Source organism: Mangifera indica, chromosome 9 (assembly GCF_011075055.1).
Source record: "Mangifera indica cultivar Alphonso chromosome 9, CATAS_Mindica_2.1, whole genome shotgun sequence".
Taxonomy (NCBI): Eukaryota; Viridiplantae; Streptophyta; class Magnoliopsida; order Sapindales; family Anacardiaceae; genus Mangifera; species Mangifera indica.
The window spans coordinates 2,789,823-2,934,001 of record NC_058145.1 but is presented as its reverse complement, the minus strand read 5'-3'; the positions used below and the strand labels follow the sequence as shown (position 1 = coordinate 2,934,001).

At 30.4% G+C, this 144,179-nt stretch overlaps 15 protein-coding genes across 34 annotated transcripts; 7 read left to right on the top strand and 8 right to left on the bottom strand.

Moving 5' to 3' along the window:
- The first annotated feature begins 4,482 nt into the window (after positions 1-4,482).
- On the top strand, positions 4,483-5,214 carry LOC123225420 (pectinesterase inhibitor 4-like). Its single transcript, XM_044649360.1, has one exon. It carries the CDS (start codon positions 4,546-4,548, stop codon positions 5,053-5,055), a length of 510 nt encoding a protein of 169 aa, XP_044505295.1. The 5' UTR covers positions 4,483-4,545; the 3' UTR covers positions 5,056-5,214.
- Positions 5,215-11,610: 6,396 nt separating this feature from the next.
- On the bottom strand, positions 11,611-12,449 carry LOC123225419 (21 kDa protein-like). The gene has a single exon (XM_044649359.1). It carries the CDS (start codon positions 12,396-12,398, stop codon positions 11,805-11,807), a length of 594 nt encoding a protein of 197 aa, XP_044505294.1. The 5' UTR covers positions 12,399-12,449; the 3' UTR covers positions 11,611-11,804.
- A 5,074-nt stretch (positions 12,450-17,523) lies between these two features.
- Positions 17,524-26,469, bottom strand: LOC123225785 (UMP-CMP kinase). 17 transcript variants are annotated; one of them, XR_006504195.1, is made up of 10 exons: positions 26,191-26,469; positions 25,535-25,588; positions 24,303-24,357; positions 23,765-23,882; positions 23,518-23,674; positions 23,050-23,130; positions 22,866-22,973; positions 22,511-22,571; positions 19,511-19,859; positions 18,315-19,380 (listed from the first exon to the last, which is right to left on the bottom strand). XR_006504195.1 is itself a non-coding variant. In XM_044650033.1 (10 exons), the coding sequence occupies exons 1-9, from the start codon at positions 26,254-26,256 to the stop codon at positions 22,182-22,184; spliced, it is 747 nt and encodes a 248-aa protein (XP_044505968.1). In that variant the 5' UTR covers positions 26,257-26,464; the 3' UTR covers positions 21,864-22,090; positions 22,166-22,181. The 17 variants fall into 17 exon arrangements, 14 of the variants coding, with proteins under 14 accessions (XP_044505969.1, XP_044505965.1, XP_044505972.1 ...); XR_006504196.1 differs by having other exon boundaries at positions 18,315-19,347; XM_044650033.1 differs by lacking the exons at positions 18,315-19,380; positions 19,511-19,859 and adding exons at positions 21,864-22,090; positions 22,166-22,228 and having other exon boundaries at positions 26,191-26,464.
- A 7,092-nt stretch (positions 26,470-33,561) lies between these two features.
- LOC123225232 (MYB-like transcription factor ODO1) lies at positions 33,562-34,978 on the top strand. The gene is made up of 2 exons (XM_044649140.1): positions 33,562-33,847; positions 34,042-34,978. The coding sequence occupies exons 1-2, from the start codon at positions 33,585-33,587 to the stop codon at positions 34,574-34,576; spliced, it is 798 nt and encodes a 265-aa protein (XP_044505075.1). The 5' UTR covers positions 33,562-33,584; the 3' UTR covers positions 34,577-34,978.
- Positions 34,979-41,668: 6,690 nt separating this feature from the next.
- Positions 41,669-50,713, bottom strand: LOC123225083 (probable serine/threonine protein kinase IRE). 3 transcript variants are annotated; one of them, XM_044648937.1, is made up of 18 exons: positions 50,100-50,713; positions 49,721-49,788; positions 49,464-49,640; positions 47,917-49,290; positions 47,543-47,715; positions 47,061-47,310; positions 46,192-46,284; positions 45,965-46,105; positions 45,777-45,869; positions 45,078-45,276; positions 44,905-44,990; positions 44,722-44,810; positions 43,727-43,778; positions 43,600-43,656; positions 43,340-43,498; positions 42,960-43,040; positions 42,044-42,157; positions 41,669-41,911 (listed from the first exon to the last, which is right to left on the bottom strand). In XM_044648937.1, exons 1-17 carry the CDS (start codon positions 50,500-50,502, stop codon positions 42,068-42,070), a joined length of 3,585 nt encoding a protein of 1,194 aa, XP_044504872.1. In that variant the 5' UTR covers positions 50,503-50,713; the 3' UTR covers positions 41,669-41,911; positions 42,044-42,067. The 3 variants fall into 3 exon arrangements, 2 of the variants coding, with proteins under 2 accessions (XP_044504872.1, XP_044504871.1); XR_006504101.1 differs by having other exon boundaries at positions 41,999-42,157; XM_044648936.1 differs by having other exon boundaries at positions 41,669-42,157.
- Positions 50,714-64,063: 13,350 nt separating this feature from the next.
- Positions 64,064-64,816, bottom strand: LOC123225676. The gene has a single exon (XM_044649785.1). The coding sequence runs from the start codon at positions 64,814-64,816 to the stop codon at positions 64,064-64,066; it is 753 nt and encodes a 250-aa protein (XP_044505720.1).
- Positions 64,817-66,652: 1,836 nt separating this feature from the next.
- On the top strand, positions 66,653-69,057 carry LOC123225170 (protein LPA2-like). 2 transcript variants are annotated; one of them, XR_006504108.1, is made up of 3 exons: positions 66,653-67,173; positions 68,481-68,679; positions 68,776-69,057. XR_006504108.1 is itself a non-coding variant. In XM_044649051.1 (3 exons), the coding sequence occupies exons 1-2, from the start codon at positions 66,735-66,737 to the stop codon at positions 68,624-68,626; spliced, it is 585 nt and encodes a 194-aa protein (XP_044504986.1). In that variant the 5' UTR covers positions 66,654-66,734; the 3' UTR covers positions 68,627-68,655; positions 68,776-69,057. The 2 variants fall into 2 exon arrangements, 1 of the variants encoding a protein (XP_044504986.1); XM_044649051.1 differs by having other exon boundaries at positions 66,654-67,173; positions 68,481-68,655.
- A 3,860-nt stretch (positions 69,058-72,917) lies between these two features.
- Positions 72,918-74,228, bottom strand: LOC123226551 (protein EXORDIUM-like 3). Its single transcript, XM_044651083.1, has one exon. It carries the CDS (start codon positions 74,088-74,090, stop codon positions 73,068-73,070), a length of 1,023 nt encoding a protein of 340 aa, XP_044507018.1. The 5' UTR covers positions 74,091-74,228; the 3' UTR covers positions 72,918-73,067.
- Positions 74,229-91,417: 17,189 nt separating this feature from the next.
- Positions 91,418-92,477, bottom strand: LOC123225674 (protein tfg-1-like). Its single transcript, XM_044649784.1, has 2 exons — positions 92,413-92,477; positions 91,418-91,934 (listed from the first exon to the last, which is right to left on the bottom strand). The coding sequence occupies exons 1-2, from the start codon at positions 92,475-92,477 to the stop codon at positions 91,418-91,420; spliced, it is 582 nt and encodes a 193-aa protein (XP_044505719.1).
- Positions 92,478-95,942: 3,465 nt separating this feature from the next.
- LOC123224984 (40S ribosomal protein S20-2) lies at positions 95,943-97,699 on the top strand. The gene is made up of 4 exons (XM_044648798.1): positions 95,943-96,098; positions 96,294-96,430; positions 96,682-96,795; positions 97,345-97,699. Exons 2-4 carry the CDS (start codon positions 96,319-96,321, stop codon positions 97,485-97,487), a joined length of 369 nt encoding a protein of 122 aa, XP_044504733.1. The 5' UTR covers positions 95,943-96,098; positions 96,294-96,318; the 3' UTR covers positions 97,488-97,699.
- Positions 97,700-102,572: 4,873 nt separating this feature from the next.
- On the bottom strand, positions 102,573-104,797 carry LOC123225096 (40S ribosomal protein S13-like). Its single transcript, XM_044648958.1, has 5 exons — positions 104,668-104,797; positions 104,502-104,574; positions 104,273-104,411; positions 103,712-103,898; positions 102,573-102,810 (listed from the first exon to the last, which is right to left on the bottom strand). The coding sequence occupies exons 1-5, from the start codon at positions 104,688-104,690 to the stop codon at positions 102,777-102,779; spliced, it is 456 nt and encodes a 151-aa protein (XP_044504893.1). The 5' UTR covers positions 104,691-104,797; the 3' UTR covers positions 102,573-102,776.
- A 6,175-nt stretch (positions 104,798-110,972) lies between these two features.
- Positions 110,973-114,177, top strand: LOC123225373 (BRASSINOSTEROID INSENSITIVE 1-associated receptor kinase 1). Its single transcript, XM_044649306.1, has 4 exons — positions 110,973-111,627; positions 112,182-112,442; positions 112,555-113,415; positions 113,507-114,177. The coding sequence occupies exons 1-4, from the start codon at positions 111,201-111,203 to the stop codon at positions 113,986-113,988; spliced, it is 2,031 nt and encodes a 676-aa protein (XP_044505241.1). The 5' UTR covers positions 110,973-111,200; the 3' UTR covers positions 113,989-114,177.
- Positions 114,178-120,722: 6,545 nt separating this feature from the next.
- LOC123226500 lies at positions 120,723-121,796 on the bottom strand. Its single transcript, XM_044651025.1, has 2 exons — positions 121,657-121,796; positions 120,723-121,557 (listed from the first exon to the last, which is right to left on the bottom strand). Exons 1-2 carry the CDS (start codon positions 121,711-121,713, stop codon positions 120,961-120,963), a joined length of 654 nt encoding a protein of 217 aa, XP_044506960.1. The 5' UTR covers positions 121,714-121,796; the 3' UTR covers positions 120,723-120,960.
- Positions 121,797-131,330: 9,534 nt separating this feature from the next.
- Positions 131,331-134,553, top strand: LOC123226585 (hypersensitive-induced response protein 4). Its single transcript, XM_044651132.1, has 5 exons — positions 131,331-131,612; positions 132,669-132,789; positions 132,893-132,984; positions 133,548-133,644; positions 133,918-134,553. Exons 1-5 carry the CDS (start codon positions 131,418-131,420, stop codon positions 134,286-134,288), a joined length of 876 nt encoding a protein of 291 aa, XP_044507067.1. The 5' UTR covers positions 131,331-131,417; the 3' UTR covers positions 134,289-134,553.
- Positions 134,554-136,729: 2,176 nt separating this feature from the next.
- LOC123226223 (zinc finger A20 and AN1 domain-containing stress-associated protein 1-like) lies at positions 136,730-137,888 on the top strand. The gene has a single exon (XM_044650758.1). It carries the CDS (start codon positions 137,278-137,280, stop codon positions 137,734-137,736), a length of 459 nt encoding a protein of 152 aa, XP_044506693.1. The 5' UTR covers positions 136,730-137,277; the 3' UTR covers positions 137,737-137,888.
- Positions 137,889-144,179: the final 6,291 nt, after the last annotated feature.

The following is a 144,179-nucleotide window of genomic DNA, read 5'->3' as shown; positions in this document are numbered from 1 at the left end:
TTAAGTAAAATCAGTAAATAATGTTTCTACCCCTGAAACTAACTGCAAAATTTAACAAATAAGTGAATATTTGAGTTTTTAAAACTTTACATGTGAAAGTTTTAAAATACACTAATTGGATGGGAATAAATCTTTTGGCCTAGTATTAATGTGAAATGTGAATGCTAATTATAACGGATCACAAAATTAAACACCCCCAATTTCCAAATAGTCTAAGTCAAATTAATTTTTTTTAAACCCTTTTTAGAATATCCAATGACATAACATAAATATAAAACGACTTTTAGGTAAAAAAGAATACTTTGATTATTTCTCTATATATCAATAGTTGACTATACGATTATTAAAGCTTCTTCGAAAATGAAAACACATTTAAACCCATTAATAGTCAATTAACAAATGCTGAAATGCATATCACAATTAGCTTAAATTAAGGGAAAAAGAAGATGAAGATTCGAGATAAGCTCTCCTCCGTAGACAGCGCCGGTTCCTGAGGTATTAACAAAGCATGCCCATACACATTTTTGACTCTTTGTCTGGTTCACATTAAAAGAATTAAAAAGCGTTGTTAAAGGTATTAACAAGGCATGATGTTATCTTTGCAAATTTTTAGTATACAATTTAAATGCATAAGTGATATGTTATTATGTGATTTAGTGTTATTTTATCTTTAATTTATAATTATTTAATCATATAATAACATATTATTTATATACATAAATTATGTATAGAAAATATGTACGTATAATTCTATTGAAAGGGCAAATAATTTAATGATTTCTTCTTACCTAAGATTAGTTTGAAAATTTTAAATATTCATTTGTTATCCAATTATGTTAGTTTAATTGTATATTACTTATTTATTCTTTTAATATAATGACAAAATTACCCTCATAAATTGATATTGCCCTCCCTCGGTTCTCAAACGAAAAATCAAATTAATTCAAAACTCTAATTGTCTTTTCACTTTCTAGCACAACAAATAAAATATTTTCTTGGTAACCAAACACTAATTCTACAAGGATTGAGAGTTTTAAAGATGTAGAACCACCCTTATCTAAACACAAATTCAACCAAATATCAACACTCTCACCAGATAAAACCTTAATTTTAGAATTTAAAACATAAGTTTTTAGAATTGAGGGACACAAAATGATTTTATAGCACAAATCTATGCAACAATCTGACCACTTTGGCAAAAATTTGTGTTGTTTCTGTGTCGAGAAACCACAAAAGAGGAGGAGGAAGTGTCAGTTGTCGAGTTAACGATATACTGAAGTGAATCGTCGAAAAAAATAATCATAGAAAGAGAAAATAAATTTTTGGAAGTGTAACCCTAAGATATAAAAACCCTAAGAACCCTAGATGGTTGGGGGTAAAAAAGTAATTTTATAAAATTAAGTTAAGGGGAAATTTCAAAATTTCAAAACTAAGGTAGAAAATGAGGATAAATTATTATTTTTTAAATAAAATTTTAAAATAATAATTTTACTTCTCATAATAACAATAAAATTTAATAGATAAGTGAATATTTAAGTTTTTAAAAAATAACGAATGAGAATTTGGGAAAAGGAGGAAACCTCGGGTGGAAATAAGTACTTTGGCCTTCAGAAAATGCACAAATCAATTATCTAACATAAGGCAGGTTAATTTAACTAATTACAATACTAAATTACACCTAATAATTTTTCAATTAGTATTTTTCTGTTAGTTTTAACTAACTATATTAATTATTTATACATAACAAATTTCAATAAATATAATATTAATTTATATCAATAATATTTAATATTTAAGGTAATATATTTTTGTGTACTCTTTTATTTTTAGAATAAAATATTACAAAGAGATTGCAATTAAAACAAATAAATTAGATTTAAATAAGGAATAAAAAAACTTATAAATACTAATAATTTAAATATGTTGCTTAATGGGAAAAACGTGCAAAAAACGAATTCCAATCTGAAAATTTTTTTCCTATAAATTGCCTTCTTCTTTACATAGCTTAATTTCTGATATAGCAAGAAGGATGGAGAGAAAAACTTGCTCAATTTTTCAATCCTTAAATTCATATTATGTCCTCTCATTCCTTGTGGCCTTCCTTTCCTTGATTTTGAACACATTCAAGAATCAAGGTTGCAAAAGTTTTTTTTATAATAAAATTTCACAAATTGAATATCACAATCTCATAACTTAAAAGAGTATCAAGAATTGATCAAGCAGATTGAACTCCTATTTACTTGATTTCTCGCAAGTAGAGTTCGTAGTAGAGTCCTCTCTAATTCTTAATCATCGTTCAGTTCAATCACTCTAAAAATCTCTAGTAATGCTTTTAGACATCTTCCCTCTCGAAACTACTCTTTGATTTTTAGGGTTTTTTTTTTTTTTGTGAGAGAGGCGGAATCAATATATATTTTGCCAAGTCCCCTTCTTATCCAAAATCTAGTCCTTATATAGGACTCCCCTATGAATGTGATGTACGAATATACATCACATTAATATGTGGGCACAACACTCCACATGGTGAGCTGATGTATAGGTGTGACTCTTTCTTGCATAGTCATACATCGACCAAAATCACAATCAAAATTTCAATTATAATGCTATTCATTCTGGATTTGAAAGCATATCAAGAAAAAAGGCTAAAATACCTTTGAAATATATGTAACGGTGTTATATTGAAGATATTAATCACAAGGAAAAAAGGTCAATGAAGAGAGACAAAAATGTCAATTGGAGAATACAGTGAGAGCAAGACTTCAATCGTGTGTTTGTGGCTTAAAGTTAGGGAGGACATCAATGTAGCCAAAAAGGGTGGCTCGATCAGGGGTTATGACTTTGTTGGGGATGAAGGAACACTAGAAAATATCAACAAATAGATTCATGGCCAAATAGAGGTTGTTGTGTCGACTGGCAACGACAAATCAGAAGTGAGGTGTTGTGTGGGTGAAATTTTTAAGTTTCAAAGGTGTAGGGAAGCAGTTGTAAGAAGTTAAAAAAAACTTAATTTTAGGATTTAAAACATAAGGATTTTAGAATTGGGGGACACAAATAATTTTATTATTCTAATACTATGAAGAAATGTAAACAATTTTGCAATTTATTAATCGAGAATGGTACAATTTATATAATAAGAAAGTGTTTGGTTTAGGGTAATCTTTGTAATCTACATATTATTATTAACAGTATTTTTGTTTAATTAGTTAAATAATAAAATATTCAAATAATTTTTTATTATCAAAGATGATGTGAGATATAATATAAGATTAATTTTATTAATCATTTATCTAAAATATTAAAAATTACCAATATAATATTAATTTGGTTACAATTTAACTTTATTTATTATTTTTAGGATAAAAGTACCCTAATTTTTTATTAAAATAGCAAGTATCATGAATAATATTTTAGAAAAAATATATGTTGATAATAAGATAATAACTTGACCAAAAATTAATTAGTTTCATAATTTGACAACAAGAAAGAATCCTAATATATTATTAAAATTGAAAATATTTCAGAAAATGCATAAATCAAATATTGAACATAATATATGTTAGTTTAATCAAACACAATACTAAATTATACTTAATAATTTTTCTAGAGTAATTAAGTAAAATAATATTATTCTAAAATCTAAACACAATAATTATGATAATAATAATTTATACCCAATAATATTTAAGATAACAATATACATTAAATATAATCTTTCAAATAAAAAAAATATTACAAAGATGTTGCAATCAAATAAAAAAAGAAATACTATATATACCCATTTATATATGTCATTGCATAATTGAATATTATTCTATTATTAATTTAAAATCACGCACTCATGTGATGACACACAAGTGTGTATATATTTGTATACTTAAAGTGGGTATATATAGTTTTATTGATTAAAAAAAGAATAAATCAATCAAAATCAAATAAGGAAAAAACTAAACTCTCAGTTTTTCGAGTGTGTACAGTGGATTTGCAGGAGAAATGAGTTGGGTGAAGTTGTTAAGGTTTGTTTATATGGGGGCATTTTTGTCAATTCACAATAATTAGGTATATTGGTTTTGTGTTAAAAGAGTTAGGTAATTTTTTTTTGGCATAACAAATTTTGGTATTTAATTTGATTACCCAAAAACATTTTAGTATTATTTTATCATTATCAATCAAACATAATAATTATTTATATATAACAAAATTTAATAATTATAAAATTATGGGTAAATATTTTGAATATACGATGACATATCATCTCTGTATTTATATATCTATAATATATATAAAATATTATTTTTTTAGTTAATATAATAATAATTTATATTAAAAATATTAGGTAATTAATTTTTTATGGTAACCAATGAATCTTTTATGGTAATAAAAATCATAACGGTAGGACTAAATTAAAATATGTTGCCTAATGGGAAAAACGTGCAAAAACAGAATTCCAATCTGAAAATTATTTTCCTATAAATTTCCACCTTCTCTACAAACTCTCATCAAACCAAAGCAACATCGCACGGCTTAATTTCTGATACAGCAAGAGGGATGGAGGCAAAAATTTGCTCAAATTTTCAGCCCTTAAATTCAAAGTATGTCCTTTCTTTCCTCTTCACCTTCTTTTTCTTGACAGCCATGGCATACAATACAGTACAAAATGATCCTGTGGAGCTCTGCAAAACTTCCTTATCCAAAACCCTAAAAACGGCAAGTAGCACTTCTGCCTTGGTGAAGAAGATAGCGAAAAGTGGAGGGCTGATTTCTGCAGAGAAGGGAATTGTCAACGATTGCGTCGAACTTATTGGCGACAGCGTCGATCAGCTGAAGAATTCTTTAAATGAAATGGATCGTCTAAAAACGGGGCCGTATCGAAGTTTTCAAATAGATAGCATCAAAACTTGGGTTAGCGCTGCCATAACTGATGGGACTACATGCACAGATGAACTTGAAGAAGGCAAAGTGAGAGAATCTCTGAAGAACAAGATCGAAGAAAGCGTCAAGAATCTTACTGGGCAAATAATAAACTCTTTGGCTCTTATCAACAGTAATCTTCACTGAATTTCAGGGCCAGTCCAAACTAGAAGTTTATGAAATTATCTTAAAAAATTTCTTTTGTAGACGTGTGTTATCTCTATGTGTGTCAATATCTTACTACACACAATATCTATTATCCAATAACATATATATTATAAAATGCATTGAATTAATACAATAAAATAAATATAATGAATTAACACAATACAATATGTAACTTTAAAAAAAATAATAATGATGTAGTAGATATATATAAGAAATTTAAAATTTTCGAAGATGTTTGTGATATTTTTCAAAATAATAACTTATTATTATAATTTTGGCTATAAGACTTATTTCCACTTAAAGATTGTTATTTTTCTAAGTTTCTACTATTTAACTTTGAAAATTTCATTTACCTATTCATAGACCGTTAAAATTAACTGAATCTGTTAGTTTTAAAATTTTATATCATTTTTCTCTTAAACCCTAAAAGCTAAAAATTTTTTCTTTAGATCAAGTTTTAAAAATCACATTTCTCCTCTCGAGTTTACATTTCAATATCTAGCTATTGCCTCTAGTGCCATCTTCGATGATCTCTCCTTCCCGACAATTCCTCTTTCTTCGGTGGTCTACCTTAGCGTCTCTTATCACTCTAGTGGTTGTGTAACACTTATCTAGGAAGAGGATTGTCGATCTCATCTTCCCATATGAGCGTCGCACGACTACCAGAGAGAGAAGAGATGCTAATAGAAACTACTGGAGGAAGAGGAACCATTGGAAGGAAGAGACCACTATTGATGTCATTGAAGGGAATGGTTGGATATAGAAGATAAACCCTAGGGGGGAATATGATTTTTTAAAACTTTACCTAAAGGGAAAATTATTAGTTTTTAAGGTTTATGAGAGAAAATAAGATAAAATTTTGATTTATTTTTAATATTACAAGTAAAATAATGATTTTACCCTTAAAACTAACAGACTTAACAATTCATAAGTGAGTAAATGAGATTTTTAAAATTAAAGAGTGAGAACTTGGAAAAATAACAAACTTTGGATGGGAATAAGTCCTTTAGCCTATAATTTTTTATTATTTGATTTTTTAAAGGCATATCATTTGATACATTATATACGATATAAAATATTAGAGTTTTAAAATATGATACAACACACAATTTAACTACAATGGTCATGTTGATCATTTTCCTAGTTTTTCTTTATTCTTTCTTTTATCAGTCTATTATAATATACATTATAACAAATATTTAATTTAGAGACGAAATATTTAGCTTTTAAGAACGTATTTTTCTTTTAAAGCTTTTTAAAACTTTCGTCACTTTTTATGAAATTTGTTATAGCAATATATAGATATTATTTGGAATACCAGTAGGATTTTCTGTGCCTTTTATAACAAGAAAATAAAGTTTTTTTTCCCAAAATTTAATCACCCTATACGGTGGGTTACCTATTTAAATCAATTTGTCATTTATTATAATCAAGAAATGTCAAAAAAGAGAGCTACCGGAAAGGCCAATCCTATAAAGGTCACATCTGATGTTATTTTAGGAAGGGAACATTGCGTGGTATATATTATTTCTGTAATTCAAATATAATAAATATTCCAATATTCGCAACTTTCCATGTGCCACAAAAGTGAATGTGAAATTCATTTAGAGACAAACCAATTAATTCGACCATGTCATGCGTGGATTAGAATGCAAGAGAATGTCCACACATGAGCACGGGAGTCTGGGTCAATTGTCTGGCGTGATTGGTTTAATTTTAAAAAAATAATTAAATAAAAAAAAACATTTAAATTAGATTATTAATCAGTGTGTTGCATAAATTATGAATGATTTTTTTTTAAGTATTTTTTATTTGTTGCAATCTCAGATCAATACTTATTAAGTATTGAAAATTTAAATATTGATTTGAGAATCATCTTTAGAACTAAAAGAATCAGTTAAGTTTTAGAGATAAAATCATCTTTTAGGTGGAAATATATTAAAAATAATAAAATATTATCTATTTTTTCTCCTTAGATTTAGAAAATTAATAATTTTCTCATGAATTAAATTTTAAAATGTTACATTTTCTCATCTAGGGTTTTTTTTTTTCTCCCTCTCTTTTTTAGTGCAGGCAAGGGGTGGAAGAGGGAAGCCGGTTGGTGACAGCGCCAAAAAATGTGAGGGAGAAAAAAAAAGAAATTTTAAAAAAGAAAATATAATATTTTAAAGTTTAATTCATAATGAAATTGTTAATTTTTAAAATTTAAAAAAATATAAATAATATTAACTGATTTTATTAGTTTTAATTATTTATAAATAGGTTTTTAAATTTTTAATATTTAATAGATATTAATTCCAAAATATAACCAACATTAGGTTGGGAATAAATCCTTTGGCCTTTTATATAATATAGAGGAAAACCGAGCCATGCAAGTGTCACAAAGTCAATCACTTTGATTATACACTTTTCTGTTTCTTTTAAATTGATTTTTATTATGTCAATTTTAGTTCAAATTAAGAATCTAAAAAAAATCAAAACAAGAGCGCAATTCTAGCATAAGGAAATCTCTGTCAATTATTTATTTGTTTAGTAACTTATTTTATATTATTAATGGCTAGAATAATAAGAATGGAGATAACGCTTTGCATGATGTCGATTGTTATTTGTTGATTCCTTGTATGGCTAGGCCCTCCGCCACAACCGGTGGAGCGTAGAATTGGTAACCCAAATAAATACTTGAATTATTCGTAAACGCAAATGACATAGAGTACCGATGTAGCAATGCGAAGTGTATCCAGTTTTAAATATCTAATTAAATATTTAGATGATATATCATGTTGAGTATGAATATTCAATGATATATAATTGGATACTCTTTTATTTTTAATTCAATATTATATTTTGAGTATCTAAATGAATATTCAAATGATAAGTAATTGTGTATTCTTTCATTGTTAGTTCAAAATCAATCACATTATGATACATAATTTGAATACTTAATTAAACACCTAGAACTATGTGGACATAGTTTTATTGGTATTGAAATTTATTTTTGGTAACCAAAGACCCCTGTATCAGATAAGTCAAGGTTTCACAAGTGTGATAGAAGTCCAAACTCAGGGCTTTTTCCTAGTAATTTTAATACTTCACCAGTTTTACTAATTCTTAGGTCAGTATTAGAATTTCTCACAAGGCACTACACGTAAGATAATGTATCAAATATTGCGTGTACATAAATATAAAAATAATAAAATTATGTATATCCAATTTTGAGTGTTTAATTGAAACTCAAATAATATATCATAAACTGATTTTAAATTAATTAATAAAATAATATTTAATGACATAATGACATATTATTTAAATACCCTATTAAATATTTAACCTAATATTGCTTAAAAAAAAGCATGATCATCAAACTTTCGTTATGATTCATCATAAAGATTGTACAAATGTATAATTGAGGAAATGGAACAAATCAATACAAATTGGAAATTGATGTTTGTCATTGGCATTTGTAGCGTATGGTTATCTCCCATCTTGCCCATTTGCTCAAATATCAATAAATATTGAAGCAAAGTAGCGTGCAATTGTGACTCTTTCAGTTTGTTTCCATCATTCATGTGCAAGCGATGCCCATTGGCCCCATCGCCATTCATGTCAATGCTACATAAAAGGCAAATTTCATTTTCCTAAACAAGGTTTGGGAAAGAGTAGTAACAACGGCATGTTATTATGTGATTAGATAATTAAAAATTAAAGATAAAATAATATTTAATTATATAGTGATATATCATTATTTGTATGTAAAGTTTGTACATATAATTTTATTATTTAGAAAAACCATTTTCTACCCAATGAATTAAAAAATTCTTGTGCAAATAGTTTTATTGTTTGGAAAACTATTTTCGACCCAATGAATTAAAACACTCCAAATTATCACCCTAATTTTAACTCCGTTAATATAAAAGTTCATTGAGATAGTGTCAAATGGTTAAATAATTATTATGTCATTCAAACTACTTCTCTTTTATGAAATTATTATTTTATTTTTATAGGGGTTGCTATCATCAAACCAAATTCGACAACAATGTGAGATTTAATAAGATTACACAAACCAAATTACGATCTTATTTAATTTCATTAGATCACATGTGATTTAAAAAACGGCTCTATCGAGATTTGACAATAGGAATTACATTCAAAATGTGATTTTATTAGATTGCATCTTCAATACAATTTTAGTAAAATTTCATCTTTTTATATAAAATTTCATCTTCAATACAATGAATCACATATGAAAAGATATAAGACTTGTTAGGTGTGATTTGACACGATCTCATATCTTTAAATGATTTTAATAAAATAGCACAAAGAAATTTATAATTGTGATGATTGGAATTGTAGTTTTCCTAATGTGCTGCGACTTGGAAAAGAGAAATAACGTATTTTTGCCTTTTTACAATTCTTTTTAAGGACGTTTAGATGAGTAGTACAATATGTATAAACTTATAAATAAATAATAATATATCATCAGGTGATTAAATATTACTTTATTTTTAATTCAAAATTACTCAATTACATATTATCATTTATGCACAAGTTTGTGTTTATTGTCTATACACATAATTTATTAAGTTTAAATTAACGTGATATTTTATAATTTTTTACTCCAATTGTGATTTCCCCAAAGCTTGGGTGGGAAAAATTTATCTTGTTGTGAATAGGGTTGGACCCGAATTAAGCTGACTTGGGCTTGAAAACTGATTCAGCTTGATTTGGCTTAGTTCAAATTCGTTTTCTTTGAATATAAATCAAGTTTGAGTTAAAAGGTTTTGCTCGTTTTAAAACCGAGCTAAACTTAAGTTATATAGAGTTCGACTCAGTTTGACTCACGAATTGGATAGATGACTCAATTCGGTTCGAATTTGACTTGTGACTCGATTTGAATTATGTTAAATTATTGTTAAACAACATCATTTTGTTAATGAGTCACGAATTCAAACCATGAATTTACGTCACATATCTAAGCAATAAATTTGAGTCAAACTTAAACTGAATCATTTTCATCCTAATGAAACTCAAACCATTCTTAATATTAACTTAATGAATTCAAACCAAACTCGAATTGAACTTGAGTTAAAGAGTATTCAGGCTCGATTCGGTTCATATCTACCTCTAACCTTGAAGGGGTAGCTTAAGTAGTAAATAACTTAGATTCTCCAAGTGAGAGGGTTTGAGTTCAAAACTCATCAATGACTTATTAAAATAAAACTTTGAACTTACTGATTCAAATAAAATTATTCATTTAAAACAAAAAATCTTCCATATAATTAACAAAGATAATACAATAAAAGTATGTACACAAATAATATATATAACTTTACATATAAACAATGACATATCACTATGTGATTAACATTATTTTATCTTTAATTTAAAATTAAGTCAAAAGACTTTTCCCACCCAAGGTATAGTGAAATTTTAAACTTTCATCCTCTAATTTTTTAAAACTCAAATACCCACGCATAAACTAAAATCTATTAAAATTTTCAGTTAGGATTAAGGGTAAAATTATTATTTAATAATAATTTTAAAAAATAAAAGTTTATGTCATTTTACCCCATTGATTTAGAAAACTAACAATTTTCTTCCAAAATTAAGTTTTGAAAAGTGACATTTTCTCCTTACCTAGGGTTTCAACTAGCGAATTTTCGATGAACAACAATTGATCTCTCTCCCTCCCGATGAGGTTTCTCCTTTCGATGTGTTTCCTATGACTGACAACGTCTAGATTTGATAGAATTTAGACGAAAAGTTGAAACTTTTCATTTGGACAAAGACCACAGTCCAAACGAGGAGTCGTCCTTGTCTGGACCATCTTTGTCAGTCGAAGGAAAAATGTCAAAGGGTGAGACGTCATCGGAAGGGAGAGAGATCGATCATCATTTATCAAAAATTCGTCAACAAAATTTGAAATCCTAGGTAGAAGAAAAAAGCCACTTTTCAAAACTTAATTTTAGAGAAAAATTATTAGTTTTCCAAACCAATGGGATAAAATGATATAAATTGTTATTTTTTTAAATAATGATTTTACTCTTAACTATAACTGAAAATTTTAACAGATTTTAGCTTATAAGTAGATATTTGAGTTTTTTAAAGTTAGAGAGTCGGAGTTTGAGATGTCACTATACCTGGGGTAGGAACAAATCTTTTGCCCTTAAAATTATCCTATTACATAATAACATACTATTGTTTATATAATAAATTGTATAAATTATTTGTACATATAGCCTTCCCCGGTATAATATATTATTGTTATTTATTGCCTTCCACGTGGAGCCAAAAAGCCCACTCACATTATCACAGCTCACAGCTCACTCGAGTCCCCATCCTCTTTGTCTTCTCTTCTTTTTTATGAATCGATCATGTCTACTCCTTTCATTTTCCAGACTCAATTCCAATATTGTTTATTCATTTATACGTTGTCCTTTCTGTAATAACCAACTCTGCTGCTGTTCACATTTGTTCAGTGATTTATAAAATGAAATGATTTGTCCATAAATCATCTTTCTTATGAGTCATGTCAAGTTTAATTCAGAAATGAAATGATATTGATTCAGTTTTCAGGCTTAGATCAACTTATTACTGCAAATTAAACAGTTCATCTTGTTCAATACCCAGCACAAAGCTGAACTCACAACACTCATATTTTACATCTATACGTAAAGCTTAATTTCTACGTCTTGGAGCTTTTTCACCCACATCCATGGCTGCTAGCTTGATCATTGTGATGCAGCAAAGTTGTTAATCAAGGCCAGGGCATTGCTAGTAACTTTTGCAACATTAATAATTTCACTCTTAATCGAATCCTTGATGTTCCCATTCAAAGCCTTGCTGGCGAACCCATCAACGCAAGTGTTTTCATCAGTGAGAGCGGCGCTGACCCAGGTCTCCACATTGCTCATGTGCCACAAAAATTCCTGATCTTTGGCTTGACCCAGGTGCTTCATCTCCTTAATCGACTTGCTGAGCCCGTACACAGTGTCGCCCATCTCTTCCAGGCAGTCTGCAATGGCTTCGATCTCCCTGTTCTTCAAGTTCTTAAGCTTCTTCAACTCCATGACAAATGATTTAGCCGACTCCGCCCTCGACAGGCTCACCGACAAGGCCGTGAGAACCAACTGGCGCGGGTTCTGTTGGATTGCGTCGGCGTAAGCTGAAAGAGAGCGCACGCAGAGGGCGGGGTAACTGGTGGATTTGCATGAGGTTTTTATGAAGGTCGTGTCACCGGAGTGCTCAGTGGCGGGGGCTGCCGCCATGGCCGTGGTGGTGAAGTATAATACCGAGAGGAGTAGAAGAGAAGCGGCTCTTGCCATGATTTTCAGACGCCAAAAAGCTTTCTTCTGTTCTTGAAATGCTGAAAAGTAGTGTGTGTATTTATAGCGGTTTGGGCAATCTGTGCTGTGCACACGTTTCAAGTATGTAATAAGTTACATCAAATATTGGTTTTAAGAGAAAGGTCTAATTTGAATAAAATTTTTATTATTAAAATAATTATATTTTATTTTATGATTGCATATTTATTTATTTTATATTCAAATTTATTTACTCATATAATAATATATTATTTATGTATTTAATTATGTAAACATAAGCATGTATATTATTAGGTTAATTAAATAAAAAAATAAACTATGAATTAAACTATTTTTTAAGAGTACTACTATATTAACAGACAAATTATACAAAATTATCTATACAAATAAGATAGTAATATTTGATTGACTGATTTTAAAGTAAGAAAAAAAAAACCACATCAAACAATCATAAATTATCACCACTATTCATTCAAATAAGTTTGTATAATTTATTTATAGTTAGGTCTGGACTCGAACCGAGTCCTTTCAAGCTCAAACTCGCAAAACAACATCGTTTTAATCAATATGTATTAAAACGACGTCGTTTTAATAACGAAAAATAAATCAAACCGAATTCAAATCGAGTTCAAGCTTGGTTTTCTTGAGCTCGAGCTTAGCTATATGTGAACCGAGCCGAGCTTGAGCTCGGCTCGGCTCAAATCCAACCCTATTTATGGTATAATTTTATTTTTAACTAAAATTAAGCGTATAATAGGGATTTTTTAAATTATTTTTCCTTTATTTAAGTATAATTTATATGACCGGTGTTAGATGTATAATTTTTATATAGAATTTTTATATATAAATAATGACGTGTTACTATATAATTGAATAATTAAAAATTAAAAATAAATTAATACTTATCCACATGATGATATATTATTATTTATATATAAAATTATATACAAAAATTATACACGTAATTTTATTGAATTTATATTGCATATTGACCCGGCAATCAAAAAATATAATTAATTTTCCTATTGTCAAGGAAAAAAATATTTTTTCAATTTTAAAAATAAATTATATTAATTAACTCCATTTTATATTATTTTTATCAATTGAATTAACAAAAGAGTAAAATCCACAGAAGTGATTCAAATGTTTCTTAACCATCTAATATTATTTTACTAAAACTTTCACCTCTAAATTAAAGTGCAATGTTAGGTGTACTTAAGTATAATTATCTAATTAAATATTTAAATAATATATTATTTTATTATTAATTTAAAAGTATTTAATTATATTATAAAATATATTTTTTATGTAAATAATTTTATTGTTAAATTATATGTTCATCCCGACAATGGGACAAAGGCACAGCTGGTATCTAATTTTTTTGGGACATGGGGAGGAGAAAAGGATGGAAAATAATTACTTTTTTAAGTGAAAAATACAAAAATAAGTGGTAGGCTTTGTGTGCATTATAAATTTAAATTATAAGTTAAACATAATAATAATGGAAGAATAATTAATTTTTAATAATAAAATTATGTGTATTTATTTATAATATATAATTTAAATATATAAATAATGTGTTATAATATGATTTGATAATTTTGAATTAAAGATAAAATAATACATAATTATTTAATAACATATCATCTGTATATCTAAATTATATATAAAAATATATATAAATAATATTACTTAATTAATAAACTCTAATAAAAAATGAAAAATTAAATTAAAATATGGTACAATGAAGATCTGATCTGATTATCAGAATCTAATCTTTTCCCATCTTTACTAAAATGTTTTTAATCATGTAATAAGGCTGTGTGTGATCAGGATCTTCATAATTTGCCATTTGAAAACGATAGGCAGCACATGAAATCTCTATCATTACATCAAATAAAGTGTCCATTCAATTTTACATATATAATTAATTATATAAATGATTTCATCTTTATCTTGATAAAAAACGATCGAAAAGAAAAGAGAGAAAGCCAAGAGAAAAAGATAAGATAGTAAGATAGGAGAGATGATGGCCAACAGCTGAAAACGATGAATCATTGTCTAAAAAAAAAGAAAAAAACTCTAAGAGAGATATGATTACTCTTTAAATTATAGGTAGGAGAAAATTGAAAGATTTTTAAATTTAGAAATAAAATGTGATAAAACTTTTATCTCAATCAAAAACGGTCGGAGAGAAAAGGGAGAGAGACCAAGAGAAAGAGATAAGACAGTAAGACAAGAGAGAGAATGGCTACTAGTTAAAGATGATGAATCATTGTCGAAGAAAAAAGAAAAAAACTCTAAGAGAGATATGATCACTTTTTAAATTATAGGTGGGAGAAGATTGTAAGATTTTTAAATTTAAGAATAAAATGTGATAAAATTTTTATTTTTTTAGTAAATAACAATTTTACCCTTTAACCATAACTAAAAATTTTAATAAAAATTGACTCATAAATAGGTATTTGAGTTTTTAAAATTTAGAATGTGAGACTTTAAGATTTCAGTATATCTTAGATGAAAACAAGTTTTTCAGCCAAAAATATATACACTTAATATTGCTCTATTTCCTAGGATTTCAGAAGCACAAAGTAAAAAAGCGCACTTACAAAAAAGAAATATACACGTAACATTGCTCTTTTTTTCTTAAACAAGGGTTGTTATAACTTCCCTCAGGAGTATTTGATAATCTATTTTTTTTAAATCAATATTTTATTACCTATATTATTATGTTTGATTTATAAATAATAAAAAATTTCAATAATCTTTTGTTACCCTTGGTGACGTAGAAGATAATACATGTAGTAATCTTATTCCCATCTCCACATTAGGTATTAAAATATTATTACGGTAATATTGATTTTATTATAATTATATTTTTATTTATTAATTTTTTAGAATAAAAATAACATTATTTTAAATTAATATAACAACATAAAATTATTTTATAATAATTATACCAAAAAATATTTAAGTAAAATAATATAATAATATTTTTTTATTATCTCTAATCAAACACAATAATTATTTATACCTACCAAATTTTATTAGATATAATAATCATTTATACTCAATAATCTTCTAAGTAATAAAATATTAAAATATTATCCAAATCAAACACACCCTTAGTACATAAAGGTTACTTAATTTTCCTATGTTACACAAACTAGGTAACAGATGTAAACTATCAAAATCAAATAGACGATTCGAATATATTGCTCAATTTGCCTAAAAATTTATTCAAATTTATGCAAATATATACCAATACATTTACAAGTAAATCACCAAAACAACAATCCAATTCCACATACAAACCTAAAAATATAACCTTTTTTTTAGCATTTATCATAAAATTTATACTATATATAAGCCACATATTATTTGTTTCCATGTTAAGTTAATCTAATAACTAGATGCAATGATCTTGATTGTTTGATTTTGTGTTCTAAGAGTTAAAGAATTTTTCAATGAAAGCTAGAAATTGATAGGGTCGAGGTTAAGTTACGATTTTATTGAAATGTTAGGATGGATACAAAATTATATTTAATTAAATTAGGAACAATGTTACATACATGCGCTTTTAAGTATATAAGTAAGTTTATAGATGATGTGTCATTATGTGACTGAGTATTGTTTTCTTTTTAATTCAAAATTACTTAATTACTTGATAAAATATCATATGCATTAGGTCTGAATTTGAGTTAAACTTATTTGAGCTCAAGCTCGAGTTCAAGCTTGAGTTTTAGGGTGTTTAGTTCGTCAAGTTTACGAGCTTAAAAAATTTAATATAAAACAACATCGTTTAAACTAATATGCATTAAAACGATATCGTTTTAATAATAAGTTAAGCTAAAAGCTTGATTTTAGTTCGAGTTTAATTCGATTTGAATTTAATTCTAATATGTATATCTAATTGTGTATTTAAAAGTGTGTACATATAATTTTATTATTTTAATTAATTTTCTAAAGAGTATGAAAATATTAAATCTTTAAATCCAACACATTCCTCGGCATAAATGAAGGATTAACAACCATGGTTGATGACAATACCACACAACCACAACATAAACAAAAGCCAAACATAATCAAGCGATTGGGCGGGTGGCTCGCTAGGATTGGGTGGGTTAAAGCCTAAAGGGCAGGAGAGAAGATGATTGAGCCCTCTAAAGTTGGGGATGATGCTAAACGTGCAACTGTTATAATTTTAAAAATTAAATCGGATTGATTGTTCTGAATTATTATCTATAAATAAAAAAAGTTTAAATTTACTTAAACAATCATTTTTTAGAGTTAGATTATATTAAATTAGATAATTTAAATAGTTAGACCGTATAAAAAATTAGATTTAACTTAACCCATATAAAATATTAATTTTTAAAAATTTATTATTAAAATTTGAACCCAAAATCTTATTAATCAATTTTGAATATATCTATCATTAAATTAACTTTACTTTAATATTAAAATAATATATATTATATATTGCTTTGAATATTATTTTTAAATAATTAATTGGTTCAATCATATCAAATGGTCCGACCGTTGGTTGGACAAAATCATCTTCTCTATCAGATTGATATTTAGTTTGGTTTTGACAATATTTAATGACATACCTGTTAATCCACTTGTCAATTGCGAATTCGAATGTTTAGAAGTAAATAGATAAACACCTAAAATAATGAAAGAAGTGTGAAAAGGAGATGTGAAACTTGAAAAAGATGATATATTTTCTTTTAATAAAGCATTAGAATTAAAAAAGTCACTGGTTTTTTCATTTTTTGGATATATTTTCCTCTACTCATTTCGGCTTTTTCCACCAAAGGTTTGCTTTATGATACTTTTTGACCCTTAAGTTTATGATACGTTAGTAAGGTTAATATACTTACACCCCAAATTATATCAAAAATACATTTTCCTTCACTAGTTTGAAAATTCATTAGTTAAATCCCTATTATCGCCAAAATACATAGGATGATGCGATTTAGGTCAAATACATCGTTTTAGTGCAATTTCAAAGATGTTATGATTCAAGCCAAAATCACATTATCTAAACATATTTCCGTTAGAATCACAAGAAGTGATTTTTTTTAATAAAAGATTTATCAACTTGACGCGAAGACAATCATTAAGAAAAACTATCCCTTAAGGGTTTTAGATTCCGCTTTGAAATCGTTTGTCCTACACTCACCCCTTGAGTATACGCTTCAACATGAATCGCACAAGAGTAGATTAATACAATATAAACCTCTGGTAAAATGTCCACTTGTGACCCAACCGAAAAAGTACATTACATAATCCATTTTACGGATTGGCAACTCACCCGTTCAATGACTTTGGCACTAGACGTTCCTAAAATTGGTACTATACCGTGAACATCAGACAACTTGGAGAGGCTTTGAGCAAACATCTTCCCCAGAATCCACAAAATGATCGGTAGGAAGATACAGAGTATACTGGTTTTTTATCTGTCCCCAGGACACCAATCACCTTCAGATTTGAGTTTATCCCTTCGAAAAAAACATATACTTTGTCTTCGATGAGGCAGAGATATCAGGGCCAATTTTGTTCTTGCTTCTCAGTATCAAACTTGACTCTGGATGGCAGTCTACTATTTCAATCCTCTGTCCAATTTCCACTTCGGCTGCTTCAACCAACCTGCATTGCAGATAATTCCTCATCAAAAGCTCAAAATTTTGTTCATCATCAGGCTCAAAATCAAAAAGCTTTTGAGCGTGGCAATTTCCCCAATCTCTACATTCCCATGAAGATAGCAAGCATATAATAAGGCTCCCCACCCAGTTTGACCAGCTTCAACCTCCATTTTTCTCTACTATCATCGCATAAGCCTCATCAATCATTTCTGCTGTAAAAAGCCCGTGACGAATTCAACCAATCAACATTGAGGTCCAAGAAATCTATCAGTCTGGTAAAAAAACCCTTCTAGCCTTAACAATGTGACCACATTTTGCATAAAAATCAACAAGTGCATTGAGCACAAACTCATCATAACCAAATTTAAAACGGCCTCACCAACTTGAATCGACCCCAGTCTAGCACAAGCTTTCAAAACACAAGTGAATGTAAACCAGTCTGATTCAATACCCTCTACCTCCATTTGAAAGTAAAGCACCATGGCATCTTCATTTGACCCAATTCAGCATATCCTGATATAAGCGAATTCCACAGAAAGGCAGGTGAATTTCGCTTTGGCATTTGATCGAACAATTGGTGATCATCATTAATATCTTTGCAGGCCAACCGTAACCCCCCTAGTTTTGCCAAAACGCCAACGTGTTTGCTTAATGGGTACGTGGGCATTAGAATATGAAGCTTAATACCGTGCTCAATGGATTTCATAGTCCATGGTAATGCATTTCTTAATAGGTTGTCTATAGCTTCAAGTTTAGTTTCGGGCAATCGTTTGTGAGCGGTAATCGTGGAGTTTGTCCTCGCATTCTGTTTTTCTTTCTTTTGGAAGCCCAGTGGAGTTTCAGGGAAGAGCTGAAGCTCGGTGGTTGATTACTCATTGTTCTTGGATTAGTTACCGAAAAAGGCCGACTGGATGAACCCATCTAAATGGATTTGTGAGTTAATTTATGTTTTAAATAATTTTTAAAAAAGGCCAAATGACTAGTTTCCACCCAAAGTAAACTTTTTTTTATAAAGTTCTCACATTTTATCTTTCAAAAACTCATATATCCGTATATAAACATTAAAGGTAACCAAATCCGTTAGTTTAAAAATTTTATATCATTGTCCTTCTTAAACCTTAAAAACTAATAATTTTCCTATAAATCAAGTTTTAAAAAATAATATTTTTCCCTTAAAGGTTTAATTTTAATCACTGACTACTTACTCTAATGGTCTCTCTCTCCTAGTAGTTCCTCCTTCTCCGACAATGCATCTCTTCTCCCTCTGGCGGCCATGCAACGATTCCTCTAGGGAATTTCTACAAATAGATGGTGAGCACAAACAAAACAACCTAAAAAACCAACTTTCGATCACAAATCCAGTCGAAATGTGACACACCAAACCTCCAAAATCACAATCAATCAACCGAAAACAATACCACAACCACAAAAACAACAACCAACACCATAAAGAAAACCAACCTTAGTGAGAGCAATGCGATCCAAGGCCTGTTGACGTTGCAAGAGGGCTAGACATTGATGAATAGCTAGCAATCGAGCGCTAGATATGATGACGAACAATGAACCCAAGCTAGGCTATGACGGTAAAAGTAGAGAGTGCAACAAACCAAAGATTCAGAAGGCATTTGAATGACAAACAACAGGGAAAAAAAGTAGCAAAGATGAACATCCGACAAACAAAGATGGGTGGAGCAATGCTGCCAATGAACAACGTCCAACAACTGAACGGGAAGTCGGTCGATTAAGTTCGGTTCTATCCAAGTTGGGAGAATATTTTGCAAAGCTTCCCTACCCCAAAGAAGGTCTTTCCCTGACGAACATTGCATGACCACCAAAGGTAGCTTGTGTGAGGAAGACTGTTAGCGGAAGAGAAACTATCGGGAGGAAAAGATCATCAGAAATAGCATCGAAAAGAGTGACCGAAAATTGAAATATAAACCCTAAGAAAAAAATATTACTTTTTAAAATTTGATATAGAAGAAAATTATTAATTTTTAGTTTTTAAAAAGGAAAATGATATAAAATTTTAATTTATTTTTAATATTATTGATAAAATAATTATTTTTCTTTTAAAATTAACAGACTTAATAACTCATTGGTGAATATATAAGTTTTTTAAAGATAAAGAGTGGGAACATAGAAAAAGAGTAATCTTTTAAGTGAAAATAAATCATTCAACCTTTTAAAAAAATATTATTCTCATGTTGACATATTATTTAACTATTTAACCGTGTTTAAATAGTATAATATATATAACTTTATAAGCAATATTATACGTACTCATTTTTAATACATAAATAAATATACACTTTACATTCGTTATCATATGATTAAATATTATTTTATAATTAATTTAAAATTATCAATTATATAATGACAAATATAATTGTATACCCATTTATATATTCAAAATAGATAGACATCGTGTTATTGTAACTTTATATTGATAAACAATTTTAGAAATTTAAAGATTCATGAATTGTGAAAACAATAAAGGCAAATGAAATTCAAAATAAAATTCCCTAATTAGCTTGATTTTTCATAGGAACTGGCTACCTACCTGCGGTTTACACAAAACTCGTTTGTTTCAAGATTTATTCAACAAATTATTTTATTTGATTTTATATATGTTTTTTTTTGTTCATATTTTATAAAATATTGAATATTAAAACAATACTAGTAAATAATTTATAAAAAAAAACCAATATAAGATCATTCTAGATTAAATTAATTGAAAAGTTTCGAAATACAAAAGCCCAAAGGACCATTTTCCACCTACAATATCCTTTAATCTTAAGTTCCCACCCCTTAACTTTAAAAATCTCATTTACCCACTTATGGATAGTTAAATAAAATAACCCTAATCCTTTAAAATTTTATCTTTTTTTCCCCTCTAAACCCTAAAAACTAATCATTTTCCCTATAAGTCAAGTTTTAAAAAATGACATCCCTAGGATTTAGTTTTCAATCTCCAACACCAAATCCAGTGTCATCGCCCGTTATGAAGATTCTCTGACACATCACCATACTCCGCAATCTCTCTCCCCTCATTTGGAACGCCAACCGATGTAAATATAGTCTGAAAAAACAAAGAGTTTCATCAAGATCATTTTCCCAAACAAAAACAAGATCTTCCTCTTTGTCTAAGAAGATTCAGACCAGATTTGCACCAATCGATATTCCAAAGAGACGAGAGAGGCCGTCAGAATATGGTAATACGTCAAGAAATCTTCATGACCGATGATGATGTTGGATTTTGCGCCAAGTATCGAAAACTAAACCCTAAGAGGGGAATGTTATTTTTTAAAAGTTGACCTAGTGACAAACTTTTAGTTTTTAAAGTTTTGGAGAAGAAAAGAAAATTAAATTTTAATTTATTTTTAATATTACATGTAAAATAACAATCTTACCCTTGAAACTAACAGACTTAATGCCTCATAAATAGGTGTTCGAAATTTTCATAGTTAAAGTATAGAAATTTGAGATTAGAGGATATTTTGGGTGGAAATAAGTCCTTTGGCCAATACAAAATGAATCTTTAAAATCAAAGGTTAAAAACTAGAAAAGATAAATTTTTGGCTTAAATACGAATGAAAATGTAGAGATTGATTTTGAAAATTGAGAGAAAACTCAATTTATATTTTCGAAAAAATAAAGTTCAGTTATTTTTATGAACTATTGTTTTTAATACAATCCAATTAATTTTAAAAATAAAAAATTCAAACTTATTTCTTAAATCCTTTCACCTGTAACTCCTGTTCATCCTGCATGTCATAGCTCCCTTTTCTTACGAAAAGAAAAGGAAATAGCATCATATGATAATTAAATTTTTCTAGGTCAATAGTTGAATGATACAAAAAACTTCTCAGATTTTTCTGCCTATGATAGATCATATGTAGGGTATCCCATCAGAATATGCCTCGGACATGTATCCTCATGGAGGAAAGGACCATAAACAGAGTTTAAAGAAATTGCTGCCCTCTAGTTAATAGATATTTGTTATCTACAATTTCCCAGAATCCTTGCAGAGAATATCCACTCCTTAAGAAGATAGTAGTTGTGCAATTAATCATATGATGTCACGGAAAAATGGGCATACTAACATGCATCGCATACCAGGATTTTCCATGTTTTATGTTACTTGTGACTCAGTATGAGTACGATTCATCCAATCAGCTACAGCAGTGCAGAACAGAATCAACTAGGTTCACAGGCTTTTAAATAGATGTGAACAAATCATTCAAAGATGAAAATGTGAAATGAATAAAAGGGAAATCACAAGCATTGAGATGAGAGAAAAGGTATGACATATAGTGTTCTGGTATTTTCACATCCTTAACTGCAAAGATAAATATGTCGCATCCAATGGAAGAAGCAGTTCATATGGTTGGCATATGAAGTCATATTCTTAATTAAACAAGAAGAAAGCAGCAAATATGAATGTGACAAGTCATTCCTTACCTGCAGCAAAAACTGGGCGAACTTGCTCAAATATTTCATCTACTGTACCTACAGCGTTGATCTGCATGCAAAAGCTTCTGTCACTACTACAACTGAGGAATAATTTTCAATTTTTGAAGCTATTTTAGAAAAGGATCTCAATGAACTCAGATGGACCGCCAAACGGAGAGGAGGCAGGCTGAGGGAGGAAAAAAGGCAAATAGAAAAACCTAATGCACATCTTAGAATACAACGTCTGTATAGACAGTCCAATTAAATTCATAAAAATGAATGAGGAAGCCAACAGGTGGAATTTTACTATAAATAATAAGCTAATAAAAATCCAATCTCAGTTTACTAATTACGAAACAATTACCGTATAAAGTTTTCCCCTCTGTGAATAGTAATTGATAACAGGAAGATTTAATGCTTCAAATACCATGAGTCGTTTCTTGATTGTATCAATGTTATCATCAACTCGACCCTGAAATCAAATATGATATCTTAACAAGTGGTATCAATACAATATGAATACATAAAAAGGTATAATAGATAAGCACCTCATTACGGTTCAGAACTCTTTTCACCATCTCCTCTTGAGGACAATCAAAGAAAAGAACAAGATCTGGTTCTACTCCAATCTGCAACAGAAACAATATTGGTTATCTCATTCAAGTGTGCTAAAAAAAACATGATAAATATGGGTTCTTTTAACTGCTTGACTTGTACTTGTTTTCAGGAATATTACTGCTTAAAATCACCCTACCTACGAGGAACACCTTTACTCTCATACCTCTCCCCTCAAACACCACAACACCTCCTCCCCTTCCCCCTCTCTTTTCCTTTTTTAATGATGACCAAATCTCATGACTTCACAAAGAGGCTCAATGTACTCAACAAATGTAGCAAACTTTAAACATTAATCATGCCCATTGTATGTATGGCCTTATAGAACCAATACAAGAAACAATAAAATACAACTTTCTTCAGTCTATTTCATAAAAGAGGAAACAGAGAGAGGAACTCACAATTTTCTCAAAAGCAATGCGATTCTCCTCAGTTCGTGGAAAACCATCGATGAGGAATCTATGGCTATCACTTGATTCCATCTCCTTTTGGATCAATTTGACAGTTACTTCTGATGGAACAATTTTTCCATCCTTAATTGTGCTGAGAATCATGGTGCTGAAATTGCAGTTCCATTGTCAGAGGATCCGCAACTTTGAAGGCATCTGTAATTGAACAATTATCAATAATGGGAATGAGAATCGTTACCCATATTCACTGTTAGAAGCTATTTCTCTCCTCAACAATTCTCCCGCACTTATATGCTTGAATCCATAATTGTTAACAATCTTAGTACATTGAGTACCCTTTCCACTACCAGGGCCACCTGAGCATGGAAAAAAAGAGTTTCTATCACATATAGCATCATAAATTTTATATTGAAGCATTAAAAAGTTTTTGAAGTAATATCTATAGAAATCTTCACATGGACTGCCTAAAATTAACATTTTTTAAGTAACAAAAACTGATCAATGTTCTTTCAATCTGATCAGTCTTGAAAATTGATTTTCCAGATGTGAAAGATGTGAAAGATGTGAAGACCCACCTGAACAAGAATCAGGGAACAAATTATCTAAATCTGCATCTTCTTCTAGATATCCAAATATGCTTTAGTTGAAATTTAAGGAATGAAAACTCTAAACCATGAATATGGTATCTTAGGAACATCAAATAACTGTTTCATGACAGCATACAGAAAAATAATGTGGGATCCTTTAGTCAATCACTAATGATATCCAATTATTACCCAAGACAAAAGTTATGAATGGAGTTTTTCCTTTTGAGAACATTCCACCTTTTGCCTGCATCAAAATAAGGAGCACAATTAACACAATCCAGCTTGACAATTAAATTCTCTTTATATTTATATATGCTTTGCATGATGGGGATTGCAGTATGTCCCATATCTATGGATGAGAGTCAACCGCGGGAAAATAAGCAAATACACATTGAAAAAAAATAATCCTCATAGTTCTAGTTAAGTTTCAATTGTTGCATGGAAACCTTATACTTTGTAATGAAGTTCTGATAGGTCAGGCAGATAATGAGTCGCCAACCCACATTGGATCAATTGCTACTCTCAGAAAATTGAAAAGGGTGCCGCTTCGATGACAAGTACAAGGGGATTACATGACTTTGATAGGTGCCGATAATAAAGAAACACTTTCTATCAGATTAAGAAAGGGCATCTGAGAAATCATTACTCATTGTACTTACAGCCATTAATTACATTAACATACTTTACATAGACAGCAAACCCAATGTTGTTCTACTACCAAACCATAAAAGACAGAGTAGCAACAAGGGATGTAGCATAACTTGAATCGCCACATAGAGAATAAGAGATGCTAACTGGTGCATCCGTCTGCTTGTTACTCAGCTTCACCACTATTAATCATTTAGCATGCCAGAATTATGGGTTCATACCAGGCACAAACAATTCTGAGAGAATAAGCAACTAATAATGAGATAGACACTATTCAAGTCAAACTCACATGTTGTCTAACCTGTAAAAAGGACAGGACATTATTTCTGTGAAACATCCAGATTTCCTAAAAAAGGTCTCAAAGAAACCCATATATATCACCAGCTGAAACATATGAAACTTAAGGTAGCGAATAGCCTAGGTAAGGCTTCTTAGTTGATCACCTAACGAAAAAATTTTGGTCTATATTGTATGCTCAAGTAAATTAAAATTGGTCTAAGCATTAAAAGCCTCTGTTTCCTTGTAAATTTTTTAAAGTTTATTTAGTAATATCAAAATTTGAGGTGCAATAACTTTTTTTTCTTTAGATTCAGTTTCAAAAGCATCCAAAAGCCCTAGCACATAAAGTCTTAACCACAGGAACAGTCATTTTTAGAGCAATTATAAAATATCTGTGAGAACCTATTCCAGTTAATAATGAACATTAGCTAAACTGTGACCAGTCATCTTCATTACTGAACCGTACCAAACAGTATGATTGAAGGATTCAATACCTGAGCTGGTATATTTGAGGTAAATGATTCCCATATCTTGAATTTATAAGCTGCCTGCATTTAATAGTAAATAACCAAAGGTAAAGAACAGTTAAGAGTCTAATTATGAAAAATGAAGCAAAAGCTTACACCAAAGCAAGAAAAAAACAAAAGACTATACAATCTGCAACTTTCAATTTTTAAATAGCTACGACTGCTGAAACTCAAGAACAAACATTCTTCGTTCTCAAAAAATCAAAACTGCAGAGCAAACCCCAAAAATACAAAATTGCACTACCTTCACACTCCAAAATAATAATAATCTGTAAACATTCTTTTCTCATCACCAAAAAACTTCATTTCTAGGTGATGAACGAAATACACCCCGGTCACAATCACAGTTGCTTTAAACAATCCAGCTTAATGCACTTCGAGCTTGACATCAAATTCACGAATGCGTTTCAGGTTTCTTAAAGTGACAACGGATCACAAACCCAAGTAAAAAATCCTAGTTAACATTCAAATTCACGGTAAATTGAAAATAAACAAAAAATGTGAGCCCAAATAAACTTCAACAAATCAAGATAAATATAAAAAAAAAACCAACATATGAGACCCTCGTACGGTGTTTTTTTAAAATTAAATTAAAACATGAAGGTATGAGTTGATGGTGGTACCTGGTTAAGAGAGGATGAAGTTGAGGCAGAGATCAAAGGAGAAAGTGAAGATAGGCGCCTCCACATCTGTGTAAAGCTGCTGCGTAATCTGGGTTTCTGTAATTTAAGTGGATTGTCGGTTCAGCTAGACATTTAGTCGAACAAGTAACGCCTCTCGTCAGCGCAAGAAGGTTTTACTTGACACATTTGTAAACAACCTTCCAGAGTTGGGGACGTGCGATGCGACACACATATTGAATGAGACGTCTCTGATTTCGTTCACGCACATCTGCTTCGTCCAAACCTCGAAACTCATGACACGTCCACTCTTTTGCTCAAATTATTATTAAAAAATAGGCCAAATAACTATTTTCTACCCTAGTTTTAGTGTACACTCAAAAACATTCCCCATAACATTTTAAAAACTATATACTCACCCAGAAGCTAAATTTTATTAGCATTTTCAGTCATTAGATAAGGATAAAATCATTAAAAGTTAATATTATTTTCCCTCTCAGTTTTAAAAACTAACACTTTACCTCATTGTCAAAGTTTGAAAGTTTAACATTTCACCTATAGGATTTGTTTCTCTTCTCTAACCACTACCATTTTGACTGACGGTCGATGTTTTTCATCTATCTTCTAGATTTAACTACAAAGGATGACTACCCACCACTATGGAGGATGACTCGTCATCTAGACGACAAAGGACAATGCTTTCAATGTTTAGACGACAAAAGAGGTCATCGAAGAGAGAGAAAGAGAAACACCGAAGAGGGAGGTCGTCGTTCATCAAATAGTTGGCCATTTTGTTTTCCAAACCCTAGGGGGGAAAGTGAATTTTTTAAAACTTAATTAGTGATACTAAAATGTAATATAATAAAATTATGTGCATCAAGTTTTTAATATCTAATTTTATATGTAGATGATGTGTCATAATATGATTAATTAAGTTTTAATTATAGATAAAATAATATTCAATCACATTATTGATATATCATCTAAATACCTAATTAGGCTTTTATATTCAATTTGGTATCCAAATGATGTGGTATTATGTGATTTTAAATTAACAATAAAATAATACTCAATCACACGATGACATATTTGGTATTTAAAACTGAGTGCATATAGTTTGATTGTATTAGAACAATGTTATGTGCACTCAATTAAATATTTAATTCAGTATTCAGATGATGTATTATTATATGATTGAATGATTTTGAATTAAATATAAAGTAATACTCAATCATATGATAATATATCATTTGAATACCCAATTAGGTACTAATAAATAGTCATAAATACTCGAGGCAAAGGACTATTTCCCACCCAAGTTTTATTCAAATCTCAAAAGTATACTTACGTCAGTTGAAAAACTCAAATACTCATCTATAAACTAACTTCTATTATAGTTAAAAATAAAATTATCATTTTACCATTAAACTCCAAAACCTTAAACATTTCTATCATTTTCTCTCCTTAATTTAAAGAACCTACAATTTTTCCCCTAAATTGAACTTTGAAAAACAACATTTCCCCCATAAGGTTTTTTCTTTCATCTCCAACAGTTGGATGCCCTTCCCATCGTTAGTCGACTTTCCCATGATCTTCTTCTCCAACCGTTAACGTTTACTAGACTAATTTCATCGGACAAAGATGCACTGTTTTCATCTAAGGAAATTGGTCCAATGAACATCAACAACTAGAGAAGAAGATGGTGGGAAGGCCAGCTGACTGCAAGAACAACCACCAGTTGTCAGAGATGGAAGAACTTACCCTTAGGGGGAGGGATGTAGTTTTTTAAATTTTAATAATGGGGAAATTATTATTTTTTTAAATTAAAGGGGAAAATGTTATAAATTTTTAGGATTTAGGGTAATTTAGGGTAAAATTTGGATGGAAAATAGTTCTTTGGCTCATATACTCTAACACAATATGTACTAGTAGAGTTTTGGACGGTGCAAATGAAGCCCAATTTCAGGCCTGGACAGGGTTTGGACTTTGGACTTTGGACTAGTACTAAACAAAATGAATGAGACGGCATTGAAAACCAACAATTTTTATTTATTTTCTATGCAAACTATTTAATTGATATGAAAACATTTCTCCAACCATTAACATTTTTCAATTCTTTTTAGGGTTTACCAAAGTCAAAAAACAATCGCTTTCCTCTTTAAGTCCAAATTCGCCAAACATCATAAATTCAAGAATTATTTCTTTTTCTTTTTTTTTTCTAATTATTTAATTAAATTTAAACCCATGAAGGAATTGTAGCATCATATATTCCAAATCAGAGGTTGCTGCTTATACAATCAAAGCAAATCAGACAATTTTTCCTCCTAAATCAACCCATCGAAACCAACCGACATCCTCCTAATCAATCACTTCCTTTTATTTATTTATTTTGTTTTGTTTTATTTATTTTCTCTTTTTTATGTCAATGTCTGTTATTTTATTTACTTTTAATATGGATTTAGCTTAATGACGGTGCCACTACTCAAAGATTACTTCAAAATATTTGATTGGGAAAATGTTACATTTATTCAGTTTTAAGAATTTAATTAAATATTTAAATAATATATTATTATATAATTAAATATTATTTTATTTTTAATTTAAAATTACATCATTATATAATGATATATCATTTAAATATTTAATTACGTATTCAAAATTAGATATATATAGTTTTATTGATTTAGTTAATAGTTAAAAATCACTCAAATATTAGATGAAAGGCAATTAATAAAGGTAGAAGTATGCATAATTCAGCTTAAACTGTAAAATCAAATTGAACTATTTAAAAATTATGATTTGGTTTAGTTTGGATTGTAAAATGGGTTTCATTTGGGTTAAAAAATTTTCGAACAACGTTTTTTTTAATTTGGGTTGTACTTTGAGCGATTTTCAAACTAAACCAAACTATAAATAATATTTGTTTAAAATACATATATATAATTATATTTGATAAAATCTTTTAATAAGCAATTAGATGTGCAACTTTTTTTTTCATATTTATTTTGTCTTTTTTTCATGTGTATTATATATATATATATATATATATATATATATATTTCTTTCATGTTTATTTTATATGTTTATATTATGGTCTAAAAACTATAATTTAATTATTTTTATTAAATAATATATATAATTATGATTTTAATAAGTTTAAATTGTAATTCAAATTGGACCAAACCATATTTTTTTCTGTTTGATTTGGAAAATCTCTCAAATTACACTAGAGCAAACAATACATACCCCTAAGTAAAGAGAAAAAAATATTTTATAATAATAATAGTAGAATCAAAAGTTAAAAAAAAAAAGTAATGTTATATGTACACAGTTTTAAGTATACAGATAATATGTTATTATATGAGTAACACTCAATCATATAATGACACATCATTTATTTATAGAATTATGTATTCAAAACTATATATACATAGTTTTCTTATAAATAAAAACCATTAAGTAGTCTAAAGTTATATCCCTTTATACTCCTAGCTATGTAATTCGATTTACTTGCATCACTTGTATACTCTAATCAATAGAAATACTCTCATTTCTGCACGTCACCGTTTTGACTTAAAAAAATTTTAGTTCTTCAAAACTCAAAATTAAAAATCTTAATTATATCCCTAATTGGGGTTTACTTGAGTGTTAATTATCATTAAATAAATGTTAATCAATTATGTTACTAAGTTGGTTGGTAAGATAAATTAACACTTTAATGACATGGAAGTTTAGCACATAAACAATTCTAACTTACCTTATAAACAATAAATGATCTGGAGAGAAAGGGAAAGCATAGAGAGAAAGCACTAACAATGATAAAGTTCGTCAAAAATGGCGACGGAAAAAAATTTTACAGAAAAAATTGTTACTCTTCAACTTTAGGTAAAAGAAAATTATTAAATTTTTAAATTAAAAGAGAAAATGTGATAAATTTTTAATATTTTTAGTTAAATGATATTTTTATTTTTATCCATAATAGTGAATTTTAACAAAATATTAAATATTTGAGTTTTTAAAAATTAACGAGTGGGAGTTTAGGATTTTACCAAACCTTGGGTGAGAATAAGTCTTTTAGCCAACAAAAAATAATGTGTACACACTTTTCAGTACATAATTTGATATATAGATGATATGTCATTATATAATTAGATGATTTTAAATTAGGAATAAAATGAGATTCAATCCTATGATAACATATTATTTATATACTTAATTATATATTAAAAAGGCCAAAAGACTTATTCCCACCAAAGGTATAGTGAAATCCTAAATATATACCCACTAACTTTTAAAAACTCAAATACCCACCCATTATCTAATTTTTGTTAGAATTTTTAGTTATGATTAAGGGTCAAACTGTTATTTTACTGGTAATATCAAAAAAAATTATAATTTTATCCTTTCAAAATATAAAAGGACTAAATGATAAAATTATAATTTTTTAATATTACTAATAAGATGACGGTTTTATCTTTAATCTTAATTAAAAGTTTTAATAGAAATTAAATAATAGATAAATATATTATTAATGGATATATATTTAAGATTTCATTATACCTGAGTTGAAAAGAAGTCTTTTAGCCCTACTAAAAATTATGAACAGATGACATTACTCTTATTATAGCTTAAATAATTTGCAAGATAACATTTAAATTTCAAAGGGTGACATAATTAAATTTTATAATATAAAAGTGTGCCTTTTTAAAGTGAACATGAAATTCATTATTTTGCATATTTATTTGATAATGAAACTAAAATATTATGTTGGTCCATTTCTGATACTGCAAAAATTATACCAATAAAAAGTACGCAAGACTAGTTGTGATCTCACTCAAGAGTAGGGTTGGATTCGAGCCGAGCCGAGCTCGGCTCGCAATCAGCTCAGGCTTGGCTCAGTTTATATATGGGCGGCTCGAGCTCGGCTCGGTTCGAGTTTGGCTCGACTCGGTTCGGCTCATTTTTTGTTATCAAAACGATATCATTTTTAATATATATTGATCAAAATGACATCGTTTTGTATAAAAAATTAAAAAAAAATCTACCGAGCCAATCCGAGTCAGCTCGAGCTCAATCGAGCAGAGCAGAGCCCGACTCATTTTGGGCTCGAGTCCAGCCTTACTCAAGAGGTGAAAATGATTGGAATTATCAGTGTAAATATTGTTTAAATAATAAAGAAAAAAACATTTTTAAGGTGGTTTGGTAAATTATTCGAGAGTTTATGTCCGCTATTATGTTTTTAAGATAAAATTTGACAAAATTATTATAAATATTACAGAAGAGTCCTTTGAAAAATTCCCTGTATTGTCTCCCCTCTACCTTTGTACACTCACTTTATTTTTATGACCAAGAGATTGATTTAATAAGTGAATTTCCTAAGAGATATCTCATAAAGTCTGATATATCAGATAGAGTTATTTAAAAGGAAGTTGCCAATCACGTTATCTCGATGATTGTTAACTCATATTTGTTGAAGATAAAGATGGAATGTGTTTAATTATATTACGAAATTAGAAAGATTCTTTCTTTTCGTTGCTTCTAAGGGTTAATCTGTTGATAAATAGCGTGTTGACATGTTGTTCTCATAGCTAGTTACTATATAATGAATATTCACCTTTTGAATATTATTTTCATAAGTTTGACTGAAAATAAGTTTAACTGCACAACTATCTCTAAAAATATAAGAGCAATATTATATGTACTTATTTTGAATACATAAATAAGTATACACTTATATATATTATCATATAATCAAATATTATTTTATTTTTTAATTTAAAATATATATCAAATATGTATTCATTTATATATTAAAAATAAATAAACATAGTTTTGTTCAACCTACAATTTACATGTCAACAAAATTTTGACATAATAAATAATTGTTGCATATGTTATATTTGTGATTATTTTTTAAATGGGATTGGTACTCTTTTATTATTAAATTAAAAAAAACTACGTGCACCCAATATGTACCAAATTTTACATATTTAATTAGGTTTTTAGGTGATATATTATCGTATAACTGAGTGATTTTAAATTAAAAATAAAATAATACTCTATTATATGATAATACATCATCTAAATACTCAATTGAGTACTTAAAATTTGGTATACATAGTATTATTTTAATTATATTTTTCAAATATTATACAGATACTAATATTTGATTATTGTTGAATCAATAAAATTATATACATATAATTTTACGTATATGATTTAGTATATAGATAATTTACCATTATATGATTAAATAAATTTAAATTAATAATAAAATAATATATATTTATATAATAATACATTATTTATATGTTAATTATATATTTAAAAATATGTATATATAATATTATTTTGATACAAGTATATTTGATGTAGCGGCTACACTAGAATTTAGGGTTACTTAGCATGGTAGTGGGTGATGATGAAATAGGTGATGTAATGCTTAAGTAATTTGTTTGTACTTAATTTTTACAACAAAAGTAGAGCGTGAAGCTTTGAGTGTCCATGCGTGAGCTTGTGATTGGATGACTCATATTTGCACCATCACTATCATGGGCCCTACCTCAGTGGAGCCTAGCGCCCTAGAATATATCACTTAGGTCCCAGGCTGCTTTCATTAACTTATGGTGGCCCCCATATTCTCCACTCCCTCCCCCACCCCTCGGAGGCGCGTCCCCACACGCTCCCTTTACTTTAAATTTTTAAATTTTTAATTATTAAACTAAATTGCTTTTTCTTATCGTTATTAATAATCTTCCACCACCCACATTTTCTTGTCATGATCCCCACAAAATTGGCATGATATGTTAAAATCAGCCTTAGATTTTGATAAAAAATATTTTCTATTTTACCTTGCTTAATGTTTTCTAATTAAAATAAAAAATATAATAATTATTATTATAAGGGGATGGTAAATGAGATATAATCAAGAATATTATAAGTGCATAATTTATAATATATAATTAGATATATAAATTATATATTATTATATAATTAAATAATTTGAATTATGAATAAAGTAATATCTAATTATATAATAATACATTATTTATATATATAATTATATACTTAAAAGTATGTATATATATATATATATAATATTATTATTATAAGGAAAATAATAAGATAAAAGAAAAACAATATTATGTAATATATGTATATCTAATTTTGTATATTCATTTGATATTTAAATGATAAATTATTATGTGACAAAATATTATTTTATTTTTATTCAATTTTATATAATTATATGATAATATATTATCTAAATATTTAATTAAATATTTAGAACTAAATAGACGTAATTTTTTTCGTAAAAAGGAAGGGAAGATGAGTAGTATAAATAGGTGGGTGGAGTGGGGTTAAGTTGTTGGCTGGCATTACCCACTTAGAAGCTCATGGGCAGGCAACCTTGTTGTGACAAACTTGGTGTCAAGAAGGGTCCTTGGACAGCTGAGGAGGACAAAAAATTGGTCACCTTTATTCTCACCCACGGCCATTGCTGCTGGCGCGCCGTCCCCAAGCTTGCTGGCCTCCGTCGCTGCGGCAAGAGCTGCCGCCTCCGCTGGACCAACTACCTCCGCCCTGACCTCAAACGTGGCCTCCTTAATGAAGCTGAAGAGCAACTCGTCATTGATCTCCATGCTCGCCTTGGCAATAGGTAATGGCTGAGAAAAAAATGTTTGTTTTTTTAACGGGGCTACTGGGGGTAAGATAGAGTTTCACAAATATGATAAAAATTCAAACCAAAATCTTAATTTTAAAAATTTTAATGTTCTACCAGTTTTTGTTGACATTGAGATCTTATTTTTTATTATTAATATAATGTAACTTCAACATTTGGATGATGTTTAGGTGGTCAAAAATTGCAGCAAGATTGCCAGGAAGAACTGATAATGAGATCAAGAATCATTGGAATACCCACATCAAGAAGAAGCTTATTAAGATGGGAATCGATCCGGTTACTCATGAGCCTCTGAAAAAACAAGAAACCAGTGACGATAAACCTGAGGCAGCTGCCAAGTTTGATGTTAATGGCGAGCAGGAGGGAGAGGCAGTTAATAAAAGCTCTGAAAAAGTTGGGTCCATGAATGATAATTCAAGCTCTCAGAATGAGAACTATTCAACAGATGAATCGAATTCGAGGTCACTGGATCCCAACAGTGATGACGACTTGTTGATGAGTTACATGTGGTCAGAGACATTCCTTGATGACACATCATGGAGCTTCCCAGCAGCCTGCAGAGAAATAGAATATGGTGAATTTGGAAGATTGTCTTCCTCAGAAGAAAACAGTGCATGGTTGATGGACTATCAAGAGCTTGGAGAAGGAGAATTTGGGCTTGGAAATTCTTCAAATGAAAAGGACACTAATGCAGTTCTTATGTAAAAAGAAAAGCTTCAGGATTTTACAAATGGACAGCAATTATATACTGTTTGGATCTTATAAGCAGAAGAACCAAAAAAGAAACAAAGTGTTTAAGAAATAAATTTGGTTTCTTAAGCAAATTAAGTTTAACCATGTCTGTCTTCCTTTCTTTCTTTCTTTCTTTTCTTGTCTGGTATTTTATATATTATGTTGTTAAACATAAGTAGAAGCTTGTTCTGAATGTGGGCAAGTGTTGCATTGGAAGAACTGCAGGATTTGTAGATAACAGAAGGAGATATCCATTAAAAGGTCACCCCAGTCTTTAAGAGCTGTGAGGTTGAAGAAGCAAAATACTACTTGTACAAAATACAAATTTGTTTGGATACTTCAAATATAATTTCATGTATGTACATGCATCTTTCCCCTCTTTCTTAGTAAAAAGCTTCAAGGTAAAAAGAGATAATGGGATGAACATTTGGCTCTTCTTTATGATCTTCCATTGTAGTCACAGAAAGTTTAAATTATGTAGCATATTATTGTTATTGTTATTATTATTATTTAACCCAACAAAGCAAACATTATCAATAAACGGGGCAAAATGGATGGGTTGAGTTGGTAAGGATCGGACTATTACAAACATGGATAAAACATATACGGGTATAAAAAGTTATAGTTCTATACAAGTATAAAATATAAATTTGCATTTTACCTTACACGGGTAAAGTTGCACTTGCGGATAATCTATTTTTTAGGTTAATTTTGACTTTTAATCTTTTCCAACCAACCAAATAGCAAATGATCCAAATAGTAAAATACATGACCAAAGCAATTTGGTCATTAATCAACCAAATTTAAAGGTAAAATTACATAATAAATAATACTCTTTTAATCACAAAAATTCAAAAATGTATGGTGACTTAACACTTGTATCATCTTTAAGGGTATTAGGACCACTAGTCATAACTGAAAGGGTGGCAAGAACTTCTTTAGACCATTGAACCTTGAAGCTTTAAAAAGCTTATACATACATATCTTACTTAATAGCCTCTAACTTTTTTGTGCAATGGTTAAATCATCAACATTTTTGTGAAAAAACTCCACAAACTGAAACTTGAAATGTGGGTCAAGAATAAATGCAATAGCTAACATAACACTATAAGAATCCTAATAATTTTCGAATTGTGGTTTCATTTGTTTTGTCATGCTACTAATAACTTCATCCTCATTCTCTATCTCCTCATTTAAATGCAATTAAATTTTTCACACATTTTGAAGGTACAAGTTTGTTGTGAGGTATTTGGAAGAGTTGTAATATCGTAAAATGGTTTCAAAAACTTGCATATTTTCTCCCTTGTCTCATTCTTCATTTGTTAGACATTATTTATAACTAGGATCTATTAAGATAAATGAATAAACACAAGAAAATACATTAATGCACTTTTAACACTTAAAAAGTGGAATTCTATCCTGTGGAAACTCCTATTTGCAATCATTTTTTAGCTTCTCACACCAATTTGTTCAATATGTTCTCCAAACTTAATTCTTTTATGCTCAAATCATTTAATGTGTTCTATAATTTCTTAGATCTTAAGTAAATTCGTATTAGCAATTTTTAACTTTTCTTGAACAATAAGATTTAAGATATGTGTCTAATATTACACGTAAAAAATCACTATTATATAACAAGATTTTTTATATATAAAGTTATCTCATTAAAATATCTTTCATCTTATCATTATTACTTACATTGTCCAAAATAAAAAAGAAAACTTTCCTTTTAATTTTCTATTCTTTTAAGAAACCAAACACTTTTTCTTATAAAATATCCCTTAGTATGAAGAAGGAATATGGAAAAAGTTGATTATTTTACTTTGTAAAACCTAATTTTCATCAATGTAATAAGTCATTAAAGAAATATTTCCTTTAATTATAGAAAAAGTTAACATATTCTACTAAGAACCCTCTTTAAAACAAGTTTACTTTTTCCCTTCTCTAATCTATATATTTTTAAGCACTTCACCTTAGCAGTGTTCTTAGTATAAGACTTAACTTCATAATTCAAATGGGTTAACAAATCTTTCTACTTCACAAATTATTCTTATAATCAATTATTAATTAATCTACTTAGTATTGACGTCCTTAGGACAATCTTTTATACATCTTTTATTTTTAGTCTCATGAGAGGCACCATTTTATATATATGATTTATTGCAACTCATACACTTTGGCCTCTCATTCCCATTCTCATAAAAAAATGTGTAAATTGATTCCAAACAAATGAAGTTTTACATTTACTTCTAGAAGTAGTACTCGTATTACTAACAAGTTTTATTATTTTTTAATCATCGTAATTTTCTCTTACAATTACCGTATTCATAGATCAAGACTCCTCCTTATCAATGCTTGTACGAATGTGTTTGTGTGTTGTGCCATGAGACTGTCTAAACAAATATTTGAAGTGATTCAAGTGAAACAAGATGATGGAGTAACATGATTTTTAACAATAATAGGGAATGCTTATTCCAACAGTCCACTAAAATTCCCTGAATAATGTAATGCAATATAAAACTAATGCTCAAAAGCTATTTGACTCTTGAATTTTTCAGTAGAAGTCATTTAAACAAGTGTACACATATATTACTTGAAAAATTGAAAGAACTACAAAAAACTAATAATACCCACAAAAAGGATCTATACCTGTTTTTAGGTTGTCCATTTGAGATTAGAAAGAAGAATAATATCAAATTTTAAAAGTAATGAAATACTTTTTTTTGTTAAATTATAGGCATCCACTAATACAACGAGCCAACAAAAAGGATTATGTACAAATAATTTTTACATATGATAAAATTATATATATAAACAAATTTTACTAATTTATTCATATAAATGAATATGATATTATCTGATTTAATAATATGATTGTTTACATATTTTCTCACTTCAAAATTACTCAATTACGTACTATCACATCGGTTTATATATAAAAATTAATCAAATTTATTTGTATATATAATATTACTCTTTATATAGATTCTTGTACTAATAATCTATACCTTCTTATTTTTGTACATATACTAACAGGTAAAAACCCGTTTTGTCGAAGTCTACTTAACAATGTTATATACACTCTAATTGTAAGTATCCAATTATATGTTTTGATAATCAATAAAATTATGTATATCTATTTTAGATATACAAATATATATATATATAAAATAAATATTCGTAATATTATTTTTTGATAATATATTATTATATTATTAAATATTATTTTTTCTTCCATTAAAAAGCAACCTTTATATATATTTTTATTTGAAGTCTAATTATTAGGCTGGAAACTAGGAGACTCAAACTCTTGAACATTTTTGTTGCAGTCCAACCAATTTTAGATTAGTTTATTCAGTCTTAAAGTACTACTTCTTATGTAAGCATTTCATAACATTTCAAAGTGGATGAAGGATTTGATATTATTCTTTGAAAATAAAAAAGACTCTTGAAAAGTCCCTCGAGCAGTTTGGTTCACTGATTCTTGGCAGTATTAGTCAAAAACATTATCATTTTTGTTTGGAAACAAGCAATTAATACTTAAAATTCAACGATTTCATTTATTTTGTGTTTAATTTCTCACAAAAATTATATATATATATATAACAATTAAGCTGAAAAAAACAAAGGAATAAGATATATATATATAATATTTTAATTATTAAAGAAGTTGGGGAAGAAAAATGGTCATAATGTAATAAAGGGAACCGTCTATTTAATAATCAATAAAATTATTTATATATATTTTTTTTGAATATATAAATAATATATTATCATTTAATTAAATAATTTTAAATTAAAAAATATCAAATCATATGATGACGCATAATTTATATATCCAAATTATATATAAAAATATATATATATGTATATGTAGCATTGCTCTTTAATAATAGCAATATTATATAAATAATGTTATATATATAATTTTAAGTAGATAAATAATATATCATCATGTGATTATGTGTTATTTTATTTTTAATTCAAAATTCTTCAATCATATAATAATATATCATTTATATACTCATTTTGTGTACTCAAAGAGTATACAAATAATTTTATTGATATTATATCCACTCAGTTTTGAATCTTCAATTAATTACTCAGATAATATATTATTATATAATTATATATTATTTTATTTTAAGTCAAAATCATAAATAATATATCATCAAAATACTTAAAATTGAATGTAAATAATTTTATTAAATTTATAATTATATCAAACAAATTAATTAATTTAATTTGAAAGTAATATACAACTTATTTGTAGAACACGTTATGCTAATTGACCATCAAATGGGAAAAAAAAAACGTATAAATCAATCCTAATCTGTTTGGGAAAATCTCAAATATTACAATTACAAATTCCACAAACAATAATTTTCCATGCATGAAAACTTTATAAACTGAAAAATAAAAAAATACCAAGAAGACAATGGATAACATGAAAAGCTCAAAAATGGAACCCATTTTAAAATGAATAATATATATATATTTTATATATAATTTATATATACAAATAATATGTTATTATATGATTAAATGATAATTTATTTTTAATTTAAAATAATATAATTATATAATGACACATCATTTATATATTTAAATTATATACTAAAAATATATACATAAAATTTAATTGTTTTAAAACAATCATATAATATGAGAAAGATGAAGAGAATAATAAGAATCAGTCAATCTGATCATAGGTGGTCCAAAATATTCTCAAATTTTAAATAATAATTTTTTATCATATAAATTTAAATATTTAGATGATAATATTTTATCATATTCTAAGGAAGTAAGCAACATAGACATATGAACAAATGGATCAACATCAATTATCATAACTATATCACAGTCACAATAATTATTTGTATTAATGAGAAATTTAATTAATACAAATTAAATCTTGATCAAGACTTTAAATCTTGTTTAAAGGGTCATCCATTGGTTTCAATATTAATTTTGAAAGCTTGGTCATGTTGATCATTACATTACCACATCTATTTAATTTCAGCTAGTATTTAATAATAACAAAGCCTAAAAGAAGGACTATTGCTCACACAATGTCGGATGAAATGACAAATTTGTACATTTTAAGTTTCAAAATTCAAATTCCTAAATGTTATTAATTCATCAAACCTTTGGTGGGAAAATCATTTAGTCTAATAAAAAATTAATAAAATAATATACACATAATTTTAAATATTAAATTAAAATAATATAATTTATTACTTTTAAATTAAATATAAAATAATATCACGTATAACATACCAATAAAATACTTGATTAGGTAATGACCGAGAGAGGACTTAATAAGGCCCTGTCAACATCAACAGATAAGGCAATCAGAGGCAGGTTAGGCTGAGTAGAAAATTAAGTGCTCCCGAAAGTTGGCAATGCCCACAAAACCATTAAGCCTTCCAATCTAACTTTAAACAAATTATGTATTTTTTTTAAGTTTCTGCTATAATTGGTTCTTGGTCCTTTGTGTATATTGGAGATGTTGCACACTTTGCGCTTTACAGATAAGCTAATGCTAGTTAATCCCAATTGGTGATTTGTATTTGTATTTAGTCTCTCTTTTGAGCCCCACCAACAAATTAAACAAGCTCACTATTCATATTACCAGACAAAACTTACTGATTTTCTACCTATTTGGTATGAGATAACAATCATAACACGATTTCAACAATTGGCCACCGGAATCAAGGCCTTCCGAAGCAAAAGCATCATTGGCCAATAAAACAGCCGGGCAGGCCTTCCCCGACCCGAAATTTGGTGTCGAAGATTCGCTTGATTAGCATCGCCAGGAACATGTGTCCCGACACTAACCCATGTGTCACTACAAAACCATTGTACTAGAAACACAGACACAATGTGTTCACGAACAGCCATAATACATCTCAAGTTAAGGATTTATAAAGTTTGAGGTTGACCCTTAAAATGGTCTCTTAGAACATTAAACTATCTGAAGATTTAACTACTGTAAAAAAGGAATATAAAAGTCAGTAGTCCCCCTGGATATCTTGAAATATATATGATAGTTACTGAGTGAGAACTAAGATATGTATATATGTTTGAGCAATATTACGTGCACACAGTTTTAAATATATAATTTGATATCCAAATATTGAGTATTATTTTATCTTTAATTCAAAATTATCTAATTACATGATGACACATATTTGGATATCTAATTGTGTATATTTTATTGTATGTATAAAGGGATAGCTGGGATTCAAAGGATGAAAGAGACTCTTAGCAATAAGAAACAACATAAAATGCCATGATATTGATGATGATATTCCAACCACCATTACATCATTTAGAAAACAACAATCAAATGTTTTACTGCCCCTTTTTCTTTTTTACATGTTAATTTTGATTTTATATATATTTATCTAATATATAAAGTATCTTTTATTTTAATGAAGAAAAAAGGCTATCATATAAATAAGATTTAGACATAGCATGAAAAAAGGAACCCTATTTGGAGCATGTGTAAATAAGATATCCAGAAACGAAATAAGAATTTATAACTCTTTTTATATTTCAACTTTAAGTATTGAGCTACCTACTTGGAGATGTAATATGTATTTCCACTTACTTCATAAAATTCCAAGCTGTCTTCATTTGATGATGTTAACTTATCATGAAGTTGGTGGCAGTGAAGGCGCAACCCTTCATTTCTGTCAAAAAAATAAAGGAGGGAAGTGGAATGCCAACTCACTTTGATGATTAATTGGGCACAGAATGGGGCTGTACTTCTTAAACAATGCAATCATATCAGTGCAACACAGAGAAGAAAGTAAATATTCCATCTTTAAACCCCTCTTGCACTCTTTTTATTATATATAATGGCAAGGATTGGCAACCAATGAGAGCTAAAAGAAGGCCTCTTTGTGGTGTTCTATCTATTATCTAATCTATGTTAGTCATCTATAAACTGAAGTGCATGTGCATTACAAGAAAAAATGATTAATTTTTAGAAGGTATAGACTATAGATCATTTTTATTTAAAAAAAAAACAAAAACTGAGAGGAAGTACAGACTAAATCACAGGAAAATCGTAGCCTAAATAAATCACAAAATTTTATCTATCAGAAATATTTTTGTAAATATATACAAAGAAAAGAACGCCGTTTATTAATTGGAAAAAAACGACGACCTGTTCCAATGAACTGCCATTTTGGTGTGGATGATCCTATGAGGTGGATAGGCAGAAGGATGACTAACTTCAGGTCCATTTTCATTGTAAATTGGTGAGCATGGACTGAGACCTTCCAACCAGATGTACACCTATATTGTTTAAAAAAGAAAAAACTGAAAAAATATCAGCATCTTCTTGAACTTGTAATAAGGTTGTAGTTTTTCATCAAACCATACATATGGAAAGAGCCAACAAGATGTCTGGTAAGTGAGAGTCTATACATGGTGAAGTAACCATGTCAACTTTCATGGAACAGGTGGTTTGGAGGATTCTTTTGATTCGCTGGCGCTCTTCACCACCATATCATAATTGATAGAAGCCAGCTGGGACAAGTTCTGAGCAAACAAACATGTAAATTCTCAATCAGATTGTAATTTCATAAATAGAGCGGATATTTGATGTTTAGCACCATAACCATAATAAAAAATTTGGTTTGCAGCACTATTTTACTCATCAATATAAATTCTCTTATGACTCTTCCTAGTCTATTAGAGAGATCTTTGGTTATCCCCACATTTTAATTTGGGCTTCAATAAGGACTTGGCTCATTACGTTGATAGGGCTTTGAATGTGACAAGAAGTGTGCACTAGCATTAGCCAATCATCCTGGTCTCCGAAAACCCCTGTTTAAAGTTCCAGGACCAAGGCTGAGAACCGTTTTATATATACCTATCCCAGGCTTTTGCAACTTAAATTGAGTTAGTCAATGGTTAGCTACATTAAGGCCCTTTAGAGCAAAACTGACTGCGTCAACTTGGACAAGAGATTAAATTGGACCAAAGGGAGAGAATATATCAATTGAAACCTGAGTAAATGAAGTCTTAGAAGGAAGCTTTCAAGAACACAACAGTGTCATAATTTCGGTGCGGAAAAATATAATTTTGATTCATTCATCCCCTTGACCTTACACCTTTCCCAGGCACAGTTTCTCTAATTGAAGATAAAAATATCTAACACAACAGCTATTAAATGAAGTATTGCAATTCTTAAAAAGCATACTTCTATTCAAAATGTTATGCAAGCAATCTAGTCAGGTTAAATAAAGCCATACGAGCAGCAACAATGAATCATTTCCATCTAATATTATAATTTTTCTCATGACAATAGAATATAAATGGTAGGTGTGGAAGGTTTTACCTTGAATGAGAAGTTACTAAAGGAGTACTGCACAGAAAGAGTTGAGGAATTGAATTCTCCTAAACTGCCACATTCATCCCCCTGTTGTACAAGAAAACAGCACTCAGAATAGATAAAATATTGAACAGATAGGGCCACCAAAATCCTCATCAGATTCGAATTAATGGAAGTTCTCATAAATTTCTTGCTTTCAATTTCTCATCATATCTTTGACTTTCTACTTTGTCTACATAGTTCCACAGAGGTCAAGCCCTAAATTAGTTGGCATTAAAACAATCAGATTGAAGCTGTTGTCAAATGGTGTCAGGCCATGGTCGGACCTACTAACAGCCCTATGTGCAAAGAGGTCTACAGATGATCAGGATAAAGTATGTACTCACATCCTCTTCATGGGTGTTGCTAAGTGAACAACTGCTGCATGAGTCTGTCATGTCGTCAAAATCACTACCTCCCTGAACATTTTCATCATCAGGGTTCCACACATAACGGCTCACAAAGTAACTAGTGTCAAGTGTCTCTGCTGCTGGTATGAACATAGCCTGCGGCAAAATAGTGGTTACCGAGTAAGGAAAAAGTTGTGTTAAGAGTTTACTTGTAAGACCTTTTTCCTGCGAGGATATCAAGAATGTTGAAATTAGACCTTTTGCCTTGCAAGCGTGTCCCAGCTGATATCCTTGAAGAAAGGATGACTCTTCACCTGCCAAAAGAGTCAGCTTAGTTCCCGAAATCATATTATAATTATAAATAAGCCTTTGCTATTAGTTTACCTCTTTGGCTCCTGTTGCTCCAAGCCTTTGATGTGGATTTTCAGTTAACAATCTGGAAGAAATCAATTACAAATGTGTTAACGTAATTTGCATATATGCTGGCACTGATTCTAATGGGTGCAAGAACCATCCAACAAAAACATATAGGCCAAAAGACTTGTTTCCACCCAAGATTATGTGTGATCTTGAACTCTTATTCTCTAATTTTCAAAAATCCAAAATTTCACTTATAAACAAAATTCTGATAAAATTTTTCGTTAAAATTAAAGGTAAAATCATTATTTAATAAAAAAAATTTAAAAACAGAAGTTTTATCACATTTTTTTCCTTTCAATTTGAAAATCAACAACTTTCCCCCACCAAAAGATTGAAAAGTGACATTTTCACCCTTAGGGTTTTAAAACCATCGTCGGAGACGGCAAAGTTCGTTATCTCCAATCACATTCATCCTCCCACTTGGGTTATGTCTCCTTACAGATCAAACTCATGTCTCTAATTAAAGTTATTTTCTCCGACAAAGACGAAATTATCTTCATTGAAGGAAATCATTGTCATCGGTAGGTGAAAACAAGTCAGCAAGAGAAGTAAGCCAAGAAGAGATGGCAAACTTCGTTGTTTCCAACGACGGTTTCAAACCCTAAGGATAAATTATCACTTTTTAAATTTTGGATGAGAGAAATTGTTAAATTTTTAAACTAAAAAGAGGAAGAATATAATAAAATTTTAGTTCTTTAAATTTTTTGTTAAATAATAATTTTGCTCTTAACATTAACTAAGTTTTTTAATAGAATTTTGTTTATTGTTGGGAGTTTGGGTTTTTAAAAGTTGGAGGGTATGAAGTTAGGTTTACACTAAATCTAGGGTGGGACAATTCTTTTGGCCAAACATATATTCTCTTTCAATATGGACATATAAAGAATATGCATTTAAGATCATTAAGTATAGAATGAAGGCCAACAGACATAAAATGCAAAAATCCAATTTATAGAACTTACTTGTCAATTAAATCATAAGCTTCATAGCTCATTTCCCCAGGTACCTCGGGCCAGGGTATGTCTCTATTCAATATATTGTCAAAAATTTGCTGCAATCAACCGGACACAGTTGTCATGAGGTGAAGTTGTACCCTAAATGACCGTTTGGAATCATTCAAAACTAATCATATTCAGATAGCCAACCTGTGGAGTTGGTGCATTGAATGGTGGAAAACCAACAAGCAGCTCGAATAGAATAACACCAACAGACCACCAATCAGCAGTTGCACCTAGGAGGAGAAAAATGTGGAGCATCAAAAATCATTTTCTCATTTCTTATTCATGCATGCTACCCTTCTAGCACATTACTTGCTTACCATGTCCCATGCCAAGAAGTATTTCAGGTGCCAAATAATCGGGTGTGCCAACAACTGAATGCTTTTGGCGCTGTTCTCCATTCAATGAAGGTTGAGTTTTTGGTTCATCTCCAAGAAGTCCAGCACTACTGAGTGATGAACCTGATAAGTCGTCCGTGCTATGGATAAGACCAACCTTAGAGAGCCCAAAATCTGTCAACTGTAATAGAAGAAAGTGAGAGGTGATAATTAACAAAATGCCCACTGTTTGAATGAAAACTGAAGAGTTCTCACAGCATAGCAAACATGGAAATACAAAGCAAACTGTCATCGATGTTGTGTAATTTTAGAAATAAGTAGACAAAAATAAACTCAATTCCCACAGGAAAACAGTAAATTTTGACATATTAAGCAAATGAGGAATAGTTGTGCTGCTGATTATTCAAATGCCGTGTACTGTAACTGCTCGTTTTCATGATTGCAATTGTTAAAGGCACAAAAGAAAATTGAAGCAGTTTTTCCATTTCCTAGAAAAATATTGATTTTGAGCCAGCTAAAGTATGCTGTCGTGCTTTAGTCATTGAGAAATTAATTTTTGAAAAAAGGTAAAGAAAACAGTGAGCGTTTAATAAAGAGCCAATAATCGAATATTTCCCCCGCCATCTCCAACTTTCAAGCTTAATAAAATGGAAACTATGAACTAGATTGTAAAATCTTGACCTTGATGTGACCATCTTGACCAATTAACAAGTTGTCTGGCTTTAAATCTCTATGAATAACATTTGCAGAGTGCAAATACTCCAAAGCAAGAACCTGAGAAATATTAAACAAACTATTTGTACCATTGTGAGAAATTTTTATCAAGTAGCACAAAAATCATCAACTAAGGAATATGAATATGTCCTTACAAGTTCTGCAATGTATACACGGGCCATATCTTCATCTAGGCAACCAAGGTTTTTCAATAGAGAGTAGAGATCTCCACCATTTAAATACTCCATTACCAGATAAAGATTTTCCCTGCATGTGAAAGAGTAGAAAAACCGGACCTGTACACCAGCAGATCATATAGTATCAGATAAGTATCCACATAATGCATCTGTGAAATGATTCTACATACACGGAATTTGCTTACAACAAAAGGATTGCGAACTGATATTAGGATATTACGCTCAGCCAAAATACTTTCAACTGCATTTTTGCGAATCATATCAGCCTTCTTTAAAACCTGGGACAATTCTTGCAACAGATTAGTTCTTCAGAATGAAGACCATTTTGGGTCATGTTAACGCTTATTCTTTTCTTTTTGATAAATTAGGCAAGCATTAAACACTTCTATCATAAACAGGGGTACATACTGACACGCGTACATACATCCAGTAGACTAAATATATACGCAACATTTTCAATACTCAGATATACAAATGTTTTTCGATAAACTTAAGAACGTCACACATAAGCTGGACAAGCTGTACACAACATTTTCAATACTCAGATATACAAATGTTTTTCCATAAACTTAAGCACACATAAGCTCGACAAGCTGTGCATTACAGAAACTTCCAAGAATAACTTAACCTATTAGAGGCATAAACTAATAACCCTGGAGCCAAGAAATTTTTTGGATTGCTTTGTCATTGAATGAAACCTCCAAGGTAAAATTTCACTTCCATTATCAATATCTAATATTAAAATCTACTCAGAAACTAGTCCTGGTTTGTTTGGTAGCACCAAGAAAGAGGCAAAGTTCTATTAAAGGTCAAAATCCCAAAATAAGCTCCCTTTATTAGTTCGTACCATGAAAAATGGGTAAGTTCTTAGCAATCACGTATCATATATGACACTACTTGATACTATGGTATCCCCAATTTAATCCATGTTTTTATAATGCAGGATGTCCGTAAAATCATATACACTACAAAAAGAGTATAGTGAGAAAATTGTGAAGCATGTAGTATTGACCACTACATGAGTCGGCCAATATCTGGAGATGTGGATACCTACTTTTATAGCAAATAAGTCACCGGTAGCTCTTTTTCTGGCGAGGAAAACTCGCCCAAATGCCCCTCGGCTGATTGGCTTTATTATGTCAAAATCTTCTATGGATGTTCGATCTTTAGAACAAGGATTAATTGGGCTCGCACGCAGACTACGCATTGGGTCTTCATCCATTGAACTCTCTTCTTCAGTCATGGCATTTGATGAGTCAACCTTTTCATCTTCTATCTGCCCACAAAGATATACATATTTCTCCCTGTAGATTTTCTATAGTTATGAAGATAGATTTGAGAAATTATATGTAAAATGAAAAACCAACAGTGGGAAAATATATGATAATGGGGTAATAGAAACTAATAAGTCAAACCGTAGATTTGTTGTTAAATGTCAGTTTACTCTGAACTACTATAAAATATATCCACCGCCAACATATTTTGCACGGAAAATAGAAACACTTTCACAAGTAAGAAGCGAAGGGATTGACTTACTGCAATAATTTCTCTATACGCCTTCCAAAAGTTTCTACCAGAAGGGCATCCACCTTCCTATCCTGGATGACGTATTTTAGATCTTCTAGACGATCAAGCAATTTCTCCAGTGTACCATAATCACAAAAATTTAAATTTGCAATGGAGCGTGCTATCTCTAGTAACTTGCTTATCTGTCATCCCAATATATCATTAGAAAGTGAAAATTACAATAAAGAAATCTCACGGATTTACGAAGCAAACAACCAAATGACCACACTAATTTGTCATTAGAGTTATCAGGATATCCATTGCAGCTATCATGAAGAGCTAAACCAATTTGATGATGAAAGATAAGTGCTAAAAGAAGAAAAAAAGTTAATACAACACCTTACCTGCTGGGAGTTTTGAAGTTCTGTTAGTGTTCGGTGTCCACTTAATAGCAATTCAATCTGGTTGGTGCGTGGTGTTAATAATGGTGATCGCGGGGTCAAGCTTCCAGGTGATGAGGTTTTTGTCCTGACATCAGGAATAGTCTGTGTAGAACTTTGGTCACATGATATTTCCGGCAAAACGTCCAGATCTTCAGTGACAAAAGCATTTTCAGCATTAGATACACGTTCAAGAATGTCCATGGAGCATTGTCGAGGCAAGCTAATTGTCTTTGGCGACATCTCATTTAAATCGTCGTGCATACTTTTTGTAAACTCTCTTGAAACTTCAGGACTTCCTCCTGGAGAATCAGTGCTTCTGGGTGTGCTCTTCGGTGTCCATGAATCCATAATCTTTTCAAGAGTTTCAGCAACTCTTTCAAGACGTTCATTTATAGTTAGACCTGTCAGGTCACATCTGTCAGCAATCGTGCATATTCGAGAGTGCTCTTCAACATGCACAACTGGAATTTCTACCTCACAAATACGACAGATCATCGAATTTTCATGTGTTATACATTGCTGATCCCCCCAGAATCCCCAAGAAGCCTTCGATACTGCTGAGGATGGGAGGTGGGATGGCGCATCCAGATATAGAGTCCCATCATCACTCCCAGCTTTGGCTTCATCCTTAGTTCGAAAGGGCTCTGATTTCTCTTTGGAGGGCGTATCAACAGCATCCAAGCCTTTACGATTTCTCCCAGCTCCAGATGGAAGTTTCTTCCAAGAAGACATCCTATAGCCACTTGTGTTTGAATCGGCACTTTTGGCGGTCCTAACCTCCACATTTTCAGTTTCACCACTCTGTTCGTCGTTTTGATCTTGTTTCAAAATCTGACTTACCTGTTCCTGTTCATGTGTCTTCTTCCTCTGCTTCTCATTCACCACCTTTCCACCAGTTAATGGGCCACTACAGTCCTGCTCTGCAACTTCCAATATTTGCTGTGGATAAACTCCAAGATCGCTAAGTTGGTGAAGTCCCAAAATGTGATCTTCTTCATAACCAGTCTCTTTCTGGAACTGTACAAGCCTAGTACATCGAGTGAGGATAAAAAGAAGGCGGGTATGGGCTTGTTTGAGAATCCCCATCGGTAGTTCTTGACGTCTATCATCTAGATTCTGAACAATATATTCACACTTTACCCAAAATTCACTAGCTGACATCATGGCACATTTTCGAGCTACCACCAACAGATCCTCCAAACTCTCCTTCCATTCAGGATGAGTATCTGATGTCTTTTCCAGGATACCCACCAAGTCACCAGCTAGTACTCCCAAGTCACCATTAACTTCCTCCTTCAACTTCTCAAACTTTGCCCGGATTGCCACCATAATCTCCTGTAAAAGTTTATTTGACAAATATAAGTTGTGAACATTAAGAAAATATAGTTGCAGAAAGAACAGTGCTCTGAAAGTATATAAATGAATTTGTATTCAATTTTATCAAGAAGTTTTAGACATCAGCAACGAAAATTCTAGTGCGCTAAAAAGGCCTCCGAAAGTAGACATACCTCCATGTGGCCCAATGCTCGGGATTTCCAAAGGGGAAAAGGCCGCACTCCCTTAGAATTGAGTTCGTGAGAGAAGCTTTTGATGTCTGAGGCTTTCTTCTTACGACCACTTGTGACACGCAGTATAGCCTGGAAACGTGGCGACTGCATTTCCTTGGCAAATGCTGCATGATTAACCTATAAAACCAACCACGTAATCAACCCCACGTACTTAAATCCTCCCACTTATCTAAATAATCAAAAAAACCTTTTATTACCTCCAACTCTGATTTGAACGGTGATGGAAACCTTAACGATTTTGATTGGCTCCAGTGAAAATTTTTCCCTAAAAAACAATTACACAAAGCTGAATCAAACAATGCCTCCTATAAATTTATGGACACATTTTAGTTCAAGTTTTCAAACAAAAGCCTTTCAACAGAGAGTATATATAATTCACTACAGATTCACATGTGTCTCCAAGGATGTACATTAAATTTCATTTAAAAACTGTCAGTTGTTTTTTCCCTTTATTAAAAACACATTTTCGGAGACTTATCAAAAAGCTACTGGCAACATAATTCGATAAAACATTAATACTCAATTTTAATTTCCCGTGTTCATCATATTGATCAATAAAAATCGACTGTAGAGAACCTGGTTCCATCATGGCCGGGGCCGCTTTGCTTTCAGCAGGAACAACGGATTTCGGCTTGAATTCAGCGTCAACCTTATCCTTCTTGGCCTCATTCCTGGAAGTCAAAGGAAAACCAGCTGAAGAAGAAAACCTAAGAGGAGAAGGAGACGGCGTGGATCTCGTTTTAATATGATTCAAACCAAGAGAAGATGCTAAGAGTATCGCCGGCTCCTCATTTTCCCGTATCTCCTTGTTACCTCGATTATCATTATTTTTATTATTATTATTATTATCATCTTCCACCACCTGATCATTCTTGCCGCGACGAATCGGGATCGGCGGAATCTTTTTCAACAGCTTGGCTGTCTTGGTACGTGCCGAGGACGGCGTTGGCGTTGATGGATCTTGGTTGTCGCTCGACATTGAACAAACGGCTTCTCTTGTTCATGGCACCATCAGGAAGACAATCATCAAGGGAGAAATAATACAGAGAGATTTAATTTTAAATAAAATAAAATTAAAAAGGAAGTTTCGTGAGAGAAAGAGATGATGAGTTTTTGTTGGTGGTAGGGATGGTGTTGCAGAGATTCTGTTACGGAAACGTGCATGCATGCTGGGAAGGATGCTTGTTTTTTTGTTTGTTTGTTGGTTTGGTCCAAAGGTCACGATTCAACTTATTTATTTCGGCCAAGAGACTTGTTCCCACCCAAGGCACAGGGAAATTCTAAACGGTCATCCTTCATATTTTTTTAAACCAAACTATCCATTCATAAATTAATTTTTATTAAAAAATTTAGTTAAAATTAAAAATAAAATTATTATTTATTAAAAATTAAAAAATTAAAGTTTTATCATATTTTCTTTTCCATGTTTAAAAATTTCATAATTTTTTTTAATCCAAAGTTTAGAAAGTTACTTTTTCACCACTAAATTGTTTTTCTTCTCCTTCTCTTTCGGCAATCTCCTCTCTAGCCATTAGTCAGCTTTCCACCATCTTCAAGGACGGTCGATCTTCCATCTTTGATGGCCAATTTTGTCAGACATCGTTCTGGAGATACTGATCTTGAGATGTAATTTTTGTGGGCCAAGGCAATTAACCGAAGAAAATGGCCAGACGAAGACACACATGGTTCCTCTCAAGCTGGTTCGACAATTCTGGTGTGGCCAATTTTGATCGAATGAAGATGAATCGGCCATCGAAAAGGAAAGATTGGCCAACCTTGAAGATGGTGGGAAGTTGGCTGACGGTCAGGGAGGAGATTGTCATTAGAGGAGGTGGAGATAAAAACCTAAGGGTGAAAGGGTAACTTTTTAAACTTTGAGTGAGGAGAAATTGTGAAATTTTTAATCCTGGGGAGGAAAATTAAATAAAACTTTAATTTTTAAAATTTTTTTAATAAATAATAGTTTTACCCCTAATTTTAATTGAGAGTTTTATCATAAATTAATTTGAAAGTTGAAGAATGAGACTTTAAAATTTCACTATATCTTGGGTGGGAACAAGTCTTTTGGTCATTTATTTATTTACTAGGTTACATCATTTTAATATTCAATAAAACTATGTATATACACTTTTAATACACAATTTAGATATATAAATAATGTGTCATCATATGAGTGAATAATTTCGAATTAATGATATTCAATCTCATAATAACACATTATTTATGTACAAAAATTATATACACATAGTATTACTTTTTAATAGTTATCTCATCTAACCCTGATTATGGACTAGGCTTTCTCGGCTAGTTACTCTTCTTTTATTTTCACTCATATGAAAATCATAAGGTAGCATTTGATTCATGATAATCAAAGGATCAATGTCATATGTGTATATTTTTTAGTATATAATTGAGTATGCAATTGATATGTCATTATGTGATTATTTGTTATTTTATTCTTAATTCAAAATCACACAATTACGTGATAACACATCCAACTTATTTAAGTTTGAAGGCTCGTGGCTCTGTTATTATTTATCAATTAAAATAACACTTAATCAAATATTAAATTCTATACCACAAATAATAATTTTCTAACTACAATTAAGGTTAGATTCAAATCAAGCGTATTTAAGTTTGAAAATAAGTGCAATTTGAGCAAGTTCAAAACAAGCTTAACTAAAGCGAATTCAAGTTCGAGCTCAAGCTTGAGATGTGTTCGGCTTGCCAAGCATGAAAAATTTGATACAAACCAATTAAAATAAGGCCAAAGGACTATTTCCCACCCAAGGTATACTTTTTCTGCACATTCTCATCCGTTAACTTTGAAAAACCCATTTACCTACCCATGGGCAGTTAAAAAAAATGGATTCAAAGGCAAAATCATCATTTTATCTGTAATATTAAAAATAAATTAAAATTTAATCCTTTTTCCCCCCTAACCCCTAAAAACTAACTATTTCCCCCTAGGCCAAGTTTTAAAAAATAGCATTCCCCCCCTAGGGTTTAGTTTTCAATCCCTGACGCCAAATCTGGAGCCATCGCCGACGACAAAGCCTTCCCGACGCACCACCATGCTCTGATGACCTCTCTTCTCTCCTCTGGAATGCCAATCGGCCTAAATCTGACATCATCTTCGTCTCGGAAGACAAAGAGCTTCGTCTCCCGACAAAGCTCTTCAAATTTCAGGTCGTCGTCTTCGCTAGATCTAGGCCAATCAGCGTTCCAAAGAAGAGAAGAGAGGTCGTCGGACCATGGTGGTGCGTCGGGAAGGCTTCACCGTCGGCGATGTCGTTGGATTTGGCGTTGGGGATTGAAAACTAAACCCTAGGGGGGGAATGCTATTTTTCAAAACTTGGCCTTGGGGGAAATGATTAGTTTTTAGGGGTTAGGGGGGAAAAAAAGATAAAATTTTTAAGGCATTAGGGTTCCGTTAAATTTAACTGCTCATAGGTGGGTATTTGATATTTTCATAGTTAAAATGGGAAAACTTGAGAATGCAGCATACCTTGGGTGGGAAATAGTCCTTTGGCCTTAAAATAACATTATTTTGATCAATACATATAAAAACGACATTATTTTAATCATTTTTTGTTCTTTTATAGTACGGAGCCGATCTCGAATAACTTTGAGAGGAGTTTAGTGAGCTTGAGCCTGAGCTTAGCTCAATTTAAATCAAGCATCAAGCACTAATTATAGTGCTAAACACCATCAAACAAATTTGGTATATTTGTAATGTATAAATATAAATCCATAATTTCCTATTTTACTCAAGATTTAAATTATAAAAGCCTAAATATTGAAATACATATAAAATGATAATTTTTTTGAGTTTACAACATTACTTTTATCATAAATTCTTAGTATTGGAAAATAATTAATTTTATTATTAACTTTGTATTATTATATACTAAATAGAAGATGATAATATGTAGTATATGAAGTCAACTGTTATAATCTTTTTACCTCTCCTAGCCAAAATATATGTAGTAAACTCAAACAATGAAAACTTTATATTTGCCATCAAAAAACTCATTATCTTGCAACAAATTTTATTAAGCATATTATTGGCATCTAATAGACATACACATATGCATTAGTTCTTGAATGTTTATTTACTTAAGTTACAACTTGAATAGATAAAAAAAATTAAAAAATTTTACATACCTTCACCTAAAAGCAAGATGAACAAATTTCTCTCAAAAGTACTAAATTTGTATGTCTTAAAGTTTGAGAATTGAATAAACAAATTTCATATTTATACAAAACCCATATGTTTAAAGGCTTAAAGAAATTTTTTTAAAAATTTTCCCAAAATAGTTCAAATGAGAAGTGGGTATGGCCTTAACAATAATTAAGTCTTTTACAAATGTACGTCTAACAAGCTTAAAATAATTGTTCAACCATATAACAAGGGTGAGTCAAACAAGCCCGTAACAATAATTCAAGCCTATAGCAAAGATGGGTTTGCCCTAAAATTTTCAAAAAAATTTCAGATTTAAGGGGAGGTCTAGGCCTACCCTTAAGAGGTTCAATTTCGCCTCTAGACACATTAATTGTATATTAAAAATATATATAAATAATTTTTATTATAATAAAATATTACTCACATTGCCAAAGATTTCACTAATATTATAGAGTAATAATACATGTACAAATAAATTTTATAAACTTATTCATACAACCTGATATAGTAGCATTTGATTGAAAAATTTTAAAGTGAGTGAAAAAATAAACAATTACATCACTCTATTACAAGTTATCACCACAATTTGTAAAATTTGTTTGTACTTATAGTTTTATTTTATATTCTATTATCAAATATGATATAATAATTCATATAAGAGATAATATAGTTACTAATTATAACTTAAATATTAAAATATTATCCAAAATTAAGTATAGAAGTTTTCTCAAGAATTTGAGTTTTAAGCGTAGAGAGAGAATAAGACTTTATGTTTTAAATAGGAAAATGCTTATGGATTGAATCAATATAAGCACTAACCTTTACCAACTTGAAATGACTTCAATTTATAGGAGAAATGTGTTGGAAATGTTAAAAGATCGTTATGTTAAAAATTGTATCTGTTGACATTTGAAAATGACATAATTTTTTCAGAGCAAGTCAATCTCAATTAGACCCCCAACAGTCGTTACTCTATTTTTGTCTAAAAGCCTTTCAAAATTCTAGATTTGTGTACGATGAGCATGAATGATGAATTGAATGGTTGGAATTTTGCTAAAGCATGAACGTCATTGACCTCTAAATGGGTATTTATTGAGTCTTGACTTGAAAACTCTTGACTCTAATTGTGCCCACAAATGATGATGATGAACGCGAAGCCTTTCCCATGAGTCTTCATATCTATCATGCACAGATGTTCATCATTCCTATGGAAGGGCGTCCATAAAGCTTTAACCTTCTCCCAGGGTAACTCCACTTAAATTTGAACGAGGAGGCATGCATGATGACTTCTTCCTTGTGACTAGCTTGAAAAAGGTCACACATGAGCATCCAATTTTGAAGGACAAACATGCATTACCTATTTGAAATATTCCAAAATCATAGAAACATAAATAGGGAAATGCACAGGCTTGTTCATCTTCATGCACGAATCAATTTCATTCTATGAATGGGCATTTGTCAAATATGCATGGTCATTCATTTAGTCTACACATGCATTTTTTCAATTTTGTCCATTTGGTAATGTTTTAATGTTTTCCTTGATAATGTTAATTATTCTAACTTGGTTTTTGTCATCATCAAAATATGTAGGGATCCAACAATCTCTTTTTTTTTATTAATGATAAAAACTAAATTTGAATTAATTTTTAAAATTATGAAAAATACAATTGACTACGTTCCAAAACTCCCTCTTACTTAATGAATTTAAACTCCCCCTAACTCTAACACATTTGTGCAAGTTTTACCAAATTCTTATCAAGTTCTTAAGCAAGTTAAGCAAATTTTTGGCATGATTTCCCTTCAACACCAATCTCTCCCTCTTTTTGGCATTAATAAAAAACACAACACAATTCATCAACCATTCAACATAATTCATCATCATTGCAACATAACCAATTCATCCCAATCATGTCAACACAATCATTATTTCAATATAACCAATATCAGTTCAACTAAGATGTGAAGTGAAGTAAATATCTATCATCATTTCAACAATCATTTGTACAATATTTCAAATTTAATACCAAGTTAACAATGTCATCAAAGGCATTAAAACTAAGATCACCATCATTTAATGTTTAACAAGGTTAACATTTTAAAAAATATATATAATTATCATGTCATAAATGTTAAGTAAAGATGTTCCTTAAAATAAAATATATATGCAAAATGAGTTAAAATCATGCATGAAAGATTATGTATTAGGATATCGCTGCATATAATCATGGAAATCTTATTGCATTTGGTGTTGGTGCACATCCAATGTGGTTTTTATCTCACCCTAACTCATGAATTACATCATATGGGCAAATTGGTTATGAGGGAATTCATCATAGTCCATGTTTATGTCCATCCTTACTTGTTATCCATGATGAACGCTTGATTTTGAGATGTCTTTTGATAGAGCTTGAGGGGTCGGTTGATCATGTACTTGCGCTTCCCTTGGGGCTTTCCCTTCCTCACATTAAACTCCAACGATCCTCTGTCCACCTTGACCAGCCTTCTCAATCATTTGTATTGAAAAAAGCTTCAACATTTAATAACTAAAAATCAATGAAGGCTCTCAAATGTTTATCCTTGTCTTCATTCACATTATATCCCAATTTTTGTGCAATAAAAGATATCAATGTGCAAAAATCCACGACATATTTATCTTTCTCGTTATCATATATTTTGCAAATCAACCACTAGGCAATATCAACTTGATTACTGTTAACCGCCACATCCATTAATACCATATCACGAACAATGACTACCTCATTCATATTCTTCCTAGCATTAAGTGTATATGAGATGATTATATCATATGTAATAATCATATAACCAAGTTGTTCAACTTTGTTGATTTGGATGTATGGGAGTTGTAATTTTCTTAACCAACCAAACTGTATTATGTCAAATTCAAAATAAAGTTCACTGGGGTATTTAATATACCCTCACAATTATAGTCCAACCAATTGGTTAATTTCTCAAAAGTCACTTTCCATTCAGTTTCATGTATCCTAAACTTCATTATGTAATTAAGAAGGTTATCTTTACAATCCGATTTTATCCTTAGAGATATAGAGCAAAAGGTCAAGGAATGTTCTTAAAAAACCAGGGGTAAAATTTTATATGTTGATTCTTCCAAGAAAACTCAACAAGTTGAATCGACTGAATCAACCACTTGCCATCAGTACTCCTCAAGAAATAATGTCAAAGATTCAGAGTCTTAGACTGGTTCTACAAAACTTGAAAAGACCAAGAAAAGAACTTGTGAGGGTGAGATTGGTTCCAAAAAATTTAAAGAGGTAGGGAAAAATCATTTAAAATTTACCTTGAAGATCAAGATCAAAGCATCCAAGGAACCTTGTAAATTGGAAGATTTGAAGGCATTATACTAGTGTAATGATGCTTCATGTGACAAGGTTTATACAATTCTTCTAGAGGCATTACATAAAGTTGTTAGTGAAGTTGATGGAAAAACTAAAGAGCAAATAATGACTCGTGATCTAATTGGTATTAAAGTATCAATCAAAATTGAGATGTTTAAAAACATGGGACTATACAATGAGGTTGAAAAACTCAAGTATGGATCAATTATGTTCAACATAAAGGATCCAACAAATCCAAATTTGTGAAGGAAGATCCTTCTTGGAGAGGTGAAGCTTGAGAGACTAATCAAGATTACTTAAAAAAAGATGGCAAGTGATGAAGGACAATGTGAGATTAGAAAGATAAAAGATAAAACAACTTTAAGGGAACAAATGGTTGATCATGAAAATCAAGTTTCTTTTATGATGATTCATGTAAAGAAAGCCAAAGGCAAAACAGAGAGGGTCTTGGCTTTCTTATGTTGATTTGTATGGTAGTTTGATAAGAGAAACTTGATTTTCATGAAGCAAAATGGTTGGAATCCTTATGTTGATTTGTATGGTAGTTTGATAAGGTGTATCGAAATTTGTTTTCTAAATAATGTTACTAATGTATTATAAATGGTTAATTTTTTTATGATTAAATTGTAATTTTCAACATTTACTGACATGTCTTGAATGCATATTCATATAAAGAATTATTTCAACATCTCAAATTTCTTAGAATACAATTATGTTCAACATAAAAGACCTAAACAATCTAGACTTGAGGAGGAAGATTCTTCTTGGGGAGGTAAGCCTCAAAGACTAATTAAGATGAGTTTAAAAAAGATGAGTTTAAAAAAGATGACAAGTGATGAAATACAATGAGAGATTTGAAAGATAAAAGATAAAACAACTTTAAAGGAACAAATGGTTGAAGAAATATCAGAAGAAAAACCCAATTTTGATAAAGCAAACTGGTTGGAATCCTTATATTAATTTGTATGGTGGATTGATGAGGTGTACTGAAATTTATTTCTTAGATACTGTTACTAATGTATTACAAGTTGCATTCATAGATAGTGTTTTTAAAATTTGTTTCCTACATATTCATATAAAGAGTTATTTCAACATCTCAAATTTCTTGGAATAAAATTATGTTTGACATAAAGGATTGAAATAACCCGGACATGAGGAGGAAGATTTTTCTTGGGGAGGTAAGCCTAATAAACTAATCAAGATGAGTTCAAAAGAGATGACAAGTGATGAAAGATAATATGAGATTAGAAAGATAAAAGATAGAGCAACTTTAAGGGAACAAATAATTGAGGTGATGTTAAAAAAATCTGGCAACAAAAATCTGGTAGCAAGAATGATGCAGGAGAAAAAGAACAGAGCAAAAAAAGTATTTTATTACTCACAGCAATACAAGAACAGACAATCAATTAATTTCTGAACGTTGCCTTTTTATAGGCATAATTACCAACGAGTACAGCAGAAAAAAAGCAACTAAGTCCTAAAATTTGGTTATATCCTTAACGTACTTGGAAACTAGCCACTAGTTTTATCATGTCCAAAGAATAGGAATAAGCTCCTGGAAATTATAACAATCAACAGACTTATTCAACAAAGAAATAAAATGAATAAAGAAAAAGAACTGGTTTGCAATCAGAATTAACAGACCAACATCCCCTTTTAATTCTGATTCGGAAGAGTCATTATTCCGAGCATACGCTTTAACTTGGCAAATGTCTCGTACTTCAAAGGTTTGGTGAAAATATCCGCCACTTGGTCTTCGGACTTGCAATACGCCAATTCAATTGCTTTCTTCTCAACTTGATCTCTCAAGAAATGATATTGTATGTCAATGTGCTTGCTTCTTCCATGTGTGACAGGATTTTTTGCTAAGTCGATTGCAGAAACATTGTCAATATATATTTTCATCGGCCTTTCAATCGGAAAGTGAATTTGACTCATTACATTGCACAACCATATTGATTGACATGTGCTTGAAGTTGCAACTACATATTCTACTTCACAAGTTGAAAGTGCAACAATAGATTACTTCTTTGAAGACCATGAACAAGCTATAGCACCAAAATTAAAACAATATCCAGAAGTGTTTTTCCTGTCATCTAATTCTCTGCCCCAATCACTGTCAGAAAAACCTATAAGAGCACAATTAATAGATGACGAATAGAATAAACCATAATCATAAGTGCCCTTTAGGTACCGCATGATTCTTTTAGCCACCTGCATATGAGATTAACGAGGAGTTTCCATAAATCTGCTAATTAAACCAACACCATAACATATGTCTGGTCTCGTGCATATGAGATATCTCAAACTTCCAATAATTTGCTTGAAATAAGTGGAATTGACATGTTTACCATCGCCTTCCTTGGATAGTTTGGTACCAACTTCTACAGGAGTTCTCACAGAGTTACAGTCATCCATATGAAACCTTTTTAAAATTTCAGTGGCATACCTTTTCTGACAAATAAAAATTTCATCTTCCTTTTGCACTACTTCAATACCAAGGAAGTACGACATAAGCCCAAGGTCTGTCATTTCAAACTCTTGCATCATAGACCTTTTAAAGTCTTCAATCATTTTGGAATTATTGCCTATGAATATTAAATCATCAACGTAAAAACATAATATCAATACATCACCAGACTTGTTAACTTTCACATATAAATCATATTCAGATGGGCATTTTTGAAAACCGATTGTATGGAAGAAGGAGTCAATGTGCCTATTCCAAGCTCGTGGCGCTTGTTTGAGGCTGTACAATGCTTTCTTTAATTTGTACACCTTATCTTCACTTCCCTGCTTCATGAATCCAGGTGGTTGCTTGACAAAAACCTTCTCTTCGAGTAGACCATTTAAAAATGTTGACTTCACATCCATTTGATGGATTTTCGAAAATCGATTGTATGGAAGAAGGAGTCAATGTGCCTATTCCAAGCTCGTGGCGCTTGTTTGAGGCTGTACAATGCTTTCTTTAATTTGTACACCTTATCTTCACTTCCCTGCTTCATGAATCCAGGTGGTTGCTTGACAAAAACCTTCTCTTCGAGTAGACCATTTAAAAATGTTGACTTCACATCCATTTGATGGATTTTCCATTGCTTCTGGGCAGCTAAAGTAATTAAAAGTCTAATTGTTTCAATTCTAGCAATAGAAGAGAAAACTTCTTGGTAATCATAGCCAGGTCTTTGCTCAAATCCTTTCGCCACCAATCTTGTTTTGTGTCTCTCCACCTCACCATTTGACTTCATCTTTGTTTTAAAAACCCACTTCACATCAATAGTTTTGTGACCTTGCGGGATATCAGTTAATTCCCACGTATTATTTCTTTCAATTGCCTTAATCTCTTTATTCATGGTATTCACCCATTTAGGACAAACAATCAATACAAGAACAGACAATCAATTAATTTCTGAACGTTGCCTTTTTATAGGCATAATTACCAACGAGTACAGCAGAAAAAAAGCAACTAAGTCCTAAAATTTGGTTATATCCTTAACGTACTTGGAAACTAGCCACTAGTTTTATCATGTCCAAAGAATAGGAATAAGCTCCTGGAAATTATAACAATCAACAGACTTATTCAACAAAGAAATAAAATGAATAAAGAAAAAGAATTGGTTTGCAATCAGAATTAACAGACCAACATCCCCTTTTAATTCTGATTCGGAAGAGTCATTATTCCGAGCATACGCTTTAACTTGGCAAATGTCTCGTACTTCAAAGGTTTGGTGAAAATATCCGCCACTTGGTCTTCGGACTTGCAATACGCCAATTCAATTGCTTTCTTCTCAACTTGATCTCTCAAGAAATGATATTGTATGTCAATGTGCTTGCTTCTTCCATGTGTGACAGGATTTTTTGCTAAGTCGATTGCAGAAACATTGTCAATATATATTTTCATCGGCCTTTCAATCGGAAAGTGAATTTGACTCATTACATTGCACAACCATATTGATTGACATGTGCTTGAAGTTGCAACTACATATTCTACTTCACAAGTTGAAAGTGCAACAATAGATTACTTCTTTGAAGACCATGAACAAGCTATAGCATCAAAATTAAAACAATATCCAGAAGTGTTTTTCCTGTCATCTAATTCTCTGTCCCAATCACTGTCAGAAAAACCTATAAGAGCACAATTAATAGATGACGAATAGAATAAACCATAATCATAAGTGCCCTTTAGGTACCGCATGATTCTTTTAGCCACCTGCATATAAGATTAACGAGGAGTTTCCATAAATCTGCTAATTAAACCAACACCATAACATATGTCTGGTCTCGTGCATATGAGATATCTCAAACTTCCAATAATTTGCTTGAAATAAGTGGAATTGACATGTTTACCATCGCCTTCCTTGGATAGTTTGGTACCAACTTCTACAAGAGTTCTTACAGAGTTACAGTCATCCATATGAAACCTTTTTAAAATTTCAGTGGCATACCTTTTCTGACAAATAAAAATTTCATCTTCCTTTTGCACTACTTCAATACCAAGGAAGTACGACATAAGCCCAAGGTCTGTCATTTCAAACTCTTGCATCATAGACCTTTTAAAGTCTTCAATCATTTTGGAATTATTGTCTATGAATATTAAATCATCAACGTAAAAACATAATATCAATACATCACCAGACTTGTTAACTTTCACATATAAATCATATTCAGATGGGCATTTTTGAAAACCGATTGTATGGAAGAAGGAGTCAATGTGCCTATTCCAAGCTCGTGGCGCTTATTTGAGGCTGTACAATACTTTCTTTAATTTGTACACCTTATCTTCACTTCCCTGCTTCATGAATCCAGGTGGTTGCTTGACAAAAACCTCCTCTTCGAGTAGACCATTTAAAAATGTTGACTTCACATCCATTTGATGGATTTTCCATTGCTTCTGGGCAGCTAAAGTATTTAAAAGTCTAATTGTTTCAATTCTAGCAATAGAAGAGAAAACTTCTTGGTAATCATAGCCAGGTCTTTGCTCAAATCCTTTCGCCACCAATCTTGTTTTGTGTCTCTCCACCTCACCATTTGATTTCATCTTTGTTTTAAAAACCCACTTCACACCAATAGTTTTGTGACCTTGCGGGATATCAGTTAATTCCTACGTATTATTTCTTTCAATTGCCTTAATCTCTTCATTCATGGTATTCACCCATTTAGGATTTTGGATTGCCTCTTCGAATGTGACAGGTTCGATATCTGCAAAAAAAACAAAGTGTGTTATTTCTCCATCATCATCAGCTTCATCATCAAGAGTTACCTCATAATCTTGTAAGCGTATTGATTTTTGGCGTTGTCGCCTTGGTCTTCCAAATTCTGTTAGGGTTTGTGGCAAAGTTTCTTGAGTCGAGCTTGATGAGATTACTTCTTTTGTGATGGAAGCTTCTACATCTTCTTCAAGAACAGAGATAATACATTTGTTTGAATCATTATGTGAATCCATATCCCACTTCCAAGCTTCATCTTCAGCAAAGATTACATCTCGATTGACAATCTCTTTCTTTGTCTCAGGATTGAACAATTTGTAGCCCCAACACTTGTAACCAACAAAAATTGTCTTCTTTGCTCGATCATCTAATTTTGTCCTTGTCTCTCTCGGAATGTGGACATACGCAACAGAACCAAATACCTTTAGATGTTTCACACTTGGCTTGAAACCACTCCATGTTTCAGTAGGAGTGATATTTTGAACACTTTTTGTTGGAGACCTATTCAACAAGTAAACAGAGCATGAAACAGCTTCACCCTAGAAGGAATTGGGCATACCTTTGGCCTTTAGCATGCTTCTTGCCATGTCCATTATGGTTTTGTTCTTCCTTTCCGTAACTCCGTTGTGTTGCGGGGTATAAGGAAAAGTGACTTCATGCTTTATTCCATGTTCTTCACAATACTTATTAAATTCATTGGAAGTATATTCACCTCTATCGTCAGTTCGTAGGCTTTTAACAAGATAACCACTTTGCTTTTCAACTTGCAATTTAAACTTCTTAAAGCAATGAAAAACATCAGATTTCCTTTGCAACAAATACACCTATATTTTCCTAGTAAAATCATCAATAAAAGTCAAAAAGTATGTATTACCACCATTTGACAGAATATTCATTAGGCCACATACATCGAAATGAATGAGCTCTAATGGTTGGGCTGCACATTGTGATTCTGCTTTAAATGGCAATCTGTGATTCTTTCCAAGAGTGCAAGTGTCACACAGTTGTTCTAGATGATGTATGTTAGGTAAACCTTTCACCATATTTTTCTTTAAAAACATTTTTAAACTCCAAAAGTTCAAATGTCCAAAGCGAAAATGCCACAACCAAGATTCATCATTCATAATAGCATTAAGACAATTATAAATGTCGTTAGAGATGTCAACTTGAAACATGTGATTCCTTGTCAATGAGGCCCTGAGAATAGGTGTACCTTTTTTATCAAAAATGGAGAGTTGATTGTCATAGAGGTTCATAACATAGCCCTTTTCTGCCAGTTGACCCACGTTAAGCAAATTACTTTTCATACCTGGCACATAAAAAACATCAGAAATATACGTATGATCTCCATTCTTTAAGCTAATAAGAATTTGCTCTTTTCCTGTTATTGGTATAGTGTTGTCATCGACAAATTTGACTGTAGTACGAAATGACTCATCAAGATTAGCAAATAACTCTTTTTTGTCACACATATGATTGGTACACCCTGTGTCAAGGAATCATGTGTGGTAATTTGGTACTTCGCTAGCTGCAGTAACCATCAATAGAGTATGGCTATCGTCATCATCATCTTCTTGTGCATAGTGAGCCTTCCGAGTAGTCTCCTTATATTTGCATTCACTTGAATAATGGCCACGTCTATGACAAGAATAACATACAATATTGGATTTGTCATACCTTTCTCTACCTCGTCCACGACCATGACTTCTTGAATTTTGTTGATGGCTACTGTTTGATTTTTCCTTGTCATTGCCTCTAGGTACTCCATAATTGTTGTTATGACCACCATGACCTCTGTTGAAATGATAGCCACCGCGTCCCGTCCTCTACTGCGAGAACTACTATTCTTCTGGCTTGTTTCACCACTTTGATAAGCTTTGATAAAGACTTGGCTGTGAAAGGCTTGCTCAATCGATCTCTCAATTTTTTCTCATTCATCCGTTGTTCATGAGCTTGTAGGGTGCCAGATACCTCATCGACGGTCATTAAGGACAGATCATGAGCTTCTTCAATTGCCACCACGACATACTCAAAACTAGAGTTCAATGACCTCAAGATTTTCTCCACTTTTGCTTGCTCTGTGCACGCTTCTCCATATATGTTCATTTGGTTTGTCAAAGCAAGAACTTGACCAATATAATTACCAATAGTTTCAGAAGACTCCATTTGCAAAAGCTCATATTGACGTCTTAAAGTTTGAAGTCTTACCTTTTTAACTCTCTCAACACCTTTGTATGATGTCATCAAGATATCCCAGGCTTGCTTTGATGTGGTTGCTCCTGCAATCTTCTCAAAAACTTCATCATTCACCCCTTGATGGATGAAATATAATGTCTTTTTGTCCTTCTTCTTGATCTCACGGTGGACATTTTTCTGTGCATCAGTTCCATTTTCTACTTGAGTAGGTACGCCATTTTCCACGACATCTAGCAATTCATGGTAATCAAACAACACCCTCAGTTGAATGTTCCATCGGTTATAATTTTTCCCATCCAAGACAGGAATTGAAATTGGAGGTGAGTTATTCATTGAACCTGCTCTGATACCACTAATGTTAAAAAAATATGGCAACAAAAATCTGGTAGTAAGAATGATGCAGGAGAAGAAGAACAGAGCAGAAAGAGTATTTTATTACTTACAGCAATACAAGAACAGACAATCAATTAATTTCTGAACGTTGCCTTTTTATAGGCATAATTACCAACGAGAACAGTAGAAAAGAAGCAACTAAGTCCTAAAATTTGGCTATATCCTTAACGTGCCTGGAAACTAGCCACTAGTTTTATCATGCCCAAAGAATAGGAATCAGCTCTTGAAAATTATAACAATCAGCAGACTTATTCAACAAAGAAATAAAATGAATAAAGAAAAAGAACTGGTCTGCAATCAGAATTAACAGACCAACATGAGGAAATATCATAAGAGAAACTTCATTTTGATTATGCAAAATGGTTGAAATCCTTATATTGATTTGCATGGTAGATTGATGAGATGTACCAAAATTTGTGTCATAAATAATGTTACTAATGTATTATAAGTTGTTAATTTCTATTCTTTCATAATTAGATTGTTGTAATTTTCAACATCTACCAGCATGTCTTGTAGGCATATTCAAATCAAGAATTATTTCAACATCTCAGATTTCTTAAAATAAATAAAAATTTTATATATGTTTCAAGATGTCCTGAATTAATTTTATTAGGACCATGCATGGATACTAATAGATCTTAGTTTTAAAACATTATTTTAGTCTAATAAATTGAATCCAAAGGTATATTTTTGACAAAATTAATCTTAGGATCTCATTAGAGACTATTCTACTAACCAAAATTGTGGTTTTGATATGCTCTTGGTCGATTTTTTATTTGGATTCTTCTAATCCAATGAAATTCACTGAAGGTGTTTTGTTTTATTTGTATCATCTTTGAATTGGACACGTACATCAATAACTTGTTTTAAGGAATAGTTATGCAAGTGATTGACATGCCTAAATGTTTTACACCATTGGCAAGAGGTAGGCTTCCATAGATATTCTACTATTACTTTACCATTTGGAAAAATTAAGTCAAATTCATCAAGGTGTCCTATTTCCACATCAAATTTGATGCAAACCTTGGCATAGCCTACCTCTTGCAAATGGTAAGGCTTTTTGAGTGTACTTGTCCAAATGCTAAGGAATTCTAAGTAACTAGCAACGTAGCTTAATCCTTTAGGACTCAAATATTCTAATGGAACTTCATACATCTTCACCCACATTAGAAATTTCTTTAACGAACTTTGGGATAAACTCAAGTTAAGAGCCCATCTCCGAATATGAGCATAAAACTTAAAGGAGCACTCACTTTATCATCACTAAATAAAGATTTCCAATTAGCTGATTTATCGGGAGAGCCAGAGGCGCCTTTCCCAATAGGAAAGGAAGAACCTCCCGAGTTAGAAGAAATAGATGGCTCAACACCCAAACCCAAGAGAGCTCATGTCGCCATACCAACAACAAAAAAAGCAGAACATAAAGGCGCATACCCCACACCAGATTCTATGGGGTGTTTGTCTTTTTGTAAAATAGTTGTGCTTTTTTCAACGTCTATTAAAATAATGTCTCTATTTTGCTTAATTCGAAAATGATTATAAATAATAAATTCGAAATTTTTTCAAAAATTTAAAAAAAAAAATTATGTGATGGAACAACCTATTAGGAGTCCGGGAAAGCATGACATAAAAGGCTCTAGGCGATGTCGCAAGCCCGATAGATGGTCCATAGACCCTCTAGCATAGCAAGACCCACATCCAGAAAAAATCACTGTACAGTAAGCAATAACCTCTTACTTGGATAACATGAATAGACAGCTCATATTTGTAATAAGATCTTAACCAATGAACGCGCAGAGCAAGATTCCAGACGAAGAGATAAACTGACACAAAATCACGATAACCAACTTAACTGAAAATGGCGCTACAGCTCCAATTCCACCCTCTATCGTCTTTTACCACAACCAAACCCTCTCATCATCATAATCGTCTCCTTCTTTCTAAAACCAAATCTGAATTCACATTCGTCAAATCTCAGAAAACCCCAATCGACACTGAGTCTACTCAAGACTCACCCAAGAAACCAAAATCCGTTTCACCTGGCCAAGGCTTTGGCTCCTCGTCTTCCACTTCTGGGAATCCTACGCCCACTTCTGTCACTAAGAAAAGGAAAGCCAAGGGCAAAAGAGAGAACGCCTCGGTTATTAGGAGGGCTCCAGTTCAGAAACCCGAATTTGTAAGCCAAGAAGAGGAGGCTAAAGCTAAAGAAATGATGAAGAATGAGAGCGCTTTTCTTCTTACTTGGTTGGGAATGGGTGGGGTTATTCTTCTTCAGGGCATTACTCTTGCTGCCTCAGGTATATTCAGGTTTCCTTAATTTGTTAAATGTTGGTGTTTAACTCTGGATATAATCGGTGACATTGAATGATCTGATTTTGTGTATGGCAGTGCTAGTTGAAATTGCAGTTAAGTGATCTGAGAAATTGCAGCTTTTGCTCGCATGTTAGGAAATTTGATGAACCCAACATACAATTTTATTAAATTAAAAGCCCACCAATGATTTCTACTCAAATCAATTACTTTTACGATTTGTTTCACTATCCAAATCTTAATCTTTAGTGCCAAAGTTTGCAGGCCAATTAATTATCTTGCCTATGTTCTTTGTTAAAAAATTATAGGCCAATCAATTTCCATGCATGCTGGTAAAATTTTTGTCAAAGTTTGCATGCAAGCCATGTGAAAGTGGCTTCACATTTTAACATCACAATAACAAATTCAGGGGATATGAGGAAACTTGCTTGCCTTGTTAAATGTGGATGGCCTCCTCTTGCATGTTCTAAAAGTTTAAGCCTCTGATAGGAGGTTCTACTGCTAGAAGTTTTAGTAATGTATTTTCTTACTGATAGCTGAAAGTCTGGGAAAATAACTACTTCTAGCATATTCCCTACGAACACTACTAATGTAACTAATTATTCTTGTCTTCGTGTTTCAGTCTGACAAACCTGAGGATGACCTTATAAACCAGATGTTCTGTAAATTCCACAAATCCTCTAAAAAGAAATACGTACAGTCACATATTTCCCTGTGGCCTCATTAATAGTTTCATTTTAAGAACTTAAACAGTAGTAATGATGAGTCTTCATATGTGTATTGCAAGTTGAACGAACATATAGTTTTTCAACAGTATGCTTCCAGATGGGTTTCAGATTGCTTAGAAAGAGTAGTGTTACATAAGATATGAGGTAAATTTAACCACCTCCCTCGAGTTTGGCACAGTTAAATGCACAATTGTCAGTACTCAGTAGGCTGAGACGACTTGCCTAGGATGTCTCTGATGAAATTTTTAATCTTGAAGGGAAGTCTCTGATGATCTTTTATGGTCTCCAATTATTTATGGAAACAGTATCAATTGGTTGCTTCACTCATCTCTTTAATTAAGCGTTTAATTTCTTCTTAACATTTTGTTTTAGAAAAGATTTGTTCCTTTTCTATGTAACAATATACCAAAGATTCTATGTTCCATAACAGGGGGCTGAAGGTACATTATCATGATTTATATGCTACTTCCACAATTAACAGGAAAATATAGAAATGATCTGAAATTGGATCTTAATCGTGATTTTATGTTGCTTCCAGATTGTAATATGGCTGTTTCATTGTACAGGCTTCCTACCAGAAGAGTTAGATAAATTCTTTGTGAAGTATCTGTACCCAACTTTCACTCCAACAGTCGTCTTGTTTGTTGCTGGGACAGTTGCATATGGAGGGCTTAAGTACCTGCAAAATGAGAAAGCCAAAGACCAAAAATGAATCACAGATGAAGGCCGATAGTTTCAGTTGTAAGTAAACTCAGGGACTTTTAGGTTATTCACTTATAATTCTGTGATAAAAATTGTTTTCTCCTACATTATGGTACAAAGAAAGGCAGTTCAATTTGACTGTGGTGAAATTTTGTGCAGTGGCTTCTTCAATTTCACCAGAACCGAGCCAATCACTGCGCAGTAAAATGATGCATATTGGGGCAACATTTTTTCTGTACATCTTCACCCCTTTGTGATATGTTGTAATTACTAAGGTATATCTGTTTACTGAAGCTTTGTTCGAGAGAAATCTTTTTTCTTCCAATGAAAATAGAACATATACTTTTTCCATTTAGCTGCTTTTTGTGAAGTAGGTAAGTCATGAAATTCTCTAATTTGTGTGCTTAAATTTTACTGCAATTTTCATTACCTTGGACCAAATAGACTTCACTTCTTCTCTTTTCTTTCTCTGTGGAATGTACTTGTTTATCTGTTTTCTGGCATGGCAGCCTTCTTCAAAGCTCTGCAATATTAAAATCTACTAATGAAAATGCTACATAATCTATGGGAAGAACAATTATTGATAAATTGCAAATGCATTGATGCAAGGCCACCAATATTAACCTTTAAATTAGACTGTCCAACTGCACAAACTTCATTAGCTAAGATACTGCTCAGTTTTTGGCAACATGGATTTTTTCCCTTCTGTAGGCAATTATCTGTTTCAATTTCTGGTCATTAAATTTTGATTAGGGTGTCTCTGGTGTTGACAAAGATTTCAAGAATTTCCCTCAAAAACATATTTTAACTAGGCCAAATGGCCATTTCCCACCCAAGGTTTGATAAAACGACAAATTTCCACCATTTCTGTCTAAAAAAAAAACAATCAAAATTCTATCCATCATCTATTTTTAATAATAAAACTGTTAAGTTTTCTTGGAAATAACTGTTTTGGCCTTTTATAAAAATTATAAAACCGTAATTAATACTTAATATAAATGTCAAATTATTAATATATTTTTACTAATTTAGATTTTTTATCACTTAGAATGTTAAAAATATCAAATTTTTAATAACTTTAAAATATTACATTTTGGTAAGTTTTTTAAGGATGTAACTATTATTTTTGAAACTATCGAGGGACTAGAATGTTAACTTTAATTACAATTTACCCCTTATACTTTTGAACAAGAAAATAGAATAAATAACAAGAAAAGAAAAATAAAAAGAATTTTAAAAAACAAAAGAGAAAGTAGAAAAATATATTCAAAATAACATACTAACCCTTTCACTTAACGAAATTTGCTAACGGGAAAGAAATAACAGGTGAGATTTGACTTTCTAAAACAACCTTGTATGCTCATATCTTCCAGCCCTTTGTATCTTTCTTTCTCGACCAAAAGACTTATTTTCACCCAAAGTTTAATTTATTTATAAATACTTATACACGAGGTTTCAAAAATCCAAATGTGAATTCATTCTCTAATTTCTGTTAAATTTTTCTATTAGTTATAATGGTAAAATTGTCAATTTACAATATTCTTTCACCTAAATGTTTAAAAAATTATATTCGGATTTTATTTGAGACCATCTTCATTCTATCTTTCTCTCTCATCCATTATCGACAAAATACGATGACAAAAGAAAAGACCTTGGCTAATGACGAATTGAACACTGTTTTCACTTTAATCATAAACCTGTTTTCAACATGTTGTTAAATTACACGTTTAATTTTTACAAATCACAATTTTCTTCTTCCTAAGATTGCCTTTTGCCTTGGAGTCCAAGAGAGAATCTTGAAGACACAATAAGCTTGTAAAATGGGGCATAGATCTAGACTTAGATTTATAGGATTATTCACATGATTTGCTTCTTGGTCAAAACCCAAAATCATGCATTCGGCGGCGCCACTGCTTTTTTCCGCCGCTGCCAATCACCTAACGACTTGTAAGGCTCTTGAGTATGACAATTCAACAGTGAGTACCAAAATTCAACCCAAACATATATTTTTAATATATAATTTAGTCATATAAATAATATATTTTTATATAATTAGATAATTTTATAATAAAATATAATCATATATAATCATATGATAATACATCATTTATATATTTAAACTGTATATAAAATATATATATACATAACAATTCTCTAAATATGTATTTGGCCAAATGACTATTTTTCACCTAAGGTTTAATGAAATGATAATCTCTAGTTTTAAGTTTCAAAAAACTAAATTTTCACCCATCATCCACTTTTGTTAGTAAATTACGTTTGTTTTTTTTTTAAATTACTATTTTTTCTTCTATTAAGATTATAAAACTACCATTAATATTTAATATTTAATATTTAATATTAAAATACCAATATATTTTTATTAATTTAAAATTTATTATTGACACCCTTAAAAAAAATCAAAATTCTAACTAATCTTAAAATATTATATGTTGTTTCCTTTTTTAGAGTATAATTGTCATTTTCAAAACTATTAAAGAGCATAATGAAATTTTAAAAATTTCAAAAACACCTCTAAACTTTTTTTCAATTTTCAAAACCATTTAAAACTTTTTATTTAACACTTCTAACATTTTAAAAAATTATAACTCATTTCTAAATATATATAATATTAAACAAAAAATCGCATAGAAAAATTCACTTAAGAAAATAAATGTCCGGGAAAAATCTAATTTTTTAAAACTTAAAAGATAAGAATATATCGTTCCAATAATCCTTGGGTGAGTCATAGTCTTTTGGCTTATATATTTTATAAGTAATGATATGTACACAATTTTATATATAAATAATAATGTATCATTATATAATTGAATAATAAAAAATTAAAAATAAAATAACACTCAATTATATTATAATTTATTATAATTTATATATATATAATTATATATATAAATTATACATATATTTTTATTAATATTTTATTGCATTTTCGCAATGTTATTTCATATTCAAGTGGATTCAAATTTATAACTTGGTTTTCTAGCTAAAGCACCACTGCAGCCTGAATAGGTGAGAGCCAGCTCAACTGGTCAACTAATGCGCTTTATTATTATCATTATTATTTTTTTTGTTTCCGTGAATTGAAAGAATAATATTATATATATTTATTTTGAGTATATAAATAAATATATATTTATATATTTTATTATATGATAAGATATTATTTTATTATTAATTAAAAATCAATTAATTATATAATGATACACATTAAATATATATTTATTTATATACTTAAAATAGATATATATAATTTTATTGAATTATAAATTTAGTGAAAGCCAAACTGAAGATATATATATATATATATATATATATATATATATATATATATATATATATATATATATATATATATCATATTATTTAAAAAGAAAAGGGAAAATAAATAAATAAAAGGCAGAAAGAGTATTTCTCACCCTAGCTTTGTTAAAATGGCAATTTTTCACCCATTAAGTTTTAAAAATTAAAAACTCAACCGTGAAGTGCTTCGCTAATAAAATCAAATATAAGTAGGGACACAATAATCATTGTACTCAGTATTCAATAATACAATTTAAAATTAGTTATAATTAAAAAAGCCTTATTTAAAATTAGTTATAATTTAAAATTAGTATTAAAACGTATTTAATACAACATATTATCTAATATTATAACAACAATAAAAATTAATAATTCCAAATTGATGATATAAATTTGTTTAAATTATGTTAATAAATGTAAAACTGACATATAATCAGTGGAATCGTAGTCCAATATATAACAAAAATATCTTTAAATAAAATAATTAATATTTTTAAATTCTTCTTTAAATTATATTACGTATTTTATATCTTATTATTTAAATATATAAAATTAATATTTTTTCAAATTTTTATTGTTGAATTGATGAATGATTTTTTAGCTGAAATTAATGTAATGTAAAAATAATAAAGTAAAATGGTAAATTAATTTGATAAATTTACCTTAATTGTATTAATTGAATTTTATTTTTGATATAAATATTTATTTTATACATTCAGTTATAAATATGTAATTTAAATATATATTAATTTATAAAAATGTTAATTAAAAAAAGGTAAACCAATAATTTATTTACACTAATAAAAATGAATGATAAATAGATATTTAGATTTTTAAAATTTAATTATATAAATTTGTTAATTGAGCAAACCTTGGGCATGAAATGGTGTTTTTGCCAAATATTTTCTTCAAAATATCTTGAAAATATCTAAACGAAGGTTGTGACCTTAAGGCTTAATAAGGCGGGAAATAACGGCATATAATTTGTATGCAAAAATAAGTATATCAATAATTATTATTACATGTAATTAACAAACTTTAACTACCTTAACTAATTATCCATAAGCATCCATAAACCAAAAACAAAAATCCAAATATCTAAATTACCAGAAACCCCCAGCAAAACCTCGAAATTACTGATCAAGTGCATTAGGTCCAGTACAATAATTTACCACGTTGCTCCAAACCCACTGAAGCAAGTACCTCCGCCTGATTCCATTCATGTTGTACGTGGCACCATCTTCGCCGTCCAATAATTGTCCCGTGTACGACCCACCCCCTCCGGTTCCATAAATACCCTCACACAAATCAGCTATCTCCACCGGAGCAACCGGGTCGGGTCCTGCATACCAAGCGTTGATTAATGGGTTCGTTGCCAGCTCAGCAATCTCGTGACCAATTACGCTTATCATTCCGTCAACTCCTACGTCGCCGTTTGGTGACTTCGCCGGCTTTAATCCGGGGATATAATCCGGTACAGCGAAGGGGTAGGCGCACACCCCTGGGCAAAACTTCGCTGAGTTGCCAACCCATGCGTACGGTAAAGTGTAACCCACAATTGATGGGAAAGTGAAGTAGTGGAACCCACACACTTGCCCGCAGAAATCCTGGACGTACACGTCATCCGATGTGAGCAAAAGGTAGAGCCCGCTCTTGGGATTTATCGGTAACGGATTTGATTTAGCCGTGACGTGGCTTTTAATCACGGACTGAATGGACAAGCGCGTGAGTCTCTTGCCGTGGGAGTAAAAACGATCGTTTTTCTCCCGGCCCAAAAGTACCGTACTGGAAATATTTTTCCCGGTTTGGTCAGTGTAAAGCTGCACCGTCTTCCACCAGCCGGCAACCGATGGATGCTTAGCGTTAACGGCGGAGATTGAGCTGATGAACTCACGGATGATCTTCTTCTGAGTCTTCTGCCACGTGCCGTACCATATAGTGTGTACGGTGATGTTGGCACTAAGGACAGGCCCCATGTGGTATTTCATGTGTACGAACTCGGAAGAGCCCTCGTATTTTTTAGAGTTACCGTAGATGAAATCGGAGGTGTTGTATTTGGTGCTGGGCCACGGGCGCCAGGCGGCGGAGGGAGAGACACTGAGGAGTAGGGTAACTACGGTGACTGTGAGGGTGAGGAGCACCGTAAGCGGTGACATTTTAGTAAAGTGGGTGTGTTTGTTTGAAATGGTAAAGTAAGACCACCAGTGTGGCGATAGGGCAATGAGGCTATATATAGGGAGAGGGAATTAGATTAATAATATTTTGAATTCTTGAAAAAATTAATTAGATTTGAGGAGCATTGATTTGCGGGTAATGGAGGACAGATAGATTTTTAAAGTGAAGAGGCGAAGAGGGGAAGCGGGTGGGGCCTACGAGTCAGAGAGGAAGTCAGGGGCATATCATCATGCTGGCCGTCCTCATCTCATCAAAACTTTCACTTGTTTCTGATGCGCGGGAAAAAGTTGGAAGGGTTAGTTTCGTAATTCAGCCTCCAATTGGTAGCTTAGATAGGTAAAAGTAGGCACCGCACCAATAAGAGCACGCGTTCGAATTTGTTTGCCATAATGATGACGTAGTTTTAGTTTAGTTTAAAATAAAAGAGTAATACTATGTATACTCATTTTGGGTATATAAATATACACACACTCATATGTGTCATTAAATGATTGGTTATTGTTTTATTCTTAATTCAAAATCATCCAATCACATGATGACACATATAAATGTGTATATATTTATATACTCAAAGTGGGTACATATAGTTTTATTGAAAATAAAAATTCGTCGTTTAAAAAAAAAGAAAGTTTCGGAATTTCACTTGTGTCATTGCATGTGCCTTCGTGTATGTACGATCGATTATTGTTTAATTTAAATAAGTTAAATTTAAATTTAAATTTAAGTTTTATGATTTGATTTAAGATTAACATCGAATTCATATTATAACATTAAAGTTGTCTTGTCGATGATTTTTTTCTTTTTTACTAACTTTTTTTCTTCAATAATGTCACTGAACGGCCAATCCAAATAAATTGTGATTGATTGAGTTATTTTTGTTTGGGTTTAACTCGAATCCATGTTTATCTCATTGTCGTAAAAAGTATATTTATTTTATTACCCAAGAGATGAATGTTAGTTATATTAGAACTGTAGTTACTTAGTTTTTTTTTAATATTTTAGATAAATCAAAATTTGATAAGTATGACAGAGACTTAAACTCAAATTTTCTTTTTGAAAATTCTATTACTTCACAAGTTTCGCTAACCCTTACATTCCATTATGTTTTGTTGTCAAATTGTAAACTTAAATATTAATAACACAGCGTTTGATGTAGGCTTTTGAAAGCGGCCACCTTAAGAACATCACCCTCCTTGTCACAATTTCACTACTTCTAATTTCTTTCATCATATCACACTTATGTTGTAATTATACTTGTAACTTTGTCTCTTGTCCTACAAATTAAATATTATAGAGACTTTAAGATGACACTTTTTTTTCATTATACTATTATACTGTCAAATTGTAAACTCAAATCCTAAAAACATAATGGTCGACCTAAACTTTTGGGTATCAGAACGAACAATTTTTAAAATTAAACTTCACTTTTTTTATCAAAATGTTTGTGTTTTTAATTCCTTTCACTAAACAACACTCATAATTTGGTATATTTCTCATTGGTGTAATTTTCAACATTAACTTTATCTATTAAAAGCATGCAAACCCTAAATAAACAAAATAAAAAGGAAAAATTAATGGAATTCAACCTACATTAACCCTTTAATATTCAAGTTTACTTTAAATTTAGGGTTTACTTTTAGAAAGAGACATGACACAAGGAGAAAACATGACATAGATTTATGAAACATAAGTGGACAAGAAGCATATAACTTTTCCCATTAAACATTTATTATTGCAGCCAAAAGACTTGTTCACACCCAAGGTTTGATGTAATCCCAACTCATACCTTCTAATTTTCAAAAACTTAAACTCCTACTTATAAACAAAATTTTGTCAAAATTATCAGTTAAAGTTAAGAACAAAACCATCATTTAATAACAAAATTTAAAAAATTAAATTTTTATCATATTTTCCCTCTCAGTTTGAAAATCTAACAATTTTCTTTCACCAAAAGTTTGAAAAATAGTAATTTCCCCCTGCAAGAGTTAACTCAAAAACCATTCCATTTTTCAGCAACTAAATCCACTATAACAACCTTTTCGAGACTGGTTACCTTTCTCTAACATGCGTTGTCACTCCCAATGATAGAAAGACTAACAAAATCGATTGAATCTCATAGGAAAAAAACGAATATCAGTCGAAGGTCTAAGAATCTCATTTGTCTTCGACCACAATTGGGAGACTTCTCAACCATACCTTGTTCATCGTCGGTTGTCAAAATGAAACAAGTGATGGAGAGGGCAGCAGATCGAATCGACAATAAACTCATCCTTGATTTTTTTGATCTGTTGAGAATCAAACAAAGATGAAGATGTCAATGAACAACAAAGAGAGCACTAGGAGGGAGAGACAGAGCCAATCTTTGTTGAAGCAACAAAGAATAACAGAGATGGAAAACACTAAGGGGGAATAGGTAATTTTTTGAAACTTAAATTTTTGGGAAAAATTGTTATTTTCAAAAACCAAGGGGTGAAAATAAAATAAATTTTATTTTTAATATTATTTATTAAATAATATTTTTACCACCACTATTGATAAAAAAATTTAACCTAATTTGTGTAACGGATAGGTATTTAAATTTTTAAAAGTTGAAAAATATGAGTTCGAGATTACACCTAACCTTGGATGGAAATAAGTCTTTTGGCCTATTATTGCCAATGAAACTTGTTTGATGGGAAAATAAACAAATGATAGCTAGTTAAACAGGAATGTAAACTACTCACATGCCCCTTGGCATATAAATAATGAGCAATCCTATATGCACATATTTTGTTATATAATTTAGATATATAGATATATCATCATATGATTGGGTATTACTTTATTTTTAATTCAAAATCATCTAATCACATAATGTCACTTCATCATGTGATTAACTCTTTGTTATTGTTTATTAATTTTGAATAATATTATGTATACAGAGTTTTGAATATTTAATTAGGTATTTTTATTCAATCAGATAATAACAAATCATCTAAATACTTAATTAAATACTTAAAATTAATCTCAAATTATTGTTTGGTTTAACTCAACCCATAATTTGTCTCATTGGGGATTATTTTTTTTTAAACAAATTTTTGTTTATCTAACGATTCAAACAAGTTAATCTCAAATTAACTGTTTTAGATGTTTGGATTCAACGACTCTAATCCACCCCAAGTATGCTAATCTATATATGAAATGCATTAACTATGAAACATAAATTAGTTTAACCCATTAATTATTTTAATATTTTTATTCTAATAAAATTATAAATGTGAAGCCTAGTATCTTATATTTATTCATTTTGTAATTGACATTGATTTATCATATAAAAAGAAGTCTTCAAAAGGAAGGGAGATGAATCCAACCCTTTCCCTTCTGCCCACAGAAGACAAGCAATTTTCATTAAATTTACAATAATAACCTTATTTCGGCCTTTCCCACATATTCAAATGGATATGGTGACAAAAATGGGCCCCTTTTCTTGTCTTCTTAAAGAAGGGCAATCCTTGAAACTGTGGGCATTGTTGAATTTTCACATTTTCAACCCACTTGGGTTCCTGATTTCATAGTAAGCCAATTGATGGTAATTTTATCTCAATCAATAAAATCCAACCAAATTAGTCCATAATCAATAAAATTATACCAACTAACTTTCAACGCATAAATTAAATATATAAATAATATATTATTATATAATTAAATAATTTTAAATTAAAAATAAAATAATATCTAATTATATAATAATTAATTATTTATATATTCAAATTATATATTAAAAGCATGTATATATAATATTATTTTATATTTATCTAATTTTAAGTATCTAAACAATATTATGTATATATATTTTTGATATATAATTTACATACATAGATAATATATTATCATATAATTAAATATTATTTTATTTTTAATCTAAAATTATTTAATCACATAATATATATATATATATATATATATATATAAATTTCGATCACTAAATGAGTTTTTAAGAAGAGTATTATAATGTAAAAAATAATTAGAATAATATTTCAGATAAATTTCTTTTAAAATAACTAAAATAAAATAAATGATGGAGTTGGTAGGACAGCATCATTGCGGGAGAGCCAAGTTGGGAGGGAGGTACAGCCGCATGAGAGTGACCGGTCTGGGTATTTCGGTGCTCCAAATCACGGAGTAAATTGCGCGGCTCCTAATCATGGACAGATAGATCAAACGGCCAGTAATAATTCTACAGCTCAGCTTGAAAACGACTCCAGTGGACTCCACCACCTCAATCATCATTTGATATGAACAACCTAAACTTTGATCGTGGCCCCCACCGTTGAATGTGAGGTCACTTTTCTTCTTTTTGTTCGATTCTAAAGAAGAAATTGTACAACACGCGCGTGCATCTACTGACATGCGTGCCTTGTTGTCTCACGCGCGTATGAATTATTTGGTGAAAGTGAAACATTGCCGCAAGAACATTTGCGGAGTTTATAGGACACGTAAGCTCAGTTGATGAATAGCGTACTCTCGGGATTGGCGCGTATTAACATTTAGTGTTCAGTCATAGGAGGTTAGTTGAAGTTTGGGACCTACATGTTCTTGCTTCCTGGGGAAATTTTAAATTTAAGTTATTTCTAAAAATTATATTTTTTATTTTTCCCTGGTAAATTTGTCCTTTTTCTCTATACCATAGATTTGAAAATAGGATCAAAATGACCGGTGCAATCGGTTGAATTGAAATTTATTAACTAAAACAGTTTTAATTTATTTAAAAATCATTTTAAAAATTAAATTATTTTAAATTAGAATAAATTGTTTGAACCGTATAATTAAATTGGTAAACAACCAAATTTAACTCAGTCAACATAAAAAAAATTAAAATAATTTGTAAAAAATTATTATTAATTGAACCCAAGATTTTATCTAACAATTTAAACATTTATAACACCAAACTAAATTTATTTTAATATTAAAATATTTCAGATCATATATTTAATGATAAATTAAATAAAATTATTTTAAATATTATTTTTATCTAGTTAATTGGTCTAATCACTTATCAATTGGTCTGACCACCAGTTAGACTAAACTGCCCCCTCTACTAGATCAATCTCTGATCTAAATCCTCAAACATATCTCTATACTATATTAAATGTCATTTTTCACCCAAACGTATTTTTCATTTTTTTCCTGCTAAATTCGTTTTTTCACTCTATAATCTATACTATTTTAAATGTTATTTTTATTTATTTATTTTTAACCAGAAATGTTCATATTAATTGAACAAGTAAATCTGAAACACAGTAATTGAACATATAATTACTGTATCAGATAAGTTAAAGTTTTACAAATATAACAAAAGTTCAAACTCATACATTTTTTTCTAAAAGTTTCAATATTTTATCGGTTTTATTAACTTTTGGGAGTATAAATGTCAATTTTCACAAAAACATATTTAACAAAATTTTCATTTTATATAAATCCACTTTTTAAAATATTTTTGAAAAATCCAAAATGAGGACACCCATCTTTCCTAACTTAACAAGCAATATTTAAGAGATTTTGTATTCTACCTTTCTTTTTTCTAAGAAGGAAAAGGTTAAAAAGGACACTCTCAATTTCGTAAATATGTTAAAACAAAATTAGGAAAAAGACAATAAAAATGAAAACTTGTAGGAAAGGAAATAGGTTACTTAGAAAGCGTAATGAGAAATGAATGGTGTGTTGTGGAGGGTCCAAGAGAGACTAAAAGTGAAGTTATTGGAAGGCAACAAAATTTCCACATTCATTAACTGTAGTTACCTTATGCCCACTGGATTCGTGTTCATAAACCACACTCATTCGAGAGAACGGGCAACAACTTTGTGGGCTTCAATAGTCTCGCAACAAAGTAAGGCATACGAGGAACACGTAGCGTGTCTGACGTCCACCGCACACCCTATAGAGGGCATCAGGCGGAGAGAGGCAACGGTATAATTGAATTTCATCTCATCGGTAAGCAACACGTGAGACCAAGAGCACCCACGAGGCATGATTTGCACTCGGGGAAAAACACTAAAGACGATGAACAGTCGACAATTCGATGCACGAGCACAAAATTAAGTACAAAGATAATATATTATTACTTTTAAATGATAGTTCGAGTATCCAAAAATGAGACCTTATATATAAAAAAATATGAGTTCAAATTTTCTCTAATAATATATTAAAATTAAACTTTTAACTTACTTGATTTATTGGTTATAAGGTTAGTCACTAAATCGAAAATTTATCTCACTCGATATAATTAATTTAATCCCGAAAATAGTGATTTGTCTTAAATAAAGTTTTTAGTAATAAAAAAAAGTGTTATTATGAAATTAATTGTTATTTTATTATTAATAAAAAAATTATTAATCATATTATAATAATACTTCAAATTAATTATACATAACTTAATCATCAAGGGATGGGAAATCTTGTTTCTATGCCATGTAAATAAAAAATAAATAAAAAGCAAATGATAGTTTTCCATCTACGCTTGAGTGGAAAAATGACTTTGGACCCCTCTAAATTCTTAATTAATCACTTTTCATCCTACACTGACTCTATTTATACTAAAAGGTCTTTGTATAATATAAAGTAGACATATTATTATCTTACCCTTAATTATTTTTCTTATGCAAATTATCAAACTACTCATGAAAACGATCATTGATAATTTGATTTGAATTGCACGAGCCGAGGTGCAATCTTATCAAATTTGATTAGATCACGCCTTTCTGGATGCGATCTAAACTAAATCACAAAACCACATGTCTATGATAATAATTTGGCCTAAATTGCACATCTCCATATCAATTTCAGCTACCAAAATTGTAGGTTTGCATGATTCTAGTAATTGAATCAACCTTTTCTGAATACGATTTTACGTTATCATATCTTGCTTAATGTGATTTTAGTCCAAATGATATCTTTCTAAGTGTAATTTGATGTTGACTTATTTTTTCGATTTTTCAATATTGTGGACACTTGAAATGACTTTTATGATTATCTACTTATTATTGGACCCAAATCAAGCTGGCTCAGATTTGAAAGTTTATTTAATTCGATTCAAATTTATTTAGTCCAATTTTGAATTGAAAAGTTTGACTTATTTTGAAATCCAACCAAACTTGATCGAGAGAGTTCAATTCGATTTAACTCACAAACTAGATAAATAGCTTGATTCGGTTCTAACTTGAGTTGTGACTCAATTCAAATTATATTAAGTAATTATTAAACGATATCATTTTATTAATGAGTCACTGGTTCAAACTATAAATCTGAACCATACATTTGAATCATAAATTTGAACAGGCAGGAATGCAAAATAGTAATTTCGACAAAAATAAATAAATAAAGTACTGAAACATGGCAGGTCATCGAGATAACTAAAGAGAAAGAAGTCTTCTTGTTAGGTTAGAAAATATATAAAGTACTAATCTACGACTGTGAGGGTGGGTAAACAGAGCATTGAGAGGACCTGACAGCAGGATATTATAATTGTATTCAGCCACTATTGCCGATGAATCTTTGAAAAAATTTTCCAATGTGAACATCCACACTTGAATGAGCTTTGCTTTTCGATGACTTTAATGGTCAGATATTGGTAGCTTTTTGCTGTACTTTATTGGAAAATTATATTAATCTTAAGGCCAAATACTATTTCCCACCCAAGTTTTGATTTAATTTCAAAAATATAATTATAATAGATAAAAACTTTAAATATTCACTCATAAACTAATTATTGTTAAATTTTTTAATTAGAAATATGAATAAAATTATCATTTTATTTATAAGTCTTAAAACTTTAAATATTTAAGTCATTTCCCCCTTGATTTAAAAACTAATACTTCACCTCATTATCAAAGTTTGATAAATTTAGTTTTCACCTTTAGGGTTTGTTTCCCTTCTCCGACCACCACCATTCTAACCAATGGCCGATGATTTTCACCTATCTTCTAAATCTGACCACCCACCAACATAAAGGATTAAAAAAACATTGTCTTTTATTGTCAAAAAGATGTGACAAAGGACGACTCACGTCTTAACGACGAAAAAGAACAAACAAAGGTTGTTCTTTGTCGGAGAAGATCTTTGGTTGGATTTGAGAAGCTTGTTGGCTGGAGATAAAACTTAGAAATGGGGGGAGGGGGGGTAAATTTTTTAAAATTTAATCATAAAAGAAAATTATTAATTTTCTAACAAAAAAAATGATATATATTTTTTAAGTTTGATGGTTTAAGAATAAAATGACAACTTTATTTATATCATTAACTAAAAATTTTAATAATAATTAATTTATGAGTAAATATTTAAATTTTTTATTAATACTTTTCAACTTAGGGGGAGGAGTTGTCCTTTGGCCTAATCTTGATGATGCGACGTTTAATATATTTTTGTATTGCCAATTAAATATCTTCTTCTGCAATTCTTTTTAAAGTCTAAAGTTACTGCCTTAGAATATGAAAGCCACGAAAAAACAAGTCACTTTTGGCCCACAACTCTCTGAGGGTAGACCTATAAGTAAAATTTAGGAGTCAAGATTAAATAAATAATAAAATTTAAAAGGGTATATAATTTACATATATAAAATTAAATTTTTTTCAAAATTAATGGGTTTATCATATTATACATATAGTATAGTAAAATTTTTTTAAAGTTAAAAAAAAAAAAGTAAATTGACCCATTAACCCCACTTAGGTTCGCCCTTGATTCTATTGGACTCGAAAAATATATGTAAACACTTAGAGTATGTTTGGTCAGGACTTCTTTTATTATTAAAAGTGAGAGGTTCTCTTGAAGATTATTAGATATAAATTATTACTATATTTGATAAAATTTGATAAAAATTAGTAGGTATAAATTATTATTGTGTTTAGTTGGAGATAATAAAATAATATTAAGGAATTATTTTATTTAAATGTTCTTAGATATAATTATTTTAAAATATTATTTATTATATTAATTGAAAATAAAAGTATTTTTGTTCTAAAACATTTATAAGTAAGGATTTAATTATAATAAAATCAAGAGTGTTTTGATAGTCGTTTAATATTTAAAGTGAATTTCATATATTATCTGTCATATTACCATTAATAATAGAAAATTATCAGAATTTTTTATTATTGATAAATCAAATAAAATAATGTTAATAATAAAAGATATATTATCAAGGTAATTATTGTTTATTGAGATCGAAACGCCCATGGGATATTGTTTAAGTTGCTTTTGTTTTCTTCACTCAACCAAGGCCAAGCCAATGTGTATTTTAGCGAAAGGATTGAAATCTTCTGGCCACAAAATAATAGACTTTTGGGAGTGAAAATGACATAGATGCTGACCTTTAGCCTTGAAGAAAATTAAAACCAGACAACATTATTAGTGAAAAAGCTTTGCTCTCGTTCAAAGGGAAAGCAACAGTATATCGATCTGTGAATGTGGCTTCATCATCCATGGTGGTTGAAATTTCTTAATATGACCATGAATGGTTAAGGTGCACACATTGAATGTAGTGTGTTGAGAGACTCATGTGCAAGGAATACGGGGGTTTTGTTGTTATTATTATTGGTATCGAAGAATCCTTATTTGAGTCAAACTAATATTTTAAAATTGAATTGATCGACCTAAACAAATTAAACTCCTACCCAAAATTTTTACACTTTATTATTATTATATTTTAGTAACAAAAAAATCTAAAAATTTGATTTTAATATGTTATCAGTGGGTTTTAAATTTATGTTCGAATGTTTGACACTCTCCATTTTTCTCACTCAAACTATCTCTTGGGGGCAATTGGGTGATTTTTTTTTTTTTTACATCAAAATCTTATTTGAGTTAGACTCTTTTTTTGAGATTGAACTGACTATAAAAAACAAATAAAACCTTGGATCCAATGGCCGACTATACGACTCTACATTGCTCAAGTCAAAAGCAATTGGATGGCTTCATTGTGATGATTTTAGGGCACTCTTTTGAAAGGTAAATTCAATTATGGGCCACAAAAAGGAAAGCACTCACCAACGTAATTAAATGCTTGGTTTTCTTGCTTTAAGTTGTAGACAAAGTGTAAAAGCTCAATTAATCTCTTTCAAATTTCTGGGGATTTGTTAAAGAGGAATCATAGATTGAACTGGGATAATTATAATTATAATTTGGAGTGAAAAAAACAGTGATTTCTATGGAGAATCATGTTGAGAAAAGGGAAAAATTGTGGTCCTCTCTATGATTGAAGAAAAGTCTATTGACAAAATGGTGGGTAGTTGTTTGTTTCTCGGGATTATACCACTGAATGAATGACCCAAAATGAACCGAAAGAAGCCATAAAATCAATATATATAAATGGATAAACACATATTAACATGTATTTTTAAAATGAGATTTAATCAATTAGTTTGATTAGTTAAATTTTGAATTATTTTATAACCCAATTTAATTTTATAATTTGATTTTATTTATATATAAATATTAACTAATTTAAAATAAGATCAAATTAGATAAATCTATTAAATTAGAAAAATTATTTAAAACCAATAAAATTAAGTCTAAATAATTCTAAACAATTTTTATCTTATTAAAATTTAAAAAGATTATAATTTATTAAATTTTATTTTATTTAATGATAAAAATTAGTATTTTTATTTATATCACAAAGTATTACCTATTTAATTAATATATTTAAAATATATAATAAATATATAATAATTTAAAAATAAATTAAATATATAATATGAAATTTAAAAACATTAATATTAATCTTATCAATCTAATCTAATAATGTTATAAGATGGAAATCCCAAAAAAAAATAAAAATGCAGTGATTGGAAATGATGTTGGGCTAAACTGTCTTTTCACAACTAAATAGACCTTCACTCATGAAAAACAAAAACAAAAGCTTGGCACCATGTTGTAGTTGTTGGGCTACAAACAAATATCTTAAAATATCATAACAAAATTTTTGTTTGTTTGTTTTGATTAGGGGTTTTGAGTGTTAAACTTTACTTTCACTGATTAACATTGTCTTATTAACAATAATGTAGGTTTATGGGTCCACCGTGGATACGAACGGTTCGAGTTTAAATGTTATTTAACTTAAGTTCGATTGAAATAAAAAATAATTTAATATAAATTTAAATTGAATTTATTGAGTTAAATTTAAAAAAACTCGAGTTTAATACTAACTTTATAACTCAAATCTATAATTTAGATTCATAATGAATTGACTCTTCCGACTTAAAATTAGTTTAAATTCAAATTAAATAAATTTAAATTAAATCAAATTAAACCGAGCAAATTCTAAAACTGAACTAACTCAGCTCAAATCCAACTTTGTCTATGTTTGATTTATCTTCTTGTTATGGTTGAATAATTATCAATTTTTAATTAAAAATACAAGTTATGATGAATACGTCTGCACAAGTTTTCTGATTAATTGAATTAAATAAACTCCGCCCTGATTTTATTAATAGACCTTCGGGATTTGCAGAGTAATTCAATAAAATTATATATATAATTTTTATATATAAATAATCATATATTATTTTACAATTAAAAATTAATTTATATTTAATTTTTAATTATTAAATTATATAATAATATATTATTATTTATGTATAAAATTATATACAAAAATTATACACATAATAGTATTTTTGTAAAATAATCTCTATACAGTAATACTATATATTCTATTTTAGATTCAAAAATACATACACATTTATATATATTATCATATAATTAAATATTATTTTATTTTTAATTTAAAATCAACCAATTATATAATAACATAAATGAAATATCTATCCGAAATAGTGGCACGTAGTTTTGTCAAATCTCTGTAATGGTTACATGTAGATTCAATATTTCATACCCATAAATCCATGCATTAATTCAGGTGAAGCCGGTTCTTTTCAAAGCTTCAATCATGGATAATGTAACTGTGGGAGGCGCCCTCATGGTTTTGGAATTTTTTGTATAAACAGTATTATATGTATATATTTTTTTTATAAAAAAATTTATATAAATAATAGATATATAAATAACATATTGTTATATGATTAGTTACTATTTTATTTTTTATTTAAAATTATTTATCTACATAATAATACATTATTTATATATCTAAATTGTATATAAAAAATATGTATAAGTAATTTTATTATTTTTGTAGAGGGAGAAATCACCTTAACATTATCAAAATGACAACTTCCCAATTTTTTAAGTTAAAAAATAATATGCTCTACGTTCGGTTAAAAAATCAAATGTTAATCGTAACGGTTAAAAGATATTTTTGTTAACCAATAAAATATATAAATATTATAAGATTGTATCATTTGCATCTATACAAGTATAGACAAATTAATTTTTTCTCACCAATTTTAAAATTTATCACTTAAACTTCTATATTCAATTACTAAAAAACCCCTAATGCTAATTCCAATCAATCCCAAATTTGTAATTACATAAATTATAATTAAAATTAGAGTTAAAATCACTCCTAAATGATGAAATTCTATCAAAATTGTATTAAAATAGTGTAACCCTATTGGAATCGCACTATATCAATGCGATTTTGCCTAGGATTGCACCATTTCAATATAATTATATTATCATCATTGACTACCATTTTATTTTTTAAAATTTAATTTTCTTTAAAAAATATGGAAGGAAATATATTTAATAAAAATTGAAAAAAATTTATTTATCTTTAATAAATTCTAAAAATTGTAAAAAATATTTTTTTGTTGATAAAAATTATATCAATGTGAATTCTATGCTTGGAGCCACATATTATAATGGGCTTCTTAGTGGAATACTTGTTTGTTATGGGCTCATTGCTTGGTGTTCTGATTTGGACATAACTTATGGATCAGCCTAATGAGCCCAATTATAACCTTGTGTATATTCAAGAATTTCCAGGTTATATTAAAATTTGATGGTTGAATATAAAACTTTTAACTATAAAACTATATGCACACAGTTTTAAATATCTAATTAAGTATTCAAATTATATATTATTATATAATTAAATAATTTTAAATTAAAGATAAAATAATACTTAGCATGATGATACATTATCTGAATATTCAATTGGGTAGTACTAACTGAGTCCACCTAGCTAGACATATCAAAAGAGATGAATCGACCTGTGACATGACCCAAATCTCTTTTTTTGACATGATTTACAGTCCAATTGTTAAAAATAATAAAATATATATAATTTGACGATTTGGTTTATAAAACCACGCAACCCACTTCCCTCGTGAAGGCACGACCCAAGGCCTCTGGTTGTGCTACGGGCCTAACCATGTTTGCAATCTAATCCAACCCACAAGGCTTGTTAATTAGTGACTCTTGACAAGACACAACTCATATGCACGATAAACTATACTATAATCGATCTGATATGAATTACTGTCATGCATACACATAGCATTGATCGATCTTTAAATGTATTGAAAGTTGTGGGAAGATGGAGCTTCAATCTTCGGATTTCAATGTGATAGACAAAGAATGCTTGCTCTCTTCTCAATATATTTTGGGGCATAAACCAATGATAAAAATATTGAATAAACAAATTGCAAGTTGATCATCACATTCACATTGCCTAGGAACCAGTTTACAGAGATTTATTAATAATAAAATCTTAATTAATTATTATGAAATTGACAAAATTCTTCAAATTTTACTTCTAATCAAAAGGATCAAGCATCTGTTGATGCGGACAATTGCACCAATATGATGATGTAATTATCTAAATATATTTATATGAGAATGATGAAATTGTAATAAGAACATGTGCATGACAAACATAGAACAATAAAATTGAATGTTCGGAATTTTTTTAAGTGGTTCAATTGTTTGAACAAAACTTACATCCACTATTATCTAAAGTCCACCTATTTTTTCAATACTCTTGTTAGTAGAGCAATCCTTAATTTATAGAGTAAGAAGGGAAGATCAGGAAGAACATTACTGTAAGGCCAAAGGACTTATTCCCACCCAACCCAAAGTTTACTTTTTTGCCCAATTTTTCATCATTTATCTTTTAAAAACCCAAAAAACTCATCCATGAACTATTAAATTTAACAAGTTTGTTAGTTCTGAAGATAAATTTGTTATCTAATTAGTGATATTAAAAAACAAATTTCTCTCATTACTTCTCAAATTTTAAAAACTAACAATTTTCTGTCAAGTTTAAGTTTTGAAAAGTTATATTTTCCTTTTAGGGTTTATGATTTTTTTTTTCCTTGCTTTTTTTGGGCCACTAGAATGATCTCTGACCGCTTCTTTAGGCTAATCTTTCTTCCCCACCTCTCTTCACTCTTGATTCGATATCGATTTTGTCCATCGTCCATAGATCGGCCAAACCTCTCTTCATCCACAAATGGTCATCTATAGATGATGAGGATGATTCATCTAGAACAATCATCATCCAGATCGATAACGTCTCTTCATCCACGAATAGTAGTCTATAGACAATTTGTCATCTATAATTGAGATTTATAGATGTCTTAATTTCTTTCAAACATGCAACATTCCAAAACAAAATTCTTCAAATTTACTTCTAATCAAAAGGATTAGGCATTTGTTGATGTGGGAAATTGCATCAATGTGATGATGCAGTTATTGGAAAATATTTATATGAGATGAATGTTAATTTACTCTTTATTTTATTACCTTAAATCTTTAATTATAAAAGAAAAAATCTCATTTAAAAAAATTAAAATTTTATCTTAATTTTGAAAATAGATAATTTTCCTTTTGACCTCATATTTTTTAGTTTTAAAAAATTACTTTTTACCGCTTAACTCTAAGATTTTATATTTTTTAAGTTTCTCTTTTACAAGCACATCAAACAAAACTTACGGTTTATCTTATTCGGTGTAGTTGATTCGATTTCAATAAACAATTCGATTTGAATAAAATTCTTCGCTACAAAAAAAAAACATTGAAAAAATAACTAAAATGACATTTTTATGTTAACCTAGTAATTAAATGTAGATAACTAATACAACAATACTTTGTTTTTGATTGCATTCAATCCCAGGTACTTGAGCTTAGATTATTGTTCGAACTTGATTGGAATGGCAACTCGTCTAGCCAATAGTTATTTTTCTTACTGTTCCCTAGAGATTCTTTTTCTTACATTATTGGTCATGTTACTTAACTTGAAAAAAGACAACTCATCTTATCTGTTATACATTCCTGTCATACATGATGGATTTTAACAGATAGATCAACGGCCTATATACAAACTTAATAGCTAAGCTCGAAGATGAGCCCAATGGACTTACCTGGCTACATTGATTGCTACGCGGCTCATTTATAACTTGACTATGACAGGAGACATACTCAGATGGTCGTTGAAGTTTGGGGATACACGTTTCTCCTCCTTCGGCTGATTTTAAATTTGGAATTTATGTATTTTAGATAGGAATTTTAAAAGTGAAAATATTAAAAATATTCCAAAAAACTTACAATGATTTTTTTTTTAACATTGAATTTAGAAATTATATTATTTCATATTTTTTTCAACTAATATTTATATATACATCTAAATAAGATATTTTCTGATTATGTATGGTTGTCAAACTTAATTTGAAATTATATTATACAATTAATACTGGAAGACAGGACTTAAGTCTTCTTTGTTCCAACAATTCTAGGCTTTATCCTAGGGAATATTTGCCGAGGTTGGTGGCATCCTATCATTAAGTAAGGGGCCAAAAGACTTATTCCCACCCAAGATTTGGTGGAAGCCCAAGTTATACCCATTATTTTTGGAAAACTCAAATATCTATTTATCTATTAAATTTTATTATTATAATTTAGAGTAAAATTATTATTTAATAAAAATATTTTAAAAAACTATAAATTTATCACATTTCCCCCCAAGGTTTATAAAGATTTATTAATAATAAAATCTTAATTAATTATTATTAAATTAACAAAATTCTTCAAATTTTACTTCTAATTAAAAGGATTAAGCATTTATTAATACGAAAAATTACACCAATATAATGACGTAATTATCTAAATATATTTATATGAGAATGGTGGAATTGTAAGTAAAACATGTGCTCACAAACATAGAACAATAAAACCGGATGTACAAGATTTTTTTAAGTGATTCAATTACTTGAACAAAAAACTTACATCCCCTGTTATCTAAAGTCCACCTATTTCTTCAATAATCTTGTTAGTAGAGTAATCTTTAATTTATAGAGTAAGAAGGAAAGAATAGAAAGAACATTATTATAAGGCCAAAAAGATTTATTTCCACCCAAAGTTTACTTTTTTTTTCAATTATTTTTCAAAAATCTATATATTCCATATGAAGATAGAATTCTATGAAATATTTAACCATTTCAACTTTTATTGATACTTATAGTTCAATATTTATCTAATTTACTCTTAAGAAATTTTATTACAGCTATACTTCTCTAAATATACAGATTAACTTGGAGAAATTCGAATTATTATTGTGTTAATCTTTTTAAATTATGTCAGATTGATTTAAATTAAATTTATACAAAAACTTCAACGTTAATCTTTTTTTTTTTTTTTTGTTTGGAGTGGTATCTTATTGAAATTACCAACAAGAATGAAATAACGATGGAGTTGGGAGAAGAGGATCATTACCGGAGAGCCAAGTGGAAGGGAGACCAGCCTGGTCTAGGAGTTTCAATGTTCCACATCACGGCGTAAATTGCTTGGGTCCTAATTTTAACAGATAGATCAACGGCCAATACTAGCTGTACAGCTCAGCTCGAAAATGACTCCAATGAGCTCCACCCATAACCCTGAGGAGGAGGCGGTGGTGGATACACGTATCCATATTGCGGTGGCGGTGGGCATGGTGCGTGTGAATAAACACCGTATGGTGCGGAACTGCACCCTGTCGTCGCCCGGTATGCCATAATAGGTTCTGATACTTGAAATTTCGTATGAAAACAGACGGAGAGCTGAAGAGGTGGGGGGATGTTATATAGAAGCAAGCAACGCTGCATCTACACACTCATCTTTCGTCAAAAATATTTTCTGGTCTATCTTTTTTTGGTTTTCTAAGAAGAAAAAGGATAAGGATAACAAGGACACTATTGCTTTCGTAAATATGTTAAAACAAAATTATTAAAAAACAGTAAAAATGCAAACTCGTAGGAAAAGAAATAGGTTACTTCTTTTCCAAATTTCACTCAGTCACACTCACATTCTCAATCTTTTATTATTCTATCATAGTATATACATGATCGTGATGGGAAAAACCAGAAAGAAGTTGCACCTTTATGATCTTAATTACTAGACTGAATCAAAAATCAAAGCCACCATCAAGTACGTCATTTGCTACATCAGAAATAAGTGTTGTAAGAAAAATACGAGCTAGCAATCCTCCAATAAGCCCAGTTCCCGATCCTTCTCCCGCTCCGTACGCCTGAGGAGGAGGCGGTGGCCCATACACGTATGCTTGTTGAGGTGGCCCATACACGTATGGTGGTTGCGGTGGCCAGTACCCGTATCCTTGTGGCGGTGGCCCGTACCAGTATCCTTGTGGCGATGGCCCGTACCCATATCCTTGTGGCGGTGGCCCGTACATGGATCCTTGTGGCGGTGGCCCGTACCCGTATCCTTGTGGCGATGGCCCGTACCCATATCCTTGTGGCGGTGGCCCGTACATGGATCCTTGTGGCGGTGGCCCGTACCCATATCCTTGTTGCGGTGGCCCGTACATGGATCCTTGTGGCTGTGGCGGCGGGTACGATGCGTATGGATAAACACTGTTGGGTTGGTTTGCCATAACAGCACCTGTGTGGACACAAGACTTTCGACTGAGAAATGTTAAAGAAAACAAAAGACAAACAAGAAAAGCAAACCCTAGACTAAAGAAGATTACGGACAGAGAGAAGATTCTGGAGTTGAAGAGGGAGAGAGTAATTTTTTATTAGAATGTTAAAGGCTAATTGCAAAGGTATTATTGGCCCATTTTACAATTCTTAGTATGCAACAGCCAGTCAAGTTTCCAACGCAGTCTCACCCATGTATACCAACATTTTGATAGATTCAAATCGGATCAAACTCAAGCTCAAACTCAGTTCGATTTAATAATAATATAACTTGAGTTCGAACTCGTTATGCTTGAGTTTGAACTTAGCTCAAATTCAGTTTAACTCATTTTGAATTTGAGTATTCGTTATTAAAACGATATCATTTTATTATATATTAATCAAAATAATATTATTTTGTACCAAAAATTTTAATTTACAAACTTTGACAATCAAGCTCAAGAACCACGGCCTATATACAAACTTTGTAGCTAAGCTCGAAGATGACTTCAATGGACTTAACCATAACTGGACAATGACAGGACACATAGTCAATTGGTGGTTGAAGCTTGGGGATACACATTCCTGCTCCTTCGGAAGACTTATTCTCATCCAAGATTTAATACAAATTCCAGTTTATACCCATTATCTTTAAAAATTTAAATATTTATTCATTTATTAAATTTTATTATTATTATCAGAGATAAAATTATAATTTAACAAAAATATTTTTAAAAACTATAAATTCTTATAGAGATTTATTAATAATAAGATCTTAATTAATTATTATTAAATTAACAAAATTCTTCAAATTTTACTTCTAATCAAAAGGATTAAGCATTTGTTAATACGAAAAATTACACCAATATGATAACATAATTATCTAAATATATTTATATGAGAATGGGGGAATTGTAAGTAAAACATGTGCTCACAAACATAGAACAATAAAACTGAATGTACAAGATTTTTTTAAGTGATTCAATTGCTTGAACAAAAAACTTACATCCCCCGTTATCTAAAGTCCACCTATTTCTTCAATAATATTGTTAGTAGAGTAATCTTTAATTTATAAAGTAAGAAGGGAAGAATAGAAAGAACATTATTGTAAGGCCAATAAAGATTTATTTCCTCCCAAAGTTTACTTTTTTTTTTCAATTATTTTTAAAAAACCTAAATATTCGATATGAATTGTTAAATTTAACAAAATTTGTTATTTTTAAAGTTAAATTCGTCATTTGATTAGTGATATTAAAAAAAAAAAACCTTCTCTTATTCCCCCTCTTATAAACTTCAAAAACTAATAATTTTTTTTTCAAGTTTAAGTTTTGAAAAATTATATTTTCCCCCCTAAGGTCTAGGATTTTTTTCCTCAATTGTTTTGGCCATCAGAATGATCTCTAACCGCCTCTTCCTATTGTCATCCTAGTCATATTACATTGCATGTGACTTTTGACTTTTGAGACAACAACTTAAGTGCCATCAATATTGACATAGACAACCAATCAATGTGTTACCTAATGCATTGGTTGTCATCCTTCCTTGACCAACCAACATATCAATGGTGTGACAAGAAGAATCAGTGGGTCGCTTTTAATAGATGTTTTGTTAATATAGATGTCTTGCAAGATTCACTAAAGAGATATGCATTAAAGATTGACTATCAATTCAGAGTAATTAGCTCAACAAGGTATAAGCTAGAGATTAAATGTATGCTTGAACAATGTGAATGGTGTACAAAGGCATCAAGGTTGGATAACTATGAGTATTTTCAAACTCTAGCGTAGATACTCACAACACATGATATAGAGATCAAATCACATCTTATCATAGACAAACAGACACATATCAATTGGGACAAATTTTAAAAACGATGTTTGTTATGGTGGATAGGATCCATGAACCTAAGGAAATTATAATTGATTTTGCTGAGAGATACGAAGTTGATGAATCTTGTATGAAAGTTTGGCGGGCCAAAAATTGAGTATAAATGCATTGAGTGGTTCATTTAAAGATTTTTTAATGTTACTACCAAAGTTTTAATATAATTTCAAGGTTCGTAATCTAGGCACGGTTCTACATATTAAGACAAAAAAATTCTGACAATCGATTTAAATATTTCATTATGTCAATAAATTGTTTTAATCTAGACTCACATTTGTTCAATGATTTGCATGGATAGTACATTTTTCAATGTGATGTATTTTGAAACGTTATTTATCATTCTAGCCAAAAATCACAATAACCAGACATATCCATGACTTTCAATGTGAGAGCTAAGAAGCAAACTAACTCTTAAACCTAGTTATTAAATAAAACGGCGGAGTCCATTGACAATTATTTCAAATCCAAATCCTAGTATAATATTAATAGTTGTAAGAGCAATTATTTTTCTATCCATACATTATGAATATTATTGTCATCACTTAAAAATGAATATAGGAGTTAAATATAAAAGAAAAAAAGAAAACAAATTTTATACTAGAAGGCAATAAAGACTTATGTATTGTTTAATTTTGAAGGTTCAATGAAGTCGATTTATGATGTGAATCATGAAGAACAAAAATTGTATGATAAAGACATGAAACAATGAAAACTAACCTCTCTCTTTTTTTTTTCCCCATTTTGTAGAATAAAAATTACTTCAAACAACAACAGCAACAATGATGAAAAAAAAATTACTTTAGGATAGTGTTGGACCTGAACTGAGTTGGTTCGAGCTTGAAAATTAGCTCGGTTGGATTTGGTTCAGTTCAAATTTGAATCGACTTCAAGTTAAGAGATTAGACTCTTTTTAAAACTAAGTCAAATTCGAGTTACAGAGAGTTTGGTTCGGTTTGGTTTGTAAACTAGGTAGATGACTCGATTCAGTTCAAACTTGACTTATAATTGGATTTGAATTATATTAAGTAATTATTAAATGACATCATTTTGTTAATCAATCATGAATTCAAATTATGAATCTGAGTCATATATTCTAGCTATAAATTTAAATTATAAATTTGAGCCAAATTTAAACTAAACTCAAATTGAATTATTTTCATTCGAACTGAACTTGAATGACCTTTAATGTTGGCTCGATAAACTCAAGCCAAATTCAAATTAAACTATTCTTCATTCGAGTCAAACTCGAGCCAAGAGGTGTTTAGATTTAGTTTGGTTCGTATCCACCCTTACTTTAAGATGAGTTTTGTTGAATAAAAATTACTTCAAGCAACAACAACAACGAGGAAAAACAATGACTTTAGGATAGTGTTGGACTTGAATCGAACTGACTTGATTTGATTCAGTTCGATTCAAATTTATTTAGTTTGAATTTGAGTTGAGTTCGAGTTAAAAGATCCGGCTTGTTTTGAAACTGAGCTAAATTCAAGCTAGAAAGAGTTTAATTTAGTTGGGTTTGCAAGTTAGATAGATGATTCGATTCGATTTAAATTTAGCTTAATGAGTCATGAATTCAAACTATAAATATAAGCCATTTATTTGAGTCATATATTTAAACTATAAATTCGAGTTAAATTCAAATTAAACTCAAATCGAATCATTTACATTCGAATTAAACTCAAACTACCTTTAATATTAATTAGACAAACTCAAACCAAACTCGTATCAAGCTATTCTTCATTCGAGCTGAACTTAAGACAAAGAGTATTCAAGCTCAACTCGATTTTTATCCACTGATACTTTAGAATGGGTTTTTAGAAATCAATAAGGAGGAGTAAAATTTTACTTTATGTATAAGATTAATGTCGTATAATCCTATTAACAAATTTTAAAAAATAAAAATTAACAAAACTGATAAAATATTAAAATTTTCAGATGAAAGTTTTAGACGAGTCTTTATCATATTTGTGATACCTTGTGACAATTACTTACCAATAAAAAACAAAAAAGAAAACCCCATTAAAAATAGCCAATTTAATTAATTACCCTTTACATTACATGAGAGACAAGCAAGGTTTTTAAACTTGGGCCGGGGTGAAAATCAGATAAAAGAACTTGGCGGCCCATTAACCCGCTAAAGAGATTGAAATCGAAACAAAAACCCTAACCCTAGAAATAACTAATAAGACGACGTATATAACCTCGTAGCACATTATCGTGAGTGGCCTTTATTTCGGTTTTCACAAAGCTGAAGCTGCAGTAGCGCCCTGCTCTCTCACAATCTAGGTATCTCTCTCGCTCTCCTTCATTGTTTGACATAATCATAACTTTATTTTGTTTATGTGGCTTGTTTTGTGGATAGTTTTCCCGTTTCATTCATGTTTAACGCTCGAAGATTGATTCATCTTTGTCTGTCAAAAAATAAATTGAAACCCGTTTGTTGTTGCATAATTTGAATGAATTTATTTGGTATATTCTCAGTAAATCGTGGAATAATCTACAAACAATGGCGGCCTACGGAATGAAACCAACGAAGCCGGGTTTGGAGGAGCCCCAAGAGCAGATTCACAAGATTAGAATCACTCTCTCATCCAAGAACGTGAAAAATCTCGAGAAGGGTAATTTTCTTTGTCTGTATTTTACAATTTAATCACCCCCTTTGATAATTTTTTTATTTTACATTATGATGATTTATTATAAGATTTTCATAGCCATGTTGTAATGATTATGGTTTGGAGAATATTTTTTTCATTATTATTGCTCTATGATTTCGTTTATATGTGGTTTTGCAGTAGAATGTTAATTTTTAACTATGGTATGGTTGGAATTTTATTATTTTATTCTTATGGCATTTGTTTGGTTATGTTAGTCTGTACGGATTTAGTTCGTGGTGCCAAGGACAAGAGATTGAGGGTTAAGGGACCTGTGAGAATGCCAACTAAGGTTCTACACATTACCACTAGGAAGTCTCCTTGTGGTGAAGGTATTGATCTCAAGCTATTTAAATATCTTTGCGTTTCAAATCAGTTGCATGAGTTTCTTCTGTTAATAATTTGTTCTGTAATAGATAGTTCTTCAAAATATGTGCAAGTGGATCTTTTCCTTGATGAGACTTTCTTAGCCTGATTTTCATATGTATAATATTCAGTATGGTTTCCTTAATTGAAGAAAAATGTGAGCATGAAAGAATTTGACACATGTTCCACGGTGCATTTTCACCGAGTAGCTTTAGGACAGAGTTGGTGAATCGATTTTTTATTTGGAGACCCATTCAGTCCTTTCATGCATTTGTATGGCTAGTTGTAGTCACATAATTTGATTTTTTTTGTTCTAACAGTTAAGGTATAAATGAGCTACTATGATTTGCTGGTTAAGTGGTGTCTAGGCCCTCCAGGGGCAGTGAGGGCACTTGTTTCTTTATTTTGACAATGCAGTTGTTTGGTGAAGCTTAATCAACATAGGTAGCACTGTGAATTTAGATAGTGTTTCTTTTATATCTAAAGATAATCTATTTTTGGTTATGTTTTTGCAGGAACAAACACTTGGGATAGATTTGAGCTCCGCGTTCACAAGAGAGTTATTGACCTCTTCAGCTCCCCTGACGTGGTGAAGCAGATCACTTCCATTACAATTGAACCTGGTGTTGAGGTGGAAGTTACCATTGCCGACTCTTAAATGTTGTCAACTTTTATGGCTCTATTTAGTTTTTTTAGTGAATCAGAATTTATCTTCCCCTCCTGCTGTACCGTCTGCTTTGAAGATATATTTTAAATTTTAATGTTTTTGATGGTTTGTTGTAGGCGAAGACTTTATTATGTTTTTCCCATACTGTATTTGACGTTAACAATTATGTTCTATATGTTCTGAGAGGATTTTGTTTGCATGCAGTTTCTTTCTTTAAGTTGATTTTTGGATTTTTAAATTTTGATATTAAACATCATGGCAATCTTCCTTTGCAAATTTGTGTTAGGCTGAGTGGTAACATGCTGTTATTTATTATTTCCAGTATGGTACCAAGAAATGGATTATAGCTGAGCTTTAGAATATTAAAACTTACTGCTGAGCTTTGATATTCTTTGGATGTCGTATTGCTTAAATGATTTAACTTTAATGTTTAGACATACATAATGAGTTCTTGTAAAGAAAATTGTTCTTTTCTAGTAAGTTTTTGGGTTAGGAATTATTAGGCTTTGTAAAAATCTCAGAGGCTTGATGGCCTTGTGTGGTATATGCCTCCTGGTAGCCTTGCATTAGCAGCAAAGTATGTATGTGTGTGTGTGTGTGTGTATATATTGTTGTAAGACTGTTTATTAGTCGGGTATATCCACGGTAAAGGGTATAAAAATGAATACAATTTTTCAAAATTTAGTTATTTAATCTGACTCTGAACGTTGGAATGTCATGGTGCAACTCTTTTATATGCTTAAAATCAACACTTCAGTCCTTGCATGATAGGGTTTTATCCTATTCTCTGAAAAAATCCCAGCTGCAAGCGGTAATATAAGCATCCCAGTTACTAGAGCCAGTCTAAACATATCAGTTGGAGCCACCAGCCATGGTAGCCCGGGGCGGTTGGTGGTGATTGTGGGACAACTTTTGTGCATCAAGGTTGCTCTAAGGTTGTCATGCTATGACATACTGTTGATATGCTCCCCACGATGGCTAGGGTATATGTACTGAGATTAAGATTTTAACGTATACGATTCAATTAATAGATTATCAAACTTGCAATATTATCAATTCAATAAAATTATTTGTATAAATAATATGTATAATTTTATATATAAACAATGAACAAATTATCGATTATATATTATATGTAATAAAATTATATGAATTTATTTTGAATACACAAATAAATATATATTTGATATATGTTATTATATAATTAGATGATTTTGAATATAAGAAAAAATAATATCCAATCATATAATTATACATATAAATATATATTTATTTATGTATTTAATTGGGTATGTATAATATTTTCCTATTGTATTTCAAGGAGCTGAAATTACTTTTATATTGATCTACTACTAGATTTTTTTTAATCATTGTTACGTTTTGGGTGGAATTTGTAGTTAAAGAATTTAAGAGGTGAAAACTTGTAATTTTCCCAAACCTTGGGTGAAACACTGTAACTTCTTATTAGTATTCTGTTTACCTCTTTATAATTTATGGAACGCAAGCACATCATACAATATATTAATTTAAGCTTACAGTGAATTCAAATTTAAATTCATTCAAATTAATGCAAGTATTATTAAAAAATTATTGATAAAACAAATAATATTACCAAAGAGATTAATAATATTATCAATAAGATGAATAATTTTATTAAATAAACAAACGAATTAATTTGAAATTAATCTGTTGAGATAAAATTCCAATTTGAAATTAATTTATTGAAACCAACTAATTCGAATTAAATTCACCCTTATCGTTAAACAATCTCCACGTTCCATAATAAAGGAATAGAGGTGTTCAATATTCATTATTAAACATCATCTTCGTGCAATTGCATGATATCGGAAACACAAATTTTCACCAATGGAGTGTTTGGTTTGAATAATGTTTTATTATCAAAATATGGAGATTACTTTGAAGATAGATTACTTAGAAGATTACTAAGTATAAATGATTATTATGTTTGATAAAATTTGATAAATATAAATAATTATTATGTTTCGTTAAAATTAATAAAAGAATACTATTAAATTATTTTATTTAAATACTCTTGAATATAATTATTTTTAAATATTTTTATATTATTTTTTATAGTAATTAAAAATAAATTTATTTTTATCTCAAAAAATTAATAAATAATAATATAATTATAATAAAATCAATATTACCTTGGTAATATTTTAATATTTAAGGTGAAAGTGGTAATCAGATTACCGCTTATATTATTTGTTACGTCAATATTAATAATAAAAGATTATCATAATATTTTATAATTAATAAATAAAATAATATAATATAAATAATGAAAGATGGGAACGAAATGTTGGACGTGCAAGAGTTTCTCGCCACTGTCGGTGTCGAGAATTGGCTGTCCAGCTCCGTCGCCTGTTCTCTGGCAGAATTGTCTATGCCCTACAACCATTTTCTTTCAAACCCTAATGTCCCTTCACTTCTGCCTTTTTTTTTTTTTTTTAAGAATTTTATTTTCTTTAGTCTTAACAGAGTAAGCCAATTCTGAGGAAAAAAAAATCTACCAACTCTTTTTTCTCCTAAGCAAAATCTACTAACCGAAGGAAAAATTTCTATCTACATTAAATTAAGGCTAAAGGATTTTCCCACTCAATGAGTACTTTTTTTTTTTCAAGTTTTCACCTATTATCTTTCAAAATTTTAAATATTCACTCTTATATTAAAATTTATTATTATGATTAAAAGTAAAAATATCATTTAATAAAAAATAAAAAATTTATCACATTTTCCCTTTAATTTAAAAATTTAACAATTTTTCATATCCAAAACTTGAAAAGTGGTTAGATTTTTTTCCCACATACACCGACGACAATAGTTGGCCTCCCCACCCTTCTTCTATCGGCAGCTGAAGAAGATGGTAGGGCAACCACTTTTATCTTCATTCGACGCTTGAAGGGCAACAAAGTGCAATTTGTTGACTTGGCCACAAAGCTGAATTCGATCATGATAACGAGAGATGCTCAAACAATGCTAGGACAACGATAAGAGATGCTCAAACAATGATGAGAGATGCTTGGATGACACTAAGGAGAAGAATTGCGCAACAGATCTTCAACTCGTGGCCAAGATTCATTGCCCTTTGAACATTGGACGAATTGAAAAATGGTTGCCCTTCCTTGGTTCTTTGGCCACCAATGAAAGATGAGTGGGAAAGATTGGTTTCAGTAGCTGGAGAAGAAATTGAAAAATATTTCAAACCCTAAGAAAGAAATGATCACTTTTCAAACTTTAAGTAGAGAAAAATTATTATATTTTTAAATTAAAAAAAAATATATGATAAATTTTTAATTTTTTTAATATTTATAATTAAATGATATTTTTACCCTTAATTCTATTAATGAATTTTAACATAAAAATATTAATTTGGGTTTTTGAGCAATAATAGGTAAAAACTTGGAAAAAAAAGTAATATTTAGGTGAGAATAAATCTTTCACCCATAAGTTAATGTAGAACTTTATAAATGTTTTGCCAACCAAGAAAGCATGAGTTGCCATAGACACGTCAATTGGGTCAGATCGAATGGAAGCCCGGCTCGAAGCATAAAAAAAAGTCTGGGCCTATAGGGCCGGATCTTGGACCTTTATATTATACCCATGGGCTGGCCCGGTCCGGTGCTGTTTATAAAAAATTAAAAAAAAAATTCTTGCTTCTGCCGCAAGGCAGCAGAAGGCGCAGAAGCAGAATCTGCCTTGCGGCAGAAGGCAGAAGAGAAGCAGAAGGAGAAGCAGATCTGCTTCTCCCAGCCCAGCATCTGCTTAATAATTTTTTTTTACATTTTTAATTAATTTATTTTTTTCTTATAAAAACCTACTAAATTTTTCATTTTCACTTTCAATTACAATTATAAATTTCTCAAACTTTCAATCTCTAAAACTCTCAATCTCAATTATTTTATTATATTTTTAATCTCATTTTATTTTAATTTTATCATTACAAAATATTACAAATAGATCCAATGTCAAATAAATTCAATAACAGTAGCTGATTCCCTTCCTGAGGATCCTCCAAGGCTTTAAGCGAAGAAGAAAACCCTAAAATCTGATTCTAATTTCTTATAAAGTGTTACATGGGCCATCTTTTCAAGTTTATATAGCTTATTACAGGGCCACATTCACAGGGTGAAAATCATTTTAATAAAATGTGCATATCCCATGTTTAGTTTCCAATTAAAAATTTCAATAAAATTTTTTTAAAAAATATTGATTAATTGGGCCGGCCCAATTAAAACTCATTATTAAATGAGCCGGGCCTTGGGCCTTTATATTTCAATAGGTTAGCTTGACCCGAAGGTCTGTTACTGTTTAGACCTTAGGCCCGGCCCAGCCCATTGACATCTCTAAGTTGCCATTATAATTTTCTTAAGCATTATCCCTGTCCTGGGCGCGGCCTCCCTGTCTTTTCCATAATCATCCTTAAGCTCCTCACTCCTCTTGGGTTTCTTAATTCGACAAGCTATTTAGCTACGGCTATTGTCATGTTCAAATCTTGCGAAACCCTCTGTTGCATCTCAAGTTTTGCCCATGGCTGCAATCTGTCCATGAAAGCGAACAAAGCTTCACTCGTTGGAATCTTGAACAACATTTCAGAAAACTCACGCATAATCCCAAACTCAAACTCTCCCCCAACAAGTGAGATGTCACAGATAGTCCTAAATTTTAAAAATATAAATTATTTGTCTACTCATTTAATTCATATTTTAAATATATCATTCCAAATTTTTAAACTCAAAATTTATTAAACACATATTTTATACATTTTCCACATTAAATATGTACTTTAATCATTTTTTGCATTTTCCTTTTTTTATAAATTTTTTAAAATACAAAAATACCTCTTACATTTTCAATTAATTATCATAATATCATAATTATATAAAACAAAAAATTCAATTTTTTATCCTCCAAATCTGTAACCTCTCAAGATAATTTTTTGCTATGATTAAATTTTGATTATATATTGATTTAATAGTTTATTGTATTTTTGTAATAATAAAAAATAGAAAAGTGATCTTTTGCCCAAAAGGAATCCAAAATACAAAAAGCTAAAAAAAATTCGTAAACATTCAAAAACAAACATGTTCTAAATTTCTCTTCCACATTATCACAAACAATACAAAATCTTTTAAAACCTATGAATCAAGGTCTTACGTCTTGAAATATACTAGACAATTAAAACATCATTCTTGCTCACATGAGTATTCGCTGCCATCACATGGTTCCCAGTCTTGCTGAGCATCAAAACCAAGCTTAAGCCACAAGGGTGCTGGCAGTGGTAGACTCGCTGCAAAAAAAAAAACAGTTGAATCAGCAATTAAGTTATAGATTTTAGCAGCAATTACAAAAGTAGTGCAGCATCATATTCAGAGTGAAAGATAGATTAAGAGAGAGCTTCATAATTTGATACACACATCCTGAAAACTAGACAATGTAACAGCCACCGCTGAATACAATTACTGACAAAATACAGAAAATTGGAGTACAGCTTATTATTCGTAATGCCACAGTACTAATGCATTGATTTAAGCAGCCTATTGAATTTTTATGCGATCAATTTCAATTTTTAAGGGAAGCTTGTATAACTAATTAGATGAACCACCACCAATTTAGGAATCAATGGTAAGAACAAAGTTATAACAAAATTCATGTTATAGTGTAAATTCAGTAGTCAAGAAAACCACACTTAATAGGGAAAGAACATTATACTCCAACATTTAAACTCTAAAATTACATGCTTACATGATTCAATCTATCCAATGGGAAATGTCACATATCATGTAAAAGGTGACATGATTATTTGTAATAAAGATTTAAACAAATTATACAAAGAAAAGTTTACAAATCTAGCACTAAACCTTCTACCATGCCCCAATGCATGTGAAAAGAAATAATATAGCACTTCACAACCGTAAACCATTACTCTCCCTAAATTTTTGCAAGGATAAACATCAACCCAATCTTAATAAAATTTTAGAACATAAAAGTTGTAGCAAAGTTAAACTGTTGAAACTATAAATTTCTACAATTCTCTAAAGCAGTTAAAAAGAACCTAGTTTCGCATATTACATTGTTTTGTCACAAAAGCAAAAACAATCATGAACTTGCATTAGTGTAAAAAAAATTGCATCCTTCCAATCACATTAATTCACATAAATTAGAGATGAGCAACAGTGGTGAAGCCTTACTATTTCCAGACAGGGGGAAGTTTTTTTGTCTTCTTGTAGTATCGAGCAAGCCTGTGGATCCTGCTCTCAACAAGAATCAATCGGAACTTGGAATCCTTGTCCTTCCTATTCCTTTCCAAATGTTTCCTAATGGCAACAGCCGTCTTAATAAGGTGGTACAGATCCTCGGGAATTTCAGGTGCAAGGCCTAAAAAACAAATATCAACAGCACAATCAGTCAAAACACAATAGAATTCAAATCAGGTATCAAACTAAAACGTGCAAACTATGGAAAAAAAAAATACAATGATACAATCAAACATCATTGAATAATCACGCCAGACATTCAATGATGTCTAAAACCCTCAGGGACACAAAAAACGGTCAATAACATGAGTCCAAAAGACTTGTTAAAAGCTAGCTTAAACATGGCAGTTACTACTCAATTAAGATGTTATTTGAATTCCTATATATAAAAACAGTCAATAACATGAGTCCAAAAGACTTGTTAAAAATCTTTTCAATCCGAGCATAACCGCAATCAAATACTAATAATCAGGATTCAAAGGACTTTCTACTTACCATGAGCCTTAAGGATACGCAGAATCTTGCTACCAGTAACGCTCTTGACCTGGGCAATACCGTGAGAGTCCCGAAGAATGACACCGATCTGAGAGGGTGTCAAACCCTTCTTCGCAAATTTGCAAATGTTGTCCTCAACCTAGAAAACACAATCCCATAATTTCTTTTTCCATGTTCTCATACAAAAATAAAACATAGCAACTAAAAGACTGTAATTTATTTGACTCACATCTTGGCCAGAAATCTTCAGCCAACTCGGTGGAGTTCTCTTGTAAGGCAAAGCTGAGGACGAAATACCCTTACTGCAACAAACAACACACGCGACCAGTTTGAAGATCAACAAACGCACACATTAACACACAATTAGAGATAAAGAAGGAGAGAGAGGGGCATACCCTCGACTGTGCATACGACCCATGGTGACGGTAACCGAGGTGAAACTAGAGCTCCGTGCTGTGTATTATTCCTCCGCTTACGAGCCGCTGCAAACCCTAGCCTCCTTACGGCTGGTGTTCTATATATAGGGTTTATATATTGTTTGACTGTTGAATCTACTATTTACCCCTTTTCATTTCTCCAAATGACAACTATGTCCTCACTCGTTTGGGCTTTAGCCTCTAATTAAAGCCCAGGTTTTCCCCACTGTGATCCAGTACGGGAACAAAGTCTTGGCAACTCTTATAGGATAGGATCTACTGAAACTTAGGCCTATAGCCCATTCCAATCATGAGATTTTCTAAAGGACTCTAAGTAGGGACGGATTCTATTCAAGCTACTCAAACTTGAATTCGAGCTCCGATAGAGTATGCCAATTTCTACCCAAGGATAGAACTCATTTTTATAAATGAGTAAAGTCAAGTTGATTCGAATAGAGGTATATATAATTTAATTTAAAATATAAAACCGGATCAAACCGTTCAGAAGTAATAGTTTGGTCAATTAAACCGTTGGTAAATTAAAAAAAAAAATTACAATTTGAGTTGCAATATAGGCTTTTTTCAATAAACAATTAGATATATCCCTTATTTTTAATATATATATATATATATATATATATATATATATATATATATATATATATATATATATATATATATTGTACATGTTTATAAATTTATAATTTAGTTATTATTTATAATGATTTTTAATATATTTAAACAGTAATTCAAATTTAATCAAACTGTATTTTTTCATTTTGATTTAATTTAAAACCTACAAAAGTTTGGTTTAATTTGAAATTATTTTAAACTATTTTTTTAATTTAATTTGAAAAAACTTTTAAACTGTTCAAAATCAGACTATACGCACCCTAGATTTTCATGTTCAAGTTTCAATCATTTTTTTTTATCACATCCAAAATTAATACACTCTTACGTTAAATTTGAGTCTCAACTTATTAATATCAAACTAGTTTTTTTCAATTATAATTTAACTCAAGCTGACCTTTGTTCAACTTAGTCGGGGTCAATCCGACCCTACCTATAAAACTGGACATGTTAAACATATTGCTAGGTTTCTCAGTCTTATAAAAGTGAGCCCAAACTGACCTCCTTGTCTAATCTTTTAAGGGTGCAATTGGCACACACACACATCAGGTTAAAGAGTCCATTCGTGAATTCATTTTGTTGAAAAAGGTTGAAGAAGATAAAATATTTTTTATTCATTTCAATGAAGAGTAATACTATGTATACAATTTTATGGATAAACAATAATATATCATCATATAATTAGATAGTTTTAAATTAAAGATAAAATAATATTTAGTCACATAATGATATATTATTGTTTATATATTGTATATATTTTCCAGAGTAATACTATGCATACATATGTTTGCTACACAATTTGAGAACACGTATGATATGTCATCATATGATTAAATATTACTTTATCCTTAATTAAAACCCATTTAATTATATTACAACACATTATCTATGTATTAAAAATGTATATATAGTTTTATTGTTCCCATAGCCATTCATCGACTTTCTTAAGTCTAGAACACTATGTATTAAACTATTAATGTTGGTCAATGATCGGTTTAATAATTTTTTTTTTCCAAATTTCTTGTTTTTAAAGAGACAACACAAACTTAAGATAGTTTGAGTGATAAAAGTGAAGTATCTGCAAGAGAGCACGAATTTGAAATTCATTGATAATATATCAATGTTAAACTTTTAACTTATTTGGTATAATTGAGACCACTCATTAGATCCAAAGTTTCACCCATTTCGTATAATATATTCAGTCCAAAACATGTGATTGTAGGGTTCGCTCCCATGCATGTTAGCCGACTAGTATAGCTTCACCTTTTTTGTGAAGACCTTATAAAGCAAATGTGGTGGAGTGGGGGATGCATATTAATGCTACATTGAATCCCCTACTTTATGAATTTATCTCAATAGTGTTGTCTAATGGAAATCCAAATCATACATAAAAAGGACAAAAATAATAGTATATGTATATATTTTTTATACACAATTTGAATATATAAATTATCTGTCCCCATGTGATTGGATGAACTTTATCTTTAATTTAAGATCATCTAATTACATGATAACACATCATTTGTATATATCATCTAATTTTATTGAACGAAGAATACATTGATGAAGTGCAAGTAAACATGTCCCAAAAGAGTGTGGGCACAACATATATAGATGTATAGTCTTTGTACATGGTTTTTTCTTAGTGCCATCCATCCACCATTAAAACTTTATGCTCCATAGATCCCTTTTTTCTATCAATTCCTTTTCTTTTGTAGCTACCATACAAGCCACCCATTATTTTCTTTTATTCTATTCTGGCTTTTATAGGAAAAAAGAGATGCTCCTCTATTTGATGTTGACCCTATGCTTCGTGAAAGAGCCACATCCCTTTCAGAAGGAAAAAAAATTAATCCAACCAACCGTCAAAAACAGACTTCTCTCCTCTTCAATTAATTTTGTAGTCTATTTGTGCAAACAATATATGCAAAGAAGAAAAGGTTTTGGCTTTTTGCACCGGGGTTCTTACTTTAAGCAAATGAATGATTTTAATAAAGCAATATTTTGTAGGTTAAATATTGTTTATTGAATTGATAAAGTGCAATGTATTGAAAAGTGGGTAATGAAGTTTTCTTAAGAATAGGTGCCTGGTCTATCGGCAAAAAAAACTGAGAAAAAGTCTGAAAAAAGAGTTGAGGCAAGCAAAGCAGATCCTTTGCATGTCTTTGTTTTGTTTTTTTGAGTACTGAGGAACTAGGGCTGGAAATGAATTGAATTGAACCTGAATAAGGGTCGATTTGTTTTGGACTGGGCTCGGTTTGGGTTTATCGAACTCACTCAATCATATATCCGAGATCAAATTTATGTTTATTGTCTTACGCTCGCATTTGAGTTCGTTCATGCTAAGCTCATTTCGAACTTAAACAAGCTCGCTTTAAATTCAGTCTTGTCTTTAGATAGGGTTAGAAATGACATCATTTGCTAAATGTTCAAGCAAGTCGTGTTTGGCTTGTGAGCCGAGCATGACCCTAGTTCGGGTTACAACTTAGGTTTGTTTTTTGTTTTAGTTCCCAGCTCATACTTGGATTCGTGTACGTTATCTTGGTATCATTCAAGTTTAAATAACCTTGCTTCAAATCCAACCCTATGAAAAACTCCATTTGAGTTAGGTCGTGTAAATCGTGGATCTAGTAATAAGTCATACGGCTATAAAAGAACTCTACTCAAGTTAGATCGTCTAAACAATGAGTTCAATAACACATCCTACGACTATGAAAAAATTTTATTTGAATTAAACTATCCAAATTATAGATTTAATAATAGGTCGTATTACTAATATATTAAATAAGTTAATAATTTAATTTTAAAATATTATTAAAAGATATGAACCCATACATGGGATTTCCCACTTTTTATTACTTAAGCTACCATTGAGGGCCACCACTTTGTTACCATCGCTGCTGGTCAGGGGAGGCCACTAGCTGACTCAGGTCTACAAATACAATGGGATAGCCTTGGCAGAACCGAGATCTATTTGTGCCTAAAAAGAAGCAGTGCCCAGTATTTTATGTTGCAGCAGACCTTCTTTTTGGGTTATTCTGGTTAAACCCAACGACGGTTGAAGTTAAATATGGCTTTTTCACAACCTACCAAGTTGTGGGTTAAAACAACGCTGTTGAGCAACCCCAGGTACTCGAAGCTCAATAAGGCTAGCTTTCTAAATGCCAATGCTGAGCTTTGTCTTGTACAGGAATCTGCTCCTCTGTCCAAGAAAAAAGGATTTCAAATTGTCGTTGAATTTGAAATGTTAGGATACTCATATTAGGCAAATTGAATAACAAATGTGAGAGATGTTCAACCATGAGACCGTGATTTCAAAATCCATTGATGACATACCTAGTTAATAAATACGTATATTATTCATATTTTTATATTATTCATGTATTAAATATATTCAAAAAATTTTTAAATGTAAAACATATTAAACGTGTATTTTATCATATTCCTATATTAAACGTGAATTATATACCGTATATTATATTTCATTTTTTTTAATTTTTGGTTAAACTTAAAATATAAAATTGTCCCTTATATTTTTAATTATTTATAAAAATACCACTGTCATTTAAAAATAACCCAACAACATTTTTTTCTTAATTTCTACCCATAATTTTACGTTTTCCTTCTCTGTGGCTTGTATAAAGATTTACTTTGATATGAAGTCTGAAATCTAAGTTTATTAATTTGTTTATTTTTTTCAACTGACTAGTATATTTCTTATTGTAAAAAGAATTTTGATTATATATTATGTTATATTAAGTTTAATAATTTATTAAATACTTTACATTTGAATTGTTATATTGATTTTTAATAGAAGATTCTTGAAAAGTATTAAAATTATTATGATATTGTTGTATTTTTAAAAACATATTATTAACAATGTGTCGTTTTAAACTCGTATATACATATTCCATATTTTTCTCGTATACGAATTTTATGGGGCTTTTTTTACAAATATATTTTTCATTATTCACCATATTATACTTATATAATTCGCATATGTTTTTTTTTGTTTTCGTATTTATTAACTATAATAATATATTAAAATCAAACTCATAACTTATCTGGTATAATATTTATGAGTCTAATCATTATATATAAAATTTTATCTATGATCAATTCAACCAAAAAATTAGCCACACTTGAATTAAATTTTTATATTAAAAATAAAAGGACAGTCGATTTTTCAAAGTCCTTGTATTATTCCTCTTATGCTATAAAATTTAAATGATTACAAGGGGTCAATCCAGTAATGTTTATACCAAAATTAATAAGGACAATTTCAGCATTAATGATAATCGCATGCAAACGTAACCATGATTAATCTTAATTTTTACTTTCTTTTTTTCAATTTGGGTCGACATGAATATTTAATTAAATATTTATATAAAATAGTATTAAATAATTTTAAATTAAGAATAAAATAATATTTAATTATATGATAATATATTATTTAAATATTTAATTAGATATTAAAAATAGTATATATAAAATTACTTTTGAATTATATTGAGAATATGTTTTTATGTTTTTTCTTGTGTAACGAGAAAAACTTACTTAAATCAGAGCACTTTTTTAGGTTGAATTGATCACGTAAAATAGATAAAACCCTAGATCTAATAACTGATCTTATAATCATTATATTAAATAAGTTAAAAGTTTGATATTAATATATTATTAATGAATTTCAAATCCATATTATCTTACTTAATCACCTCGTATTTGTCATGAGCAAATAGCGAATTTGTAATAACAATAATATTATGGGTATATCATCCCCCTCATAGTTTATTTTAATATTAAAAATAATTTAGAGTATATATTTAATAATAGATTATTCAAATTTGTATTGAATATTGTTTTTAAATTGTTAACTCGATCTGATTGTCAATTTGATTAGATTGCCCCTTTTACTAGATTGACATCTGGTCTGGTTATGAAAATATTAAAAAAATAATAAAATTATGTGTAATTTTTTATTATATATTTGATATGTATCATTATATAATTTAGTAATTTAAAATAAAGATACATTAATACTCAATCACGGTATGATAATACACATAAATATATATTAAAATTTGTATTCAAAGTAAATATATATAATATTATTATCATGGTAGTCGAATCACATATTATATTTTATATCAAAAACCTAATTTTTTGTATTGTGTATCGAATATTATATCGTATCATATGAAATATCTTTAAAAAAATAATAAAAATAATAAAGAAATTCTAATTGACATGATATTAATTTAGAATATATCACAAATATCTTTAAAAATTTAAAATTTCTCATATATACAAGATTGTATTATCATTTTTTTAAAAAAATATATCGATCTGTATGAATAATATGTATCATATTATATGATATATATCATATTATATAATATACGTATTATATTATATTAATTTAATATATTTTATAATATAAATTACTTTTTATCTATATTATATCATAAAATATAATAACTAGTATTCTTCAAAACTAGCGTAACTTCCTTTACAAACGCAGCAACGGTCATGATGTCTGCATTCTCATCACCGCGTCAACTAATTTACTAGCATGCAGCTGAACCTCACCGAATCCCAAGCTTTAGTCGTAATTTAGTCCAAAAGGAAAAATCAAAATTTAGTCTTTTCTTCTCTTTATGAGTTTTCCCATACGGTGAGTACACTAGACACTCCACTGAGAAAGTGTAATGGTTATCTCTGCATCTTTTTCTCTTCCTCACCATTCTTCCCCTTTGTCGTAGACTGAAACAGAGAGAATACTAAACACTGATAGAGAGAGAGGCAAAGCCCCAAAAGCAAAGAAAATCAGTGACTAGAGAGATACTAAGATATCTTTTGCCGTTTTTGATCCAAAACCAGACATGGGTTCCAAGGTATTTCTCCTCTCTCTGCTTGTTCTCTTCATGAACCAATCATGGGTAGCTTCTGCAAACGCAGAGCTGAGAGCACTCATGGACGTGAAAGCGTCTTTAGACCCTGAGGGAAGGTATCTCTCTTCATGGAGTATCAACGGCGAGCCATGTGATGGTTCATTTGAAGGAATAGCTTGCAACGAGAAGGGCCAAGTGGCTAACATCTCTCTGCAAGGAAAGGGTTTGTATGGCAAGATGTCTCCAGCCATTGCAGGCCTCAAGCACTTGACTGGACTGTACTTGCATTATAACTCTTTGTATGGAGATATACCGCATGAAATAGCGAACTTGACTGAGCTTAATGATTTGTACTTGAATATGAATAACCTCTCCGGCGATATTCCTTCTGAGATCGGTCAAATGGGTAGCTTGCAAGGTTAGTTGCTGGTTTTGTTGAAGATATAATCTCAGTTGTAATGTTTTAGTATGTGTTGTTCAAAATTAGTTGTGGATTCTGTTAAAACTTTTGAACTTTCTGTATTTCTTGTTTTCATACAATTTTCTGTCTTTCTGTCTCTCAAATGGATGTTCTTTATTTTTCTCAAGTTGATTATCTCTAAGGTTTTCTTTACTGTTTGATGAACCTGTAAAAAGTCAAAAAATTTCTCTGTTGGGATTCTAATTAAAGGTATGAGTAGGCATATAAGTACATTATTCTACTACAAATCTGGCCAATATAAACTCTTTGCCCTGAATCAATGTAAAACAGTTTCTTTTGGAAAATCAACAGTACAGAACTTAAGTAGTTTTTTTTTTCTCTACACACTGGTTTTGTTCCGAGACAGTGAAACTTGTATGCTCCATTTTTGTTCATTCATTTTTGAGTTAACTTCACTGTTGTGTTTTCTCTGAAAAGTTTTAAACTTTCTTGGCATGTTTTACTGTGCATTCAACCTCTGTCTTATTTGGGGCTCTGCAAATGCTTTGTAGTGTTGCAGCTTTGTTATAACCAGTTGACCGGAAGCATACCAACCCAGCTAAGTTCTTTGAAGAAGCTGAGTGTTCTTGCTCTACAATCTAATCAACTCACTGGTGCAATCCCTGCAAGTTTAGGTGATTTGAGTTTGTTAACGAGGCTAGATTTGAGCTTCAATCACTTCTTCGGTTCAATCCCACAAAAATTAGCTGATGCTGCTCTTCTGGAAGTTTTTGACATTCGAAACAATACTCTTTCTGGCAATGTGCCTCCTGGTAAACAAGTTTCCACAGCTTACTTTTTATCGATTCTATATTTAGGTTCATAATTGCTGAATTCTTGAAAAATTGAATGGAATTTGACTTGTTTTTAATGTGGTTGGTGAAGCTTTGAGAAGACTGAATGAAGGATTCCTATATGAAAACAATCTGGAACTATGTGGAGTTGGGTTTTACTTGTTGAAAGCTTGCAGTGCTTCAAGTAGCATCAATCCTAGTAGACCTGAGCCCTTTGGAACTGGTTCAAAAAGGAACATACCAGAGACAGCAGATTTGAGGCTGCCTTGCAACCAAACTCAGTGCTCAAAGCCATCCAGATCTCATCAAGCATCTGTTATTGTTGGAGCAATTGTTGTAACCATAGCATTGTTAACTTTAGGAATACTGACATTCACACAATATCGACGACGAAAACAGAAGCTTGGGAATGCATTTGATGCAGCTGATGGTCGTCTTAGTACTGACCAGTCCAAGGGGGTTTACAGGAAGAATGGCTCTCCTCTCATTAGCCTTGAGTATGCTAATGGATGGGATCCTCTGGCTGACGGTAGGAATCTCAATGGATTTGCTCAAGAAGTATTCCAGAGCTTTAGGTTCAATCTTGAAGAGATTGAGACAGCTACTCAGTACTTCTCAGAGGTGAATTTGTTGGGCAAAAGTAACTTTTCTGCGACATATAAAGGGGTTTTAAGAAATGGGACTGTTGTGGCTATAAAGAGCATCAGTAAAACCAGCTGCAAGTCAGATGAATCTGAGTTTTTGAAGGGACTAGACATTTTGACATCATTGACACATGAGAATATTGTTAGGTTGAGAGGGTTTTGCTGTTCAAGGGGCCGTAGAGAATGCTTTCTCATATATGATTTTGTTCCCAATGGAAACTTGCTTCGCTATCTTGATCTAAAGGACGGTGATAGCCATGTACTGGACTGGTCTGCCAGAGCATCCATTGTCAAGGGCATTGCCAAAGGTCAGTTTCCCCTTCTATAATCCCAGTTAAGATTGCATAATTTTTATTTATTTACTTTCTAAGCTTTGTTCTGTTTTTGTTTTTGGAGCAGGTATAGCATATTTGCACAAGTACAAAGTGAACAAACCAGCACTTGTTCACCAGAACATTTCAGCTGAGAAGGTGCTTATCAACGAGAGATACAACCCGTATCTCTCGGATTCTGGCCTGCCTAACCTTCTTACCAATGACATTGTCTTCTCAGCCTTGAAGGCCAGTGCTGCAATGGGTTACCTGGCTCCAGAGTACACCACAACTGGTCGATTCACAGAGAAAAGCGATGTTTATGCATTTGGGGTGCTCGTTTTGCAAGTCCTCTCAGGGAAGCGGAAAATCACTAGTTTAGTCCAACTTGGAGCTGAGTCCTGCAAATTCCAAGATTTTATTGACCCAAACCTCCATGGAAAGTTCTTTGAATATGAAGCAACTAAACTTGCAAGAATGGCCTTGCTTTGCACTCATGAGTCTCCTGTAGAGAGACCATCTATGGAAGCAATTGTTCAAGAATTAAGCAACTTTAGTAGTTGTTTCTAGTGATGATGATTGTGGCCCTAACTAATCACTGATGATGGAACTTTAGTAGTCTTCTTGCCGAGGACTAAGCTTTGTTGTTAATGTATTTTATGCAGGCTTGCCATATAACCATCCTCTGGAACTCTGTTGTGAACATTTGGAACCCTACAAACTTTGAATGGAAATCACTTGAAAGTTAAAATGTCTAAATGTATTGTCCCTGAATAGTTTCTGTTCAGACTGTTGAATTCATGTTATCCGTTATTATAGGAGGTGCTCATGTAGCACAATATGAATTCCATTTTTGGCAGTTACAAGCCTACAGAAAAAAAAATTATGTATATAAAAAATGTTTGTATACTGATATAAAAAAAATATAGACTGTGAATATACGAGTTTAATACAGTATATCACCTATAATAATGTTTTTAAAAAAACGATAATATTAATTATAATTTTAATATTTTTCATAAATTTTTTAATTAACAATTTAAATATAAAGTATTTAATTGATTATTAAATATAATATAATATAATATAATATAAAATCAAAATTCAATTATCATTAAAAATTATTTAGAGAGGCTAGGAATTTAAATAACAAAAAAATTAAATTTTTTATTTTATAAAATTATGGCATTATAATAATTAATTAAAAATATAATTGATATTTTCGTACTTTAAAAAATTCATTAAAAAGGGAAAACGAAAAACTTAAAAAAGATATAAAATACGTATTTAGTATATGTATCGAATACGGAAATAATTCATATTTTTACTATCCAGAGTTAAAAGCAGCGAAGTCAGCAATCATGGAGGTCACAGATGAATCAAAATGTCATTTGCCCAGTTGGCTCCTAATGCTTTACAGCTTCATGTTTCTTCTCTCAGGAGTTTCTTGTTCTACGTAGCTTTTTCTTGTAAGTAATGAACACCTTGAGCTTGTTTCACTTGACTCTTGAACAACCTGTGCGGCATTTCAGAGACAAAATTATATGAAAAACAAATCGAGTTCCTTCTTTTATGATGACCCATTATTTTATTCTAAACTAAGGATGATCAGGGCTCAAATATCTGATGTCCATGCAATTGAGTGTCCATTAATGCACTAGGATTTTGTCCAAATTCATTTTTAAAGAGGAAAACTTACTTAAGTGAAAATGTTCTTTAAAATTGAATCAATTATATTAAATGAAAAAAAACTTAGGTTCGGATTCAATGAGCAACTCACAACCTCATAAACAAAAGTTTGATATAAATATATTCGAAGGATTCAAACCAATGATTTGAAAATCAGATCGGATTGATCAGTTCAATCGGTTGAATTGAGAATTGACTTCAAATCGGATCCAATTAATATAAAAAATCTATTTTGCTATTAACTTGGTCAAACCTGATCAAAAATCGGGTTTGACTGGATGAGCCGATCAAAACCGGGTTTGGTTTTTGAATTTTTTTAAATTTTAATTATTTTTACGTAATTTGATTATTTTTTATTAGATTTGATAAATTTATAAAGGCATGTAAGGAAAAATAAGTTCAAAAATAAAATAAAAAGGAAAAAAAAAAGTATTTCATATTCATTGAAATATCTTCTATAGATAATAATTTACAGAATTATATTTTTTCTGTATTATGAGATTAAGACTTTTTTTATTTTAATTGTTTCAATAAAATCAAATAAATAATTGTTACTGTTTAAAAAAGATATATTCTAATCTTCATAAGTGTGAGTATCTTGATTGATTTTATTTTTTACAAATTTTTATGTAAAATTTATTTATTATAATTTGATAATAAGTTGAACCAATCAATTCTTCGATTAAACTAATCGAATTGATCAAATTATAAATTAGTAAAATAATTGATTTGATCATTAATCTGATTTAAAAAATATTGATTCAAATCATACTATCATGCATGGGCACCCTCATTTTTTCCACTCTTCCTATCCTTGTGACCCATCCTAATTTCATGTGGCCTTAGACGCAGAAGAAAGATGATGACTATCTCCGTACGTCAGTTATCTTCTTTCTCTGGTGGGTCAATTTGAGTCAGGCTGAGTCCATTCCAAGTTGTGTCATTGATATGAGCATGACCTGGTGGGTCAATTTGAGTCAGGCTGAGTCCATTCCAAGCTGTGTCACTGATATGAGCATGACAAAAAAGGGATGGTTTTGGTTGAACAAACAACCTGTGTCAGGTGATTCCCATACGATACCAGCTTCCTTTTTTGGTTCGCCCTGCTTTTTAGGTTTTTAAGTTTTCACTGTGCACAAGCCTAACTCGAATGGCTCACGTTATCATTATTATAATATAAATTCATATTATAAAATATATCAAATTAATATAATATAATAAATCTATTATATGATATAAATTATCAATAAAGATCGATATATTTAAAAAAAAATGATAATATAATAAATGTGTATATGATAAATTTTAAATTTTTAATAGTGTTTATGATATTTTCTAAAATGATGACATATCAATTAAATTTTTTTATTATTTTATTTTTTAAAAACCCTATTATTCGATACAATACGATACTTAATACAAAATACGAAAAATTAGATTTTTGATATATGATATGATACGTGATTCGACTATCATGGTTCACGATATAATACATAAATCTAGCTAGGGTTCTAAAACCTGGGTTGTGACCATTTGAGCTTGAGGTTCGGGTTTGATTAAAATGACTAGAGATATCGTTGAACTTTCACTAGATGTATAGAGTCTATTTTATGAGTAGCTTGATCCCGATCCTAGATCATCCGAGCTTTAGGTTTGGATTTGATTAAAATGACTAGAGATATTGTTGAACTTTCACAAGATGTATGAGGTCTATTTTATGAGTAATTAAATTATTTATATCTAGTTTTAAACATATAATTAAGTATTCATATAATGTATTATTATGTAATTAAATAAATTTAAATTAAAAATAAAATAATATTCAATCATATAATGATATATTATCTGGTTATTCAATTGAGCAGTCAATTGAAATGAATGTAGTTCCTCTCTTGTAAGATTTTATAAAAATTTTACTTTATAATAATAGGTGCGATGTTAATTCTTTAGTAGACGATTTGAAATTTTGTTCGCGGCACATGAATTCCTCTAAGGGTTTGAAATTTTTTAAAATTATTCTCATATTATGACCACTTTAACCAAGCTCTCACCCTAACTAGACACCTAGGGGTGGATTTAATTTAAATTATTCGAGGTTAGATTGTTCTTAAATTGATTTAAACACTCTTGTTGTATCAGACTGTGCTTCATAGGTGTTGAATTAGAGTTTGTTTTACTAATTTTTTTTCTTCTTTAATAATTTGAACGAGGTAAACTCAATCTTAAGTTGACTTTTGTTTAATTTAAAATCGATTCGAATCTACTCCTAGGTATGTCTCATACCAAGCTGAGTGCAAATTTTAAACTCTTTTTTTAAAATATTTATTCTACATTAGACTTATATTAGAGAGGTTATAATAATATTTAGAAAAATTATTGATAATGGTTTTTATTAAAGGTGCCAGTGGGCTAAGCGTAACATGATCTATAAGGCGCAGGGTTAGCTTGGGTCTAAAGCTCACATATTTGCATGTCTTTAGGGTAGATTGACTCGAAAAATATATAAGACCCATGGCCTGACCCTATACATAGGGTTGGGTCAAGGTGGGCCTTAGCTGACTTGTTAATTTCAATTAAAAATAATTTTTTATAATATAATAATTATTTAATTATTTATTTAAATTTTTTTAATAATTATGTAAACAGTAGTGAACTAACAGTTGGATTAGCACATGGGCCTGATCTAAAGGCCCACAGGCTTAACAAGTTTTGTTACAGCATTAAATTATATTATTATGAATCAAACAATTTTTTTCTGTTTCGGGTCAGGTTGGTTTGACTCATTCACCATATCTAGTTTTTATATATATTTAAAAAACTTGGCCAATTTTTTTATTTAAATGATAATAAATAGTAACATATTTTCAAAATACAAAACTTAAGGAAAGAAAAAAAGAAGAAAAATAAAAGCATGGAAGAAGAAGAAGAAGAATACTTTTTTTTTTACAACAGATACACCTAAAACAGAATTATGGGCTGAAAATTGGTCAGCCTCATATGTGTTATTTGGGCTGGTGTTTCCGAACAAGTTAGTGTTGGGAAATGGCCCAGTTTTAGTTTTCGAGCCTAAACGGTAGGCTCAACCTTACCATATTCAACTTCGAAGTGAGCATAATAATTATATTAGTTTTACATATTTAATTAAATATTTTAATGATATATTATTATATAATTAAGTTATTTAAAATTAAGTATTAAATAATAACTAATTATATAAATGAAATATTATTTATATACCTAATTAGATGTTTAAAACTAGATATTAAGATTGGAGCCGAATAAAGCTAGCTCTAGCTCGAAAGTTAGTTTAGTTCTATTTGATTTAGTTCAATTTCATTTAACTCGAATTCAAATCGAGTTTACGTTAAAAAATTTGACTCATTTTTTAAACTGAATTGAACTTGAATTAGAAAGAATTTGACTCAATTTGACTTGTAAATTAGGTGGATGATTCGATTTGGTTTGAACTTGCTCATGGTTCATATTTGAATTATATTAAACAACTGTTAAAACAATATTATTTTATCCATTATTATATAAAAATGACGTTATTTTAACAATGTGTCACAAATTCAAATCATGAATTCGAACCACAAATTCAAATCATATATTTAAACCATAAATTTAAACAAAACTCGAACCGAATCGCTTTTATTTAAGCCAATTCAAATTATCCTTAATTTTGACTTAATAAACTCAAACTAAATTCAATTTAAACTATTTTTTATTTAATTTAAATTTGAATCAAAAAGTGTTCAAATTTGACTCGATTCATATTCATTTCTACTGGATGTACATAGCATTGCTCGCCCAATTATCCTAGTATTATTTGTTAGCGGAATGGAGCACTTTTTAAACCAATCATGGTGAGCTCTAATTTTGAACATTAGAACCAATGCCAGTAACAGCACATGCCACAGCCAATACCGGCGTATTATTGCTCACCGCCACCTCCCAAAGCCGAAATAAATCTCTACCGTCCGACTGAAAATAAATTCTGATCATGGTGACTGGCCAATACCTCTAAATACTAACCTAGATATGATCCGAACCGATTCAATCTCAAAAGCCAACTCTGCTCGGTTCAGTTTGGTTCGAATTTGTTTAATTCAAATCCAAACAAAAAGATTTAACTTGTTTTTAAAACTAAACTGAGCTCGAGTTATGAGGTATTCAGTTTGAGTTTAACTTTAATTCATAGTTCAAATTAATAGTTTGAATTCGTAGTTTGATTTGGCTTGAATTCATAGTTCGAATTCATCGCACAGTCTAGCTTGAATCAGTAATTTTAAATATTATTTGAGTAAAATAGTATCATTTTGTTAATGAACTACAAACTCGAACCATGAATTCTACCCATAAATTCAAATCAATTTAAGTCGAATCAAACTACAAATTCAAACAATTGATTCGAGTTGCGAAATCTAGTTAAACTTGAATTGAACTAAGTTAAACTCAAATTAGACTTAATTTTGACTAGACAAATTTGAACCAAACTTAAATTAGATTATTTTTTATTTAAGCCAAAGAGTATTTAGGCTCACCTCATTAGTATCTACTCCGACTAGATAGCTTAAGAAGGAAAGATTTGTCCATTTAATTTTATCCAATCGGAAGTAACATGATAAGTTCAGGCCTTGGCATTAATTTTCTAAATATTTATCATTTATAGCTGTTATGCCCTCAATTAGAGAGACAATTGCTTCTTAAAAGTCAATGATCAGTGAATAAATCTCTAATGCTTGTATTATTTATTTGTTTAACCTTTCTTAATGATACACTAATTATTTTGATTAAAAAAATTCCACATTCTTAGCAAGATACGAACTCAAAAAAAAAAAACAATATAAGAATATGAATCCATACGAGGATTATTTATACATTTGTATTTGTAGTTATCCCTAAAATCTACTAGGTTGTCGGTAAGGAGAAGTTTGAGAGACAAAAGTGAGGTATCTAAGCAACAGAGAGGGTAAGTGTTTGAAACATATTAATGGTATATTAAAATCAAACTTTTGTTTGACCATTTGTTACGATTGTGTGATTGGTTATGAGAATTAGGGTTTCATCTGTTTAGTGTGATTACTGAAACATAAATATTTACCTAAAGAATTCAATATGAGAAGATGAAAGAGAAAATTTCATTATGAACGAAGAAAAATACATGATGAAGAAAAGATTTTTTTGTTCACTTAGTTTGAGTTCTTAATCTTATCACACTCTATTTTGCGGCAAATTATTACTTATTTTACATACATTTTAATACAATTTTTATATACAGTCAAAGTTGACAGATACTAGACACGTATACTCATTGGTTGCATTTTCACTACAAATCGTATATGTATTTTAGTAAGTCACTCTACTCCATAAGTTATATTCGCTTTGTTCAATCAGGGTAACAAGTAAGCAAAGTTATAATCGTTGCATTCAGTTAAGTGTATTTAGAATGATTCATATTTCCAATTTGCAATATGCAGTGACAAAGGAGTAACAATTTTTAGGGTATCTTATATGTGCTCAATTGCCCAACTGTCATTCTCCAATTGCCATCAACAATTTATGCAATTGGGTCAGTCAGATCTGTCATGGGTGAACCCAAACCTAATATATTGTTACAGGCATTCAAATGCTTATTATATAGTAATTAAACACAATTAATTCGTATATTTCTTCATAAATCTAAATCATTATAGTATTATACATATTACATATATAATGATACTGCTATTTACTCTCAACACTTCTCTTTCACCTCAAAGGTTCTACAATGGAAGATATTGATGAAAAAAACTTTGCCAGGCTTTTTTCCAGGTAAGAAAATGGAGCATCTAAAGCTAGAAATAAATCTAGTTAAGCTTGAATCACTTTTCCTTGTGGAAATCTGACCCTGAAAACATGCTCTTCACCAGTGCATTTATCCACCTTAACAATCCACTGACTCTTTCTACCAAAGCTTTGAATCTTATTGGCACTTGCAGCGGCTATTCTTGTCACCATCAGCCCTTCTCCGATCGGCAACAATTGGGTTTTGGCTCCACTGGACCGCCACGACCCTTTGCAGAATGCATTGAACCCAACAACAACAGAGCCATGGCGCCTCCTGCCAGATTGAACCGCCCTCAGAATCTCTTCATGGTTCTCGAGCTTGCAATCGATCAGCACAAAATCCGCTTCCTGGTAGCGGCTTGATAGAAGAATTTGAGCATCTCCGAGAACAAACTCAACATGGTTTGCGTCAATGAAGAGGGCTTTTTTGGATTGTTTTAGTTCTTCAAGCCCCTGGAAAATGCAAACTACACGGCCTCCAGTTTGATGAGCGGCGGCCACCAAGGCTAGAGTTGTGGAGTTTGCATCATTGGCACATGCCACAACCATTAGCTGTGCATTGCTACCGGCGGCGAGTGCTGATATGAACTCGGCTTCGTTTGGCTCCTTAGCCTTTTGACCCTGGAAAAGAATCACAGAAATTCAAGTCAGAAAAGACTGATAACAAATTAAACACCAGTTAGGAAGAAGAAGTGGTTGAAAGAACTAAATAACACTCACCATTTTTAGGGTTTTGAGATAAGCTTTTGTGGCATTCTCAGCAGACCAGCAAGCCATCTTTAACTTTATCTTGAATTGACTTGGATTTCGTATAAGAGAGATCCAAGAAGAGTGTTTTTTAAAGGTTATGTTGAAATGTTGATGCCCTTTGGCCAAGAGAGATGGAGTTTATATAGGAGCAGCGAGAATCTTTTGTGAGGGTCCAACTGGCTATGTTAAAACAATCATACATGCAATGCAAGTACAAAATGGCATGAAATTACATAGAGGTGGAGATAACAATTCAACCCAAGAAATTAGATCTTTCATCCATTGAACGAGAAAAGGATTTTTTAATAAAGATTGGCACGAGAATGAGGACAAGATAATTAAATTTCTGTAAAAAAATGACTAAAATTCCAGCAATCGAAGATGAGGATAACTAAAATCTCCGTAATTGAGAATAGGGCAGAGATGAAAATATATATATATATATATATATCTCTCTGACCCACTCTCTCCTTGATTTGTCTCATTTTTAGTTCGTCTCTTCTTTTTCACATTCTTAAAACTTTGACAAACTGAATTACTTTTAAAAATTTTAAATTTTTATATATATGCTTAGATATTTAATAAATATTTTATTATTTTTCTTACAGAGAGGGAAGAGAAAAGTGTAAAGAAATTTTTCTACGAGGACAGTGAGGGGGTGGAGAAATTTTTACTGTAGAAAAAAATTTCTCTGTCATCCTTATATAGGATGGGACAGGGATGAAAAAAGTTTTCTTTACAGAAACAAAAACGAAGATTAAAATATTCGCCTTTACCTATCCAGTTGCCATTTCTAAATCAACCCCCATAATTATTCTATTTGAACTTTGTGCGAATATTATAGTAAATCAATTAATCTTACATTTACTTGGTATAATATTTCAAGAATTTTTATCATAATGTTATTACTATTAATTATTTTCTTCTTCCTCCCATTCTCGGCAAAGGAATACTATCTTAATTAAAGTTGTCTTAATAGTTCATTACTTTATATGTTTTAAAGAGACCTAGCATGGTTTAGTCAGGCTCCACATGATTTCCCAGATGTTGATCTCTTAATTAGCTTTGATGTCCAACACTCAAGTGACACTCAAACCAGGCTCCATGTTAGCAATCTGGCAGCTAGCCGACAAACTCGTAGTTTTTATGTTAATTTGAGATTTATTATTGGAATGGTGCTTAAATTACAAGAAATTTGCACACTGTCCTCTATGGTACGGGCAGTTTAGAAACTCTAAAATCCATAATTAATTTGGATACTTGTATTGGAATCATACTTTCTTGGGGTTGGGCGGACTGTTTTTAGCCTCTGTATCTGTGGGTCGACTAATTTAATTCTTATGGTCTCATAAATTGCTCAAATTACTCCCACCCAAGGTTTTATGAGAACCTAATACATATTTATAAAATTTTAAATATTTATTTATCTGTTAAATTTGATTATTATTATTATTATTATTATTAAAGTAAAATTATTATTTATTAAAAATTTTAAAAAATACTAAAATTTATCTTATTTTCTCTTCCTTAGTTTTAAAAAGTAACAATTTCACCCCACTTAAATATTAAAAAGTTGTATTTTCTCTTTTAGAGTTTGATTTTTTTCCAGGCCACCACTTTCTAGCGATGTCTCTAGGAAGGTCGGCTGCCACCTCCCTCCTCAATAGTTTCTCAATATAAAAACCATTAAAAATCCGATCGAAATGATAGGGCAATGGCATGGAAACCACTTTTTGATCGAAAATTTGTGCGATGTCGTCTTGCCATTTCAACCGAATTTTCAATGGTTTTTACACTAGAAAACCATCGAAAAGGAGGTAGTGGAAGGGTTGGCCGATAACTGACATCCTAGTCATGGGACGTGTGCAATGGAGCCAACAAAGGAGCATTGATGGAGACTAAGTTATATCTACATAAACTAGTCAAGGACAAGAGTTACTCTCTTGATAAGTCTAAGGCAGTACAAAACCAATAACCCTTTGGGGATGTTTGATAAGGGGACTTTAAAGATTACTCTGATAATTTATCTTTTATTACTTACATTATTTTGTTTGGTTTATAAGTAATAAAAGATTCTGATAATGTTTTATTATCAATGGTAATGTGGTAGGTAATGTAAAGGATAATATGATTACCACATTCTCCTTAGGTATTAAAACCACTAAAAATCTAATTGAAATGGGAGGGCAATGGCATGGAAACCACTTTTTGATCAAAAATTTGTGTGACATCGTCCTGTCGTTTCAACCAAATTTTCAATGGTTTTTGCACTAGAAAACCATCGAAAAGGAGGTAATGGAAGGGTTGGCCGATAGCTGACGTCCTAGTCATGGGACGTGTGCAATGGAGCCAACAAAGGAACATTGATGGAGACTAAGTTATATTTACATAAACTAGTCAAGGACAAGAGTTACTCTCTTGATAAGCCTAAGATAGTACAAAACTAATAACCCTTAAGGGATGTTTGGTTAGGGGACTTTAAAGATTATTCTGATAATCTATATTTTATTATTTATATTACTTTGTCTAGTTTATAAGTAATAAAAGATTTCGATAATGTTCTATTACTAATGATGATGCGGTAGGTAATGTAAGAGGTAATATGATTATCACGTTCTCCTTAGATATTAAAATATTATCAAGGTAATTTTCATTTTATTATAACTATATCCTTATTTATTAATTTTTAGGGTAAAAATAATTTTATTTTCAATTAATATAACAAATAATATAAAAAAATATTTTAGAATAATTATACCCAAAGATATTTAAATAAAATAATATATTAATATTCTTTTATTACCTCTAGCCAAATACAATAATTATTTATACCTATCCAATTTATCAAATTTCATCAAACATAGTAATAATTTATACCAAGTAATCCTCAAGATAATTTATCTTCAAAATAATCCTCTAACTTTAATAATAAAATATTCTCCAAACTAAACACCCCTTTAAGTTTTAATATGGGTGTATATAAGATTGATTCTCCAGAAAACAGTATTCTCTATAGTTTGACCCTTTCATACAAATAAATTTTTTACTTACTGTGACTGAATGCTGCATTCTTTCTATTAAATGCCGACATCAAACAGTTTTGTGTACCAGAACTCATAGAAATTAAGAAATATTTTCCATCTCATTCACATATTTAATAAAACTAATTAAAGTTTAATTCAGCCTTACCTTTCATTGTCTATGCTAGCTCTTGCAGGAGACATGTCGAATCCCTCCTAACCCAGGAAGGGCCTCAATGGGACAAGCTCCACAGACATAGCTTAATGACACAAATTGCCAGGCTAAGTTAAAATTTTAAACTAGAACCAGGTTCTAAAATCAATTAAATTTTCCCAGGAAACAAACAACATTTACAATACGCAAGTTGCTATTAATTGTACACAGATCTAGCTGGCTACATTGAAAGATCATATGTCTAGATTCTGCCACCCAGACGCCATGCAGAGATCTAAATCAGATCGAGCTGTTTCCATCCCAAGCACAGACATAACAAATCAAGCCCCATATAAAAAGCTCTTTGTCTCGTGGTCGATCGTGGTCTCTTCAACCATGTGAGAGGTCCCATTTGTCTGATTCCGAAGATGAAGAAATGATAGAAAATAATACAATATACTGTATATACAATTCTGACGTGTGATGTGTTATTGTCTCAGTCACCTATTCTATAAACTTATTTTTATTATTTTCTTGGCTGCAACTGGATTCCGAGAAACCAGTAAGAAAATAAAGGGAACGTGCAGAGAGTCAGAAGATGGCTGATGAGAAATGGGGAGTGTATGATAATAATATGATTAAACAAGTTGTGCCCCAGAGATTCTGCAGCATCCTTTCAAGGGACAATTCTGCATGGCTCTATACTATTTATTATTATGATAATTATATATATATATATATATATATATATATGCATTGTATCTTGTGTTTTGCCATTTTGCATTGTACAATATTTGTAAGAAAGATATCAAGAAAAGAAAATTTCTATCTTTCTATACAGATATGCTTTCAATTGTCTGTGTATGTAAGCGTGTGAATACACGTTTGGAGATCTATTTTTCATAGGGAAAGATCTGTTAGGTCCTCGTGTATGGGCACCATTACTGAAGGGAGAAATCTATTAAGTATCAACAGTTCTTCTAGATATGTTAATTTTAGTTCAAATTTAGAGTCTCAGACCCTAATAGGAAAGAAATTTTTTGATAGAAACAAGAAAAGGACGGGGATAAGAAAGAAAAATATCTCTGTAATCAGGAACGAGCTGGAGATGGAGATATATATGTCCCACCCCACCGCCATCCCTGTCCCCATCCCTTTATATTAATATCTTTGTTTAAAATACTAACATATCTTTATAATTTTAGATTATTTATATTTTTGTTAAACATATTAAAGTAGTTAATATATAACATTTGAAATAATGATTTCGTTTTAATTTTAGTTTATTTTGTTATTTAATATGTTTATATTGTGTTTAAATAGTACGGAAAGAATTTTTTTCCTATGGAGATGGAGATAGGGAAGGGGAGGAGATTTTTTTTTTGTAGGGAGAGAACCGAGAATTCTTGTCATCCCCGTAATAGGGACAAGTTAGAGACGAGGACAAGGAATAGGGTATTCAGTCCCATCCCTCCCCATTGTTGTCCTTAGTTCTTCATAAAGATGATTTTCAACACAACCTGATAATCAAACACATCACAAAAATAATCAAATTAAAGTTGATTTTTCAACACAAAATTTATTTTAAGTTAATTCGATATGACTCAAAATTAAATTGGAACATATTTGGATTGATATAAAACCAATCCAAACTCATTCAAATATTTAGAAAACTATTGCTATAATAAAATTTGTTAAAGATAGATTGAAGAAATGTTGAAGTTCAATTATAGGCGGCAACTAAAATTTTTACATATTACATATATAGTTGTCTCCATGTAGTTATACTTACGTTTATTGTTCTTGATTTTTAATTAAATTTTTATTTTATTTTTCGATAGTGAGAATGAGATTTGGTTATTAAGATTATGATAAGTTTTAAAAGATTTTGGTATGTAATTTTAAAGCTATTGGTAAACATAACAAAATATTATACTGTGTTTGGTTAATAGTAAGTTAAGATAATTTAATAAAAAAAATTTAAATGTTTAATATACTTAACAAAATAAAAACATTAGATAATTTTATGTCAATTCAGTTAATTTGACTTCTTCATTAAAGTAAAGGTTAAAATTGGTTTGATGAGATCGGGGCCTATTAGAAAGTCAATCGGGACTTCTTGAATCTAATAACGAAGCAATTGATTTGAGAAAAACAATGAAAACGATTATTTAACAAAAACTTAGGATTATATTAGAGCAGAAAGACACATTGTATATCCTTGAAGGGGCAATAACTCCGAAGCCTAGTCCTGATTCTACCCAAGAGGATCAAGATGCTTATAACAAGTATTTCGAAGACTCCTCAAATGTCCAGTGTCTCAAGCTGGTATCTATATGACATATGAGCTGAAAAAACAAGTAACCTATGTTGGATTTTAGTCAGTTTTCTGACATATATGATATGAGGTAGCCCTCACATGCAGATTTATCAGTTTCCATTTTCAGATCACCGGTCGTCCATTAGCGCCTGGCTGGACTTCTTCAAGGCTTAAACTCAGTTTGAGCTTCTGCATTGACTAAGGCTAAGGCTTACACCGTATCTATATGACAGATGTCGGGCTGGGTTGGGCTTAAGGCTTCTACAGTAATCAGCCTTCAGACCGACCCACAAAATTCATGAAGCCTATAGTCTAACCCAATATATATAGCATCAGGCCTTAAACAAGCTGGCCATTAATTTTAATAAAAAAATAAAATTTTATATTATAATTATTAATTAATTAATTTTTTAATTTTTTATTAATTATGTAAACGGTAACAAACTAAACTGAACCAATCCACAGAGTTTGTGTCTAGACCCATAGACCATACCTAATATATTATAGCGCTACTCTAGGCTATGAGCTGACCCAACATAATTGACATCTCTGATTTGACTTATAAATAGCTCAACAAATAACGTGTTGATATTGGAGTTAGAGAACTTGGTCAAGTCAATCCCACTCAAGAAGAAGACAAAAAGAAAATGTATCAATTGAATTTGATAAACTATGAAAAAAAGAAAATTAAAATTACTACTCATTCTAGAAATATGTTAAATAATGTTGTGCAAGTAATCTTCATATGTTAATTTTTACTAAACCCAAATAGAAAATATAATAGAAAAATCAAAATAGATCTGACAGTGAAACAAAATTAAGTTTGATATTTTCATATAAGATTAACCACAACAGTAAAAATAAAAACACATTGATATTATCGACACAATAATTTAATTAGATACCATCATAAGTCGTGTTAGACCAAATTTAGTGCAACTCGTTATGATATATATAGATCCTTCAAGGGGCAGGTTGTGTTAGCCCTCGATATAATAAGACCTATGACTTTTAAGTTGTGTTTTCATAAGTCTTTAACATTTTAATATACTATATTATATATTTATTTACTTTTTAATTTTTAAAAATCTTTTATTTTTTTCACAAATCATATTGGGTGGAACCCTAAGGTCTTGACATAGTTAGCATAATAGGTTATAGCCCAGTAAGCCATGTCGAGCCACAGGCTGATCCGGTCCCTCTAATATGTCTAAATTTGATGGAAGACTGATGTGAATGAGTATCTTTAGTAAAATGGTGGCGGTGCACTTAAAAATAATTAAATTTGTGAATGAATCGTTAGGAAAATAGTGTTTCAAAAGTTTGTCCAGGAGTAGACAAGAGAATGTGGAGCTAAAATTCAGCTAGGATTTCATGTGGGCTGGACACGTGCACTAAGTCACTTAAATAGGTTGGGAGATTTTGGGCCGAATTATAGTCGGACATTAATTGTATTAATGGGCCTCTTTGTTGATAATTGAGTTGTTTTAATGAAGCCCAGACAACTCTCTTTGTGACCCCTTCAATTAGGGAGCAATTCAAATTGAGATAAAACTTAGGTTGATTTAAATCCAGTTTGAATTTATAATAGTTAATTTGAATTTAAATTCGTTTGACTTATTTAGAAATGTTGTAGAGGGTCATTGATGAGATAAATTATTTTATCAAAGAGATAAATAATATCACTATAAGATAAACAATATCGTCAGAAAAAAATTTGAATCAAACTCAAATTAAGAAGAAATTTCAACTCAAATTTAACTTAAATCACGTCAAAAGCTAAGCTAAACAGTTCGGACCCAACCTTACCGTTAATATTTTTGTAATAATACTAAAATTCATTTTCCCACCCAAAGTTTGGAAAAATACAAGTTGCCACTCTAAGGTTTTCCATAGTGACAGTTTCTCACCTTTAAATTTGAAAAGTCAGTTTTTCCATCCATCATTTGGTTGTGTCAATAAATTGTGTTAATTGACATGCTACAACCATTGAAAAGACAAAAATACATTTTATTATTCTTGTAATGTTTTACAGAAGTTGAATAATAATTTGTCCACCAATTATTAAATGTTTTTAACCTCAATTTATATTAATTTAAAAAAATTAAATTAAAATTTTAAAAAGTCACGACCGATAAATTAACTAGGTGATGCTGACATATCATATCTCTGACGGTGTGATTTGGTCAAAACCTATGATAATATAATCTAACCAGATCACACTTATCTTAAATTGTATCATCCTAGACACAAGTTCTATCGAAATTACATCAAGATAGTGCATTTTGTCTGGATTACACTATCTTGGGTGTGATTTGGCTCAAATAACACTTGTTCAACTTAAGTCAAACTTGATTGTATTGAAACATCCTTAATGTTATTTTGGTCAAATCACATCATTTCAGGTGTAGTTGGACGAAAATTGCATCTAACATCACTATTCTAGTGATTTAGAATAATGATGGTTAAAGTTTTGATTTTTTTTAATTGAATATACATATCTAAATGATGAATTTCCAAGTTGTTAAAAAAAAATATTTTTTTTTGTTTGTATTTTGTAAGTGTTTGTGATATCTAAAACCCTCGATACGGTAAAGGATTGCATTTATATAGTATTAGTTAGATAGGTTTTAAGGTTAAAGGTTTGAAAATTTGTGATATGGGCATTTTCATTTGTAGAAATAATTTATAATGCCACTTTTGTATTATGTAAAAGTTTTTAAAAAGTGTTATCTTTCAATTTCCCCACAAAAATAGTATCATTTAATATAAATTTTCAACCATAAATAATTTTAGACATTTAATTAGTTTTATATCTTTTTAGGACTCACATATTGGGTAATTATTTAAAATAATCACTTCTTGAAGGGTTGATAAAGAAATAAACTGCAACCATAGGGTTAGATCAATGCATTTAAATTATTTAAATACATTATTGCTTACATCCCTAATCTTCTCACAAAACCCTAAAAATAAATCCTAACTCTATCAAAGGATAACTTGAATTCACATTTAGATTATATTTCACTTAAAGTTTGAAATTAAAAAAAAAAAGGATCATGACATCAAGGTATTGAAATCAATCTTTAAATTCTAAAATCCGTTTATAGAATGATTATAAATTGTTATTAGGTTGATCGTCATCGTTTTTGTAAATAAAGTTTCGAAATGATAACTATCACCATAAATAACCGCAACCTACCACAAGTTTTAGAGATTGTAGCATGACCACGTTTGTGCTCAAAGTAATCAATAAAGATTTCATCAATTCCAAGAATCTCTTTTATGTTCAAATACAGGTTGAGGTCCTTCCATGCTCGACTACTCATTCTCCCTACACTTTACACTTACCTCGAAGTTTCATACTACAGTTGTGTACTGATTGACTACTACCCAAATGGTGACCTCCATTATCTCCTCTGTAAGTTGTCTCACAAATCACTTCTCAAACAAGCCATCAAATTCTTCGCCATTAAAACATTGGTCACTTTGGAATATCTTCATACTCTTAGCATTGTTTATCACAATATGAAATGTTGGCTTCGATGGAGACAATAATGAAAATATCAAAACCATAAGCAAAGAAGGTGACAACAATAGTCGACCATAGATGGTGGCTTACAAGATTGGGAGTGTAGGTTGGCTTGTCGAGGTAAGCCGGTGGTGGTGTGGTGGCAACAATAGTGATGGAGGTCAACTAGATGTTTGACAAAGAGATGATAGATGGTAGGTTCGTGAAAAGGGTGGCTTGCAGAATTAGGAGTATTAGGTGGTTTGCTAGCTAAAGGGATAGTTTTTTCAGTGATGACATTAATGGTAACGAGGTCATCCAATTCATCTCAAACGAAAATATTGTTAATACAAATTTGATATTTAAAAGGATAGTTTGTTTTTTTTTTTTTAATTTGGGGTGTTGTGGTAATTTAAAAAAATAAAATAATTAAAGATAATATGGTAATTTAATTTTTTAATTATTCTTTTTTCCTTAACGGAGTTAGATTTTATAGAAAAGTGTGATTTATGAATACATCGGTTGGAAATGGGTTTTAATACCAAACATTGGGTGGGAAAGGTAATAACTCCCATTAAAATCTAATTGTGGGTTAACCTTGAACAAAAATCCCACGGTAAATCAAGTGAGGTCGCGCTTAGCTTGGCCCTCACGGAAGGACAGAAATCAATCTAAAAATAACGACTTCATAAAGAAGAAAAGAGAAGAGAGTGAAAGAGATAAGAGATGGGGAACACATTTTGCGTATTTGTTGGGTGCATAGACCAGGCCAGTATCGGCGTGGTCGAGAAATGGGGAAGGTTTGACAAGTTGGCTCAGCCGGGGCTCAACTTTTTCAACCCTTTGGCGGGTGAATGGCTCGCTGGAGTTATGTCCACAAGGATCAGTTCCCTCGATGTCCGCATCGAAACCAAAACCAAGGTAATTTGCATTTCTTGTTCTTGGGTTGTTAATTTTCTTTTTTATTTTTTGTTGTTTCGTTCATTTATATTGATAAGGAAATTTGTGAGTGTTTTATTAATTTGTTGTATTTGTATGATCGATTGGTTAGAGGTGTGTTTTGGTTTGGAAGGTTTATAATTGATATCATCAGGATGCCAAAAGACCAATTTTTAAGCTACTACTGATTTTGTGGTTTTTTAAGATGGTAGGGTTTGGGTTCAAACTTTGGGGAATTCTTTAATTAAATTAAAAACAACAACAGTCAAATTCAGAATGTCTGTGAACTCATTTAGGTGATTGTCTAATATGCAGAATGTCTGTGAAACTTATTGATTTAATTTGGGAAACTGATTTTATGTAGGGAAAACATCTTGGAGTGTCATTTGGTTTCTGTTTCTTCATTTATCTATATAAGTAAAACATGATAAAACATAAGGTGGAGAACCAATTCTGAAGTTTTAGAAATTTTGAAATGATGTGTTGTTAATGTTGGTTGATAATATTTTGACATAAAGTGATTGCAAGGGGGTGTTATTTCTGGCTTTGGATCTATCGGTTGAAATTGATGTTTACAATATATATAGCTTAGTTGAACTAGGAAGGAATTTTTATCTGTTGAGAACCAGCTTTTATGATGTTTTGTGCAATACTTACACCTGAAGGACTTTATATTTTCATTCATTCAAGGTGAAGAAAAAATTGTCTCTTTCATAAAAATATGTAGGAAGAAACAAAACCCTCTCCTATCTTGTTAGTTTGTCACTGTTTTTGCCAAACATGAGCCATACTTGTTCACAATAGAATATTTTTTGACATATCGAATGAGGCTCTCAAAGGATATGCTTGGCTTTGAGATGCTCCGTGGAAATTCATCTAGGTAAAGACTGGCTCTGAAGTTGTCATTTTTGTAGGAAAGTGGTTTTGTTGTTTGTTTCTTTTTCTGTTTTTGCCACCATTGCCACTATACTGAAAATATCTATAGTGGGTTCAGATTTTTTTTGCTGTGTGTGTGATAAATAGCACTATGATTTTCAGGATAATGTCTTTGTGCAACTGCTTTGCTCAATCCAATACCGGATAGTTAAACAGAATGCTGATGATGCATTTTATGAGCTGCAAAACCCCAAAGAGCAGATCCAGGCTTATGTATTTGATGGTACATTTGATCATGTTCTTAAAACTTTCATCTTAATAATGTTATATGCTTTCTGTTTCTTCTTTCCTTCCCACCTAATGCCTTCCAATAATGCATTTCTTAGTGGTTCGTGCTTTTGTTCCGAGAATGACTTTGGATGAACTCTTTGAACAAAAGGGTGAAGTTGCTAAATCTGTTTTGGAGGAACTTGAGAAGGTAAATTGATTATTCTCGTACAATAATATTTTTTAATACATTTTGCGCTTAAAAGCTGCATGTTATATTATACGTTTTTTGTGTTTCTCTGTCTATTTGTCGTGATGATCAGGCATATTAGAAGATTTTTATGTACATGAGTAAAAGATTTGGGTTTTGCAAGGAATAAAGTTCTGTCATATATCAGGAAAATTTTAATTCCCTCTTTTTTTTTTGGTCACGTCTTGCTTTGTGCATTTTGCTCAGCTTTAGCTATTAAAACTGCATGCAGAGACAGACCACTAAGGGGTGAGTGGGGGGCTTAAGCTCCGACTAACATCTGGGAAAACTTCAGTTATGCCCTTCTACTTTATGTTTTAACACTAACACCCTTTTATTATTATTTTTAATTAGTATAGGAAGATTTATTAAAGAAATTTAGTGAATCAAAAAGTCAATAATTTTTGGATGATAATATTTGACAGCATTTCCTATTGCTTACCTCTTTGGCCGAATAATATATGTTTCCACCTTGTGTCATTGGGTATGGGCTTTTGATGTTCTATATTCAAATCTTGGATCAGGTGATGGGAGCGTATGGATATAGCATTGAACATATGTTGATGGTTGACATTATACCTGATGCTGCTGTGCGCAAAGCAATGAATGAGATTAATGCAGGTAGTGTGACCTTGTACAATTACCTCGCTGTTTGCTGCATCCAGATGTAATTTCATTTTTTAATTTCCAACATTAGTGAAAAGTATAATTCTTAAAGAGTGAGAAAGATAATGTGAGTATGTGACTATTGTTTTTGGCTTGATAATGTAACTTATGTCTGATATCAGTAGACATAGGAAATAGGGAAGTTAAACGCACAACTGTAAGCTAGATGTTATTCAGGCTTGATATTGTGTATTTAGTTGTTGAACTAGTATTGCTCTCTTATTACAGCTCAAAGACTTCAGCTTGCTAGTGTATACAAAGGGGAAGCTGAGAAGATTCTCCAAGTTAAAAGAGCAGAAGCGGAAGCTGAAGCCAAGTACCTTGGTGGAGTAGGAGTGGCGAGACAACGGCAGGCAATTACAGATGGTCTAAGAGAAAACATCTTGAACTTCTCTCACAAGGTGGAAGGCACCTCAGCTAAGGAAGTGATGGATCTCATCATGGTTACTCAGTATTTTGACACAATTAAGGACCTTGGAAACTCATCTAAGAACACCACTGTCTTTATACCCCATGGTCCTGGCCATGTTAGGGATATCACTGAGCAGATACGCAATGGGATGATGGAGGGTGCCAGTGCTCAAATAAAAATCGAGTGATTTCAGCCCCTGAGCAGGTATTCTCCGAAATTGTCGCCCTTGGTAAGGTGCTATCTTTTAATTTAGAGAGGTTGCATAAAATAGATTGCGTTCAAACTAGTTAATACTAATACAGTTACATTTTATAGTATACTGCATAATGGTGTTCATATTACTGTTACTTTGTTTTCAAGCTGTATAAGCTCTGGAAAACAAGTTTTGGTAATAATTTGTTTGGAAACTGATGATTAATATGATATGCAAGGGCTACAAATATATCTCCTCATCAGTGTATGTCAAGCTAGTTATTTGCCAGTGCTTCAATTACCCAAAAGAAGAAGAGCCGTGCTCTTAATTCTGTTGCAAACTGTTGTTTTAAGACCTCTCAATTGGCAATCTAATTGCCCGGCACTGGCACTGAGCAAAAAGAATCATTGACCTCCACTAACCAGATGGTTCTTGATTGAGAAACATGGTGGCCGGTATATATATTTTCTGGGGTGATGCCGGCATGGTACACAATTGGGTAGAGGAGGTATTAGGGTCAGCCACTAAGGTTGCGTGATCAGATAGAAATTTTGCCACGATAAAATTTTCTTTCCGGCATGTTTGAGTTCAGTAATTGCTTGCATGGTTTGCGGTTGTAGGTTGCAAGATGCAATGTGCCCGGGGGGTGGGGTGGGGAAGGAATGGAAGTATAAATATTTACATCAAACAAGTGGAAGCCACTTTGTCTTCTATTACATTCACGGTTTCACAAGTGTGGCAAATGCTCAAACTTAGACCTTCTCCTTAAAAGTTCTAATATTCCATTAATTTTGCTAACTCTTTGGGTTAAAAACCACTTTATCTATTAAAAAAATCCAAGCACTTTCCTTTGTCAACTATTTCACCAGCCCAGAATTTTCTAAAAGCAAATCCTTTAGCTGAATCTTGTGCTCTAGCCGCCCTCTGCCTGCATTGTAATCCTCAAGTTCCCGATCCTTTAACTAAGCATCCCAGAAATAATGAGCAATCAATTGCGATATTTGCAGACTCTCTCTCTACAATCCCAACTTCATCTTTTCATCCACTCAATGTGGGATTTGATTGTGTGTGACGACAGCCTTAAACAAGTAAATCACATTTTCCCATCCAAGGTTTGATATAAAAACACTTTTTCATTTCTTGATGACATAAGTAACATTTTTTCAATGTAAAATCAAACTTTGTTAATGAAAAATAATTCTAAAACAATGTTACGATGTAAAATTATCTTATGGTTTGTAAGATATTATATAGATTTTGCATTAGCGAATGATAAAGACGAGAAAGTTTAATTTGAATGCTACTTAGAAGTCTACATCTATGGTTATGTTATTAATCTTTGGGAAAGTGTTCTGGCAGAGTTTAGATCGTGTTTATAAGGAAGTTATTTTCTCCAAGCCTCCAAACACCTTTGTATCAGTCTTTATATTTTAAGATGAGAGGGTAGAGTTACAAGACATTATTCTAAATACTCCTAATATAAACATAATTCTAGAGATTTATTTCTATTTTAATTATTCGGTTCGAAAAGAATATTCAGTTCAGTTTAATTCAAATTTATAGTTTAAATCGATTGTTTGAATTTGTGATTCAGTTTAGCTCAAACTCATAATTTGAATTGATGGGTTGAATTCATAGGTTGAATTCATGGTTCATTAACAAAATAATGTTATTTTATTAAAATAATAAACTAAACTAAACTCTAATTAAGCCACAAATTTGAACCATTATGCTATAAATTTGAGTCGAACTGTATTTTTTAACTCGAATTCTACTTGAATTTAAATTAATTTAATTTAATTTAAGTCAAACTAACTTGACCCATCTTCTAAAACCAAACCAACTCGTTTAAGATCCAACCCTATTCTTGCGCATTCGATTCTTGTTAGTTTAGACAATAAGAAGTTTTATCTCGTACCATCCACTTTAATGTCGTCTAAGGGGGATCCACGAGTAAGAACAACCTTAAATATTACTTAGTAATAGAATTACAACTCTAATATATATAGCAATATTGTGTCTCATAGCACAATAACAAGTCTCCCGAAGTGGTTGAGATCATATTTATCAGTATCCTATAATAAATGTTATACATTTTACAATACGATACAATACAGATAAAAAACGATATTAACATGAGGTATATCGAATTAATATGATACAATTAAAATATCATACAATATAATATAATATGTATCTTATAATATGATACATATTACTGGTATAGAGCAATATACTTTTTAAAGAAAACGATAATATAATAAAAGTATATATGAAAAATCTTAAATTTTTAATGGTGTTTGTGATATTTTCTAAAATAATGATGTATCAATTATATTTTTTATTTTTCAAAAATTATATTATACGATGTGATACTCGATATACAATATAAAAAATTATATTTTCGATACGTGAAATAATACATTCAATTACTATAGTTGAGATGCTTTTCCTTGAAGCAAGGGAAGAAATTGAGTGAGTGATGAATATTTTGAGGCTTCCAAGGGTGACTAGCAAATTTCAGCACAACCTCTGTTTAAACACAGCCCTGCATTCAACAAGAGAATTGCAAGGGAGACGATCAAGAATATTTTGCAATAGGTCATCTGAAACAGAGATCTTATTTTACTTATGCCTTATGGATTCTGAGTCCTTACAGTTGCCACTTACCTTCAGGATTTTCAATCCCGATTGACTTGGAAAAAACTGGAAGCTTCAGGATTTCCACTTTCCAGTTTTATTTGACATGGCCAAATTGGCAAGGAACCTTGGATTTGGAAGGCATGTGGCATTAATTGGCATCACATATTCCTGGTAGGAATAGGAAAGACACCATTAATTGAGGTCATTTTAAACTGGTATTCTTTCGCTATAAGGACTCTACTTCAAGTCTCTACAAAAACCAACATCCAATCACAAACCTTACAGTTTGTTTCCAGCATCACAAGAAGAAGAAGAATTAACAAGAAGAAGAAGAAAGAAGATGGGTCTGAACAAGGCAATGGCACCACTTTGCGTAAAGGGTTGTGGGTTCTACGGGTGTCAGGAGAACAAAAACATGTGTTCAAAGTGCTACAAAGAATTTCTCAAGGCAGAGATAACCAAGGATGAACCCAAAACAGTAAACATGGATAAAAATTTGCTCCCAAACATGCCTTCTGATTCAACTTCCGGTGAAACGAAGTCGGACATTCTGAGATTTGAGCCAGGTGGGTCAGGTGAGTCAGGTGGGTCGAGTCCAAGTGTGAAGAACAGATGCAAGAATTGCAACAAGAAGATCGGTTTGATGGGTTTCAGGTGCCGATGTGGGGAGATGTTTTGTGGGGTTCACCGATACCCGAAAGAACATTTCTGCACTTTCGATTTCAAGAAAGCTGATCGAGAAATTTTGGCTAAACAAAATCCACTGATTAATGGTGATAAATTATCAGAGAGGATTTGATCTGATTCATGGCTGTTTCAGTTGGAAATTTTCTAGGATTTTTCTTTTTTAAATCACCTTGTGTGGTTTCTGCAATTACTTATTAGATTGATAACAGTCTATACCAAATTTTTTCAACGAGGCTTGATGGTCGTCAACCTAGGGCTGGGATCTCAACAGAGCTGGTTCAGATTCAAAATTAATTCGATTTCATTCAAATTTATTTAAATTAAAATTAAGTGAGAAAGTTTGACTTATTTTTTAAATGAAACCAAAGTAAAACTAAAGTGAATTTGATTTGGTTTGACTCATAAGATAGATGAATGGTTCGATTTAATTCAAATTTTGTTTGTAATTTGATTCAAATTGTGTTAATTAGTTATTAAAACTATATTATTTTATTTATTATTAGGTAAAACAATATCGTTTTATCATTAAGTCATAAATTCAAACTATAAATTTACCCTCTAGATTCGAATCATAGATTTAAGTTAAAATCGAATCAAACTTGAATCTAATTATTTTTATTCGAATCAAACTCAAACCCTCCTTAATTTTAGCTTGATAAATTTAAGTTAAATTATTTTTATTTAAATCAAATTTGAGTTAAACGGTCACTCCTACTTGTATCCAACAATAATCATCATGTTTTACCTCAAAAGGTTAATTGCTTGACTACATAAAATCAATATAAAAAAAAAAATTCAATGTCCAAAAATATATATTTGAGGATCCTAGGGATTCACTTGGGTAATTAAACAAAATACCGTTAGGGGTGTTTAGTTTGGGTAATATTTTATTATCAAAATAAAAAAATTATCTTGAAGATAGATTACTTAGAAGATTATTGGGTATAAATGATTACTATGTTTGATAAAATTTGGTAGGTATAAATAATTATTGTATTTGGTTAAAGGTAATAAAAGATTACTAATAAATTATTTTATTTAAATGCTCTTGAATATAATTATTTTTAAATATTTTTATATTATTTATCATATTAATTAAAAATAAATTTATTTTTGTCTTAAAAAATTAATAAATAATAATATAATTATAATAAAATTAAGATTACATTGGGAATCTTTAAATACCTAAGGTGAAGGTGGTAATCAGATTATCACCTATATTACCTATCACGTCAGCATTGGTAATAGAAGATTACTGTAATATTTTATTACTAACAAACCAAACAAAGGAATAAAAGATAGATTACCAAGGTAATCTTAAAAATCAGGAACCAAACGCCCCCTTAGTGAAATATCAGGATTTAACTAGTATGATTTCTCTCTTATGTGAAAAACTTAGAGTAATTAACTTGTGATTGAATAGTGAGATACTATAATTAAGCAAAATCTTGAATTATTCGGTGCATTGATTGTGGGTTCAATGACTACGCCCTAGGGTTTACTTGTCTGGTGAAGTTGAATTGAGTCATGAGCATAGTTATCAGTTTCTATGGTACACAATAAAGTATATATATCATACAATAAGATATATCTTATTGATACAGGTCAATACACTTTTTAAGAGAAAATGATTATATATTAAAAATGTAAACGAGAAATTTTAAAATTTTTAAAAATATTTATGATTTTTTTTAAAATGATAATATGTCAATTAATTTTTTTTATTATTTTATTAATTTATTTTTAAAAAAATATATCATTTAATATGATATAAAAAATTATATTTTTGATATATGATAAGACACACAATTCAACTCCCACTCGTGAATGATTATCCCTTAGACATCGTTATTTGAAATGAACAAGTCGCCCAACCCGTTTGAATCCTAATTATTACCCTTTTTTTATTTTTGACTTTTACCCTAATTTCTCTTCGACTAAGCTATGAGATTTTGTTCTAGACTTAATTTAAAAAGGTTTTAAATAAAGATGTCAATTGACGATTGTATCAGTTTATTCTGATGTGACCCATCAGGCCCACAAGCCAACCCAAGACTCATCACTTGACGGGCTTCGTGACAAGTCAATCTAACAAAAGCACAAGGCCTGAGGCACAATCTAAAACCTTTAGGAGCATTTCTTTATGGGCCTTAGTGAGCAGTCCATATGTTTTTGCGAGCCGACCAATTAAATTAAATTTTTTAATTTTTAATTAATTTTTAAAATTTTTTGACAAAACATGTTGAGCTAACTTATTATGAGGCGTTTGATTTGGGTAATATTTTATTATCAAAATAGAAAGATTACATTGAAGATATATTACTTAGAAGATTACTGGATATAAATGATTAGTATGTTTGATAAAATTTGATAGGTATAAATAATTATTATGTTTGGTTAAAGATAATAAAAAATTACTAATAAATTATTTTACTTAAATGCCCTTAAATATAATTATTTTTAAATATTTTTTATATTATTTGTCATATTAATTAAAAATAAATTTATTTTTATCTTAAAAAACTAATAAATAATAATATAATTATAATAAAATCAATATTACCTTGGTAATCTTTAAATACCTAAGATGAAGGTGGTAATCAAATTATTACCTATATTACATGTCACATCAGTATTGGTAATAGAAGATTACTGTAATCTTTTATTACTGATAAACCAAACAAGGGAATAAAATATAGATTATCAATGTAATCTTTAAAAACTGGACTCAAACGCCATCTTAGTCTTATCTCATGATTCGGGATGCAAACCTTTTTTTTTGTGTTAGGCTGAAGTGAGCCATGCCAAAATTCTCATGCTCGTATCAGGTCGACCAATTTGACAATTCTAACTTTATCAATCAATTTCATTGTACTTTAAAAGAAAATAATTAGAGTAAACTTTCAAAAGAGTTTTAAAGTAGTACTATATATATACATATTTTTAGTATATAATTTGAATATATAAATGATGTGTCATTATATTATTGGAAATTATTTTATCTTTAAATTAAAATCATTCAATCACATAATGATATATTATCTGTGTATTTAAATTGTGTACCAAATAAATACACATATTTTATTGAAAGGTTTATTTGTAACCATTTAATTAATCAATTTGGATAACCAATAAAGAATAATACGATATGGGAACCGAAAATTTAGCTCCAAATTACCGGCTCAATTCTCAATTAAATCAAACATATAATATATCACATTAAAGCCCTGAATACCATATGTTAAAACTTAAATTAATAAATAAATGATTAATTAATTTTATGTACAAATTTATACATCTTTGTCTGATCGATCTGTGCATTGGTCGATCTGCACAGATCTATACATCACATAGATCAATCATTTTTTGATTTGTGGCCACCGTCTTTGTTTGACTTCGTTCAATAGATAAGAGGAAGCATCGATAGAGAAGAAGGTATGGGAGCTCCGTTGGAGAAAGAAGGGAAAAGAACGAAAACTTAAAGAGAAAAATGTAACTTTTTAAATTTTAAATTGGAGATAAATTATGAGTTTTTAAAACTAAGATAGAGAAATAAGATAAAATTTTATCTATTTTATATTAGTGGTTAAATGAAGTTTTTACGTTTACAATTAATAAAAAATTTTAACAAAAATTAAATGATAGATAGATATTTAAATTTTCAAAAAATTATAAAAATTAATTTGATAATGCAATGAACCTTCGAAGAGAACAAATCTTTTGACCTCAAGTCAATAGGGGCATCATGGGCCTGGGCGAACACCGAGTACACTAAATCGTCAATCTAGATCCAAATGATATGAGATAAATCAGCCCAACTCTGATTACTTGAGTTTGTTTGTCACATTTGGATTGTCATCAATTCGCCTGGTTTTATATTAAAAAAATTAAGTAATATTAGCCCACTAATATTCGAAAATTTAAAAATAATAATGTACAAATAAGTTACAATAATAACTTTATATATATATATATATATATATATATATATATATATATATGGAGAGAGAGAGAGAGAGAGAGAGAAATGAGGAGGGTTTACAGAACCCACTTATGTAGGAATTTAAATAATATTATATACATCTAATTTTTAATATTTAATTAAATATTCAAATTAATCATATGATGATACATTATTTAGATATTCAATTGAGTTCTCAAAATAACCTAATTTTATTGGTATAAAATTTTCATCCTTGTGTTCTTAAATAATTTGGGAACCGAGAGGGGGAATGGAGGGAGCCTCATTGCCTATTGTCATCCCTAAATCAAACCTCAAAATTCTAAGGTAACCCCAATCCAAATTAAATATAACAAGAATAAACAAAAATTAGCCCATTGGACTTCATTTCCTTGTGGTGGATAAGATAAGAGAGTTGGTTTGGTTTGACAAGAGTAAGGTTGGATGTGGTTCAACCTTCAATCCAGATCAGGCAGGATTAACTTAACTTGATCGAGTCATCCAAAAGTTGTTAGTAGATTTATTTTCTTTATCGGTTTTTTAACTTTTTTTCATTTTCAACAACTTTTTGACAACTTCTCTTACAAATTCATTACTAATCGAACAAACAAAACTTGATCTTATGGTAACTATTATAGATTTAAGTTAAATTAAGTTAAAACTAGTCTTTGTCTAAAAGTTTAAGGGTGTTCGGTTTGTCAAGTTTACGATTCTAAAAAATCTAATATAAAATAATACAATTTTATTTAATATATATTAAAACGATATCATTTTAATAACAAGCAAAGCTCAAAACTCGAACTCAAACTTAGTTCCTTTGAAACCAATCGAGTTTGAGCTCAAATTTGATTCTACGCAAATCAAAATAAACTTAAGTTTGACTCAATTTGAATTCAACTCTACCCGTAACCCAAGAGGAAGATAAATACATAAAATTATATAATTAATCATCCCCAAGATAAGTCAATTGTTTCTAATTAGTAATGATTAACCAGAAATTACCCCCACTAATCCAGCCCCATCATATTTCACTCTGTCCCTGGACCATTAAAAGTGGTCCAGTGAGAAAAATTGTCTGCCTTCTAATTGCATTTAATATTAGATTTAGGTACAATTAAAAATATCTTTAGCAATGATGTCATTAGAGGAATATTAGGGAATTATAATTAGTTAATTTGGTTAATAAGTGTAAATCATGATTATCAAAACAGAAATTTGGGGATTAGATGGGTGGGCCCTTGGCCATTGATTTTGTTTTTCTGGTTTAAAATTCTAAATTATTGAGCAAAAAATAATGATTTTGATAAGTTGGTGTAATTCAAGCTTTATATGAGTACCCAATGTCACCAGACAGGCTTCTATTCTAGAAAAAGTTCAAAGGCTTTACTTGAATTCATGATAATCGAATCGTATATTATATAATGTATCAAAAATTTTAATTTTTTATATCGTATATCATATTATATGATATATATTTTAAAAAATAAAATAATAAAAAATTATAATTAATATATCATCATTTTTAAAAATATCATAAATACCCTTTTTGGTCTTTGAAAAGTCAATTATTTGGTGCCCGAAAATTACTCTTTTTAATAAAGTATATTATATGCCTATCAAACTTTGCGAGCCTGAACTGATCCCAGATGACTTGGGTTTGAAATCTACCATTTGACTTGATTCATATTCGATTATCTTGAATTTCGATCAATAGATTTAGTTTTATTTTTTATTTTTAAAACTAAACCAAATTTAAACTGAAAAGAGTTTAACTTGATCTAATTCAAAAGCTAGGTGAATAACTTGATTCGGTTTAAATTTGACTCATAACTCGATTCAGATTATATTAAACTATTATTAAAACAACATTTCTTTTCTCATTATTAAATAAAACGATATTGTTTTGTTAATAAGTTATTAATTCAAATCGTAAATCCGAACCACAAATTTGAGTCACGAATTTGAATCATAAACTCGAGTCAAACTTGAACTGAATTATTTTCATTAGAGCTAATCTCAAACAACTCTTAATTTTGACTAGTCAAACTAAAATTAAACTATTTTTCATTTGAATTGACTTCAAACTAAGAGATGTTCACAGTCAATTCAATTTGTGTCAACCCCTAGAACTTCATGCCCAGACAAAAAAAAATTTAAAAAAAGGCCAACTGCATGTGAGGTGAATCAAACACCATGATTTAACATGGGAAGCTAAATTATTCTTGGATAATTCATACTTATTAACCACCACTATCCATAATTTCATACCTTTAAACAATCATTATCCATCCTCCTCCTCTACCCACCAAAAATAAACAGAAATCAAATACACCTAATTTACCCTCATTTTTTTCAATTGAATTTTCTTCAGGTGAAAAATTAGTTACATGATGTGAATTTTCAGTAGCATTAAAGTCACAAAAAACTGCACAAGTACAGTAACCCATTTCTACATCATCCATCCCACATAGCCTTACAAGAAGGGATTTCAATTTCAAATACTGTCAAGAGTTGGTTCTTGTATAAGTGATAGTAAAAAAGAGAGATGATGAAAAGAGAGATGAATGATGGAGGATGATTGAAAGTGAGAAGAT

Excerpts from the sequence above, each read along its gene's own strand:
- LOC123225420 (XM_044649360.1), top strand. The coding sequence starts at position 4,546 with ATGGAGGCAAAAATTTGCTCAAATTTTCAGCCCTTAAATTCAAAGTAT.
- LOC123225419 (XM_044649359.1), bottom strand. The coding sequence starts at position 12,398 with ATGGCAAGAGCCGCTTCTCTTCTACTCCTCTCGGTATTATACTTCACC.
- LOC123225785 (XM_044650028.1), bottom strand. The coding sequence starts at position 26,256 with ATGTGGAGGCGCCTATCTTCACTTTCTCCTTTGATCTCTGCCTCAACT. Across the intron at positions 25,589-26,190 it reads CTTCATCCTCTCTTAACCAG|GCAGCTTATAAATTCAAGAT; the intron begins GTACCACCATCA and ends TATTAAATGCAG. Across the intron at positions 19,860-22,510 it reads TCGCCCAGTTTTTGCTGCAG|GGAAAGACCTTCTTTGGGGT; the intron begins GTAAGGAATGAC and ends AATGTTCGTCAG.
- LOC123225232 (XM_044649140.1), top strand. The coding sequence starts at position 33,585 with ATGGGCAGGCAACCTTGTTGTGACAAACTTGGTGTCAAGAAGGGTCCT. Across the intron at positions 33,848-34,041 it reads CATGCTCGCCTTGGCAATAG|GTGGTCAAAAATTGCAGCAA; the intron begins GTAATGGCTGAG and ends GATGATGTTTAG.
- LOC123225083 (XM_044648936.1), bottom strand. The coding sequence starts at position 50,502 with ATGTCGAGCGACAACCAAGATCCATCAACGCCAACGCCGTCCTCGGCA. Across the intron at positions 49,291-49,463 it reads GAGCATTGGGCCACATGGAG|GAGATTATGGTGGCAATCCG; the intron begins GTATGTCTACTT and ends AAACTTTTACAG. Across the intron at positions 42,158-42,959 it reads TTAGTAACTTCTCATTCAAG|AACTTGTCCCAGCTGGCTTC; the intron begins GTAAAACCTTCC and ends TTGTTTGCTCAG.
- LOC123225676 (XM_044649785.1), bottom strand. The coding sequence starts at position 64,816 with ATGAATAACTCACCTCCAATTTCAATTCCTGTCTTGGATGGGAAAAAT.
- LOC123225170 (XM_044649051.1), top strand. The coding sequence starts at position 66,735 with ATGGCGCTACAGCTCCAATTCCACCCTCTATCGTCTTTTACCACAACC. Across the intron at positions 67,174-68,480 it reads CATTACTCTTGCTGCCTCAG|GCTTCCTACCAGAAGAGTTA; the intron begins GTATATTCAGGT and ends TTCATTGTACAG.
- LOC123226551 (XM_044651083.1), bottom strand. The coding sequence starts at position 74,090 with ATGTCACCGCTTACGGTGCTCCTCACCCTCACAGTCACCGTAGTTACC.
- LOC123225674 (XM_044649784.1), bottom strand. The coding sequence starts at position 92,477 with ATGTGTCCTGTCATTGTCCAGTTATGGTTAAGTCCATTGAAGTCATCT. Across the intron at positions 91,935-92,412 it reads TCTTCGAGCTTAGCTACAAA|TCGAAAGTCTTGTGTCCACA; the intron begins GTTTGTATATAG and ends AACATTTCTCAG.
- LOC123224984 (XM_044648798.1), top strand. The coding sequence starts at position 96,319 with ATGGCGGCCTACGGAATGAAACCAACGAAGCCGGGTTTGGAGGAGCCC. Across the intron at positions 96,431-96,681 it reads CGTGAAAAATCTCGAGAAGG|TCTGTACGGATTTAGTTCGT; the intron begins GTAATTTTCTTT and ends TGGTTATGTTAG. Across the intron at positions 96,796-97,344 it reads GAAGTCTCCTTGTGGTGAAG|GAACAAACACTTGGGATAGA; the intron begins GTATTGATCTCA and ends ATGTTTTTGCAG.
- LOC123225096 (XM_044648958.1), bottom strand. The coding sequence starts at position 104,690 with ATGGGTCGTATGCACAGTCGAGG. Across the intron at positions 104,412-104,501 it reads TGAAGATTTCTGGCCAAGAT|GTTGAGGACAACATTTGCAA; the intron begins GTGAGTCAAATA and ends TGTGTTTTCTAG. Across the intron at positions 103,899-104,272 it reads GCGTATCCTTAAGGCTCATG|GCCTTGCACCTGAAATTCCC; the intron begins GTAAGTAGAAAG and ends TTTGTTTTTTAG.
- LOC123225373 (XM_044649306.1), top strand. The coding sequence starts at position 111,201 with ATGGGTTCCAAGGTATTTCTCCTCTCTCTGCTTGTTCTCTTCATGAAC. Across the intron at positions 112,443-112,554 it reads TTCTGGCAATGTGCCTCCTG|CTTTGAGAAGACTGAATGAA; the intron begins GTAAACAAGTTT and ends TGGTTGGTGAAG. Across the intron at positions 113,416-113,506 it reads TGTCAAGGGCATTGCCAAAG|GTATAGCATATTTGCACAAG; the intron begins GTCAGTTTCCCC and ends TTTTTGGAGCAG.
- LOC123226500 (XM_044651025.1), bottom strand. The coding sequence starts at position 121,713 with ATGGCTTGCTGGTCTGCTGAGAATGCCACAAAAGCTTATCTCAAAACC. Across the intron at positions 121,558-121,656 it reads ATCTCAAAACCCTAAAAATG|GGTCAAAAGGCTAAGGAGCC; the intron begins GTGAGTGTTATT and ends ATTCTTTTCCAG.
- LOC123226585 (XM_044651132.1), top strand. The coding sequence starts at position 131,418 with ATGGGGAACACATTTTGCGTATTTGTTGGGTGCATAGACCAGGCCAGT. Across the intron at positions 132,790-132,892 it reads CCAGGCTTATGTATTTGATG|TGGTTCGTGCTTTTGTTCCG; the intron begins GTACATTTGATC and ends TGCATTTCTTAG. Across the intron at positions 133,645-133,917 it reads AATGAATGAGATTAATGCAG|CTCAAAGACTTCAGCTTGCT; the intron begins GTAGTGTGACCT and ends CTCTTATTACAG.
- LOC123226223 (XM_044650758.1), top strand. The coding sequence starts at position 137,278 with ATGGGTCTGAACAAGGCAATGGCACCACTTTGCGTAAAGGGTTGTGGG.